The sequence below is a fragment of the Cricetulus griseus genome, chromosome 3 (assembly GCF_003668045.3).
Source record: "Cricetulus griseus strain 17A/GY chromosome 3, alternate assembly CriGri-PICRH-1.0, whole genome shotgun sequence".
In the NCBI taxonomy this organism is placed as follows: domain Eukaryota; kingdom Metazoa; phylum Chordata; class Mammalia; order Rodentia; family Cricetidae; genus Cricetulus; species Cricetulus griseus.
Genome location: NC_048596.1, coordinates 108,678,252 through 108,822,430, shown reverse-complemented (window position 1 = coordinate 108,822,430; position 144,179 = coordinate 108,678,252). Strand labels below are relative to the sequence as shown.

Below are 144,179 nucleotides of genomic sequence, written 5' to 3'. Positions count from 1 at the left end.
CTGGCTGTTCCATAAACACTGAGGGGAATGAGTGGCCTGCAAACACACATTTTTTGCTTCCTTTACCTTCCTTCATTGCTAACAATGTGTGGGCTCTAAACTTGTAAAGTAAAATTGTTTAGGTATCTTTTTAAGAATTAGCATTTTGCATGAGTATGCAAGTTTGGTGTGCATGTGTGTTTGCATGGGTGTAGACGTGTGTGGGAGCTTGTGCATGTGTACATGTGTGGAGGCTGGAGTTTGACAGTGGGTGTCTTGTTCAGTTGCTCTCTGCCTTATATATCAAGGCAGGGTCTCCTACTTGAACCTACAGCTTGCTAATTCAGGTGGCCAGCTAGCCAGTGTATTCTGGGATCTGCCTTTGTCTCCCAGACATGAGGATCACAGACAAGTCACCATGCCTGCCTACCCAACATTTTTCTGGATAGGGTTCTTTTTGCTCACTTAGCAAATATTTTACCCACTGAGTCATATCCCCATCCCAGCAAATGTCTTTGGAGTTCAAATGTTCACTTATGCCAGAAATACTTTTTGACATAAAAATGTTTATTCTGTCTCACCAGAATGCATTGGGAACAGAATTATATGTGTACTCAAGCATTTTTTTAAAACCCTAATTACTTAAATCTTGTTAGAAGTGGTAATACCATCTAAAAGTTGCTTTAAAAAACTTTATACCTCTTTTCATATGGATTATATATACATAGATGAATACTGTGGAAATGCAAAGTTTATCCAGTTTAGAAAAGTACCATTAAAGTCATTTGTTCAGACCCTATAAAATCTCTAGATGAGCGACACTATCAGGTATCTTTTGGTGGTGGATACGGTGTGTAGTCCTCTCTTTCTTACCTTGCAGGCGATCAGATTTAGGGCTTCACCTGCGCTAAGCAATTTCCCAGCTTTCCCCACCCCATACCCCAAGCATGTATTTCTCTTAGTGCTAATATTTAGTCACTGGTACATTTTGGAAGCGCAGTTCCCAAATTTTTCTAGATCCTAAACTTCAGCATGATCTGATTCAGGATTCCTGATAAACTGAGAGAAGCACGTTACCCTGATTTCTCTAGTCAGAGGAACTATGTTTTCCCCAATGCCCCCAGTCCCTTGATTTTAATGTTCCCACAGGAAAAGAATATCAAGTAAGTAATATTTCATAAACAGAAAAACAACCACAATGGAAACACACACACACACTGCTTTTATGGTAGTGAATACAAGGGGCACAAGCTGGGGTTAGGGCTTGGAGTTTCACGGAAGGAAATCTGTGAGCAAGCATCACATACTCTGGTGAATATCCAGACTTAGCAAATTCTTTTTCGCCTTTACAGAAATAAATCTTTCCCTTTCATCCTCTTTCTCTCTCTTCCTCTCCCTCCTCCTCCTTTTCTTTTTCTTTTTCTTTTTTTTTAAGACAGGACATCCTTCCTTATCTCCTAGCCACTTCACCTCAAATCAGAAGGGGATTATGGGGCAAAGAAGAGATGAGAAAGCAAACAAGGTACTTGTTTTAGCTGGAGTTAACTGTGAACTTGATCCAGCCTAGAGTTACCCAAGGGGGAGGCTGGTTGAGAGATTTTACTGGTCGGTCGGTCGTATTGGTCTGTGGAAGATTATCTTGTTAATTGATGTAGGAGGGCCAGCCCACTATGGGTGGTGTCATTCTCTGCGGGTACTTCTGGGCTATACAAAAACAACAACAAACTAGCATAACCCTGTGAGCCAGTAAGCAGCCTTTCTCCATGGTTCCTGCCGTGACTTCCCTCTACCATGTAAGCTGAGATAAATCCTTTGCTCCCCTAATGAAACTGGAACAGCGACATAAAAATCCTGGACATTCATTAAATGAAGTCATGTGTTCTCTTTTGAAGGTTGTTGTAGCCTCAGGGAAAGGAACAAATATCTATGGATTGCCTGGGAGGGTTAATATGCAAGCACACTGAACGCAGGGGAGTAGGGGATGGTCCTGCTGAGCTGGAACACACACTGTCTTTGAGAAAGATCCCAAGGGGGTATATAAGGTCTTACTCAACAGCATTCTCCAGCTTGGAAACACACTAGAAGGAACGTCAAGAGCGATCCCTGTTTCCCCACTAAGTTTTTTAACTTCAGCCCAGTTTCTGGTCCTGTCTGACCCTCAGTGTCTTTCTCCATCGTTTCTATCTGTTTTCAGAATTATTAAGAAGACAATGTTTTGAGGAAATTGTGAACTGATAAACTGCCGCACAAAAGGCAGGCATGGCTGCAGTCCTCTTATTCTGTGAAATCAAGATGCCCTAGACTCAGAATAGTACAAACCTCTACGGATGACGTTTAACCCCGACATACCCTCCTCCTCCTCCCACCCACGCCCCGACCTACACATGCAAAAGAAAACAGTATACATCAGTCAAAGAAGGGATGAACAATAATTCTGGAATAGAACGTGAGCCACATGTGACAAACGTTATTTAAAACATACAAACTACTTATTTCTGGCATTTGCCATTTAATATTTTCCCACCTGCGAGAACCCTCAGGTACTTGAAACTGCTCCTACTCGGATAAAGGGGGATCACTGTATCAGAGGGTTGAGCATCTACGGAGCTATCCGATGCGGAAAGACACCCAGGAGGTTACAAACCTTTAAGTTTAGGAAGGCCCAAACCAGGCTGGTATCCCTGTCTTCAAGGTGGTGAAAGAGGGGTGGACCTAGGAAAACCCCTCTCAACAGTTCCTAACCGCCCAGGAACAACGTCCGGAGGAGAAAACCAGAGGGCGCGACCCCAAGCCCACCTCGTGTCGCCGCAGACCAACAGGAGGGGGCGTCGGGTATAGTGGGGGAGGGTTCCTATGGAGTCGTTGGCGACAGGATGGAAGAAGACAGAGGCCACGCAAAGATGTCAGCTTTCTACCCACATCCTCTCCACCGCTTTCGGGTGCGAATCCCGGGCTTGCGGGTGGTGGCTCTCACTCAAGTTCAAACAGCCCAAAGCACTCTCCAATCCCCATCCCCGCCCCCTACCCACCGCCCGCGGTCTCGCCCACTCTCCCACCGCAGTTTCAGCACCAGAGCGGCGGTTCACGAGCGCCACCTGGCGACCGTATGAGGAAGACCACGGGCGGTGGGCTGCAGAGGAATGATTTCCAAACAACTCCTGGGGTATGGGAAGGGGCAGAGCAGGTGCTGGGGGCTCATCCCTGTGCTTTTCTGCCTGCTTTTGTCAGGTTAGGTTTAACTCCTGGTAGAATGGCGGACACCCGGAACAAGTGCTCACGGGTAACTTGAGGTACTGAAGTCTTTGATTCTGTCTTCCTTTTCAGTTTACTTTTTAGCTTTCATAACATCATAGATCTATCTATAAAGCAATTTTCGAGGTAGTAACCAAACCAAACCAAACCAACGTCCCGCCGCGGTACAGCATTTTAAGTGCCTCTTGAGCAAGTCAGTCTCTCTCATCCTGTAGGCAGTCTCTATAGGGGTGACTTATTTTTTCACATTCCATGCTACTTATTATCTTTTTGGCCTGGGAAGTCAGAAGTCAGGCTCGTTCAGGCTTCCTACTCTCTTCCACGTGATCTAGTTGACTTAAAATATAGATGAAAACATAACTTATAATTTTTAAAAGTTGGTGCTGTGTTATTATATTAGGGTCCTATTGAAGCATGGGAACTGAGGGAGTTGGTAAAACATAGCTATTGGTTAAGTGGGTTTTTCTCATCATATATATATATATATATATATATATATATATATATATATATATTCAAGACAGTTGTGGGAGCACATACCTGTGGTCCCATCCCTCTGAAAGGCTGAGTCAGGAGGATGACGAGTTTAAGGGCAGCCTGGGCTACATAGGAAGATCCTGTTGCAAAACCAAAACCAACCAAAAGAAACCAAAAGTCATCCAAAGATTAAATAGCTTGAAATAATTGAAACTCCCCTTTCCTTCCACCAACGTTACACATGTACTGAGATGTGTATATCTGATAAAGGTATTTTATTTAATTAGTCATTTATTTTCTTGAGATAGGGTCTCTCTATACAGCTCTGCCTGGCCTGGAACTTACTAATGCAGGGCAGGCTGGCCTGCCACTCACAGGGATCTGCCTGCCTCTCTGCCTCTGGAGTGCTGAGGTTAATGGCCTCACCACCATGCAGGATGCTAAGATTTTAGTTAGCCATTCTTCCTTAAGCTGACAACTGAGAGAGTTAGTAAAACATAGCTGTTGGTTAAGTGGGTTTTTCTCAACAGAAAAAGAAAAAATTATTCAAGACAGTTGTAGGAGCACATACCTGTGATCCCATCCCTCTGAAAGGCTGAGTCAGGTACACTTCTGGGGTAATCGTATTAAGTAGAGAACAGATGTAGCCTACAAAGAGCTATTACTTGAAGGGCTTCAAACAAGGAGCCTCTTTTAATTTCTGGAGTCAGTCTGCACTTCTCCAGTGCTTTGACTTCATTCCCTCACTGTTTCCTATAAATCTTATTCCTGCTTCTTGTACGAGGAGAGCCTGGGGCCATGATCAAAAATGTATTTCACCCTGTCATCTATCCTCTGCTCAGTTTTTCTAACAGTGTTTGCCAATTGTGGTCAAATAGAGAAGCCAGATAAAAACCATTTGCCCAGATTCCTCATTTGACCTTGTTTTTTTGCTAGGCTTGCCATGTTGAAAGATGTACAAGTTGAGGTAGGAAACAGATGTGTGGGAGAAAAAGCCAGATATGCTGTTTTTTGGCAAGAACAATTATTAAACATCTTAATACATCTAAAAACAACACACAGTCTTTTGACAACATAAAATTTTAGGAATCATGTGTGTATTCTCTCAGGATTAATTTTTTTTTTTATGTGTATGGCTGTTTTGGCCTGGCTGCATGTTCGAGCACCATGTACACGCCTGGTGCCCACATTGTCCAGAAGAGGGCATTGGATTCCCTGGGACTGGAGTTCCAGACTGTTGTAGGCTTCCACATGGGTATTGGACATTGAATCCGGGTCTTAACCACAAGCTTCCTCTCCAGCCCCTGGCTGTCCCTTTCTGGAACTTTGCCTTCCTCACTTGCTTGCAGCAGGCAGCCATAATGCTGGAGTGGCTTGGAGCAAGGCTTACTTACTTTTGGAATGTTGCCCATCTCTCCCTCTGCACAATCAGGTGTCATGTTACTATCTGTGAATTCTGAAGCTCTTCCTGTTTCTTCATTTGGAATAGAGTCCACTTTTTTTCCTTATCAAGAATCTTTTTGTTTGTTTGCTCTTCGAGATGATTTCTCTGTGTATACCTGGTTGTCCTGGAGCTCATTCTGTAGACCAGGCTGGCCTCGAACTCATAGATATAGACTTGCCTTTGCTTCCCGAGTGCTGGTTTTAAAGGCGTGCACCACCACCTCCCGGCTATCAAGAATCTTTTACTTTACTTCATAATGTGGAGTTAGCTTCTAAACGACCACTTTACCAACAAGTGCCCCACTATGACCATTTTGGAAAGCAATATGATAGTCCTTTATGATGACAAATGTAGTGTATGGAACAGTGATGTCACTTCTACATATTTTCTTAGGGGAAAATAGAAATAAGAATTCTTATCAGTTTCATTTCTAATAACCTAAATCTGGAAACAAGTCAGATATTCATCTGTAGGAAACTATATAAACAAACAGTGCACACCCACATAGTAGAAAACCACACAGCAAAGAAAGCGGAGCAAACTAAACTATCAACACTTGCAATAATAGGAACAACCCTAAACGTTTGTCTAAGTGAAGAATCCAAGTAAGATGCAAAGTATCATATGAAAGTCCAGAAATGCCTGCAAGCCAACCAGTGATTGCCTAGCACTGATGATGGGGAGTATGCTAGTTACCTTTTTGTGGCTGTGATAAAAAACCATGATCAAAGCAGATTGTGGAAGAAGGTTTATTTGAGCTCACAGTTCCAGAGGGTTAGAGTCCATGATGGTGGAATGGAGGCATGGCAGCAGGAGCAGGAAGCTGAGGGCTCACATTTTGAACCACAAGAACAAAGCAGAGAAAGCAAACTTGAAATGGTAAATCTCACCTCCAGTGATACACTTCCTTTTACAAGGCCACACCTCCTAAACCTCCCAAACAGCCTGATTAGTTGAGGACCAATTATTCAAATGCCCAAGATTACAGGGACATTTTTTCTGTGGGTAAGGGGATTGAATATAGCAGGGGGGCAGGTGAGCACTATTATGAATGAAAGGAATTCTCTATAATTTGATCGTATACTTTTGTTAAAGTCAATTTGGTGTGTGTGTGTGTGTGTGTGTGTGTGTGTGTGTGTGTGTGTGTGTATCTTATTGTACTCAAACTATACTTTAGTAAGTTTAATTTTGACAAACTAGCGTCAAATTCTTTGACCAATCCCATCAGGAAATGGGCCTTCTATTCTTCCTCCCTGATTCTGGTTGTTTTACAGTTGCTTTTACCGAAAAGTCCACGGCAGGATGGTTCTTCATCAATTCTGAGACCTGGTCATGGAAGATGATGCCGATTGTTCTGATTCTTTTGGGATACTTGTTCTGGAGAGAGTAAACTTTCACACAATGCTGTCTCTTATGGGATAGCCTTGTCAGAAAGTCCACATACAGGCACTGTGGATAATCATTCCATGGTCTTTCTGTGGGCTAGAAGCCACTTTCCAGCCCACAGAATGCCAGACACATGAGTGAAGTCATACTGGATCCTCCCCTCCAGCCTACTCATCAGCTAGGTGTTGCTGAAGTGATCTCAGCTTGTGCCATAAGAGCTCACCAGTTAGGAACTATTGGATCAAGAAGATGTAATAAGTCATTGTTTTAAACCATTTGGTTTTAATAGTGTATTAGTTACCCATTACTGTAGAAAACCACTCTGAACACAGTGATTCATTTATTACCTCACAGTTTCTGTGAATGAGAGTCTAGGAGCAGTTCAAGCTCATGGGGTCAGATATTGGGCAGTGTCTGCATTTGCCAGGCGGGTGCTTTGGGTCTAGGTGGAAAACACAAGAATAAAGTTTCAGCATGGTTAGAGAACTCTAGAAAACAGAGAGAAGTAAGCAGACTACTTTGGGAAACCTGTCTCAAGGGCTGGGAGTAAGCCTAGAGGAAATGAAATTCAGTTTGGGGTGCTGGTTGGAGGGTATGGGGCAGAGTGTGGCAGATACCCAGAGGCGAGGATGATGGGCCTCTAGTGAAGCTAAAGGTATCTACTATGGTGAGATAATAGGATTCCAGAGATGAGAGGGGAGTGAAGTGGGATGGTGGAGAGGCAAGCAGGAACACATCACACTGGGTCCTGTAAGTCACGCCTAGAGAACTTGTGGTGATGACAGAACACTAGCTGGTGTAGAGAAGGGTGGGAAGGTCAGGGTGAGGCTGGATTCCAGGATGAACCTCACTAACCACAGTTCCAATATTTATTTGCCAAAGGGCCTCTCATTTGGATCCAGTTTCTGATCCAAGGAGTATGTCTCATGCAGGCGCTGCTCCTTGAAGGGTTGCAGTGCCTGGAAAAAACTATGACTTCATCTCTCTGGCCCCACCTGGGAGATTGCCTAATGTCCTAAGGCTTCTGTGTCTCAGGTGAGATGCCCACCCCCACACTGGGAAGTGGTGTGTGAAACTGTGTTCTCATCACAACATCAGCACACATGTTAAAAGAATTAGGATGTATTAATAGCTCTACCTCATATCTGGGGAATGATGCAGAAGCAATTATAACCCTTGTCTTTTAAGAACTGAATGTGTTTGCAGGCAGGAGCACAAAAAGGCATTTTCAGAATGCCTGCCCATATTAGCAAACCCGGTGTAGTGCATTACATTTTGAAATAAGAGAAAAGGGGGGTTGTGGATTGCTCCGTCTACTTCATGTGGGTTTGAGTACATGTTTTACCTTTTACGCAACATTCTAGCTGAGAAGACCACAGCCGAAGAGCCATATTATATGTGTGTGGCTCCATCAAAATGAGATGCCCAGAAATGGCAACTCTATGTAGACTTCAGCTGTTGGACCTCCAGCAGGGTGACTGCATGGAAAGAAGGGAGAGAAGCCACCCAGACAAATCCAAGAGCAACAGGGAAGGTGAAACAAGGCTTTTTGGGTCCTGAGGTTGGAAGGTTCTTCTTTGGCTCAGCTCCTCCATCAGTGGGGGATGGCCTTTATTGTGAAGCAGGCATGTCAAGGGGATACCCCCATATTGGCATGGCCCACAGTGCAAAGACTAGCTCATGCATAGATTGAGTTCACTAAGGAGTTCCTTACAGAGTGGTGGGTGACTATTGGCAGGCTGAATTTCTCCAATGTGGCTGCTCTCCCTGCCCCACTCACCAAGTTCCCATTTTATATAGACGATGTGATGTAAACCCTGAGTCTGGGTCACAACCTAGCATGAAAACAGTAATGGTAGGTAGAGACAGACATGGTATAAGCTTAGACACAACCAGACTCTGGGAAAACTATGCTCACTCCATCCTTGACTGTGCTAGGATTCTGCTGGCCTTGCCAAACCAGAGAGGCATGGGCTATTTTATTGCATGTATTAGAGAACAGCTAAATGGCTTGCTGCACGCTGGAGTTACTCTGGCTAGGATGTGGAGAAAAGGCTTCATCAGCTAGGCTCCATCTTTATTGCCTCCTCTTTAGGACTGGTCCCAGCCTCTGACTTGACTGACTCGGAGATCTGACTTCTTTTCCCACTTAGTTTTCTTGAATCCAGTTGTCTCCACATTGTGCCAGAGACTCCATCCTTTTTTAAGTGGCTTCCTACCAAGCCTGTAGCAAAGGGTTCCTGATTGTGATTGGTCAGCTTTCAGGCATCAAACCCCTTCAGGGCCATGAAAAGTCACCCTGGCCTGGGCTGCTGTTACTGACTGGCTTCTCCTAGAGGTGTATCCTCAAGTTGGGGTTTGTGAGCAAGTAGTTTTTTTGGGAGGTACTCTCAAAAAGTTAGGAGAATGGGGAAATGAGAAAGAGACTTGAGAGTTTGTGGATGAACAAGTTATCTAGAGATGGGATAATGGGGGTTTGGTTTCACTGGGACTCTGGGACACATCTCAGTGGGCTGGGCAGCTAGCTCCCACTGTCATTAGCTGGAGGCTGCTACTCAGGGCTCTTGCAGTGCAACACTTAGAACTTGCAGGGTCAGCTATACCCTTGTATCCTGTGGGCCAGGGAGGTCTGAATTTGGTACTGTCAAAAGTAGTTGCTAGAAGGATCCCTTGGTTTGCATGGTGAATGCAAACAGTTCTCAAAATGTACCTTATCTCCCCTCTGCAGCTTTCCTTGACTAAAAACAAAAAAGAGACATTTATGTGTAAAGTTACTTCATTTTTAGTTAGCATATTACAATAATGGGTTTCTCTGTGACACTTTGTACACACACACACACACACACACACACACTGCACCTTCCTCATATCTGTACCCCCACTGCTCTCCTGGTCCCTCTTCCCAGCTCTCACTGGTTCCCTTTCTCCCTTCATATAAGATTTTTTTTTTTTTTGAAACAAAGTCTTAAGTAACACAGGCTGTCCTCAAACTTATGGATCTGGGGGTAACACTGAACTCTTAATCATTCTGCTTCTACCTCCCAGGTTCTGAGATTATAGGAGAACAAGAACGTGTCACCATGCCCAGCAATGTCTATAGCCCCCACAATGTCGGGTGCCACTATTAACCCAAATCCAGCCGGAAGTCGACTGGCAAAGCCCCCCCCCCCATTCCCGAATGACACCAAATGTACTTAGCGCCCAGTTGCTGAGCAGACCACTGCATCCTGAGTGGCAGTGGGCAACCCGGCTGGCAAAATTACATGCCCAAATGAACCCCGAAGCATCCTAGCAGCAACCACTTGAGGAAGGATCAGAGTGGCCTGTCTGGTGGCTGAAAGAGGCGCTGAACAGTTTGAGAGTGGCCAGGGCAGGAAAGATAGTAAAATGACCTGGACGTCACAATAAAGGAGAACTGATAAAAGGCTATAAGGAGCCAGAAAAAGGAACGTGAAAAATCCCATAGGCGCCATCAAATCTTCCAGGCACAAGATCTTAGACCCTGGGCTACTGCCAAGGGACAAGGATCCTGATAACTGAGCCGGCCCAGAGACTAACATTAGAGGGCGCCACTGCCCGCTGCTGTCCACAGCCTCCTGCTGCCACATCCCCATCCAAGCAAAAGCTTTTGGAGAAAAGCATTTGAAGTCTCTTGTCTGCCCGGTGATTTCTATCAACCGGAACAAAACAAAGCAAAACCCTGCCAGCGAGCCCGTTACCTTGCTCCTGAAAGCAGGCAAGGAAGACCACGCAAGATTAAGTTCTTTGGGTCTAATGGACAGCAACAGAGGAGACAGCTGCCTGAATGAGCCCCAGCAGCGTGCTTAATACTTCTTTTTTCCTAGCCCGAGAACAATCACCATGTTGTGCTTGAGGGAGAGACAATGAAATCTATAACAGCAAGCAGGACATTAGAGGTGGCTTTCAGCTGTCTTCGTGTATAACCATGAACAGGTGGAATGCATGAGGGTGGTGTCATGGGGATGAGACCTTGTTCTGTGAACACCGAGGGTCTCCCAGCATACCCAAAGCAAGAGCAAGGAAGATGATGAATGAAGCAAGAATGGGTTGTGGGATGGGCACTATAGGCTGGAGGCAAGATGTACTGAAAGAGTCCGGAGACAATGTGGCTAACTGTAGCAGTTTTGATATGGAGTCTTTAGACTGGTCAAGGGGTAGGACCCACTTTGGTGAGTGAATTATAAAATAAACAGTTCTTGCTGGGCTTGGTGGTGCATGTCTTTAATCCCAGCACTCAGGAGGCAGAGGCTGGTGGATCTCTGTGAGTTCAAAGCCAGCCTGATCTACAGAGCAAGTTCCAGGACAGACAAAGATACACAGAGAAATCCTGTCTCAAAAAATCAAAATAAAAAAATAAACCTTTTTTTTTTTTTTTGAGATGGGGATATCTATAGCCCTGGTTGTCCTAAACACCCTATATAGATCAGGGTGGCCTCATACTTACAGACATCCAACTGCCTCTGCCTCCCAAGTGCAGTTATTAAAGGTGTGTGCCACCACACCCACAAACATATTATGTTACTAACTGCATGTTAACCAGATGACACATAAATGACCCCTGTGTATATCACATGGCCTTCTCTGAAGTTAACAATTGTGCTTCCTTTAAAACTTTACATTAAAAACACTTTCTTTCAAATATTTTATCTTTTAAAACCACATTTTATGGTGTGTGTGTGTGTGTGTGTGTGTGTGTGTGTGTGTGTGTGTTGGCTGTGCGTGTGGAAGTCAGAGAACAACTTTTTTTTGGTCATTGGTTCTCCTGGAGATCAAATTCAGGCCACTAGGCTTGAAGGTAAGTGCTGTTACCAGGAGTTGATGTTCAGGGCTCCCATTGTTACTGAGGGCCATCAAGAGGCCCAGGGTCTGCTCAGTGTCCAAGAATTGTGCCACTCCCTGACCCATGCTGATATGGGTGGCCACTGCTGCCACCTGGAGCCATGGAGACTTCCTGGCATGGGCTGCTGCTTAGGGCCATGTCTGGGTCTGTGGCCCTGCGGAAGCTGTAGTCTGGGGTGGTGTTCATGGTTCCAGCTGCCATCGAGGGCTCTGTAGATGCCTGGGGTCTGTCCATTCACCTGGGACCATGTTGATGCCTGGGGGGCATGCTGTTGCTGGGGCTGTGCTGATCTGAGGGACCTGCGCTGCCACCAGGACCATGGTGTCATCTGGGCCCAAGCTGCTGCTTAAGGTCATGTCTGTGACTGTGTTCCTGCTACAGCTGGGGTCTGAGGTGATGTCCATGGCTGGTGTTAGCACAGGGATCATTGGAACCATGCTGTGCTGAGCAGTCCCACCCTTCACTGGTCCTAGAATAGTTGGTCCTGCCCCTTGCTGGATATTGCAGCAATCAAGCTGGCCCTATCCCCCAGGGAGAGCTCACCCCTGCACTCGAAGGTGACCCCATCCCTCACCATAGGCATGCACCTGTCCTGGGACATACACTAGAGCTGACCCGTGGTTGGGGACACAGGTGAGCTGTTCCTGAGGGAATGATGGCAGGAGAGTTGAAACCCCCCCCTGCACCTCTCCCATGTTGTGGCATTGGTGAGGGAAAGATGCCCCCCCCATTACCACCTATGGCAGGTGAGAGAACAGGCCTTGGGGGTATAGGAGTAGGAGAGCTAGCCCTGAACCTCACTGGCTGCACTGCACCAGAAAGTGGCGTCTGCTTCCTGTCTGGGCAGCACACTAGAGCTGACTCTGAGGGTGTGAGATATGAGAACAGGAGAGCTGACTCCACTCCTTTCCCCCATCCTCCATACACCCTACAGCAATTGGGAAAGAGGGCCCTGCACCTTGCCTGGGAAAAAACAGTAGAGCTGGCCTTGGTGATATGAGTGAGGAGGACCCAGATCTGAAGGCCTGAGAGCAGAACTATCCTTGCTCCTTGCTGTAGGCTGGATTGGGTGAGTTAGCTGAGGCAGTGTTGGAGAGCTCATCCGGGTAGGGAAAGTTGGTGATCTGACAAACCCAGTTACCACCCAGGCCCAGAACGAGGGCTATAAGTTAGCCCACCCCAACTTCAACTGAATCTATAAACTGTTAGAGCACGTGAAGGAAACAAACCTACCGATTCAAAACAGCAGGATCTCCATGACAAGGGACAACAATAGAATATCTAAGAGGTGCCCCAGTGAGGGCCCATTACTGGTGGTGTAGCCAAAACCAGAGGCCTCCAGCCAGACTGACTGACTCATAGCAATGAACACTTACAAGTAAAGATATATAGACTAAAGGGTAAACTGTGTGATGCACAGGGCCACTCTACGCCTTCCACGAAGTGATTCTTTTTTTGTTTGTTTTATTTGGGTTTTGGTTTTTCTTTTAAGTTTGGTTTTGTTTTGGGGGGAGGTAGCAAGGACAGAGGGTGGATAAGAGGGGCTGGAGAGATAAGTGGGATCAGAATGCATGATGTGAAATCCACTAGTTTCAACTTAATGGGCCAGCTTTGTCCTATTCTCCCCCAAGTTCATCCCAGGCCCTCTATGAGTAAGCTTCTAGGGTGTCTCTCAGAGGAGTTAGAGGGAGGAGGTGGGGAGGGAGGGTAAATATGAATATATTGAATGCATATAGGTTCTCAAAGAATAATACTATTTTTTCTTTTTTCTTTCTTTTTTCTTTTTTATTTTTGTTGATTCTTTGTGGATTTCACATCATGCAGTGGCTGGGTACCAGGTCTATCTCTGTGACATCTACTCCAGAGGGTGTCTCAAACCAGATTTTCACTTCACAGAACACTGTGCAGCTCTGAGTCAAAGTTTAGAGGTATTCTGTGGGCTAGATCTCAGAGTAGCCCAGAGATAGCTGTTCTGGGTTCCCTGAGGAAGCTAGTCAGAAAGGGACCTTTGCTTTCAGAGCTACCTAGTGCTGAATCAGTAGAGCTCTTCTAAAAATGTTTTCTTGCCTCCTCCAAGAAGAGGGACTATCTGCACCCTGCCCTCCCCCCAAGCAGGTTAGCTACCCATGAGATTTTCTCTCTCCCCAACTCTCTCTTCCTTTAAATTATTTGTTGCAGTACAGATTTTCCAAGGCCTGTGTCTTCACCATGGTTCTGCTTCTCCACAGATGTGCTTGCCCCAGGAGGCCAGCATTCCTCAGTGGGGGATGAGTCCTCGGAATGGAGTCTCCACGAAACCTCCTGTTTCGTTGTCCAAAATGTCCTTTCTTTCTGTGTAACTGAAACCTGTGTTTTTCTGCTAATACCCATCTCCGAGGATGGCTGCCGCCCAGCTGTCCTGTTTATTCCCTGGCAATCCTAACAAGTCTGTGCCTGGCTGTCACCTGCCACTGTCTTCCTCCTTGTTTTTTTTTTTTTTTTTTTTTTTTCAATGATGTTCTTGAAAAGATTAAGCCATCAAAACCTGTCTCCTGTGATGCAGGGATTTTCTGTTATATTTTGGATAAGCTTTAACTCCCTAAAAAACAAAAACAAAAACAACTATTTTCCTTAATGGGCTTCATTTTGAGAACTCAGTCCTTTTCCTCCCCCCTTGGAGTTTTGTATAGTAGTGTGACAAATATGTGACAAATGCTGATGCTGTCATTGCTGAAAACTCCACTCCTCAAATCCAAATATTTGCAGAGCTTATCTACATCTCAAAACCGACAGGTGTTTCCTATAGCACTGTCCTGAAACACATACATATATTCTGGAAGGCTTTTTTTTTTTTTTCTGACATCCCACGTAGATCTCATATTGGTGAACTTAGGCCTCTTTCTTGAGTGACTGCTTGAGCACACAGTGGGTGGATGACATGTTCCTGTATGATTCAACAGTCTTCAGCTCTGTTGTTGGGAAGGCACCCACAGTCTGTACTATTCACTGACTTAGGAATGCTCATCACCTGTGAAGGACACCCAGGGACACAGAACTGAAAACTGAGCGAGAGCCGGTGCTTCATCTCTGCGTTTGGGGAAGAGCTCTGCAGCAGACCATCTCAGTCTTATTTCCCCTAAAAGCTGATCCAAGACTTGGTATAAAGGTAGATTGTGAGGGGAGTGATCTCAGGGAAACCCAAATGAGAACATGAACCAGAAAGGGTGTGCTGGTGAGTGGGGACTGCTGAGGAAAACTAGAGTTCCACCTCATTACTGACATTCTGAGGGGTTGTTTGGACAAACTTCAGGATTGCTCCACTGAGGGACAGGGAAGTTGGAGGACCCTCAGATTCCTGTCTTCATAGTTTGCCTCTGAGAAATTTGGCTTCACCTAAAGTTTGTGGCCTGAAGAAAGTCTCTCACAGACACACAAAGATATGTATAGAATGGGAGTGTACATGAAGACTGCTCACTGAAGTCATAGAACAACTCAAAGGTTGGACAAAGTGACGTGTCTAGGACACCAACATCATCCATCAACAGAGAGTGTAGGATCTTTGACATGAAAGGGTGTTCTGACCTGCAGGACATCAACCTGGGGCAAGAGAGTCAGGGATAGGGAATGGGGACAAGAGACACAGAAAGAACGACCACAAGACAGGATTCTGATCAAATGGCAAACTTTACTTTTTTCTCAGGCTAGCTTATATAGTCGGCAGAGCAGGATATGGGGAGGGGTAGAATAGGTTGTTTGTGAGCCAGGTGTTAGTGTAGGCAGGATATTAGGAAGCCACAAAGAGGATGTTTGGCAGGATAAAGAGTTTATGAGTAAGAGGTCCAGGAAGGGTTGCCTAGGTGACTGAGCCTGTGGGTGGAGGACTGGGTCAAGTTGTTTCTTTTCTTGAGCTGAGGTTCTAAGGAGCTGCTATGTAAAGTTTAACTATATGGCCTGCCAAGCATGGCCTAAGATCTCATGCCAAACCCTGAGATTTGGCTCCCAATAAAAGGGTGTCACATCTGGGCATTGATGATGTAGTGGTATGGTAAAGTAACCGGTTACAAATTCCAAAGGGAAGATGTCCCTTTTTTATTAACTCTAACTGAAATAAATCAGAGAAATGCACAACTCTCCAGTCAATTCAGCTTGATTGCTTGATATTCCATAGACAGCTAGTGTAAGTAGTATTTATAGTCTTCAACTCTCATAATCAACATCACCAGAAACTAGTTAGGAAAGCAAATTCTTGGTCTCCCATCAGCCATCACTCTGAGGGGAGGACTTAGAAATCTTTGACAAGCCCTCCTGATAATCCTGATAGGAATTCAAGGTTGAGCACAGGGGATATAAATAAAATTTGTACCCATGACTTTTATGTCAATTTGGGTGCAGAAAAAGAGTGGGTATGGAGAGTATGTTAAATTTTCTGTCCTAGTTAGGTATGAACATTTCAAATTATTTATCTCCAGTTTGTAAAATGAGAAGCTTGAACCAGTCATATAGTGGTGTTTAAAATAAAAGATAAACAAATAAATAAATAAAAGCAATAGAATACTTAAAATACACACACACACACACACAAACACACACACACACACACACACACACACACACCACTCAGTATGTTCAAAGACACACTCAGTGTATTGGTAAATACATGCCGAGCACATGAAAACACAAAGTCCTTAGCTTGGAGAGGGTAGCCAAACACCCTATCCTTTTACTTTGCCCACTGTGGCTTCCCACATACACTGTGGATCATCATAATTTCCATCTGTTTAGCTTGAGAAATACTGTTGCAGAGGACCAGGATCCCTCTGTGATATGTTCTGAGATATCAGACAGACTTAATCATGACTTACTGGTGATAATGACCCCCAAGGCTGACCTGAGGGTCGAAAATTTCATCACATGTCCATGGCCTCTGCATCATCATTCATGAACTAACTCTGATTCTTTACTTTCTTTTTTTTATAAACATTGAGAATTTTTTAAAGAGATTTATTTTTATTTTGTGAGGGTTTGCCTGCATACCATGTGCATGCCTGGTGTTCATGGAGGTCAGACGAGGACACTGGGCATTGGATCCACTAGAACTGGAGTTACGGACAGTTGTGATCTGCCACGTGGGTGATGGGAATCGAACCCAGCTAATCTCTGGAAGAGAAGCTAGTGCTCTTAAACACCGAGCCATCTTTCCAGCCCCAACTCTAATTCTTGTCATGTTTATCTTTAGAGGTTATTGAGAGGACCAAATGGAAGTTCAGATATGAACATACTTTATAAATTGCTATGTCCTATTAACTCAAAGGGTTTATTGTGGGAATTGTCCTTCCAGGTAGAATCTTTTTGCAAGTGGTGCCATAGATAGGTAGAGATGGAAGATGTAGATAGTTAGATGCTTCCTGGTTTCTCCCTTGTCTTAGAAGGACGAGGGTATCAATTTCCTTCTTAATTAAAAGCCTGTTTACCAAGATGAGTCACTTTTAACAAAATGATGCTTGAGCAGAGGCCAGTTAGCTGGTTGAATCATTCTACACAGCTTGTAAAGAAGTGCCAGGTTGTTCTCTGTGCAGAGGTAATTAGTTTCTCTTAACAATTTCTTGCCAACAAAATAATAATGAGAGCCAATTTTGGAATATGTTGACTTAGCGTTTTTAGCCGATTACATATTCAGAAGTTTGTGAGACTGAGGAGCTACCTACTGTGCTAACGAAGCATCTACATTTTCAGAAGTTTGTAGTGTAACATTAACTCACGTTTGTGTGGCTTTTTCCCTTCTTGGATGTGGCTTCTGGGAGAGATTTATCTACCACAAACTTGCCAGAGAAGTACCCAACAGGATGTTTCCTGGCTGCAGTTTCCTATCATGGAAGTGTCGAATAAATCCTTGTGGGATGTTTGAAAGACGATCTACCAGGTCTGTCAAATATGGCTATTGGGGTTAGACAGTAGTCAGAGTTAAGCCCTACTTATTTCCAAAGGCTGGTAAAAGGTCAGATGATGTCTGAAAACTGTCATCCTAAGGATAGACATTTGCAAAGAAGTCTCAATGTCCACACTGAAGGTGGCCAAGATAATGGAAGAATGCTCTCAGGAAATACAAAGTGGGAGAAATGTTGGAGGCTGCAAAGGGCCACCATCAGATTCTTCAAACTGATGTGATGAGGTTCTGTCAGAACTCTCTTAGGAGCCATCAACAGAGACCTAGTGACTTGTATTTGAGAGAAGGAGCATCACCATTTCTGAGCCCCTGTGGTTGGTGAGGTAGCTTTGGAGGAAGTTCTGCAAGTATGATCTTTCACTCCTGTGAAAAAGCTAGATGCCCTCAACTTCACTCCTTACCTGTCACTGTGGAGCACAGTACACAAAACAGGCCTCTGTGAGGCTGCAGAAGAGTCAGTCAGGTGGGAATGGATGTGGAAAGATCAAGAGGCATGCAGGGCAGCAGAGTGTTCCAAGCAGAGAGAACCACATCTACAATGGCCTGTTCTGAAGACTGAAGAAGCCTACACTAGCTGTAGGGTAAGTCACTCTGTGGGGTGAGACAAGCTAGTGCCAGGAATTGGAAGACATTGTCAGCATGGGCTCTTTTCCTCACTCGAATAAAGATAGGACCAATGTAAGCCGTACTTATCAAACAGCTTCATGGAATCCCAGGTGGAGTGGTGGTGGAGGTTTCCTCCAGAGGGCTTTGAGGAGTAGAGGTGGAAGGAAAAACTTCTGGGCTCCAACTTGTACCCTGTTAGGAACAGCTTTGCTTGTATTGAGTTTAAACAGTGAGTGTGTACACAAAATAGTGTTAGAAGATGGGGCTCAATGCTTAGAAAATGGTTGAAAACTACCAAGGATTTGGGTAGGTGTATCCCACCTGTCAACACTGAATGATATTGTCATCTAAACGCTCACACTTCAGAACCACACAAAAGAATTGCAAAAAGTAACCATGTACACGAACACGAACCCCCCCACACGCACCCTCCCTCATTATCCTTGGTTGCATGTGGCTGGCAGGGCTGTGGGTTGGACACCTTCTGGGATAAGTGGGAGCTTGGGGAGACTCATGAGGAATCATGGATGGCAGCTGTGCTGCCCTGACCCCTCTTCCTCAAGACTCCCAGCAGTGTCTGCCTCCGGGTAAGTGAAGAGCTCACTTCCTGTCAAATCATTGGAACAGGAGAAAGGCTGAAACAGACAGTGGTGGTGCACACCTTTGATCCCAGCACTTGGGAGACAGAGGCCAGTAGTCTACAGAGTGAGTTCTAGGACAGCCAGAACTGTTAACACAGAGCAACCCTGTCTTGAAAACAAAAAAACAAGAGAAAGGCTGAATATCTGCTGCTTTATCCTAAGCAGAGAAATTTAGAAAGAGTTAAAATGTACCATTGACAGTTCTCACCAACTACCACATGGTCAGGGTTGTTACTCAGTGTGAACCTTTGCAGCCATGGCTATTATTTGTATGTCAGGAAGGTTCTGTAACTATTCTCCATAGACTTTGCCAGTGTCATCATCTCTCAAAAAGATGACCAGAAACCAGACTTCAGGCAGTCTTTTGTAGACCATGTGTCATTTTCAATGATACCCCCTCCACTCCCTTCCCCTTCCTTCTCCTCCTTTTTCCTTCTCTCCCCTCCCCTCATATGCCCAATCTATAGTGTTATCTGCCCAGCCACACCTGCAGTTTGACATACACACAGAGACTCTACCCAAGTGCCATTCATGCCATGTCCACCAGCATTTGTGAGGTCCCAGAATGTCCTGTTCAAGACCACTATAACAGTGATGCTATTAGTTGTTTTGCTACATTATAAATGGCATGAGTGTCAGCTCTTAGTCATTGAGACTCCGTTTGCAGTCACCCTCACTTAGACAGACTATAAATGTGTTCTTGGTTAGCAGCATGATAGCCTGTGGTTTCCTTTAATTCAAAGTCAGAGGCCCCCTCAGGGTTTCCCATGGTTCCTTGGCAAGTTCCAGAATTGTTTGTTTACTCTGAATGTGGCTGATGGAACTTCAACCTGACTGACCACAGCATCCTGCCTCCAACATGTAGATGGGTTGAGGATTATGTAAAACTTAACAAAGATCTTGAACACTTCCCAGTGTTACTTGAGTCAGTGCCCTAAGACGCAGACAGGAGCAAAACCTCAACGTTTTGCATCAGTATTTTCTTTTTGAGAACCTCACTCAAGTCTAAGTTATACTAAAACTCCATCACTTTAATCTAAGAGACAGTTCCACATTTTTGGCAACTTCCGGACATTTTTTGTTGTTGTTGCAAATTATTTCTACCCCAGTGACAAACATCTAGTGGTACTGATAATATTGCCCACAAGAAAAGTAGGAAAACACAAATCAAGAACAACAATAAAACATAAAGAGCGAAATAGGAGGAGAAAGTAAGTATAATTTGTAGTTCTAAAGACCAAAGTGTAATTCTGTGTTGTCTCCAGTCTACACACTATGTCTTAATTGGGAATTTTGGATGTTATAATGAAGAAGATTGACACCAACATCAGCTACTTGACTTAAATTGTAATTTTATTGTTAAATAACATTGTGTAACATGTTAGAAGACCTCCAGTCCCTCTTGGCCTCAACATACTTCCCATACTTTAAAGTCTGGGAAAACTTTAAACTTACCATATTTCTTATTCATTAATCATTCATCCATTATACTAATTTAATTGCTCATTCATTCAACTAATTACATATATTTAGCACGCAATGTATGATTATGCATAATATATCATTAGTACAATAAGTACATGTCAGAAATTTTTATGGATGGTAAGCCTCCAAATGAAGAAGCAGACAATCCTTTTGCCTCTATGGGGCTTATATTCTAATGTTTGCAAATTGAGTGAGTGAGGATGTCCAGAGAGAGGCAGCTGGGATGGGTCAGATGTCTGTAAGAGCAACTAAAACTTTCTAGTGAAGCCAGAGGAGGTCAGGCCATGTGTCTGAGCCAGTTCTGCAACTTCACCTAGCTTTTCTATACTCTCGGGCCCCATAAGCAGGTACCATCTCCACATCTGGTGCTTGGGAAATCATTGCTGCCTTTACTCCATCTCCCCTTTGCACTCACTTGCTTCTCAATGTGTTCTCCCTCGTGATGATTTCTTCTTTCTACCAGATGGTTTGGGCCACCTTTGGCCATCTTTAGACATGCTCCTTGGGAAACGCCCCTCCCCCCTCAGTTATTGTCTAACTCTGTCTCGGCTGAGCCATCTCTAGTGTCTGGATTTGGTGCTTTAGTGTGGAAATCAAATGTGAGGGAAGCTGCAGCAGTTTTTGGACTTCAGATCCAGAGGCAAAAAGCTGAAGTCTGTCTAGTTTGGAGTAAGACTACAATGAGGAGGAGGATAGAAGGAGGTCAAGGATTCAGGGCTTCAGCATAGGCTCTTTGTGCTATATGGTGAGTGACATAGCTCAACACCAATATACAAGTCCTGGTGCTGAGAGCAGTGTGTAGAGAAGTCATTGTGTACTGTAACCAGTGTTGAGGAGATAGAAATACCTGGTAACATTTATCAACACCTGGCAGGTGATGAAGCAGTTCAGCTACCCCTTTTTTCTTCAGTGGCAACTTACTGTTTTCCCTATTTCAATGGCTCTCAAATTCCAGTGCACCCTGGATTCACCTGGAAGGCTGTAGAGACCCAGACTGCATGGCTTCATGATAGACTTAGGCTTTGGATTGCCTGTGGTAGAGCCTGTAGTCTTCTTTTCTAACTAGTTCCCAATGATGCCCCGTTAGGAAAGGACTTCCCTTTGGTAGTAACAGTCCTTCGGGTCAGGTGTCCACACAAAATCAAGATTTCTTACCATTGCGAAGGACAGACTAGGCAGTTTGGTGAAAGCTCCCTGCCTCATTGGTAGGCCTTACATTTTTTCTAGGTACTTAAGGTTATGTGTGAATAATTAATAACACAAAAGCAGAAGCAAAGCTATCTGTGGGATCAAAGGAGAGTGATGGAAGGAGGGGGAAGTTGGGTAGGAGGGTGTGGGAAGGAATATGCTCAATGTCATGCACACTGCTATGACAGTGCTTTGTGTAACTCTTATAAAGGAAATTATTTACTTGTGGTGGCTCACTTACAGTTCAGAGACAAGGAAAACAGTGCTGGAGAAGAAACTGAGGGTTCTTAAATGATCCCATAGGCAAGAGGAAGTGAGCTGTCTCAATGGGTGTGGCTTGAGCATATACACGAGACCTCAAAGCCTGCCTCCACTGTGACATACTTCCTTCAACAAGACCACACCTACTCTGACAAGGCCACACCTCCCAATAGTGCCACTCCTTTTGGGGAGCATTTTCTTCCAAACCACCACAGTAGCACAACACCATGTCTAATGAATATACACAATTAAAAAAATTAAAGTGAGGGCCAGGTGTTGGTGGCGCACGCCTTTAATCCCAGCACTTGGGAGGCAGAGGCAGGCAGATCTCTGTGAGTTCGAGGCCAGCCTGGTCTCCAGAGCGAGTGCCAGGATAGGCTCCAAAGCTACACAGAGAAACCCTGTCTCGAAAAAAAAAAATTTAAAGTGAAACATTCCTCCAAATTAAAAATTAGTTCTCTTCTTTGACTCAGAGTTTAAAGATGTAAAGGACAAAACAATCAAACACCTGAAGTAGTGATTTTTCTGTAAACAAGGAAGCAAGATTTCCAGGAAGCACTGAGTATTTCACACATGCAAATCCTCTAAAGCCCACGACAAAAGCTTTGTTATGGTATGACTTCAGTGAATACTGATCTTCAGGGAAAGGCCTCCTTAAAACCACAAATTCTTAAATCTTAATTTAAGAGGTCACAAGTATTTGTGATCTTATGTTTTAATTTTGTGGGCAAGCACATGGAGGCCTGAGAGGTTAAACAACTTCTCAACATCACCACCACCCACCACCATTATTAGCAGAGCCAAATATCAGAGATGTCAAATCTCCCAACACTAAGTTAGTCTTTTCTAATAAATAAGAAACGACTCTGTAGATCATCATTTTCATTATCTTATTTTCATAAGAGGTAAACAATATTTTCATCCTTTCCAATTTTATAGATAAGAAATCTGAGATTTGTGTTACTTCACACAAAACCAGGACTAGATCTTTGGCTTTTTAATCCTTAGCCCAGGGCTTTCTCAGGTTTTATGTTGTCCATGATCATTAGTTTAGAAAACAAGGCAACAAACACATACGTTTTTGAAAGAATATCAACAGCAGATACAAACCTTGTTTGTACTTGAAGTCTTCATAGTGGAATAGCATACACATAAGGTCACTCAGTCAGTGTTTGTAATATGAAATGGATGCACTAGAACAGATGAGTAACTGAATGAAACAAAGGGTGGAATGGAATTGTGTCCCATTCTCAGCAGGTGATCCATTCTGGAAGCACATGGTTACTCAAGATTGCTTTGTACTGGGGGTTGAAAAAGTACAAAGAATATCTGGGTAAGAAGGCAGAGGAGGGCTGGAGAGATGGGTCAGAGATTAAGAACACCGACTGCTCTTCCAGAGGTCCTGAGTTCAATTCCCAGCAACCACATGGTGCCTCACAACCATCCGTTATGAGATCTGGTGCCCTCTTCTGGTGTGCTGATATACATGGAAGCAGAATGTTATGTACATAATAAATAAATAAAATCTTAAAAAAAAAAGGCAGAGGAAATATAGCTGGGGGACCTGGTGAAGAAGCATCAGGGTAAGAAAATAGAGACTCTGTCTCTTTTTGGGAGACAGAAAAGAGAAAGAAAAGGAGGGCAGTGAATATTCATGAAGGAGTGACAGGACAGCTGGAAATGGGAAGACAGAGAGGGTGCAGCACTGAGAAGAAGAAAACCCAAGGATGGCAGAGGGTCAGGGAGTAATGTGCTTTTGGCACAAGCATGAGGCCATGAGTTGGGTTCCCAAGAGGTCTGGAGTTTAGTTCCCAGTACCTAAATGGCTTACTGAAAGCTTCAGGCATTATGCTGGCCTGCCTCTGTTACCTGTCAGAATCCACTCAGGCAGTACCTGGGTCAGCCCAGGATTCCATGGGAACTAAGTCTGCACACAGGTGCAAAGGACCCTTTAAAAGACAAACCCCTGCCCATTTATGCTCTCTCTACTCTTCTCTCTGCTTCTGCTCTTCTCTTCTCTCTGTCTCTCTCTCTCTATGTCAACCGGCCATGGCAGTCAGACATTTACCATGTTTCTCTTCTCTCTTAGTCTCCCTACTCTACCCAGCCTATAATAAACTGGTTAATATGTTTCATCTTGCACTCCTCTTCTTCTTTATCTTTAATTTAAACAAAAATCTAACACATACAATGGCTTGTAACTCCAGTTTCAGGGGAATCTATATCTCTGGCCTCTATAGGCACATGCACTCCTGGCCACATATCATACACAGACACACAGACATTAACTAAAGAGCTATGGGGAGAGAAGGAAGAGTTCATCTTTTCTTTTTTCTTATTTTCTTTAAAGTTTATGTGTGTTGATGTTTTGCCTGCATGTATGTCTGTGTGAGGGTGCCTGGTCTTCTGGAACTGGAGTTACAGACAGTTGTGAGCTGCCATGTGAGTGCTGGGAATTGAACCTGGGTCTTGTGGAAGAACAGCCAATGCTCTTAACCCTCATGCCATCTTTCTAGCCCGACGAGACAATCTTCTTAAGGGTTGGCTCCTGGCAGGCTGTAGTGGATGGCTTCACACCCAGAAGTACATTAGTATGTGGATAGCACAAATTGGAATCAATAGGTTATTAACTGAGACAGAGAGAGAAAGAGAGAGAGAGAGAGAACACGAAGTCATGAAGCTGAGGAGAGCAGAGAAGCAGGAATAGATCTGAGAGGGGAGATATTGAGGGTGACTATGATCAAAATACATTGTATGAAATTCTCAAGAAACTAAAAAAAATATTGAAAACAAAATAAAATTCATGCTTAAATAATAAGATAGAAAGGAATTAAGAAAAATACTTACTGTGTTGGCCCTGGGCTTCAACAAGGGCACTCGTGGGCAGTACACCCCTTCACATGTATAAAACACACACACACACACACATACTCACACACCCTCTCTCATATTCACACCAAACTGAATGCAGTTTTGTGGTTCACTGGCAGAGGGAGGAAGAGCAGTCCTACACACAGGACAAATACATACATCTCACAAGTCTCAAGTCCAGTTCTGGTCTTGCTGAGGAAGTCACTCCTGAGGTGGGATGACACAACAGCAAAGAGTTCCTTGTGCTCAGAGAGAGGGCTGTGATCAGGTGCCACCTTGAGAGGGAACACACTATTTAAACTGGAACTACCTGGGAGGCCTGAGAACAGGATAGCCACAGAGAGAGCTGTAGAGAGGTGGATGCTGGATGTCAGCTGCATGGTGACAAGCTGAAAACAGCATATAAGTGGAAGGTTGGTACTTAAAGATAGCCCTGACCCTGGCAGCTGGGAGCAGACTAATAGCCATGTGTCTGAGGTCAGAGGGTTGAGCAACCTTAGAATCTACCTACCTGCCATATAGTTTACTGTTATAAAGCTGGGAAGCTCCTTAGACTATGTTGCATCCTTCCCGCAGAGCGATTAATTCTGTGGATTTTGGAAAAACAAAGACAGCTCTGATTGTACAGATTTCAGTGCTCTAGCTGCTTCTCACTCTCCTGCTACTGGTGGGAGACACCCCCTACATCTAGAACCTTTGTTGCTCCAGGGGTACAATCTGGGGGACTCTCCAGAGGGTGGGAGAACCTGTTCAGAACCTGTTCGGCTCTCAGCCTGCAAAGCTCATGAAGTGAGAGGAGGCAGACAAGAGTTTTAAGTTCACCTGACCCTACCTCATACCTGGCAATCTGTGATTTTCAAGAGTCCACAAAGAAATTCATTTAGCATTTCACTTTTTTTTTTTTTTTTTTGCTCCTTGACTTCCTTATTATACATAAAACATTCGGAAATTTTCACATATATTAATCTAATTTTGTTTATGTTTTTTCATTAGGCATTTATCTTTTGTTTTCCTTTTTCTTTTCTATTTCCTGTGATTTTAGGAGTATTTTGACTTGATCATACTGATCTTTAGAGCTTTTATGTTTTTATTTTTATTTCCTTTATTGTGTTTCTATTTGGTTCTGAAATATCTCACTGGGAAATCTTTTCAACTCCTCTATTTTTTTCTAATCAGTCCTTTTCATTTCCCCTTCATAGTATTCTTATCACTGCCCCCTTCTTTTCTCCTGTATTGATTTAACCTTGCTTCTATCCTGTTTCTCCCTCTCCTCACCTTCTTCCTTTGCCTCATCGATTTACTGTCTCCATTTTTATTAGAAGTAATTTTTTACTTCATAGGGCATTCTACATTGTTTTCCCATCTTCTGTTTTATGATTTTGGGGATACATTAGTGTGCACTAATTGATTTAAATATATTTTTATGTCTTGTATGGTTTGATGGTATTGATGATAATTAAACAGATCCTTAACAGTAATCAACATAGAAAGAATAATAAAGAGTCTCTCCACAGACCAGATAGACTGGTGGTGAATGTAAGCAGAAATGTCAGTGCCATGGCACACAATACCTGACCTCTTACTACACAAAGGTGGCAGGGTACTGGCATTGTATGGAACAGACATGCATGTCAATTGGATAGTGGACTCAGAAATAGACTCACACAAGTACAGTCCCTTAATCTTTGACAAAGGAGTCAAAAACATATATCAGAATAAAAGATTCTTTCATCATCAAATGATGGTGGAGAATATGAATTTTCACAGATATAAGAATAAAACTAAATCCGCCATTTTTATCCTATACCAAAACCAACTCTAAGTGGATCAAGGACCTTAATATAAGACCTAAAACTTTGAAAGTGCTAAAGCAAAGCAGGTGAACCATCTGAAGGCAGAAACAAGGATTTTCCTGAGTAGGGTTTTAACAGTATGGGATATAATACTTAGAACAGAATAAATTTAAGTTTCCATAGAGTGAAGGAAACAGTTAGCTGAGTAAAGAGACAGACCACAGGTCGACCGGTGTTGGTGGCGTACACCTTTAGTCCCAGCACTTGGGAGGCAGAGGCAGGTGGATCTCTGTGAATTCGAGACCAGCCTGGTCTTCAAGAGCTAGTTCCAGGACAGGCTCCAAAGCCACAGAGAAACCCTGTCTGGAAAAACAAAAAACAAAAAACAAAAAACAAAACAAACAAAAAAAAAGAGACAGACCACAGAATGAAAGCTATAATCTAATCTATAAAGAACACTTCAGCACCCCCCCCCCACCATCCAATCCATGAATAAGCTAATTGGCTGCATAGTTTTCAAAGGAATAAAAACAAATGCCCAATAGATATATTTGAAAAAAAAATCTAACATCTTTCTTTAGCCATTGAGGGCCTGTAAACCCAAACTGCTTTGGGAGTCCACATCACCCAGTTAGAGTGGCTATCATTAAGAACAAACATGATATACAAAGGCCCACAGCTCTGGCATATTTACCAGAGGCCAGGCTGCTCCTAGGGACCCCACCACCCACAAAACCCCTTTAAGACCATCCAACAATCCCAGACTGAAACCATTACCCTGGGCTGCATAGCCTAGCCTACAACTTTGGAAGAAGACTTCTGCTTTACTGGAGGACAGGCTGGATCTAGGGCCCTTAGGCTAGACGACCAGAGAAGAAAGAGAAACCAAGGAACAAAACACACATCCAACAAAGACAAATGCAGGAATCAACATCTAGACCTATTATCATCCCAAATCTGGATGCCTAAATGCCAGTGTAAGAACACAATAACAGAAAGGGCCATATAGCACCACCAGAACCCAGCTATCCAGTGACAGCAGAATCTGAACAATCCAATGCAGTTAAAGCACAAGAAAATGACCTTAAAAAGATGATAGACATCTTTAAAGAGGAAATGAAAAAAAAAAACCTTACAGAAATTGAAGAAAAGTAAAAAAAGAAAAAAAATGGAGGAAATCAGTAAATCCCTTAAAGAATGCTAAGAAAACCAAGAAAAAAAAAAAAACAACCAGGTAAAGAAAACAGTTTAAGATCTGAAAATGGAAATAGAAGCAATAAAGAAAACACAAGTGGAGGGAATCCTGGAAATGAAAAATCTGGATAAGCAAACAAACTACTGATGCAAGCATCACCAACAGAATACAAGAGATGGAAGAAAGAATCTTAGGTGTTGAAGACATGATAGTTGAAATAGATTCACCTGATGGGAAGTTCCTTCTGTATGCTGTGAATATATGTTTCTCTTATTTGTTGATGAATAAAGATGTTTTGGCCTATGAATAGGCAGGATGTAGCCAGTCAGAAAGTATAGGCGGGGCTACCAGACTAGGAGAAGGTTGGGAAGAGGAATACAGAGGGTGGCCAGAGAGATGCCATGTAGCTGCTGAAGGAGTAACATGCCAGAACATTACGGGTAAGCCACAGCCTTGAGGCAATACACAGTTTAATAGAAAGGGGTTAATAATTAAGAGAGAGCCAATAAGAAGTCCAAGTCATCTGCCAAACAGTTTATAATAAATATAAACCTCTGTGTGTTTATTTGGGACCAAATGACTGTGGGACCAGGCAAGACAGAAATTTCGCCTTCATTCATTAGTCAAAGAAAATGTTAAATCTAAAAAATTCCTATTACAAAACATCCGGAAATCTGGAACACTATGGAAAAGATCAAACATAATAATAGAAATAGAAGGAGAAGAAACCCAGCTCAAAAACCCAGAGAATATATTAAACAAAATCATAGAAGAAAATGTTTCCAACCTAAAGAAGAACATGCTTCTTCTTTACAAGAAGCTTACAGAACACCGAATAGATTGGCTCAGAAAAGAAAATCTCCACAAGAAAGAATATTGAAAGCAGCAAGGAAAAAAGGCAAAATAATATATAAAGAGAGACCTATTAGAATCACACCTGACTTCTCAATGGAGACCCTAAAATCCAGGAGGGCCTGGACTGATGTCTTGCAAGGAGACCATGGATGCCATTCCAGACCACTATACCCAGTAAAACTGTCAATTACTAGGGATGGGGGAAAACAAAGTATTTCATGACAAAGTCAAATTTAAACAATATCAATCTGCAAATCCAGTCCTACAGAAGGTACTAGAGGGAAAAGTCCAACCCCAGGAAGTTAACTACAGTCATGGAAACACAGGCAATAGATAAACTCATACCAGCAAAACCTAAAGAAGGGACACACACACACACACACACACACACACACACACACACACACACACACACCCATGACCCACACCACCAACAACAAGAAAATGGCAGGAATTAACAATCATTGGTAATTATTATCCCTCAATATTAATGGACTCAAATCACCAATAAAAAGGCACAGGCTAACAGAGTGGGTATGAAAACAGGATCCCTTCTGCTGCATACAAGAAACACATCTCAACATGAAAGATAGATATTACGTCAGAGTAAAGAGTTGGAAAATGATTTTCTGCTCAAACAGACCTAAGAACCAAGCTGGTGTAGCTAGCCTAGTATCTAACAAAATAGACTTCAAATCAAACATTACTAAAGATTAAATCACATATTGAACCCCACACAATAATAGCGAGAGACTTCAACACCCAACTCTTACCAATAGACAGGTAATCCAGACAGAAACTAAAAAGAGAAATAATGGAACTAACAGACATTATGACTCGGAAGGACTTAACAGATGTTTACAGAACATTTCACCCAAACACAAAAGAATATATCTTCTTCTCAGCGGCTCATGGAACTTTCTGAAAAATTGACCACATATTCAGCCACAAAGCAACATATAAACAAAATGAAAGAAAAAACCCAAATGATAATCCCATGCCAGGCCCCCAACCTGTTACTGGGACAAGGACCTGCCTTGTCCAGTGGGAACCTGTCTCAGAAGACCTTCTGTTCAAGGGAATGTCCCCAGGCTGGCAAAAAAAAAATTCAAGATCTTGGAGGATGGAAAATTTAAAAGTTCCCCCCAGGTGGCCACCGTGTCCCATTGTCAAGGGTATATTGAGGCCAGGCCTTAGTGCACAGAGAAATCAGGCCTTCAGGACACATTGTGTCAGATAGCCCCAGTTTAAAAAGATTTTGTAAAAGGCAGCCCAAAGGCCTTAGGGGATCCGGCTTTGAATTGCAGGTGCCCAATTCACAATTCTATGCTGGAACCCAAAGCCTGATGCAATGTGTCCACTGTGGTAGCCCTTGAGTCAAAAAACAGAAGGGGTGTGGGTATTCCCTTGATCAGTCTTCTGAAGAAGGGTTCCCACTGGACAAGGCAGGTTCTTGTTCCAGTAGCAGGTCAGGGGCCTGGCACGGCAGTGTCTTTGGTCAGGCACCCTAAAAATCACAGGAGGCCCTGGGGTTCTAAGGCAATGACTTGTCAAAAGCCGATCTTAGCCTGGCAGAGAACAGGTGTCGGGGAGAAAGGTGTTTTCCCACCACATGGCCCTGGCTGCTGGTGGGGGAAAAACAGCCCCTCTATGGGACCTCCTGATGAGAAGTTCCTACACCCAGATAAGCCTTTCTGCTGATGCAGCAATCCAAATCAGACCAAATCAAACCAAATTAGAAAAGGCCCACATTCAGTGATTATAATGCTCCCAGATGGCTTTTCAGGCTCCCAGAGAGGAGATAGGGTATAGAGACGGAAAAACCATGTCTATTTTCTGAGGGTCAGTTTAAATACCCTGTGGGATTTAACATTTCTGGGGAAGGGGTCATCATTTGGCAGGCTTTCTGAGATGCAGCAGGGTTTGGAGAAAGATAGGGGAGTGGGCGGGGGGCTTGGGTGGAACTTCCACTATAACAAAAACTATTAATGGAATGACGAACAGTAAATCTAGAGACTTAAAAACATAATTAATGCTAGAAGGAAGTTGACATGAACAGATTTAAATCACTGGAGTCATAAATAATGGTTATTGTACATACCTACCTTTGAGGGGTAATAATTATGAAGGTGTGCCAAATATATATGTGAATATAAAATGATACACATCTGCGTATCCTCATTGCTCTCAAAGACGATAAATAATGATGCCACAATCTTCATGGGTATCAGAAGCATCTCCTGGGTTGAAGATCTCTTGAGAGTTAGTGCCTTCTTTGCATTTGGCTGAAGCCAGAAAGGCCTGGTCCTTGCAAGTCCCTTCTATCTTCATCTGATAAATGCAGAGAGCAATATCTGACCTTAGCACTTCTCAGGGTTGCTGTGAAGACCAAAGATCACAGTAAGAGCGAAAGGCCTTTGAAAAACACAAAGGCCTATAGTAATGGGTTCCAGGTATCTTTCGAAGCTGCAGAGAGATTGCTAACACAGTGTGAGTCAAGGACTCACAAGATGAGCAGCATTTACAAATTATTTTAAAAAACCAAATTTTTGCTTTAGTGACCCAGAGCCATGACTAAATTGTTTTCTAACTGCTGTACATTCGATATCCCCTGCTATAAGTAATCATACCACATTCCAGATGTAGCCATGCAGCATGTCAGCAGCATCTAAGTTTTTAATAGGGAAGAAGTTTTAAATCCATATAGCACAAAGGCAAATCACATCTCTTATAAGCAGGCTCTTTTATTTTTCGATAGTGGCAAAAGTGCTGCCCCCTGTAACATATCTTCTATGAGAACACTGTCTGCCAATGCAGATGAATAGGCATTTATTGAATGCTTATGCAACGTAGTTTTGGTATCGATGGAGTAACAGAAAGGATAGTAGTAGTGGGATAGAAAAAAATAAGAGAGACATGGTTCCTAAAGCGGTTGAGCTTAAAAGATATCTTTGTATGTATGTGTACAGTGTGTGTGTGTGTGTGTGTGTGTGTGTGTGTGTGTGTGTGTATTTCTCTGTGTGTTTGCAGGTGTATGTGTGCCACAGCATGTGTGTGACGCCACAGTGAATGTCAGGTCTCAATCCTCATCTTGTACCTTGTTTGAAGCAGGGCCTTTTGTTGTTTTCCTGCTGCATATGGTGGACTGGTTGGCTAAAAGGTTCTGGCGACTGTTTGTGTCTCTGTCTCTCATTTCCTAGGGCACTGGGGTTACAGACAGGAGGTCTACTGTGTCTGCCTTTACAGGGTCCTTGGGATTTGAACCCATGTATTCACACATGTTTAGCAAATGTTTTACCCACTGAGCCAGCTATCTTCCCAGCCCAAAAGCTTTGAAACTGAAGGGAAGTGACAGATCTATGACAGCTAATTATAGAAGCAAAAGGAAACCAGTGTCAAGAAAATGATTGGGGAATATGCCTTGGAGTTGGAGAGGTTGCAAGAACTAAACTCGTGTCACGTAGGGGAGAAAATCTGGTGACTTTTCTCCCAGGCCTTCCGGATTCCTTGTGCTGGGATTAGAAGGAACTAGTCTGAAGGAATGTAGTCTATCCCACCAATAAATGTTCACCTCCTCTAGCTGATAAAACTCAGCCATTTAGCAGTGTGCCCAGGGATCCACAAAGTCACAGCTCAGTGACATTAGGAGTTAAATTCCAGATTCTCACTGCAAGCAGCACCCTTATAGGAAGGCATCTGTGAGTGCCATACAAGAATTCAGTGTTTCATTTCGCTTCAGTTCCATAGAGACACCATATTTTATCCTTGTTCAGTTAACACACTCTCAAATAGAGAAATCCCCCAGACTCTCGTGCTCTGCCTACAGTTTCTAAGTTCACATGTACTATATGCCCCTCTCAGGTTCAGAGAACAACACCAACCTTTGCACTTAGGTGTTTTTTTGGGCACTTCAAGAGCTCCCTCTCAGTCACTACCATTCTATTAACTAGTGTTGACCAAGAGTGCTAAGAGTGGAATAGTATTGTCTCCTTCTCTCAGTACAAGTAATATTATCATTTTCATCTTACTGAAGAGAAGACCTCAACAGAGGTTTAATGACTGGTCCAAAGTCATCCAATTAGTTCCATTGAGAAACCTGGACCAAAGTCTGTACATTTAGTCCTGCTCTGCACTGTCTATCTCTTCCCTTTCTCTTCACAGCTATATTTAATTCTATAGAATTAATTATACTAATTCTATTATTTCATGTGGATGGATTTTTTATTTGCATGATCGTTTGCCTGGTGCCCACAGAGACCAGAAAAGGGCATCCTATCCCCTGGAACTGGAGATACAGATGGTTGTGAATTGCCATATTGGTGTTGGGAATCAAACTTGAGTCATCCATTGGAACAGCAGTGTTCTTAACCACTGAGCCATCTTTCCAGCCCCTCTGTAAACCATTTTGAAGCTAGTGTCCTACAGGTTAGGTAAAACATGCCATTGCTGTATAATTATGATATAAACATGTTAATAAGGCTTATTCTACACTTTTCATATACAAGGCACTAGAACAAGCTCATGTATTTTTTCCATTTTAATCCTTATAGAGAGGATAATCATTTTTTTGTTTGTTTGTTTGTTTGCTTGTCTAGGTGTTAGACATTGAACCTAGGGTACTGTTCATGCTAGGCAAGTAGTTTACTACCAAGCTATAGTCTTAGTCTTATTTCTTTTTTAATGTTGAGACAGAGTCTTACTAAGTTGCTTAGGATGTACCCGAACTCATTCTTTAGACAGCCATTGAATTTGTGATTCTTCTGTCTCAGCCTCCCAAGTAGCTAGGATTGTCATCCTGCACCACCAGGCCTGGTTTATTAACATTTTAATAAATGAACAAACTAAGGCCTGAGTAATCGGTGTAAGGTTTTATTAGAAATTGATGGGATAAGTATTTGCACCTCAGCCATTTGACACCATGTAACACAGTCTTTCTCTGTCCCGACATCCAGCTCCCAAATAATGTCATGGAGACTTCTTATTAATTGTGAAAACTCATCATATAGCTTAGGCTTGTTCCTACCTAGCTCTTATAACTTAAATTAACCCATTTATATTAATATACATTGTATAATGTGGCGCTACCTCTCTTCCATCTTGCACCCCCTGTTTCCTCTCCATGTCTCCTGATGTTCCTCCTCTGCATCTCGATTCTCTCCTCCTAATTCCTTCCCTCCCCAGAAATCCCACATATACCTCCTGCCTAGCTAGTGGTCATTTAGCTTTTTATTACACCAATCACAGGAATATACCTTCACACAGTATACAAATATTTCACAACAACACTGGATCACTGGCTTTAACTTCTGAACTGTACAATATTTGGGATAAGTTGGGAACTGCAAGAAGATGTTACCTCAAAATTTCTTCCCCAACTGCCTGTCCTAGACCCTGAAATGGGGATCCTGATCCCCTTTTAGTAGATAGGCACCCCTGTTTATTTCTAGGATAGATGTGACACTGGGGATAGCAGGGGTTGAGTTTCTTCAGTGCCCTGTGCAAGATGTTGCAAGGTTTCTATAGGTGAGCAGCACCATGTGCCCACCCTCCAGGGCTGGAAATGGGAAGGAAGATGCTAACCAAGGTGGGTGCAATCAACCAGGGAAGTGAGATACTGAAAAAATCCTGCCACATCCTCCACTTAAATTGTTTACAGTAGCTATCACCAACAGGATAAAACCTACTTTCCTCAAGAGGGCAGGCATGGCTACCCTTCCAAACTCCTCAGTTTTGTGTCTGCCATGCTGTCACTGTGGTAATATGACAAGCATCACCATGTTCCCGCCAATGTTTTCCAGCCCTTCTAGCTGACCTAACTGTGGGCTGTCTTTTAAGAACTACCTTGGTCATACGTGTATTTAAGCTTCCATGATGACCAGCCTCCACGTGTGGGTGGTACTTTTTCATACCAGAGTATCACTTACCCAAAAACTGAAATTCTTTGCAAAGCCCCCTCTTTAAATGTGAAGTGAGTAGTTTTAGTCAGTCCTCTTTTGTAACTTAAATGCTCTCTCACAGGACCCATGAAACTTCAATGTTGAGCAAAAACCAGAATACACTCCTTAAAAGCCTATCTGTAGTTTGAGAGCTCCAGGCTTGTTTGTAGCCCACAACAGAACTGAGTCGGACAGAAATACAGGGAAAGCTATGGGGACCTGGAAGGGAGAGGAGACCCCACCCTTGTTCACCCTTGTCTTTCCAGCTGAGAGTCAAGGATTGCTTCAGGCCACCCCCCTTTCCCAACTGAACCTGAAATTTTCTAGGACTCTCTCCAGAAACCCCTTGTGAAACCCTGGTGGCTCCTGGTTTCATCAGATTGCAAGCCCATCCATGGCACTTTCAGAGCCACACTATAATCTCTCGTCTAGAAAGAGAATAGAGATTGAGTCAGGGAGGGTCCCTTGGAGACCCGTTAGGCAGTGAAATTCCAAAGGCTTCCACCATCCCATTATAGTCACCATTAAGACTTAACCAAGGTTCCTCTTTGAGAAGCCCACACCTGTGCTCTCTGCCAGGTGTGCTTTATTCTTGCGTGCATTTGTTTCTATTTTTTAAATAAACAACCGTGCTTCATCCTGGCTTGTCCTGAAATTCTTTCTTGCACAGAAGCCAAGGATCAGGTTTTACCCGAGTCCAGGTCTCTAAAAGTAACGTCTCAGGCTGTGTAGAACTGTGCCTTGCTGACAGAACGAAGCTGTTGGCTGCCAACATTTTTGTAAGTCTAGGAGAAGTAGTTTAGAAGAACCAGAGGTAGACCTGATCCAACCTTTAGCTGGATGGACAACACTAATCCTGCACATGAAGAGGAAGGAGAAGGCCTTAAAGTTCAGGAGTTTGCTTGGGCTGGCCTATTCTCTGGTACTTAACAGCTGAACACAATACACTTCTTTCTGCCTTTGAAGTCTTCAGGAGCACAGACTCAACTATCCTCTTTTTCACTACACATTGCAGTCACTGTTTATCCAGGTACTACACTATTAGATATTAAAAAATACTTTTATTTGTGTGTGTGTGTGAGAGAAAGAGGGAGAAGATGTCAGGGGAGAGAGGGAGAGAGGGAGGGGGGGAGAGGGAGAGGGAGAGGGAGAGGGAGAGGGAGAGGGGAGAGGGAGAGGGAGAGGGAGAGGGAGAGGGAGAGGGAGAGAATCAGAGAATCGATTTTCTCTTTCCATGGTGAAATGAGGAATCGCAGTCAGGTTTTCTGATTGTGTGTAAACTGCTTTTACCAGTGAGCCATCTCACTGGCCTTGTATTAGTAGATATTTTTAATATGGTTTTTTAAAAAATTTCATTCTCAAGTAGAGGCTAGCCTCGAACTTAAGGCAATCCTCCTGCCCCCGGTCTCCCAACTGCTATTTTTAAAGCATCACATTATTTAATCCTAACTAGCCCCATAAACAAACGGATGCTCTATTGTGAGGTACTTCTCCTCGCACGGTGGTGACAGCCCCTACTTTTCAGATGGAGGGTCCCCACGCTCCTTGTGCATTAGAAAAAATTTTTGTAAGTACCGCTTCCTTTATTTGGATAAAAATTCGATTATTTCCCGGACAAGTAGAAAAGAAGGTCTGGAAGGGAGCGCAGGGACTGGTTCTCAGGAGGCGGCGCGGCCGGCAAGGGCGGGCGGGGCGGGCCCTGTGCCCCGGGGAGGGTCCCGCGCTGCCCTCCCACTCGGCCCGCCCAGGGCAGCTGCGGGCGACACCTGGGCGGTGCAACCGGCTGCCATCCCCGGGCGCGGAGAGCAACTCGCAGCGCCGAGGAGGGACCACGGGCAGCCAGCCGGAGTGCAGACTGCAAGCGGAGACGGGGCGCGTTCTCTGGGTCTGACTTTTCTGCCCACTGGCTGTGCCACCTAAACTGCTTTTCTGGGTCCCGCTCTGGGTGTTGGTGCAGCCGGAGGGAATTAGTGTGGAGAGATTTGGGTTGGCCTCGCTTTTCTGACGGCTAAAACGTGAACGGTGTTGGCAACTGACAAGGTTCATTCCTCAGTTTCTCCTTTAGTAAGACTTCTGCTACCCTCGCCCTGTCCGCGAAGCTGGGAATCCCAGGTAGGCGGTTCTATGCTGGGCGGTCGCGATGGGGGGTGAGTTGTTGTTGTTGTGTGTTGTGTGTGGGTGGGGGGGGGGGCACGGGAGGGTTGAAGGACTGATCCCAGACCTGGGGCTGGAGGCCAGCAGGACCTGGCTATAGAGCAAGTGCCCTCAGGGTGCTCAGGTGAGGACTAGCACAGGATAGAGCTTTGCACAGGTGCTGCGAAGGCAAGGGCAGCTAGGGGATCCACGAACTCTAGTTTCAAAATTAGCAGATTTGTTTTGGGACAGTTTCCCCTGCACTCAACCGGACCTCTTCTCTGAGCGAGCTAAGTCACAGGGGTGGGATTTGCCCGCTTCAAACCGCAAAACCGAGCGCTTCAGAGTGTGAAACTCCAGCAGCCGGTAGGAAGTGAGGTAGGAAGTGAGTCTCTGCCCTCATCGTGTCTCCTCCCTTTTCCCTTCCCCCTTTCCTCCCTTTATAAGTCGCCTTTGGCTATGAGGGGCTCCATTTCCTGCATCATTGAAAAGTTCTTATTTTTACCAAGGAGTAGTATGTGACCAGCAGCCTCCAGGATTCCGGGCTGTGGGCTCTCGGTTCAGAGGGAATTCTAGACACACGCTTTGAGTCACAGCTTTCTGAGCCTACAGTGTAGTAGGAGTGTGCAGAGGAAGGCTGGTGGGATTCACAGACGCTGGCAGGTAGGATGGGTCCAAACTGCTGCCCAACCTTCTCCCCTCTCCCCTTTGACAGCCCTTCTGGGCTAGTATGTTGGTCCCTGTTGTCTGCAGGATCGAGCAACCAGTACAAGCAGGCTAGCTGAAAGTAATTGAAAGTTTCTGCAGCTCTCTAGCACCCCCCCCCACCGCCCCAAACAACTCTGCAGTTCTGCCCCTCATCACTCCTGGAGTGGCTTCCATTTGAAAGTAGGCTCTAGGACCCACTAACTGCTTCCTGGAAGGAGAAGAGAAGGTCCGGTGAGGAGGGAGGGGCGATGCTGAGTGCTCTTTACTGGACTTTTACCATGGGCCACACACACTGTTCTCTGTGTAATGTGTTCCTAAATTCCCACAAAGCCCCTCGAGGTTGGTAGACTACACCTCGTTCTACAGTTGGGATGCTGAGGTTCATAAAGATTGTTTCATTGTAACAGAGCTCATCATTGGCATAACTGGGATTCTAATCTAGTTTCTAATTCTAAAACCTTTCTACTCTGTTCTCTTTTGTAAAGATAAGCCGGAGCAGGTAAAAAACCAACCAACCAACCACCCAACCCACCCACCAACCGCATGGCATGTTTGAGCTCTTGCTAAGTGCCAGGCACAGTTAAAGCATCTCAGAGGTCCTATTGGCGGTATCTATGGTCAGGAATGTGCATCGTTCTGGGGGAATCTGACAATGCCTCTTCACAGCAGCCCTGTTCCAGAAGGCGGGTCAGATCCACTCAGCTGCTACTGCTGGGTGGGGCAGGAGTTCTGTTTGCTTTATCCTACAAGTGGTTTGGGGTCTAATGAAAGATTGATTGTCTGAATCTGATCCGTTAGACTTGACCGTTGGCTTGTGAATGATTCCTCTGTACCCTAAGAGGCTCCTTCCAGGCTGTGCTTAATAAATACTTGTGGAATGAATGAATGAATTAGCACCTTGTACAGTGATCTGCTGCCCCCAAGGACAGCAAAGCAGTGTGGGGACAATCTGGGCCTTATCCTCCAAACCCATGATGCCAGCCAGAGGGTACTGATTCTTGGGGAAGGAAGATAGGTTAGCCTGTGCCCTTGTGGACTTCCAAAATTCCTTAGCTAAAAAGTTTATACCTGGCGTTTACAGTTTTGTAGAATTTTAAAAGAAATAGCTCAAAGAGAAAAATTTGACTTAAAAATAAATTACCTGAAAAGTGGTTTGGTATTAATGAGATTGTCATGCTCTCAAGAAGCCAGGGGCACATAAGATGTTTGCTTTAGATGACCTGTTTGCTTTACCATAGATCCCTAATGGTAAAGAAGACCAATTGCTCTTGGTAGATGGACACAGGTCAACTCCAGCAAGCTTGGACATTGCCTTAATGACTTACAATGTTTTCATGATATATGAATCCCAGCTTAACTGTATATTAAATGATTTTCTGGGCCAGTGAGATGACTTAGTATGTAAAGGTGCTTGCCACCGAGTGTGGCTACCTGGGTTGGAGCCCTGGAACCTGCATGGCAGAAGGTAAGAACTGGCTCCTGCAAGTTGTCTTCTGACCTTCACATGCATTCCACAGCACATGTGCTGGAACATACATACACACACACACACACACACACACACACACACACACACACACACACACACCCCTAAATGAATTTTAAAGATTTTCCCCCCAAAGAATATTTGAATAAAATTAATATTCAGGTAGAGTACTGGTTAGGAGAACCCAGAGAATTGGACAGTTTCTGGTCTTTTGGCTTAGAGAACAATTTGTGTTTTCCATTTCTGGTTCATAGTAACTGAACTTATTTAATTCCCTGGAGAGGCAATTCTCTTATCCCATTTTCCAGACTGAAGAAAATGCGCTAAAAATAAAAATGTTTTTTATTACATGCTTTTTAAAATTACCCAAACTATACATATTAATTGCAGAAAAAGATAAACACAGAATACTACTATAAACTATAACAAAAACATATCTATGCTTAGAAATAGCAAATGCAAACTTGGGATATAGTTTTCTAAATATTTTCTCTACATCTATGAATAAGTTAAAACACAACGGATGCACGCACACATGCTTGCACATGCGCACGCACACACACACACATACACACACACACACTCACACTTATACCCATGCACCTACACACAGATAAGCCTTAGTTTTGGTAGAATTCCTGTCAGAGTTAAGAGCCATCTGACTGCTTCTAAAGAAGACAGAGAAGGAACAATGAACACTTAACGAATCATAAAGCATAATCTCAATGTGAGCCCTAGTGTATATCACCCCACCCTATAATTGCCCCTTATCATTCAGTCTCTAGCAGACAGAAGTGTCAGGTGGTAGGATTGCTTGCCAGGTCAAGCTGAGCAACTCCTGGCTGAAAGTCTCAAATGCAACAGGAAAGCGCACTCTTCTCTGTTGATGTGAAAGATTAGAGCAGAAAACTCAAAAGCTCATGTGTAAAGCCAGAAGGAAGTCCCTCCCCCCACCAAAGGTCACTGCTGACCACCACATTTTATTAGCCCTGTGACCTCAGGCAAAGCAGGCAGCTTCTGTGAGGCAGTGTCCCTTTGTGAATGGAGCTAATTATCGTCTGTGAGTTTTCCCTCTGTGAATGGAGATAATGAGCCTCCTTCCATTAGTCAGATTTTCACCACTCTGACAAAACACCTAGGATGATCAGCTGTTAAAGAGGGAAAGGCTTGTTTGGCTGTGGCTTCAGCCTGGGTTCAGTGGGCTGTGTTGCTTCTAGGGCTGTAGTGAGGCAATGCAGGATGGTGGGAGTGTGCGGCAGAAGGGGAGGAACAGGGGGCCTCAGTTTCCTCTGCAAGTGATACCTTCAAGGTCTTACATTCCATATACCATAGCCTATTTCCTTCTTAAAATAGAGGTTTATTTACTTTTATTTTATGTGTGAGGGTTTTGCCTGCATGTATGTATGTGTACCACTCGTGTGCAGTGCTCATGGAAGCCAAAGAGGGGGTGGGACCTTCTGGAAGTGGAGTTACAGAAGGTTGTGGGCCACCATGTAGGTGCTGAGAGCCCAACCGAGTCAGCTGGAAGAGGAGCGTGCTTAGTTAATTTAATGTGTGTGATGCAATATTTTCATGTACCACATGAGTGCCCTTGGAGTTCAGAAGAGGGTGTTGAATCCCCTGGAACTGGAGTTACAGGCGGTTGTGAGCTGTCATATGAATTCTGAGAATCTAACCTGGTCCTGTGGAAGAGCAGCCAGTGCTCTTAACCACTGAGTCATCTCTCCAGCCCCTCATAGTGCTCTTATCCACGAAGGCATCTTTTATAGTCAGTCCCCTTATCCTTCTTTTTAAAAGTTCCAACATGTCTCAGGGGTGTCACCAAACATTCAGTACCTTCAGGGAACATTTAGGAAACAAACTATACCAGACTCTACTTTCCTCTGTCAGTCACCATGAGAACTAAGTGTTATGAGTTAGTTATTTAGTACTTGGTTGTATACAAGTGAGCATGCTATTAACACATTCAAATATAGAAAGCTTAGAAGCTTTGTCAGACTTAATGAGGTGGTGGGATCCACTTTTTGACTCAAGAGGCTCAATTATAAATGTTTTATGGAACTCAAGCCCAAGTTTCATTTTGTTCCTTTTCTTTTCCTTTTTCCTCTCTCTTCCTTTTTGTTTTAAAATTAAGAATCCAGGAGTGTTTGGTGGCTGATAGTTCTCTATCTTAACCACAATCCTAAACTGAGGAGGTGAGTAGATGCTTTTGTTTTTCAGTGTGATGGTGATTTTGACCTTCAAGGGAGCTGTGCATTTGTGCAGGTAATTCTGAGAGCTGTTTCAGCCAGGCAGAGGCATGCTAGGAAGAAACAGTAAGAGCAGCTTGAAAGGCAGGGGCACATTGGTGAGGACCAGGAGCCATGAACCATGAGCCATGACTTCAAGGGGCTTCTCAGGCATGCACCAATCTCTTTGAAGGACTGGGGAGACAGACAATTGGGCTCTGCTGTGGGAAGTAGGTGATTGACTCTCACCTCCGAACCCACAAAAGACAAATTGTACAAACTGGTCTTTCCCCTTCCTTCTTTTTTCTTTTCTTTTCTTTTCTTTTTTTTTTTTCCGTTTTGTTTTTCGAGACAGGGTTTCTCTGTGGCTTTGGAGGCTGTCCTGGAACTAGCTCTTGTAGACCAGGCTGGTCTCGAACTAACAGAGATCCACCTGCCTCTGCCTCCCAAGTGCTGGCATTAAAGGTGTGTGCCACCAACACCCGGCTCTGCTTCCTTCTTAAGCCAGGTTTCTTTACTTACACAGTTAGGGAGCTGGATTGGATGAGATTCCTTACAATCCTAAAAAACTTGATTCTGCCTTATTTTTTACTCATGTCTCAAATGACTCAAGTAGTCAGAAAATGTCCCCAAAACTCTCTGTTGCTTTGAGCTTTTGGTGACTCCTTGTGACAGTCCTCATCTGACTGCCCTTCATACATTGTTTACAGGGCAGTTGCTTGTAGTCATTTAATTGTAAGCTATTAGTCTAGAACCTCCTGCAATGTTGGGAGGAGAAAACAGTTTTGGGGATAATTTTTTGGAATGGTAGGATATAAAAATATAATAAAACCAGGGTTTTTTTTTTCTGGTGATGCAATTTTATAAGACAAAGCAGGCTTCAAACAGTATAGCAGCAAATAGAAAATTCATCATAGCTTATAAAAGGTGTGACTTGGCTACACAGTGGTGGCACATACCTTTAATCACAGCACTCTGGGGCAGAGACAAGCAATCTCTGTGAGTGACTGAATGATAAAACCAGGGTTTTAAAAATCAAAATAAAATCATGTGGTTCATTAAATTACTAAGTATGGTGTTTTTCTGTAGTGCCCCCTTGGGCACTTGACCATGTGCTAGAACTTTTGCAGAATACGGAAGTGGCACATGACCCCACTTGATTAGTGCAGCACTGGAGGGAGTGAAAAGAGGATACAGAAGACAGGAGAGAGGACACAGCTGTGGTCAGAATAGGAATGCAATGAAAAGACCAATGTAGGGAAAGATTGAGGCCCTGAGGCCTCAGATTGTGCTGGTTAATTCTGCACCCTGACTGAGGCTGGCATGCTGCAGAGATTTAGTGAAGTGTTTCAGATTAAACTGTAAGTGAACAAATGAAAGAAGGAATGAATCACTCTGTTGAAATGAAGTCTGCTGAAACAGGGTGCTGTGCCCCTCTGACAGTTACAATGACTTCCTTATGAATGGAAACCTCCAAAAACACATTCGTAGGTATTATGGGATTGGGTCTTGGAGGGGAAGTGCTTGCTTAGCCCTAGGGTAGGTCCCCAGCATGAGAGTGTGGGCCCACGTGCATACACAGAAAGACCTTGTAAGTAATTCCATAGACATCTGAACTAGAGGAGAAAGAAAGTCATCAAGTGGCCTCTGGGTGAGCAGGCTCTTCTTTTTCGCCCATGGAAGCATTGTTTTACTGTGAGGTTTCCACAATACTGAACTCACCCCATCAGCTTCTGATCAGACAGATGTGTTTTATGCTGCCATTACTCATGGCCACAGGCGCCTGGGCTTTCCTGTCACTGGCTGACTCACTTGGTTAAAACACAGGGCTGTGAGGCTGAGGGCATGAGCTGGAGCCCAGACGAGAAGGAGCTGTTCAGTCAGATCTGTGCTCTGGGTTTCTCTGCCAGGGATCTGCATGGGGAAGAAGGTAGATGTGGCCAGCTGGATTCCTTAAGACAGATTCATTACCACTGTTGGTTTTAGGCTAGTCATTTAAATTTTGGAAATAAAAGGTTCAGCTTTTCAGTTTGATGTTTTACAAATGGAGGTTAAGGTTGGTTCAGTTTTGTCATTGTGGGAATTTTCAGGAATGCATCTTGAGAATTCTGTTGTCCCCAAATCCTAACTTGTTTCCATATCCTATAGTCTTTATGCATCCCTAAGATGGCTATGGTCCTATCTGCCTCACCATGTGGTAGAGAGACTTGGACAAGCTTGTGTGTTTAATGAAATTCAGTCAAAACAGACACCATTGCTGAGTGGTTAGCCAAAAGTCATCATTAAAATACTTGCTGCTTCATTCCTATCCCAGGCCATTCTGATTTAACTAGTTTCCATGTGATGTGTCAAGGCAACTCATGAGCAGTTAAAAACCACAGACATTCAATCAGTGAATGCAATGAGTCTTTTGCATCAATGTTTTCAAAGCACCATCATTGGTTATATAGGATTCATCTTCCTCAGTTCCTTTAAAAGCATTTCACTTGAGCTGGGTGTGTTTGGTTGCTAATACAACATAGTACATTATCTGTGATCACTTCAGAATGCCTTTTTCAACCCCATGATGCAAGCAAATGACAATAGTGGTATCTGACATTTATTTAGCCCTTAATATGTATTAGTTATTAATCTCAATACTATACCTACATAAGTTTATTAATTATTGAAGCAGGTTATTACTCATACTAGTTTTGGTTCTACTCATGGAAATTGAGGCACAAATAAGTTGTACAATGCTACATAGCTAACAAGAGAGCACACAGAGATTTGAACTCTGGCATCCTGACCTCAGAGCCCATGGTTCAGACCATCAGAAGACAATTCAAAGTACCTGGTCCCTGCCTGTATCCCACTGGCATCCTGTCCTCTTGCTCGTGAGTGCAGTATACAAACTAACTCAGGTTGCAAACTGAGTTCTAGGTGCAGAAGAAAGACTTATAGTTTGTTCAGTGTTGAGACTACACAAAAGAATATTTGAAAATAGGTGTGTTGCAAAAATTTGGGCAATTTTTCCGGTAGAGAGATAATAATAATGGAAATTAAATAGTTCAGAGTTACAATAAATTACAAAGTGATGGATCAGTGGTTTGTCAATACTGGCCCCACTGAGATGGCTCAGCAGATATAGTTTTCTGCCAAGCCAGATAGCCTGAGTTCAATTCTAGGGCCCCCACATGGTGGGAGGAGGGAACTGACTCCTGATAATTGTCCCCTGGCCTCCATATGTGTGCTGTGACACATGCCTCATCTCAAATCAAATAGATAAACTTTAAAAATGGATCAATACTGCTCTAGAATAAGGTAATTAATGTGTTACACTCAGAGCATTAAGAACTAGTGCTGCTTACATTAAGTAAATCGTATCATTTATGGTATCTAGAAAAGAAAACATTGTTTCTCCCCCCCCCATTCATTTTGGTGATGTTACAAATAATAACCAGAACCTGGTGATAAGCAGAATATTTATTTAAGATTTATTTATTTTTATTTATGTGTATGAGTGTTTTGTCTGTCTGTATGTATGTCTGTATCACATGTGTGCATGGTGCCTGTGGTGGTTAGAAGATGGCCTCAGATCTCCTGGAACTGGAGTTACAGACAGTTGTAAGCCACCATGTAGGTGCTGGGAATAAAACTTGGGTTCTCTGTAAGAGCACAAGTACTCCTAACTGCTTAGTCATATTCTAGTCCATAAAGAGCTATTATTTACTGAGTGCAGTATTTACTCCTTACCAATCTCTTGCTTATCTAGTTGGAAGGGAGCTCTCAGAAATAATACACACTGCCTTCATGAAAATGTAATCATTGTGGTCTTACTAGAATCTTGAGACACTTTGGCAACTGATGGTTAATAACAGACATTTTTTGAGGCATACCCATAGATAGTCAAAAGCTGGGGTTCTCATGTGTGATATATAGCAACACGATAGGAGAAGGGCTATACTAAAGAGGTATTTCTGGTTAGTGTTCATAGTCAAATATGGGTCTGGAAGTCCATGCTTCCCACAAAATCAACTGGCAGAAGGATAAACTTGGCTTTGGAGTCAGGTAACCGTTTGGATCCACCCACTAGTTGCTCAGTTGAGCAGTAATTTAGTATCTCCAAGTCTGTTTCCTTTTCTGAATAACTGCTTCATAACCTCTTAGTGTAAGATAAGATACATAAAAGTAGTGCTGTATCTTACATGTATAGAGTACCCGGGGTGTTACTTTCCTGTCATTACCTTCCAAAGGCCAAAAGAAGCCAAGGGAAAGGGAAGAAGACAGGACAGAGAAGAGGAAAAAGAATCAGGAGAAGGGTGAAAAGGTAGCAGTGTCAACAAAGTGTCAGTTCCCTTCTGTTTTCTCATGTGTGTGTATGTTCATATGTGTACACACATGAATACGCATGCAGTTGTGAAGCCAGAAGCCAACGTTAGGTATTCTCCTGTATACTTCCCCCTTTATTCTTTGAGAGAGGCTTTTTCACTGACCCTGGAGCTCATGGACTAATGAGACTGGCTGACCAGCGAGCATCCGCATCCTCTTGCCTCCACATCCTCAGCACTGGGATTATAGGTGTGTGTTGCTACACCAGCTTTTCTGTGTGGGTGCCCGGAATCTGAACTCAGTTCTCCATGTCCAGGTGACACTCTACTGATTGCCGTCTCCTTGTCCTTATTCCATTCCTTTCATCTCTGTCCTCTTTCATTTCTTTGACTTCTTTTTTTGGTTCTTTTGGATGACAAAAGTAAAGGATTAGTTATGGTACAAGGTGGTGAGCGTTTTGGTAAAAATAAATACAGCCTACTGTGAGATGGCCAAGAAAGCAAATCCCTAGAAAAACTGGAATGTGACAGATGAAATAGATCTGGCTGAGTGGCATTTTGCTAGGTTGGGAAGGGGACAAAGTAGAGAAGACAGATACAAAGACATGCAATGTCCAAAAGCACAGAGACAGGAGAGACCTGAGATGGGAATATGGAGAGATCACTGAGTTGTCTCATGAGGCAGTTAAGTTATGGCTGAAGGTGCTGCCAGTGTGGTAAAATGACAGCCGAAAGTAAAACCTGCCTTAAAAACTTACTCTTTATCTTCAAGGATACAGTGCATTAATTAGTTAATCAATTAATTAATTTCTCAATATTGTGAAAGAAATTACTAAATGGCTCTTTAAGGCAGTTCACACCCTGAAGGATGGAAAATGCACTTGAGGTTGATTGGTATACTTGTTTGGACTTGTGGGTACAGATGAGGCACCATGCTTTAAAGGTTTTTTTGTTAATGTTGTGTGTAGACATGGCACTTCGATTTAATCCACGATGGCTTCAAGAAGGTACATGGTCTATTGAAAAATGATGATTCCCTATATTTCAGTTTATGTGAATCACATTGGAGCCATTTTATTTTGGGGGGAAAAAAGGCAAATATGTTCTGCTTTGGGGTTAAGCTTATTTTCTATTTTATTTCATTCATCACTTGATTGATTGAATGTGTATATGCATGTGTGTGAAAATCATTTATTTACTTATTTATTTGGAATGGACACTGAACTCAGGGCCGCTCACATGCCAGATTAGCAATCTACCATGGAACCACAGCTCCAACCATTATTTGCTATTTCAAATAAAGAGCAAGGTGTCTGTAAGGATTCAGGCATTACGCTGTCCTGCCCCTGTCAACTGGAAGAATGCACTCAGGCAGTACCCTGGTCAGCATGCGGGTACAAAGGACCCCTTTGAAAGAAAGACTCCCACCCACTTACGCTCTCTTTTTTTTCTGGGGCAGACAGGACTTTTCCTGTCTCCCTCCCCCTGTGTCCTCTCTCTGTCTCTGTATCTTTATGTCTCTTTACCTCTTTTCTCTTTCCTCCTGCCCCCTTCCCTTTCTAATAAAACTTAAGTTCTGTCTTCCTGGCATGTTTGTCTCCTTCTGCCATCTCCCTCGCCTGCAACGGAATCTGCCAAGGTTCCCTACCTGCTTTATCATAACAGTGTCCTTTAGGCAAAATGATTGAGGCGTAGACCCAGAAAGAGTATCTAGGGATCCTTTTCATATCTCCAGAATCAAGTTTAAGATTCTAGGATTAGACACCCACTGCAGACTGAATTTGATCAATGCACTGTACGGTTTCTTGTGCTTAGTAGGCACTGCTGTGGCTAGCAGCTTCTGACTTTCCTGGCAGGAGAAACGAGAGACTTGGTCTATCAAAGTCTCACTAATGGGAAGCTACAAGAACATTATGGCTCTTCTCCACAAGCAGTTTGGACCAGACAGAAGGACATACACAAGTGTATGTTTGTGTGTTTCTAGGACTGTGTTTATGTTTTCCAGAGTGTTGTCTGCCTTATTCAGACCACAGGGAAAACCTGACCTAAACCTGGAGTTCCTTAGGGAAAGCTACTGGGGCGTTAGCCTTGGATACATGAGCCTCCCTACAGGAACCAAAGTATGGCCAGGAGCCAGGGGTGTGGAGGAAGTGTAACTCCACCTGTCTGTCAGATCCTGCCAGAGACAGATGCCCTGCCATGGAACTGAGCACAGCTGTTTGCTTGGAGTGTGTGGAATCAAGGAGTGGGCAGATCGGTTTGCTTTTACCTTTCTCTTTCAGACTTTCCCCACCATTCTCTGAGCAGCCAGAAACTGAAAGCAAGCTTTGGGCTGATATTTAGTGTGCAGGGTACAAGGCATACACTTTAAGCTTCTAGAGGCATCCCACACTGAAGTATTGGACTACTCAGCTTTGAACCTGACCTCTTTCTTGGGTTAAGGCCCATATTCTAATTGTGTTAATCAAGCATAGGCTTGGTTCTGTAATGGAGTCTGCATTGGTCTCTTTCCTTTGAGGACAAGGCATCATGATTGATGACATTCCAGTAGGAATGCTCAGGTCCTTGAGGATGTGTGACAACCATGCACACAATTCTAGTTTTACATGCATTGGTAGGATTGGTTGTTCTTCAGTGAAAAAAAAGTGACAGTTCATCGAAACTGTTATTAAACTATACATTTTCATTGGTAAAAGGGACAATATGCCCTAGCCTAGGGGGATAAATATCAGATTAAGGGTTGTATTAACTCATTCAACAAATACTGTTTTCTATATACCAGAAATTGTTTGAGGCTCAGAGTCCAGTGGGGAAGACAGATGTCTATCGTTATTGTACAGTACAATGTTAATAGTCAGAAGGGAGCAGAGGTCAGGTGGCGAGATGGAGGAGAGAACCAGTGGGATGGAAAGGCTTCCTGGAAGAGAAGACACTTGAGGAAGAGACTTGGATGAATAGTACACAGAGACTTCAAAGTAGTAGAGAAATAATATGGTGGGTGATGGAGTATAGTCAAAGCAAGGCTGGCAGGAGCCGGGGCTAGGGAGATTGGAGTGGAACGATTGACCATGGAGAGCTTCACACAATCGGGACTAAATATTTGTTTCCGTGGAGTTTTGCCTTGCTTTGTCAAGCTCTTCCTGACCCCATCACTCTCCCATTCTGCTGTCTTTAGCCCCTAGGGCTAAGGGGTTCTTCCCCAGGTCTTCCTGGCCAACTGCTGTAGGTGGTCTTGTCCTTCTCTAACTGGCTCAGTGTTTACCACATACCTCCTTTCTGGTGTCATCACCCACCACTGTTTCAACCATCTCTATCTTCCTTTTTGGTTTGGTTGTTTTTAGAGGCAGGACTCAGGGAGCTTATTATTTCCTCAGTTCCCAGCACTGAAAGACCAACAGTGGGGAAGTGCACAGAATAAGTATATTTTGAGGCACCAAGTTATGCTTCTTATAAGAATTTAGAGGTTAATAAACAATTCTTTTAAAAAATTTATTTTGTTTTACAATGTGTATGTGTATGTGGAGCATTGTGCCTGCAGAAGATAGAGGTGTCAGGTCTCTGAGGCTAACATTACAGGCAGTTCTGAGACATATGATATGGATACTGAGAACAGGACTTGTGTCCATCACCCTGTCTTCTGTAGAGCAGTATGCACTCTTGACTGCTGAGCCATCCCTCCATCCCGCCAACAAACTATTCTTAACTACAAATTTGAGTTTTTGTTTCCATGGAAGCTGAAAAGAATTAATTTCGAAGGCCTAAAATTGCTTATTGTGTTAGAGATCTGCTGGCAATGTTGGCCCTGGGCTGCCATCTGGGTTTCATGAGGGTTCCCACTACTCTAAATGATAAGAGCAGCCCATAAAATAGTTTATGCTGGGTACCTACTTTCCTTCAGGGAATTCTGAAAGTGGGTACATGACTATGTGACCATCTCCCCAGATAATCCTGCACCAAATGTCTAAGGAACTCTTAGTTGGAGACACTTCACTTATGTTGTCACCATTTGCTTTGTGCCCTATGTGACTCGCTGGTGAGGACCTTGGAAGCTCAGAACCCATTTGTTTCCCCGAACTTTGCTGACTGTGCTTTGTCTTCTGTTGACTTAGCTTTGTGTCCATTTACTTGATAAATTCATAGCAGTGAGCATGACTTAATGTTGAAACCTGAGACTGCACTTGGTCTTTCCTTCAAAATAACATGAATTGCTACAAAGTGCAGAGCCAAGCTATTTGTTTTTTTTTTTCAATTCTATTATTTATTATTTATTTTTCAGTCGGGGCTTTGTGGATAAAAAGTCTCAGAGAGGTTACTGGTCCCTCTATGGAGATGAGCCCATTTCTTAACTGGTATTTATAAGGGAACCAGAAGAAGTACTGTCAAAGCTTTCATGGGGTCTTGGCATGTCATAAGCCAAATCAGATTTCATCCTTTGAAAATCAATGTCAGGCTTTGAATACCAAATTTTGAGAATGTTGGGGTCTCTGAAAATTTCTTTTTTGTTTGTAAGCAGAGGGAAAACGGGAGGGTTCACAACACAACACCCACCACCAAACCTGAATGGAGTCAGGGTGTATAGATTATGGTGTACTGTGGGGTACCAGGCTAGAACAAGTAGAAAGTAGCAACATGGGGGAGATTTGTGCATCAGCATAAAAGCCATAACTTTTGGGGAACCAACAAGACTATTAATCTAACAGAATAATTGTATGGAGATACACAGTTTCTAAAATGCTTTCACAAATTCTATCACTTGATGCCAAAATATCTCTATTGGGTGGGTAACATTGTCAGTTCAAAGATGAGGAGACTGATACAGGTGCACTTACCCATGTGAAAAGCCGGAAGTCAATGGGGGCTGTCTCTATTTTTTGAAACAGGGTCTCTGACTGACTTGGATCTCACTGTTTTGGCTAGATGGACTGGTGAGCCTTGGGGAATCCTTATGTCTCTGCCCTCCCTCCCTCAATATTGTGGTCACACATGGATGCCACCATGTCTGGCTTTTTGTGGGTGCTGGGGACCCAAGTTCAGGTCCTCATACTTCTGCAAAACACTTTACCCATTTAGGCATCTTCCCAGCTCCTAGTCTCAATGGGAATTGTAGGCAGGCACCACTGCATCCAGCTCTCCAAGTGGTTGATTCTTACATGGGCCTCAATAAGTAGTAAGGTTGTTCTAGTGAGAATGCTATACCTAACTGTGACTTACAGAGGAGATATTCTTTATTTTAAATTTAAATTAGAAATGATTTTATTTTACATAACAATCCCAGTTCCCTCTCCCTCCCATGCCTCCCATCGACCCCCATCCCATCCCTTTTCTCCTCCCCAGAAAGTGTGAGACCTTCCATGGGGATCATGAAAGTCTGTCACATCATTTGGTGAAGGGCCTAGGTCCTCCCCGAGTCCCCCCCCCCAACCCCGCGCCCCTGTGTCTAGGCTGAGAGACTATTCCTCTATGGGGAATGGACTCCCAAAGTCCATTCTTCGTATACTATGGATAAATACTGTTCTACTACCAGAGGCCCCATAGACTGCCCAGGCCGCCTAACTGACATCCACGTTCAGGGGGCCTGGTTCCGTCAGAGGAAATATTCTTAATGAAAACAGCACATGCTTTGTGTGTGTATGTGTTTCCATTCCTGGGTCCCCCGGGTCTCAGCAGTAAAAGGGGCAGTAGTAATCTCTTCAGTTTGTTCACTTCAGAGCCAGCTTATCTGAAGTCATCCCTTCCTGGTAAAATGTCATCACCTGGGAAAATCTGCCTTATTAGATAAAGATTCTTATATTATAGAACTATAAGAAAGAGGAAAGCAGATCATCCGAAGCATCATTTCTTTTAAACAATCAGCATGTTGTACTTAAGAGTCACTGCACCTTAGGGTACCATGGAAGAGCTGACCATGGGAAAATAATTCTAGGATGACATACTGCTGCACACAAAGTAGGGATGGAGTCTTAGCATGAGCATCTATTCCAAGAGCAGGGAAGCTCAGGGCCTGCTAGTGTGCTCTGGGTGCAGGAGGCAAGCTTTAGCTTTTCTAGATTAGATGGTGAACCAGGGGCCAGGTCACCACCCTTTCAGGGAATAGAAATGCAAACATTCTTTTAGAGGGTGGGGCATGATTTTATTTGGGATACTGAGAACATAGCCCTGTGAGGAGTCATATTGGCTAATAATTACATTGTGAGCCTGCATTTGACTAAGTTCTTTATAGATAGAATCCCATCTAATTTTCACATCATAATTTTAGGTAGACATTTTACCCATGAAAGTGCTGTCTTAAAGTTTCTGTTGCTGTCATAAAATGCCATGACCAAACCAGCTTGAGGAGGAAAGGGTTTATTTCAGCTTACAGTTCCACATTACAATCCATCACTGAGGGAAGTCAGGGCAGGAACCTGGAGGCAGAAGCTGATGCAGACGGAGGTCATGGAGAGTGCAGTTTAGTGGGCTTGCTCATTCTGATTTCTTACAGAATCCAGGACCAAAAGCCCCGGTGGTGCTGTTATTTTCTCTTGTTCCACCAGGTCCCGCCGCCCTTCTTGGCCCCAAATAAACACACAAAGACATATATTAATTATAAACTGTTGGCCAATGGCTAGGACTTCTCATTGGCTAGCTCTGTCTTAATTATTAGTTCACTTCTATAAATCTAAGTATTTCCATGTGATCGTGGCTTACCAGAGAATGCCTGGACCTGTTTCTCCTTTGGCCACTACATGTCGTTGTTTTTAATGGGCTCCCTCTGCCTACCTTTCCCAGAATTCTCACCCCGCCTATCTTCCTGCCTCTATTCACCAGTGTTTTATTCATCAACTAATAAGAGAAACATATACAGAAGGACATCCCCCATCACCCAGGGCTGTTCCCCCCATACACACAATGGCCTGGTCCTTCCCACATCAATCATCAATCAAGAAAAGGTACCACAGGCTTGCCCACAGGCCAGTCTGGGGTGGGGCATTTCCTCAAGTGAGGTTCCTTTTTCCAAAATGACTCCAGCTAGTGTCAAGCTGAATGAACACTAGTCATCACAGATGTTAAGTAATTTACCTAGAATCACTAAACAGTGGTAGCTCTGAGACATACTTGTCAAGCCCACAGGGCAGCTAGTTATCGTTTTTGATGATACTACTAAGGAATTAGGACCTAGACATTTAAAAAGCACAGCCATTTCTTGTGTTATTATTAGAAGAAGCAGTGCGAAATGGCTCCAATTTCCATAAATTCACGGAACAATTCTTGGAAAGCCAGCTTTTGTTTCATCTCCATGCAAACAAATGAGAATCAATGTTTGAGTTGATTAATTAATGATAGATGGTCTAATATGTCATCCTCAAGCTACTGATACATTTCTAACCCTTATGACACCAAGAAAATAGTAGAAACCAGCTAGAGAGACATGATACTTATCTGGAAATTTGTGTACTTTTCAGTTTTGTATTATAGAGGTATACTCTATGGTCCCAAAGAAACAGGTTTTGTTACTACTTTTGTCCTTTATTTTGTGTGTATATGGTGTGTGTGTGTGTGTGTGTGTGTGTGTGTGTGTGTGTCTGTTCGTGCACACATGCTGGCATACATACAGATGTGGTAAATGTGGCATGCCTGTAGAGGCCAGAGGACAGCATCAAGTTTTGGTCTTTGCCTTCTACTTTGTTTGAGACAGGGTCTTTCTGTTTAATGGCCTCATACACTGGGTAAGCTGGCACCTGAACTTCTGGGATTCTCTTGGCTCCAATTCCCTTCTTCCCTCTGAAGCACTGACATTACAGGTACTCGTACTGTGTCTGGCTTTTATACAGGTTCTGGGGATTCGATCTCACAACCTCACGCTTTCACAGCAAGCACTTTTACCTACTGAGATATCTCCATAGTCCTCTTTGGTCCATTTGCTCTTTTGAGTCTTTGGGAGATGGGGATGGGAGAACGGAAAATTTCTCCTCCTGTGATTAATTGCAAAATTAATTAATGATATAAAGCATTAGCTTCTCATTTTGACATATTTGCAGTCACACTGGATTCTTTTTCAAACCACATAGTTATTTCTAATGAAATGGTTTGCGGGGATTGTATGTGCATTGAAGGACGATTCTGAGACTAACAGTGCAGACACACACGCTCGCCAGAATCCTGTCAAAGATCCTCTATCCTTTATTGGGTAATACAGGTTTCCACTTGTGCGGAACTAAGTTGTGTGACAGCTGGGGGACCTTCATCGTGGAAATGCCAATTTCTTTGCCTGTTGAAGCAATTACCATGACAGGAAGTGTTGGGACTGTGGCCTTGATTTCTAAGGACAGATGTATAAAAAATTGGTATGAGATCTAGCAGCTTAAATTTCATGGATGTGATGAAAGTTTGAGATGGCTGCAATTTTTCTTTGTGCCTGTCTCTGAGGAATTTTGTGACTCAAAGTCCCCAGGGAAGAAAAAGAAAACTGTTTGACTCTCTAACACAAAAATTGGCAGTAAGACTGTGCAATTCTTTGTCCTGTGGGTATTTGTGTGTTGTAATGAAGGAGGCATAACAAAAATACAAAACTAAGATTTGGGGGCAGGGAAATCATTAGCAAGTAATTTGCTTCTGTGATTTCTCTTATGAAATTATTTTCAGCTTTCAGTTTATTGTTTCTAGAACATTGCTTGTTTGAAGAAGACAAAAAGATCTTCTAGGAGACTTCAAGGCCCTTAACGTGACACATTCCACAGGAGCCCCTTTAGAGATATTTTTGCATTAAACAGGCTAAATAGGTTACAGGTTGAGAGACAAATGATTGGTCCTGACATGAAGGGAAGGAAGCATAGGAAGATCAGTGAGATTGGACTCCACTTGCCTCTGCCACTTTGTCAGGTGGTCTATTCTGAACTGCTCCTGGCAGACAGGTTTGAGGAAGCTGGTTTGTTTGAGCCCAGACTTACCCCTGACTTGAAGATCCAGTGCTCCCTCTGAGAGGCTCCACTAGTGTCATGGCTTCCCTGGTGAGTTATGTTATATGCAATAATTCAGAGTCTAACCTTGTAGAGAGCAGCGGGTGTTCTCTGGGCCAGACTATATTCCCCATCTAACCTCTCTGCTTGATTTCCTGTGAGTTATACTGGGTACACGCTGTAAATTTAACACACAACAATAACCTGTCCTGCAGAATTCACCAGTTACACACTGTGTTTAGTTTTAAGTTATTCACTGTACTGTCAATATATCTAGGTTATTAATTCCTCTGCCGTGCAGCTTTTGTATCCTCAGAGCAGCTGATAGAATTTCCAAAGTGGGGCTGAGAGTCATGTGGGATTTCAGTTACAAGAAGTTGAGGGGCTTGGGGGGAGTTTAATGGCAAACCACTTCTCTCTTGTAGCCCCTGTGTTGGACTCCATTGAGGACTTGAATTTAGGCTAGAGCAGAGAGAGTGAGGTGGACATGTGGAAGGATCTCCCAGTGTGTATCTGAAGAACTATTGTTGGAATGTTGGAAAGCAGCTGTTAACTGTGTTCACAATGGACAATGTAGCAGGGAACCATAGGAGACAAATTGAACAGTAAAAATGTAGAAATCTGGGTCTTTTCTTTTGATCAGGAAAGGTACTTAGAGGTCACCTTTCCCAATAGGGTAAGTCCAGGTTCGTAAGGCAAGCATTTGCATGTCTGCATGTCGATCTGGTGTCTTGGACCTTGCACATTGGTGTTTTCTTGTATTCCTTGGCCCCAAGTCCTTAATCATCAGCCCCCAGTAAAAGGTAAAGTGCCCCAGCAATGAAAATTTGAGGACTCTTCCTTTCCAGAATATGTTTTTCAAGTCTAGATGATTTTCCTACTGGAGAAGTCTCAGTTAAGAAGATTATTCTGGAACTCATCACAAGAATGATAGTCACATATCTTTTTGGAAGACACACATTTGTTCTCTGCTGGATGCTGTTTTTTCATGCTAAAGTGATTTCTAGGTACCTTGGTCCTTTTCAGTTGTGGGATTATGATCTGGTAGGAGCTGCCAGAATCCTAGGGTGCATCTCAAATTCCTTAAATGGGGGTGGGGTCTTTAAACTTGCTCTCTATCCACAGCATATGAGAGTGCAGAGATCACAGGAAGCTCCTGGGAGCAGATGGAAATAAATGCAGATGAGCTTAGCACAGCAGAGAAGGCCCAGGCTTTGGCAGGGCATAGTTACTTAACAAAGGGGTAAAGACATGAACCATGGTTCCCATGTTGTTATAGAGTTGGAAGAGAGCCTAAAGACAAATTCATTTGATGGAGTGAAGTAAGCAAGACAGAAATGCTAAGTGACCTACTGAGATGATACAGTTATTCATAAATGGTGCTGGGTGTAGGGTCATTCTTGTTTGTTCTGTGGCACATAAGATTGAGGCAAGGAAAATGGCCAATTTGGTGGATAAAAACCGTTTACATTGATAACTTCTATAATGGTTCAGCCTAATTCAATACAGAATGTTTTAAAGACCTATACTATGTATATTTGAATTCTAGGAATGGCGATGATAGATTGTCTTTCTTCCATAAGCAAGTAAGAAGATAGTAACATAGGACTGATTTTGGAACACTAATTCTGAATCAGTAGCTCCTAGGTTTATATCCTTGGTTTTTCTAAGCTGTATTGAGTATAAATATAATTACTAATATATGTATCACTCTTAATTTTTCAATTTTATTACTGTGTATTTATGTATGTCTTTATGATGTGTTTGTACATGTGTGCTGAGTATGCAAACGCCACAGTTCACATGTGAATGTCAGAGGACAAGCTTGTGGAGGTCAGATCTCTCCCTCTACTACATGAGGGTTCCCGGTATTGAACTTTGGTTGTCAAACTTGCACTACAAGTGCCTTTTCCTGCTTGTTGGTCCTATAAATGACTTTGAGTTGTTTTTTTTTTAATTAAATGATATGATTCTTTGAAGGGCTTAGTATATGTAGGGCTTGACACATAGTATTATAAGATTATTCGGTTCCTAATTTTACTAATGAGGAAGAGCGCAAACTCATCAGGTACTACACATTTATGAGGCTTCTCCAAAGCTCATTCACCTTTTCTTGGTATCTGAAGCATAAGCACACCTACACGGATAGCATGGACACATCCTTACATTACTTCCTATGCTACATCTACACAGAGATAATGCGCCTGGAATGGGATTCTGAATTTTGAGTGTGTTGCTTTTTTTGCACATCTGTGTGCCAGGCAAAATCATGAAGCAGAAGCAATGCAAACAAATGGAAATGTGCAGAAGAAAGCCACAAAGCTCCTCAAGGGAGGGGCCTGTGTGTGTCAGTCACGCATGGGTCATTTTCCAGTATGAGCAAAGGCCAGGTGCATAATTGCAGCCCGGATGTTGTTGCTTGGCCACATGACTTAATATATTCCTTAAAAACTGGATCCAGGACTTTGCTCCATGTTTGTATATTCCTGCCTCATCGATCAGCTAATATCTCTACTGCTTTGGCTCAGAGATACCCATGTGTGAAGTGTTTGTCAGAGAATTCCTCATGACCCATGACACATCGGGAGCAAATATACTGTCAGGCAGCTCTACACTTGGGGAAAGAGTTACCACCCTGGAGTAAGAATAGGTTAAGGCACTCCCAGTCCTTCAAACAAACAACTTGCCTAGCAGGGAAGATAAGAGGTTCCCTCTCCTCCCTTTCAGGAACTCCCGTCCACCATCCTTTCAACTTGATAGGTGTTTTTGATTTTTTCATTCGTTGCTGCAGATGGCCACTGCATGAATCCGTGGAGCAAGGTTTCTTGTGACATGGCTTGTGGTGAGAGGGATTTTCACAGTATCATCCTAAGTGCCCTTAGTATCTTCGTGTTGAACCAGCCCCTCCCATTTATTTCATCTTTCTTGACATTTGGTTGTGAGCCTAGACTTTAATGACAACCACCTCTCTAGCACTTCATCATCCTTATACCTTTAATTTATCCACATGGCTTTTGCTATTATGGATGGAAGCAAATTTTAATCTTTAGGAGAGAGTACTAGCCCACATTTCTAACTATGATGTGGACATTAGTGCCTAGGGCATCTGTGGGAGGATAAAAACGTTTCCTGAGAATTAGATGATGTTGGCTTCACTCACAGCTTTTTTTGAACCCCATACTTCCTTCACATAGCAACTTCACAATGTATTGTCCTCCATTTAAATGGAAGCTCAGAGATTCAAAGGTATTAGTCAGCACAAGATCACACAGCAAATGACTCGAGCAGCTCTCTGGTATTTAGTAAAGTAATATACACTGTGAGAAAAGTGGGCACAACGATGGCTGGCCTTGGAAGTACAGAAAAGTAGCACACAGCATCATGACTTTATAGTTTATCAAGTTTGTGACTGGGGAGTTCATTTATCCATCCATTTGAAACACTTTCTCCAAATTTTTGCTCGAGGCTCATCTGCAGTATCCTGAGAATTGGGACTTCTTATATATTTTCTACCCATTGCCTATTTTTGCCAGCAAATTTTTGAAACCCTGCATATACAGACTACATAAAGTAGGCATAAAATCAAACACTCACTGATAATAAATTATAAGGAAATTTATGAAGCAATTCTTTGGAATACACAAAATCTTACCATTTATTAAAGATGAACACAAACTTACATACACATGAGATGGATATACTTGCTTATTTTTTTAAATAGAAGATTAAATCTTGGCTGAATATTGGATACTAAAGGATATAAAGCATCTTCAATACTATTCAGGTTGATTGGCATTTTAATTTTGTAAGAATTGATGCTGACAATGGCTCTTTGCATACATACATGCTACAAAATGGCAGAAGTCTGTTTAGGACCATCTTAGAAACAGTTGGATTTCTTTTTCTCTTTTTCTTCTTCTTCTTCTTCTTCTTCTTCTTCTTCTTCTTCTTCTTCTTCTTCTTCTTCTTCTTCTTCTTCTTCTTCTTCTTCTTCTTCTTCTTCTTTTGTTTTTTGAGATGGGGTTTTGCTGTATTGCTTTGGAGGTTGTCCTGGAACTTACTCTGTAGACCAGGCTGGCCTGGAGCTCACAGAGATCCGTCTGCCTCTGCCTCCCAAGTGCTGAGATTAAAGGCATACAACACCAATGCCCATCGAAACAGTTGGAAATTCTGTTGTAATCCAAAACCAAAGTTCACCGAATGGTATTTTAAAATGAAACTTAAGTCGGCAACTGAAACATCAAATATTCTAACACAATACAATCACAAGACATACTAATGAATACTTACATGAGGAGAAGTGATGGTATGAAAACACTGACAATCTTGTGTTCTGTAAAGTATGACATTGACATCTGTGCCTGGAAGTAAACCATTATGTTTCTATAAGAGCGAGAAGTCAAATTATAGCAAAAACACTGTGTTTGGTAACCTATAGACTTGAGTCTGAGTGCAAGTGTTTAAGACTACATTTGTTGGCCTTTGGTGGCATGACAGAATGAGCAATGCAAACTGTGCATATTATACATCCAGCTGGAGTGACATCATCTGGTGCTATTTAAGTAAGCGCTACCAGAAACAGATGGGTTCTGTACATGGTTCTTTTGAATTTCTGCTTGTTGTGTATTTAAAGATCTTTATAGTTGCTGAATTTTTTGCAATCCCCACATCCATCCAGTTACATCACCCTATAGGGCCACAATGCACAGTCTAGGAAACTATGAATATGGACAGGCGAGTCCCATGGTATTTGTTTTTTTCTTTGTGTAAGAGCAGGAGAGAGATTATATGATACTTTAGACATGGGAGAGACTTGTGGAGACAGGAGAGGTTTTGTGTGTGCTAAACACTGCTTCCTCCCCACTCCATGAGACAATGGCACCATGACATGGAATTGCTTTAGAAGGTTTTAAAGTAGTCTTTCCATTTTGGGTTAACTATAGAACACGTGTTCTTTACCAGTTCTGTGGATCTGTGGAATTATGGAAAATAAATTTCAAGGTGATAATATAAATGCTACTGCTTCTCTTCCTCCTTCTCCTTGCTTTCTCTTATCCTTCCTTCACTTTTCTGTCTCTCTAATGGCTTCCTGAGCAACTTAGCAATAATCTAACCTAGTCTATATCTCTACCATTTTTCTGTTAATTTTTAAAGTTACATGCAAAGTGATAAGATTCATTATGGTGTTTATATACACATGTGTCATTCATTACACTGTGTTCTAATTCATCCCCTCTCTTTCACTGTCCTCCCCTACTCCCCACCATTGCTGGTCTTTCCACCCCTCCCAGACTTTTCTACTTCTGGCTTTCTGTCACATATATTCTATTATCTTCTCTCTTCCCCTTCCCCCTCTCCTATAAGATATCTTCCTTCCCCTCTTGGATCACTTTCTTTTTTTAATTTTTGTTTTAAATTTTATTTGCTTATATTTTATGTATGAGTGCTCTGCATATATACCTGTATGCCAGAGAGAGTGCCAGATCCTGTTATAGATGGTTGTGAGCCACCGTATGGTCCCTGGGAATCTAACTCAGGACCTCTAGAAGAGCAGTCAGTACTCTTGGCCCTTGAGCTATCTCTCCAGCCCTCCTGGACTACTTTCTATGTTAGGATAGTACACACACACACACACACACACACACACACACACACACACACACACACACACGAGGGTACTACAGGGTCAAATGGAGCTCTTTTTTCAGTTTATCAATAAATCTCCATACTGATTTCTGCAGTGGCTGTACCAGTTTACAGTCCTGCCAGCAGCAGATAAGGATTGATGATAGCTATTCTGACTGGGGTGAGATGAAATCTCAAAACAGTTTTAATATGCATGTCCCATATAGCTAAAAATATTGAACACTTTAACATATTTATTGGCCATCTGAGAACATGTTTAGCCCATGTGTTTATTGATTGATGTAGGGTTTTGATGTGTGTGTGTGTGTGTGTGTGTGTGTGTGTGTGTGTGTGTGTGTGTGTGTGTTAAATATTTGGGCTCTATTCTGTTTCCTAGGCATTGATCCCCTGTCTGATGGGAACATTTTCTCCTGTCCTGCAGCTTGTCTCTTTACCGATTTCATTCTCCATGCTGACAGTTTTTAACTCATACACTCCCAGTTACCAGTATTTGAGGTTATTTCTATCAGAGATCTTTTCAGAAAGACTCTATTTCAATATCTTGGAATATTTCCCTTTTTTTTTTCTCTTGCAGTCCAAATACATAGAGGTATTTGGTTTAGTTTTAGTTCATTTTTGTACAGGATGAGGGATACGGCTTTAGTTTCATTCTTCTACCTGGGAAAATCCAGTTTTGCCTGCAACATTTGTTGAAGAAGCTGCCTTCTTTTCCAAATGTATATTTTTGAAAACTTCGTTGAAAATTAGATGGCTGTACCTGTAGGGTTTATTTCTGGGTCTTGGTCTACATGCCTGTTTGTGTGCTATACCATGTCTTCTTTGTCACTGTCTTGGTTAGGATTACTAATGCTGCAGTGAAATACCATGACGAAAGCAACTTGGGGAGGAAAAGGTTTTTATATCACAGTTCACTGTCAAAGGAGGTCAGGACAGAAACTCAAGCAGTGCAAGAACCTGGAGGCAGGAGCTGATCAGAGGCCATGGAGAGGTGCAGCTTACTGACTTGCTCATCATGGCTTGCTCAGCCTGCTTTCTTATAAAACTCAGGGGTAACCAGCCCAGGGATGGCCCCACCCACAGTGGGCTGGGCCCTCCCCCATCAGTCATCAATTAAGAAAATGTCTTACAGCTGGATCTTATGGAGGCATTTTCTCAGTGGAGGTTTCCTCCTTTCGGATACCTCTAGCTTGTGTCAAGTTGATATAAAACTAGCCAGGACAGTCACTATAGATCAGGAAAATAATTGAGACCAGACATTGTGACTCCCTAGCCTAGCTCTTTCTGTTTAGTGTTGATTCGGCTAGTTGTCATTTTTGTGTGTGTTTTTGACAATGAAACTTAGATTTTTTTTCTGGTTCTGTAAAGAATATTATTGGAATTTAGATGGGGATTGCATTGAATTAGAAGACTGCTTTTATAATACACCATTTTTACAGTATTAATCTGGCAATCCACGAGCGTTGTGTCAAATGCCACATAATTCAGCACATAAATATGTTTATTGAGTTATGTAATTCTATGCTTCTAATAAATAAACATGCAATAAAACCTATCCTATGATGATATATTTCCCTTCCCTTTAGTGGCATTTGACAGCCAATATTTAGAGATGACTATGACTGTGGTCCCTAAATTTGAGATGAAAAAGCATTATAGTCTCAATAGTTATTCTTGATTTCTCTTGGTCATCTACTTTTTTCCCTTAAATATAAGACAAAAAAAAAATCAGTGGAGCATAGAATTCACTTCTTCAGACAAGATTTCTCTTCAAATCTCTCTCAATTTACTTGTTCATTTGTGCAAGATGGTCCTGGGCTTTCTTTGCTCCTGGTGGCTTTGGCTCCCTAACAGGAGAATTGGGATGGAGGAATCCAAGACATTCCGTGGTTCAGCAGCCCTGAACACTCAAGCTCTATTTTCATACCATTGTATTGCACCATCTCCACTATTAAACTTTTGCAAACTGCTGTCTCTATTTATGAGCCCATCACAGACTTTTACTGGGGAAATGCCTCCCCTCCAGAGTTGGCCTCTGGACAAAGGTGACAATTCTTCTTGGGTTTATAAAGGGAATTTCCAAATTGGAGTAGTGCTGCACCCCTATAATCCCAGCACTGTGAGTTAGAGGCAGGGGAATTTTGGCTACATATTGACATCCTGTCTCTCAATAAAGTGCAGTTACCTTGTGAAGTTATCTGCAATTAGCACATCAATCTTGTGGCTAAGCAGTATCCATCTTATAGTTGGGGGAAGGCTCCTAGGGACTCCATTTCTTGGGAGTTTTGAGAATCTCATCAAATTTAGGACAAGACGCTGAGCTAGACATTAGAAAACAAATTAAGGTATGGAGTCCATAAAGGTCATTGGTAAGAGGTGAAGAGCCAAGGACTAACAAAGGGACAACCCATCCTGTCTGCACCTTGTGATACTTCCACCAAAGAACGGAGGGTGGTTTGGAGGTCAAGAGTGTGCATACTGAAGCTGGACTGCCTGTTCTTCTTAAAATGCTTACTGTATCACATTGTGAGAATGGACGTGAAACACTTGAAACCATGTCTGGTGTATTTTATGTGTTATGCAAGCCTTTGATAGCCTTATTGTTATTAATTAATATTAATGATTTATTTATCATCAAGAGCAAGTTGAGAGCATATGGGGAAAAAGCAATGTATTTTTGCTAGTCTCTTCTCACCATAATACAAAATAGTTTTGTGATCCCAAATTATGTGTCTGGTACATAGAAGCCAAGCAATCAATTCTCTGAGATATCATTTGGGTATCCTCAAGTTCCCGGAGGATACATGGAGACAGCATCAGATCCCACAGCTTGAGGGGCTAAGTTCCACAAGACTACCTTTACTTCAGATGAGAATTGAAAATAATAGACTGTCACTTCTGATTGACTATGAAATGGGGTTCTTACTGCTTCCTACTTGGTCTTGACTGAAGTGTTAAAGGACCTCACAGAACTCTAACAGGCCCCTATGTTAAGGAAACAGCAATCACACAGGACCATTTAATTTAGTGAAAAATAGTTCCACTTTTTGGAAGACTAAACACTATCAAAAGAATGTAGGAATTAAATTCCTACAAACTTTGGGGTGACTTCCTCTGGCGTTTCAAATGAAATGAGTGTTAAGCTTGTAAGTTGCTGTACTTTTGTTGTAGCCTAATTCTTTTGGTTTTTTCGAGACAGAGTTTCTCTGTGTAGCTTTTGAGCCTATCCTGGCACTCACTTTGGAGACCAGGCTGGCCTTGAACTCACAGAGATCCGCCTGCCTCTGCCTCCTGAGTGCTGGGATCAAAGGCATGTACCACCAACACCAGGCCTGTTGTAGCCTAATTCTGATGTAGATTAAATTGTGTTCTTTCCTCATTCCAAGTCAGAGTACCTTTGCTGGAGGGTTGCTATGAGAGAGATCATCTGTTTCAATGGCTTCATTTATGAGTGAGAAAATAGATGCTTCAGAAGGTTAAAATTGACTTTGGTTCTGTATTACGCTCCAGTCTTCTATGATCATAACCCTCTCTGCAGGGAAATGTACCCAGAGTGTGTCCTTAGGATAGACTCATCCATTGTTGACTGTTGACTTTTGAAAACTAAAAAAATGAATGCTTGTTTACCTGCTCTGAAATAAAAGTTTTAGGTAACATTGTTTTAGTGAAATCTTTTTAATTTGCTGTTATTGCTTGGGCTTTCATTTAAGATTTGCCTACACTGGGGTAAAAACAGAGGTTTTGTAAGTATTCACTCATACATTTGGAATTTTTCAAATGAAAACTTCAAATTGCATCATGGAACTTTGTGGATAGTATGTATACAGACACACATGTACATATATATATATATATATATATATATATATATATATATATATATATTTCTTTTTTTCACACACATACTGGAAAGGCCACAAGCAGGGGTTATCCTCTTCAATAAAATGAGCATAGCAATAACAGTCTCCTTATGGTGCTGACCATAGCCTAGATAAACAATCTATGTAAGTATGGTAGATCTTCATCAAAATAATAATGACCACACATATAATCTTGTTACCATCCTCCCAATATTCATCTACATCTTAACCCAAATAATGTTAGAATATTCTTTTGTAGGGGAGAGGGTGCTTGATTTTTACTCCTTGGGTACCAGTTTGATGGGTTTATAGTCATTTAGCAAGCACTCTGGCAGCTTTCTCTGTATTACTGGATGATTTTTTTAAAAATTGTATGCAAATGACTGAGAACTAAGTAGGGGGAGGGGAAGGGAGAGAAGAATAGGAGGAGGAAGAGGCATAGGAAAAAGAGGAGAGAATTATCTCACTCTTCAGAAAAGCCTAGAGAAAGATTGGTTGAAAATTATCACACTCTTTAGAGAAACCTATGCACTTTTGAAAGAACACACGCGCGCGCGCACACACACACACACACACACACACACACACACACACACCACATACACACTGTATGTGCATTACTGTATTACTACACACACAACACACACATACTACACACACACTACACACATTATGTGCCCACTATACACACTACACACATCATATAACACATTACATACACATTACATGCACACTATACACACATCACACCCACAATACACACATATACACACATTGTACAAACACTGCACTCACACACCACACACCACACACACACACACACACACACACACACACACACCACATACACATTGTATGTGCATTACTGTATTACTACACACACAACACACACATACTACACACACACTACACACATTATGTGCCCACTATACACACTACACACATCATATAACACATTACATACACATTACATGCACACTATACACACATCACACCCACAATACACACATATACACACATTGTACAAACACTGCACTCACACACCACACACCACACACACACATACACACACACACACACACACACGCACACTACACACACCACAAACACAATATATATACACTATACACATACACACAAAAGATCATGGTTAATATAGAATAATACCATGTGTACATCTTGCTTCTTCTTACTAAGTAACATTATTAGGTTTTTACCAAGACAACTCTTCATGACTCCATTGACGTCTGTCTACACAAAGCTTGATGCTGTCAGATGAGTTCAAGATGCCAAAAACCCTGAGAACTGTGCTAGGAGTGGCTTTGTTCTCTAATTTAGGGAGGAGGAGAAATTTCCTTTGTTAGAGTTGCTTTCCAAGATTAGTTTTTGAGTAATACAATCATATAGCACCTGTTCCCACACTAGCCAAACTGCTTGCTAGTTGTTTAGAGATGGAAATGAAGTTTTTTTTTTTAATTTTGTTGTGCCCTATATTGTATGAATTATATCTGTGAATTTCACCTAATGACTCTTGATGAAATAGATATTATTTTTTAGGGTTTTCATATGAAATAAAATTATCAGAATTCTGTAGGGTTGACTCAACTGTAATTAGTTACAGTGTTAGACCTGTAATTCTGCAAAGAGTAAATACTAGGATTGTTATCTATGTTCTCTTACAAACACAGGTCTGCAGTTAATGTAGGTCTTGCTCTCCTTTGTGTATGAGACCTTTTCCTTAAGCATCCCCAGCTATTTATTGTACAGCCACCCCATTGGCAGCTTGGCTAATATGCAGGACAGCTAATATGAGCTGTTTTATGGAGCCAGGCTTGCTTGATTGAGCCTCTCTGTGATTTTGAGGCTCTATCATCACCTTGAAATCTTTTCAACCATTGGTTTCCTCTCCCTTCCAGCATCAGGAACAGGTCCAGGTTGCTCATTAATTACATTCTTGAGACTTGGTAGCAGCAAATGTGGTCTAGGAAGGCAGACTTGCTGTGCAGGCATGTGACTGGTCACATCCACAGATGGGAGCACCTTGACGGGCAGGGCCAACTACCTCAGATAGTTACACAACAGTCAGCAATGCCAAGGTCAGATGAGTCATCCTCACTCAGTGGTGTAGCTCTCATTCCTTTAGCCCCATTTGAGTCCTCTCACAATACCCACTGTGAGTGCCAAGGGAAAAAATCAAGGCTAAAGGATGTCCATTTCTACTCCTGTGAAAGATACACAAGCTGATTACTTATGGTGGCAAAGGAAGGCCCACTTCTTAAGTGGAAGACAATGTGCTTTTCTGTATGTAGAGACACAGACACCTCTTTCTATGTACTCCACCCTCTCCAAAGTAGTTCCAGGGTCTTGTCTTCTGCATTGAATTTTATGAGTTGACTCACGGTTTGTCTCAAGCCTATCTCTGCTCAAATCTCAACCCTCACCTCTTTCTACTTTTTGTCCTCATCCCTCTTCCTCCTGTAACTGCACAACTGACACTTAAATATACCCTGATGTTTTTAGTTATTTATTCCCCTTCTTCCTGAATGCATTGTCTTCTCAATTCTGTCACCTAAGACATGTATAGCCTTGGATGAGCCATTTGACTTCCAATAGCCTCAGACTTCACATTGTGACACCTATTCTCCCTCCATCACACCTGTTCTCAGTGCAAACTCAACACTGTGCTAATTCGAGAGTCAATCTTCTTGATGACTGAAACCGAGTCTTCCTATTTAGTACTTATATCAGTTGATCTTTGTCTAATCACAAAGAGAGGGCATTCTCAGTAAGAAAGGGAGGAGGGAAGGGAGCATAGAGAAAACAAAAGGGGTCTGGGGCTATAGTTTAGTGGGAAAAAAGTTTGTGTAGGATGCTTGAGGTCCTGGTTTCAAACTCTAGCAACACCCCCCCAACACACACACACATTTTCTCTCTCTCTCTCTCTCTCTCTCTCTCTCTCTCTCTATCTCTCTCTCTCTCTCCCTCCCTCTCTCACACACACACACAAACATTCTTTTTCTCTCACACACATTTTCTTACACACAACTACCCCCTCTTTCATACACACACACACACATACAAACTAATGTGATACACTCACACATACCTACACAGCTCAAATATCCACATATCCAAATACACTGAAATTTTTTGTGTCTCATTTTCCTGAATATTCTTGTCTCCTTCACTATCACTATATTTTATATATTTTATGAAAGATGCTTAGACTTTTGCATGATATAGCAGGATGATCTTTCTTGAGTAGTTTAAGTAGTCTGCCTCTGTATTTCTTTCTCTCTCATCTAGCTTGGTAGGGATGTTGACATTTACTTTGTCATTTGGTTTTATGCATGTGAGAAAAAATGATATTGGTAGGTTCACCTAATTTCACAGTAGGGGTCAGCCAGCCAAGTGTGTAAAAGCAGGGTCACTAGTACTTGTGCAAGGATGAGAACCCAGATTGTTGTTACTCTAGGCAGGGAATAGCTGACCCTGTAGACACAGTGTCAATGGTCACTTACTCCTTCCTTCTCTAAGGTTTGACTAATGTCATCAAGTTCTTTCCTAGATCAGTGCAAAGGGATTTTTGTTTTTATGAAGATTTAGGACAAGTGCCGATGTGCCAACATTATAACTTCTACCTGGACCCCAGACTTGAAGTTTCCTTACAGACATTGCTAAATTGGAATCATATACAGAATGAAGCTGTTTGCATCACATGGCAAGTTTAACAAGTGAGTGTTTTAGGCATTCAAAGGGGCTTGGTCTGAAAATCCAGCCCTATTTGCCTCCTGCAGGGTTCTATGGGAATTCCCATGCACAGCACCACACACCTGACCCTTTCTCTATCTTGATTTCTCCTCTCCCTGATGTGTCATATAGAATTTTGGAGCCCCAGCAATCTGGGTGCATTCCTGACTCCGTTGCTTAGAAGTGTGTGGATGCAAGTTAAGTCCCTTAATCTCTATACACTTCAGTGACTTTCCTGGAATGTGAATGATGGTGACTTATAGTATATAGATCATGTGTGCATAATCTATATACTGTTAGATTGAATTGGGAGGAGGGATTGGAAAAAGATAAAATGTCCGTTTCTTTTCAAACTCTTCCACCAAAAGCGCATCCAACTAATAGACTGCATTAATTAAGAGTTTCTTTTCTCTTCTACAGCACATACATACTTTAGTGTTATTAGTGGTTAATGAGGCACTTTGATTCTTCTGAGAAGACTGCATTCTTCCTTGCTATTTGTCATTTAAGTTTCCAACATTTGGTTGAAAAATCTTTAGAAAAGGAAGTATATAATTATTTCTTTTGACTCAGCAAAAGAAAAAGAAACCCACTACGCTGGCCATCAATTTTAGCTTCATGTTGCCTTTTTAAGAACTGTGGTTCAGTTGGTTTCAAACCAATGGAAGTTTCTTGGGGATAAATGTAATGTATATTTTCAACCTTGGCAAAGATTATGTCATAGTTCTGAACAGCTATATATGTTTTTTCCTAATATGGCAAAAGCTTGGAGAAAGTTACTTTCTCACTTTTTGAGTAGAGAAAACATTTCTTGCAAGAAAAAAAAGAGAGAAAGTTCTGATCTTTTGAAATAACATGAAATGTATGTGGTACTTTGGTGGAATTTGGTACAAGGTCACAAAACATGGAGTGGCAGACACAGGTCTGGCACTGGGGAATTCTGGGGAGTCAGACATGATATCTCTGCTTCCAGGGGAGCTTGGGTGAGTGGAGACAGTAAGTAAACAGACAGCTATCTATAACTCAAGGCCCCAGAGACCATCGTTGGAGAGGTGCTAATGTGACTTGTGAGATGGGCTAGCCTCATCATTCCAAAGAAAGCAGGAATTTGGAAAAATGGGTAGGAGTTTGAGGAGGTCTGGATGGGCCTTGCAATGGAGGGAGCTGACTAACTCAAAGGAACAGCAAAGGTGTGAGAGGTAGGATAAGGCACTTCAAGGGATTGCATAAGGCAGATGGGGGAGGGGTCAGTGTACCCCTGGAGGCTTGGCTGCTGTTATGAGGCATCCATCAAGGAATCATTAAATGTACCTCCTAGGAGGGAGTCTTACACTGAGAGAGCACCTTAGGTCGAAGCCCACTACTTTATTAGATAAATGTGGAAATTCTGCCAATGGAAGAGAGGTTTCTCAGGGCCACACAGGTCCTGAGGGGTTGATGGTATCCACATATCTTTATATAGTGGAGTGTCAGGCTGGGTGGGGGAGGGTGGCCATCACAATGAGAGGCAGCATTGACCTTTTGAAGGCAGATTCTCATAGGAACGTTTGGCCAAAGATTTATCACAGGGACTGTAATGTTTGGGCTAATGACCCCAGCATGCCTTTTTGCATATTATTGCCTTTAAAGGAAAGGCCATCACTCTGTAGAAATGCTCTTTGGTTATTTTTAAACTGTGTGGTAGGGGGAATTGGTGGAATTCCTAAGGTCATCTCCAGCTGTTTTTCTCCAAAAGACCAGCTGAATATTTCATGAGATTTGTCACTAGGACTTTTATCCATCTGCGAAGCACTGTACTGGATCTGAGTCAGGGGAGTCAGGGAAATAAGTGAAGGGAAGGAGTTTGAGGGAAACTGCCGAGTTAGCTGTTGCTGCTGTTAGCTGCTTTTGACATTTACTATTAACCTTGAATGCAGGTCTGTGTAAAGGACTCATTTCCCCTACCCTCTCATCTGCAGGGGGTCTCTCTGGCAAATGACCACTCCCTTGAAGGATGGCTGGAATTTGAAGGGTCAGAGACCAGTTCAGCATCATGTCTGAAAAGAAGTCCTGACCAAATTACCTGATAGTTAACATCATCTAACAGTTACCATAGCGCAAGAGTGTTACTCAAGCCAGATATTCCTTAGGACTTAAAGGAGGTTTTCAAGTGGTACTTGATATCTATAGCTATGACATGACTCCTTTTGTGTCTTAGGGACTAATTGAAGGCAGATGAAGAAGGCATTCCTCATTTCCTCTACTATGAACCCTTCTGTTAGCCAAACTCAAGGGTATCTACTTGAAGCTCATGCTGTGTTAGAAAATGAATAGGTATATATAATTGTGCAGCATTCTGTTTACAAAATGTCTTCGGATCTTTGGTCCTCCTGGCTCTGTGCAGTGTTTCAGCAAAGGAGGTTGGCAATGGTTCATCTTAACTGTAGAGTGGAACAAGTGGAGCCTTAATCCAGTGCTCTATTCCTTGTCGGCAAGTTAGTAGGCAGGTGACCACATTTCAAACAATGTACCGTGGATTTAAATCACATGATTTTCCTTAGTGACACTGCCAAATAGACTGAAGAAAGAGGATCACTTTTCTCTCTCACCATAGAAGTGGCTTAAGGGGTACCTTTAAAGGAAGGAAATTCTGCTGTACATATGCCTGAGCACTGAAGGAGAATCCATATCATGGCTTTTTAAACAGGACAAGTCAAAACATCTTTGTCTTACCAGCTCTGGAACAATGGTTGTTGTTTGAGGCCATGTTCAATGATGTCACAATAACAATGTGTAACAATGCTGATGAAAACAATACTCACTTATTACTTGGCTGGGATAAATCATGGGTTAGTAGCATTAACCACAGATGGATTCTGCAGTTTCCATCTTAAAATTTCTATTGGGGATATGGAGTTGGCTCAGTGTTTACTGTCCAAGCATTAGGATCTGAGTTTGAATCCTCAGCACCACATTAAAAAAGAAAAGAGAAAGAGCCAGGTACAGTGGTCACACCTGTAATTCCAGTGTTGAGAGGGAGAGACCCTTCGCATTGATGTCTGGCTTTTATACACACCACTACAATGTGCACATGCTCATATATGCATGTCTGTGCACAGCTACATGTGGGCCAAAGAATTCTAACACTGATGCTGGAAAAGGATCCGGTGTCCTTCTCCTCTGCTCTAAAACATCTGGAGGTGAGGTCATCCCCTTCCAGGGGGGCAGGAAACTTAGAAGAACCCTTTAGTACCTTGTTTAGTACTTAAAAGACTTTTTTTTTTTTCACTACCATGGGCAAGAAGCGAAGTGGCTTAAAAATGAAGTGGAGAGAAACCTTCCCTTAAAGAGTGTTAAGTCGGAGTTGCACTTAGAAGTTCCACTAATGCTGATGTATTTCATTAGTGAATAACTAGCCTTTTTTGACACTGTCTATTTGCTTTACTCTTCTCAGCAACTGAGTAAGATTGTTATGATGTTCATTTTATTGGCATCTGAAGCTCAGGGAATCCAGGAATCTTGTGCTGTGGGAGCGCACACAGTTTGTGTCAGTCTATCTGACTCCAAAGACTGTTCTTTCTTCCTAGGAGAGATGTAGAGGCATTCCAAGGGCTCAGTGAAAGAGTTAGTATTACAGTAGGGGTACTTGTGAAAGGAAGTGGGTTGTAGGAGCAGTTTCATGTGGGAGGTGTCATTTCATTCAGGCTGGGACTTGAGAAATAGAAAAGGTTTGACCATATAAAGGTACAAGGGTGTTCTAGATGGAGGAAGCAGCATAAACAACCACCAGGTGATGACGGGGAGGGAATGAATGAGGAGTGGCTTGGCTGGAATTTAAGGGATAGGAAGAGGCTTATGGGAAAGAAAGTTGACTACCAGCTTTAGAATAAGAATGACATTAATACTAGGATAAAGAATCTGGCTTTTACATCAGGAAGCTCTGGAGGAAGTGTTTAAGTGGTGGTATAGCATTGTCAGAGTGAGGGCTTTTGGGTCTGAATCTATTGTATTACTTAATAACTCAAGACTGATGGAGAAGGAGGCTGGGAGTAGAACTGGAAGGAGACTGCAGAGGTTCATTCAGCTCCACCAGGAACAATTAGACAAGGAGAGAAAATGTATCCAGGTTGCCCTCCACAGTTACTTTGGAGGCTGTACTTAGTCATCTGGGGTGCTGGAGAGGTGACTTAATGGTAGAGTGCTTGCCTAGAATGTGTAAGGCTCTGGGTTTTATCCCCACTCCTGCAAAACAAAACACAACAACAACAAAACACACAAAAAAAGCACAGGTCCCTAGCCAGCAGACTGGGGATTCAGAAATGCACACCACCAGATTGTGAATGAAATGAGTCGTGGGTGCTAAAATCAAGGGTTAACAATTTACTTCTTTGTGAGGAGTTTGTGGAGAATGTTTCCTAGTTTTTCCAGCTTCTAGAAAGTGGAGTCTTTCTCCTATGGTTGTCTTCCACTCTTCACGTAAAGACCCCATGGTTATGTTGGTTCTACCTAGATAATATAGCATAGATGATCGCCCTATGGCAAGAGCCTCTATCAATCCCATTTGTTCTTTTTACCATATAAGGCAACATGTTTACAGTTTCTATGAGAGAGCATATGTAGATATTTGAAAGATCCTCATTTTGTCTACTGCAGAGTTAACAGATGCAGATATGGACAGGAACTGTTGTGTGGGCGCGCGCGCGCGCGCGTGTGTGTATGTGTGTGTGTGTGTGTGTGTGTTTGAATTGACTTGATTTTCCTCTCTACCCGCTTTCCCTTTGTCCTTCAATTATGCAATAAATGAGGCACCAGCTATGTGTCAAGCACCTAGCTAGCCTCTGGGAACACAGTAATGCCAAGGGCTCTACACACTACAAAACAAAACAAAACAAAACAAACAAAACAAAAAACAGAATGGTAGAATCAGAGTGGAGAAGTTAATATAGAACCAGAGACCAAGAAATGACACTTTTGACTTATGGAATGCTAGAATGGGTATCAAAGCCTAAATTGGGAGGATTGAGAAACTTTGACGTTTTAAGAATAGAATCCTCTCACCAACTTCTCTCTTACCCACACCTTAAATTTAGAAGTCTTTAAAAAAGTCTCTTCAAAGACCTCAGTGGTGGGGTCTGACTGAGTATACCCATAGAAACCAGTAATTTTTACTGGAGTAGGAGGATAGGGGAGGCAAGAGAGTCTCCAGAGGTAAGAGGAAAAGCAGTGGCAGTTATGTTCCGGCCTCAAGGCAACAGGCTAGAAAAATGCTAGTGCCTTCTTGTGAAGGGCTGTTTACGGGGCACTCACTGTGCCCTTTCTGTTTTACTTACAGCCAAATGTCAGCATCATGATAACCCCACCCAATGTGTTTTCTACCCTTGAAATACAGACCAGGAAACTAAACCAGAGTCCTTAAGGGTGTCTTGAAAGATTCATTAGAAATCAATCGTCTTCCAAGAAGACTCAAAAGCCAGAATATTCAACTACATACCAGCAGCCCTTTATGTCAGGGGCATAGAGAATGCTCATGGCTGGCATACACATTCTAGCACTTGCTGTATCTTTGATGGCCAGGTCATGGAATGAGCAGAGATAGGAGTGGGTATGGGACGAGGGTGAGGAGCCTGAGGTGCCCTCGGGCACCGTAGCTTTTGAGACAAGGATGGTAAGTGTTGCTGCTGTACTGGCAACAGCTTTAGTATCTCCTTAAAAGTTGTGTCCTGGCTGCATCACTCTTTATGAAGACATTCATTCTCAGGGTACTGGTGCATGATGCTGGACTCAGTGGCATCGCTTCATGGTTTGTGCCCTGGGTACCTTGCTTGCTTCATTCCTACATACTAGATTGAGCAGGGTTTAGATAAGGGAGAAGACCAATTAGTTCAGTGGCCCAATCTCACACTCTACATTATAGTTACCTGCAACCTGTAACAAAAGTCTCCCAGATAGGGATCTTACCTTTGACCTGTTACATGAGAATCACTTGGGGCTGTGTAGGAGCAGGGAAAGAGAATAAAAAGAAACTGAACAGATTTCTTTCTTAAAACAAAATGACTATACAGAGTGAGGGTTCACAGTTGCAACTTTGTATGTATGTCTTATTATACCTTGTTCTGATTTATTCATCTCTCCATTGCCCACTTCCATTTCTCCTTAACTTTCTTGGTAGTTCCTTGCCTTCCCCTAAATAGGAGACATAGGATTTTTTTTTAAAAGCTTTCCAGGTGATGCAGTGGCAAGCTTTGGGAACCCCAAGTTAATACATATGGAGAGAGGACCTCACCCCCAGTCTGGCTGGGAATGTGCATAACTCTACCCAAATGAGGCATTTAAAGTCTAAGCTAATGACAGCTCCAGTTGAGTTAACTGGGTTAGTTCCAGTCTAGTTAATGAATCAGCTGGCTCCTCCATTCCCTTCCCTTAGCTATGAAACCTTGAAAATAGTTAAATCTAGAATTTGTAATTCCTGCTTGCTATCAGTGTGCGGGTTTCAGGAATGCTGGCCAGCTCATCCACTAATCTGCATTTCCACTGAAATGGGATATGCCCTGGAGGAGAAAAGTTTTCTTTGAGGGTCCTGGCTCTAATGCTAGGCAGCTGTGCGACCTGAAACACGTGTCTAACTCCTCCTCTTTGTCTCAGTTTTCTTGTGTGCACAAAGAACTAGCGAAGATTCTACAATGCAGCTGTGACTGTGGGAGTAGATGTGGGAGTTCACTCTTGCCACAGCTCAAAAAACAATTGACATGTAAAGCGACCTGTTCAACTTTCAGTAAAATATGAACTTTTTAGCCAGTCATCAGCTACTTCTGACCTACTGGGGATCTTTTCTAGTGATCCCAGACCTGGTCAGACAGACACATCATATGTGGACATCTTAGAAAATGCACATTTCTGGACATGAGTACCTGCTGTCAAGTCTGATGATCTATCTGAGCTTGGTCCCCAGGACCCACCTGGTGGCAGTGAGAGAACTGACTCCCCGAGGTTGTCTTCTGACCTCTACATGTGTGCCTTGGCATGCTCATATCCATCTACACACACACACACACACACACACACACACACACACACACACACACACACACACACGGGGAAAGGAGCTAGAAAGGGAGAGAGGGAGAGTTTAAATACAAACTCTTGTCAACTGTGCACTGTGCGACTGAAATGGAAATGTTGGGAGGGGCAGCAGAAGCCAAACCCAAAAGTGATGCTGAGGATTGAGCTCTAAAGTATAAACTACTCATTGGAAAGATCTCTAGGTCAATCCCAAACAGCTACCCAAACCAATGGATGCGAAAATCTCACCCTAAAAACAGAAGAAGCATGAAAAGACAAAGATCATCACTCCTTCATAACAGAATTTAAAGATACAAAGGTGGGCAAAATGCCAGATGCAGAATCTAGAAGTTCACATATGAAAATGGCCTAGAGGTTACAAATAAGCAGATGAAAAAGTTAAGGAAATCACTCCAGGTCCCACAGAAGAAAGCCAGAGAGAGATGAGATAGGCAGCATTATGGGTGCAAAAGGGACAATGAGATAAATGTGGTTCCAGAGGGCAAGGTGAAGTGGAGCCAACATGTAGAACTGATGAGCTAGCTCCGCCTTGGTGCAGGTGTTAGCTTTCATGCCTGGTTACACATGCTTGTGGTGTCGGGTATGCAGGGGAGGCCAACTTGCTGGGAGGGAGACAGGCAAGGACTCTGCTTACTCTATTCCCAGCTTCTCCTGCAGCCCCTGTGGGTTGGTTATTCCTTCAAGGCCACTGTGATCTAGAACAGTTATGAGGTATTCAGCTCTATGCACAATGGGGCTTGTATGTACTACCACCAGGAATGAGAGGTCACCAGTCAGAGCTTTTCTTATTTTTATTTGTATAATATTTTTGGTGAAGCACCATTCTCTCCAACTCAGACATGTTTGCTTTTGTTCTTTTTCTGTTTTTCAGTGGGTTTTCCCCTTCTTTTTAGCTTTGATCCTCAATGTCATGGGACTGTCAGAACAGTTTGCTTTTCTTCTGAATAACTCGTCATGTGAGAGTCACTGCTGACATGGGTTTTCATCCTCTTTATTAGGGCTTGAGGTCTTGTTTGATATTCTGATGACTTTGCAGGAAAACAAAGGATGAGTTCTGGCTCCCTTCTTGTGGCAGAGCATGCTGGGAAAGAGATTCTTTAATTACCCAGGTTTTAACCCCAGTTTAGTCAGCAAGATGACTGAGGTTGAGACTGCAAACCCCGATTTCCTCTTTGCTATCAGCAAAAGCAAGTGCTGCTATGGTCTTGGTTTCTTTCTCCCGTTTAGTTTTTGGACAACTGATAGGAGGAGCACTCCCTTTTAGAGATGAGCCATGGCAGGGATGACACACGGAAAATGGTCATTAAACAGTCCACATGCAAAGCTCTCTAGTTTCCCTTCTGTACTACTGTTCCCAGGACTTTGAATGTGGCCTAGTTTCGTTCTGATGCTGTGAACAAAAGCAACTTGAGGAAGAAAAGATTTATTTGATTTGCCCATCCTGATTACAATTCATCATTGAGGGAAGTCAGAGCATGAATGGAAGCAGGGCAGGAACCTGGAGATAGGAGCTGATGCAGAGATCATGGAGGAGAGCTGCTCATTGGTTTGCTTCAGATGGGGTTGCTCACCCTGCTTTCTTACAGAGCCTGGTGGTGGTGGTGGTGGTGGTGGTGGTGGTGGTGGTGGTGGTGGTGGTGTGTGTGTGTGTGTGTGTGTGTGTGTGTGTGTGTGTGTGTGTGTGTGTGTTATGTGACATGGTTCATAATGGCCTGGGCTTCTCATATAAATAATTAGGGAAATAGCCCTGTAGACATGCCACAGGTCAATCTAATGGAGGCAAGTTCTCAGTTGAGGTTTCTGCCTCCGAGGGGACTCTAGTTTGTATCAATTTGACAAACTGACCATCACACTCTGTGTTATCTGTGGTCTCTTACATTGTCACCAGAACTTTGTAATAATCTCTCTAAAGAATACAATGTACACATGTACTCATCCTACATAAGGTTCTGAGATTCTTTGCTAAGACAAGAGTTGTAGAGAAGCCAGGTAATATTCAAACCCAGTTCAAGATCTGGAGCTAAAACCAGTGGGTAATATGGATTTGAGTTCTTACTCCTGGGTCCTAAGTAGAAGCTCTATCTCCTCCACCTGTGTTTCTTTAATTTCTACTAATATTTCCATTCCCATTTGAGTGGCAGTTGCTGAAGACACAAAACTGAGTTTGAGATGGGCTGATGTCTATTATGATGGTCTGAGTCAGGTGCTAATAGAACACACCAAGGGACTCCAGCCTGGCCTAGAGCAGTTAGAGAAGGTGCCTGGTACAGTAAGTAGCTTGTAAATTAGGACCTAGAAGGAAAGACTAGCCTTTGCAAAGATCCAGTGTCCAAAGAAACTGTAAGTGTTCAGCATACCTGTTTCTAAAGGCAAAGAGCTTGAGGAAGAAAGAGGTAGGAGTTCCCAGGCCATGTTAATGACTTTTAGCTTCAGTTATTGGACCATGAAAAGATAGCAAAGGGTTTCAGCTTAACATGTTTTCATTGGATCTGAGTCATAGAATGATTGCTTGGCAGCATGCCAAAGATGGGTGGGAGGCTGAACACATGGAGAGATTTCCGCTCATCACTGGGATACAACTGTGAATCATGTGAATCAGTGATCTCCATGAATACAGGATGGCATCCTCTCCTTAGAGATAACATTATCCCTCACCTCACAGGGAGGGTGTGGTAAGAGTACCAGGCACTTCAGAAGATATAGCACCTTCTTACTGCTATGAGCCAGAGATTCATTCATGCTTAAGAGGAGAACGATGACCCACAGACAGAAGAACTTTATTTTGCCACCTCACTTAAAGGAGTCTGTGTGGAAATGAACACTAAATAAGGTGCCAATGACAGGGTGGTCTATCATGTCAAAACAACTGGCAAATGCCATAATCAAAGAAGTTATGTATTTACTTCAGGAAACAGAAGGATCGCATAGCATTAAGAAGCTATTGATGGAGCATGAAGACATTCACCATATGCATTACTATGGCCTGGAAAGATGAACAATTGAATGAAATCTACTAAAAATACATCAAAAGGCTCGTTCTCCATTCACAGCATTTGTGTAGACAGCAGGAGTGGACGCCAAGGTGGGAGATCAGGAAGACATCTCCACAGGGACTCATGAGAATGAGTATCCTAAAGATGATAAAGCTGTGGGCTTCCTCTGGTAGTATGCCAGGCCAGTTGCTCCATTACATAGAACACGTGTGTATGAAATTACTGCAAGTGTACATGGGTGTGTTTGGAGAATCTAAATTCTTCAGTATTGTGTGTACATTCCTGTTTCTAGTACTATAGCTTTGTGCTTTAATATACTGTAATGAAACACACTCTCAACAAGTCAAAAAAAATTGGCAAATGCCAGTCTCACTTGATGGCAAAAGACTTCTTTGGGCTCAGTCTCGTTATAAAAACACAGGACATACTTCAGCATCATTCTTTGGAGAAGCAGAACTAGGACCAGGCATGTGGGAGGCACCTGGGAAACATCCATTCCTTCTCCCTGTATGTGCCTCTCCTTAGCACCGCTCCATCTCAGACTGAGAGCCAGAACCTGCAGTCCGTACAATACCCAGTGCAGTCTGGACCACTTCCTTTCTGAACTACTCTTCCTGTTATCCTGTCTCACTTTGTGGTTCCCAGCCCTAGACAATTTGTGGTTTTCACTCCCACCTCAGGGTGCTCTGATATCAGCATGGCATATCTTGTCATCTTTCTCAAGTTTTTGTTCAAATGTCATGTCAGTGAGGCCTACCCTAACCAAATCCCCTTTCTCTCACACGATGACCCAACTTCCTTTTCAGCTTTTTCTTCAGTATTGCTTCTCACCTTCCTACATGATACATAGTTGGCTGTAAAATTTAAAAGGAATTAGTTGTATTATTTAACTCCATCAGTCTCTTGGCAGTCACATGTAAGGTTTACACAGCAGGAAGCACTTCCTCCCTTGTTCTTTGCTGTCTCTCTAGGATGCAGAAGTATACAGAGCTGAGTGAAGGAATGAATGAAACACTCAGTCAGTTCCTACCTAAACACCATCTGAAACAGTGGCTTTTATTTTCATTTTTGTTTTAAGCCTTAGACATCAGTACACACAAGTACTGGTTAGCTTGCATTTTTTTCCCTTGGAGGTGTGGAAACCAACATTTCTGCCTTCAGCAACCCTTCCCATTACTACTGTAAGACCACTGAAATTGTTTTTCTCAGCCTGTCCCAACTTCTTGACCGTAGAAGCAATCTCTTACTGAACCAAATGGCAGTGAAGGGAAAGCCTCACTGTGGATTCAGGTCTAAGGCCGTGGTCTAAATCCATTTCCTTGCCAACCTTGGGGATCGGAGGAAGTTGCTGCGTGTAAAAGAAGAGAAGAACTGAGGTGACTGTGGTAATGGTGTGTGTTGAAACTGACTGACTGATTTGTTCATTATATTTATTCACATTCAGAGACTCAGTAAAATAGGCGTGTCTGAGAGCAATTATACTAGTGGATCTCTCTCTAAATAACATGAAACACTCACTATTGTAATTATATGTAGATAAAAATAACTATCCACATGTATTGATGAAATATATTCATATATGTATATATACACACATATTCGTGTATGCATATATATGTATATGTATATATGGCAAAAAAGAGGCTTCTGTATCAGCTAGGTTTCTGCTTGCTGCAAATGTGAAATTTCAGTGTCTTCTAAAAATAAGCATTTCTTTCTTTCTTTTTTTTTTTTTTTTTTTTTTTTTTTGGTAGCTGTGGGTCAGCCAGAATGGTACTGAATCAGATAGGTCAGGTTCAAGTCTGTTACAGGGAGGGCATGAAAAGTTAGGAACAATAATTAAAGTATTATATATAGGTTTTTACTCCTGGCTATGGAAGTCAGTAAAGGCTTCATGGAGGTGGTAACTTGGATCTGCCTTGAAGGAAGAGCAGATTCCAAGGCAGACAGGCAAGGTATAGTCTACATAAGTATATGAAGATTAAAAAAAAGACTTTTGAAATAATGTACTCATATATATATATATATATATATATATATATATATATATCTACTGTGGCAAGATAAAAGAGCCAAAGGAAAATGAAACAAAGTCATCAGTTTCTGTTTACAAAACTCAAATTTCATATCACAAAGACAAATAGAAAACAGATAACCAAGCACAATCTTTGTGTGAACATTTATTTTCTCTTTTAAAAATTTTTGTTAAAATTATTTTCATATATTATATTTTTTATGATTTTCTTTCCACTCTCCCTATGCCTCACAGATTCTCCTAACCTCCCTTACCACCAACTTCATTTTCTCTCTCTCTTTATCAAAAAAGAAACAAAGAAAAAAAATAAAAAGGAAAATCCATTAAAAAATACAAAAACAAAGAAAAAGTGCACAAAAATGTTGAAACCAGTTTTGAGAAGAACAATCTTATTTAGCAACAAAAGTATGGACGCAAAGGGGAGGCAAGGATGTGTTTTTAGTGGCTAAATGTGGCACAGGGTGCAAGGTATATTCTCTTTAAAGTCACTGCTTTACTTAATCCTTACAGTCTGTAAAGGGCATCCTAACCTTGAGTATAAAGGAGCAAATAGATCCTTGGATAGAGCAACTTGATTAATGGCTTATAGCTAGCAAGCCAATGGCTCCTGGTAGCTGCCCAGTAGCTCTGTTTTGCAAAGTACCTATGAATAAACCTCACATACTCGTGTGTATATTTTCTTTTCTTCTTCAATGGGGCTGCTCTAAGAATTACTGAGGCACGTGGCTTTGAGCATCTGTTCCACATATGCAGCTCTAGACTTGTTAAAAGGACCTGAGTATGCCATCTCTACAATCTTGCCTCATGGCATTCTTCAAATTTCACCCTCTTATTTCTCCCATTTTTAGGATACCTCTAACAAAAGAGGATTCTTTCCTATCTTGTGACTCAAAAGTGATGGTGGGGTGTTTTGGAACTCTATCTCTTTCTTCCTTTCCCCCAGTTTATATGTGCATATCATTAAGGGTTCAGAAATGAAGAAAGACAAGCTTGGCAGGTCCCTCCAGGCCCGGTGAAGGTCAGAGGTGCAACTGAATCTACAGTAACTATGGCATGTTCTAGATCTGCCCAGGGTGAGTTGTTCTGCATTTTAGAATACGCCAGTGAAATGCTCCTGCCTGCAAAGTGGCAAGCTCTTAGACTCTCTATTTTCCCTTTCTTTCCCATAATTCCTTGACACCTCCCTGATCCTGCTGAACTCCAGCATCACTTTTCCTTCCTTCCTTCCTTCCTTCTTTCCTTCCTTCCTTCCTTCCTTCCTTCCTTCCTTCCTTCCTTCCTTCCTTCTCTTTCTTTCTTTCTCTGTCTCTCTGTCTCTCTGTCTCTCTGTCTCTCTGTCTCTCTGTCTCTCTCTCTCTCTCTCTCTCTCTCTCTCTCTCTTTTCGAGACAGGGTTTCTCTGTGTAGCTTTGGAGCCTATCCTTCCACTCGCTCTGGAGACCAGGCTGGCCTGGAACTCACAGAGATCTACCTGCCTCTGCCTCCCGAGTGCTGGGATTAAAGGCGTGAGCTACCAACGCCTGGCCAGCATCACTTTTAAGGCAGGAATTTCTAGAGAGAGTGGGTTGTTAAACCCACTGCTCAGGTGGGTTGTTAAACATTGACAGACATCTTTGTGTGTTCCATCTCTGTGGTTTAGAATTGAGTAGAAGCATGTTTCTGCCACATTGACCTTGAGCTCAGGAAGCTGGCAGAACTGGTTTCCCCTGCTCCAAAGCTATCACCTCTAGCCATTTTAAAATGTATACCACTCAGCTGTGCTTACAGACTGGCATTTCTTCTCATTGATTGGTGTTTGCTGTCTTGTGATCTTCCAGGTCAGGATGCACCAAGGTGGCTGTCTCTCAAGATGGTAATGATCGTGGAGAGTCTGTGTCTAAGACTGGTCCACAGAGGATGCAGTAAAGGAATGTAGCTGAAGGCACAAGCAAGGAACACAGCATTTTCCTGAGACCTGCCCATCATCCCACAGACTGCTACTACTTCGAGGGACCTTACTTTTAGGATTTTGATGTCATCTGCCTAAAACTTTTGTGGAGCCCAGACAAGACTTCTAACATGAAATAAGATATTTCATTTTTGTATCCTGTAGTCATCCTGGTTATAGTATTAGCTGTTTCCCCTGAGAATCCCAAACCACATTTGTTACTATTGTTCTTTTTGTGTACACTTCAAAATGATCGACTTAAGCTTCCTGACAGAGGAGGAACAAGATGCCATTTTAAAGGTTCTGCAACGGGATGCAGCCCTCAAGAGGGCGGAAGAGGAGAGAGTCAGGTAAGAGGCCGGAAGAGTGCTTGGGCATGAGGGAAAGAAGGGGCGGTCCACAGAAAATAGAGCTGTTTTCTTTTCAGTCATAACTGGTAGTTTGTCTTGCAGCCTGAACTTACGCATTCCAATTTTGGGTTAACTTCCTGGACAGTACTTTTTCCTCCTGATCTTTCTTTCTTTCTTTCTTTCTTTCTTTCTTTCTTTCTTTCTTTCTTCCTTCCTTCCTTCCTTCCTTCCATCTTTTTTGATTTTGTTTTTCTTTGTTTTGGTTTTGGTTTTGGTTTTTTGAGACAGGGTTTCTCTCTGTAACCCTGGCTGTCCTGGAACTCACTCTGTAGACCAGGGTGGCCTCAAATGCATAGAGATCTGCCTGCCTCTGTCTCCTGATTACTAGAATTAAAGGCATGCACTACCACCACCCAGCTCCTGATATGTCTTAATTTACATACTGTATTCCTGCCAGAAATAGGGTCTCATTTAAAAACTTTAGCCAGGCATGTGGTATACACCTGGAGTTCAAGCTACTCAGGAGGGTGAGATGGAACCACATGAGATCACAGTTTGAGATCAGTGTGGGCAATACCATGAGATCCTACCTCTCCAGACAGAAATACACCCATCTATGCCTTTGACCCAGCTTAAAATGAGACATAGAACCAGGCATGATAGTTTATGTCTGTTATGTAGTCCCAGAATTTGGGAGGCTGAGTCAGGAGGATTGCCTGGAGTCTAATGCTAGCCTTGATTATTATATCAAACCCTATCTCTTAAAAAACAAAACAAAAAGCAAAAACCAAACAAACCAACAGAAAGAGGTGCTAGAGGGATAGTTCAGTCATTCAAGTGTTTGCCACGTAAGCATAATGACCTGCCAGTCATGGCCACATGTGTAATCCCATTGCTGGGAGGCAGAAATTGAGGATCTCTGAGGCTTACTGGCTAGCTGGAGTAGATGAATGAGTGGGTTCCAGGTTCAGTGAGAGACTGTGTGAAAAATCATTAGATGGAGAGCAATTGAGGTTGGATACTTATTGTCAATAATATCTGGTTTCCACATGTTCCTGCATGGGCATGCTTGTGTGTGTGTGTGTGTGTGCACATCTAGTACTGCACATGAAAAATAAGTTTGAAAGAGAGAAGAGAAGAAGAAATGTAGCTGGTAGCTGTGTGTTTTTGGTGTGTGTGAGAGAGAGAGAGGGGAGAGGAGAGGAGAGAGAGAAAGAGAGAGAAAGAGAGAGAGAGAGAGAGAGAGAGAGAGAGAGAGAGAGAGAGAGAGAGATGTTTGAGACAGTGTAGCTTTGTAATTCAGTCTGGCCTCAAACTCAGGACCTCCTGTCTCAGACTCATGAATAGGGCATTTATGAGCATGTGTTACTATGCCCAGCTAAGTACTGTGTATTTCTATATCCATTGACTCTTTTTGGAAAGAATTGTGACTTAAGTTAAATTTTAATTTTTAAAGTATTTTTAATTTAAAATTTTTTATTTATTTTACATACCAACCACAGTTTCCCCTCTTTCCCTCCCCTCCATAAGAGAAGTAGTTCTAATTCCGAAATACTTTATGAATTGCTATAATTGGTTTTTAAGAGCAAAATTAAAAGTGTTCCCCAAACAGGTCAAGTTTCCATTTGACTTGGGTCTTTCATAGAAAAGAGCCATCTTGACCTACTATCCCTTTTGAATATAACCCACAAGTTCCTGGTCAACATTCCCACCACTGTTACTCTTATCCACAGTAGAAAGAACACTAGAGATGCTGCTAGATGACCTGACTTAATTATTCACTGTCGCAGGCGATGGTGGTGCACGCCTTTAATCCCAGCACTCAGGAGGCAGAGGCAGGTGGATCTCTGTGAGTTTGAGACCAGCCTGGTCTACAAGAGTTAGTTCCAGGACAGCCTCCAAAGCCACAGAGAAACCCTGTCTCGAAAAACCAAAAAAAAAAAAAAATTATTCACTGTCCCTCCTCCCTTCTGGGTCCTGCCACTCACCATCTCTGTTAACATGGGTTTTGAGAGAGATTCTGAATGTAAGTTAGCAGTATTAGCTTAATGGTTCCAATCCCAGTTTTCTGAATGGAAAAATAAGCCATGCTCTTATTTCCTGAAATACAAAGGCTACAAATGATGGATTTATTTGTGTTGACTCTGACTGAACATGAATGTTTTACAAAATAACTCAATCCAAGCACTACAGCATGTCTGATGCTTGCTACCGAGGGCAGCAAATGAGCCATGCTTGGCGGGTTACAGAGGGCTTAATGTGCTTATTAAGTCTGTGCTCATTATTTCTCTTGATCTTGTGCTTTTGTGCAATTGAGCAATGGAGTGCAATATGACGACCCCAGCTGATTGCATGTGGAAAATTACTGTGTGACAGGTGGGTGACTTGCCCAACTAATAGGTGTCGCAAGTGAGAGTCAAATCCTGATCTCTTCTGGCTTTTTCAGTAATGATACTAGGCTGACACTGAGCCATATTCGTGAGAATGGGATCATGTTTTCTCCCATGTCACTCAACACTTTGTGGAGTCTCCCTGGAAATGTAGATGACTGATAACAAATCAGGTGTCAGAACTGTTCAGTAGTATAGATGCTCCACCCATTCACAGTCTACAAACCTTTTGCTAAACTTTATCCTCTGTGGTTCTTCTAACAGCACTGAGCTTGGGCAAGACAGGGACTGTACCATCCACTTAGGGTGAAGTACAGTGAGGCCACAGTCTCTGTGGTAGTACCATGTATCCTTTGGCAGACTCTCTTTGGGTCTGCTGTTCTGAAGGGGCCTGGCAGGTAGGTTTCTGAGGGTTCCTAGCACTGTTTATTGCTGTTGTAAATACATGATAGGAAGAAGCCTAGAGGTAGCAAAAAAAAAAAAAAAAAAAAAAAAAAAAAAAAAAAAAAAATCTTGTGTCAGTCCTCGTTACTCACACTTCTTAGACATCTTCCTAACTAAGCACCAAGAATTTCTTGTGGACTTGACTACAGGTGGAGCTGGGACCTAAGGACTAGTGACAATGTATATCGAAAGGGTAGACAGTCACAGGACTGGATCCTACCGAAAAAGCCGCATTTTATGTGTTCCACACAAGAAGGTTCTTGTTCTGCAACCAAAGGGATTTGTAGGGGTAGCTCTCAGTCTCTGTGTCTAGGCCAGGACAGGGTCTCTGACTTCTGAAAACCATCCTCCGAGGGCTTTGGCTCAGCAGCTCCTTTGTAGTCCTTCACGATTTATTATAGTAGGAAATTACCAATACAGAGTCAGGTAGAAATATAAGGGTATTTAATAGGGAAAAGCCTTACTTACAGAGCGAACCAGCCAGCCGGTGGTAGTCTGTACAGCAAGAAGCAAAGAGAAACCGAAACCGAAAACGCAGTCCCCCTACTCACTCTGACCACGCCCTCACAAGCCTGCTCAGGTACCCCTGTAGCCAGCCCCTAAGAAGGCGTGGCTACAGTTTCCCCTACAATTTATCGTCCCTCTTTGGTCAATTATGGCTTGATAGCTCTGGCAAGACATGTTGTTAATCTGCCTCAGTCATTTTACAGTCAGGCAGGATGGCAAAGCAGGGAGAGGGAAAGTGTGTTACCCAGAATCACACAGCTGGTCAGTGACAAAGCCGTATCTTGGTCCCACACGTTATGCCTCTCTTATGCTGGAAATTTTCTTTCAAAACCGAACAGTGAGAGTTCAGTCACAACACAGGGACCATGGTGTCAAGTACCAACATCAGTAGCTAATCAGCTGTTGCTCATTAGAGTGATCACTTAACCTCTTTTCTTAGCTTCAACTCAGACACCAGGAATGACCAAGTCCTGTCCAAGTCAGATTGTGGAAATGTTTCTTAATCTTCCTGGCATGCTAAAGGTGATGAGTACATCTGAATCTTCCTATCCGTCATTCAGCTTGTGCCTCTCAAAAGGTCCAGAGAATGCTGTCTAAGAGTTTGGTCCCTTATCAGGGAATTACTTCCCAAAGTCTCAACTATTTTTAATATGGCAACATCTAGTTGCATATATCATAAATGAAGAAACTGCCCCGGAGGGTGATGTGAATGGTATTTGAAGATGATTGAAGCCCTTAAGGAATTTGCTGTCCCATGGCCTTTACCCATTTAAAGGTTATCAATTGGAAATTTCAAAATCTAAATTTTGTTCTCCTAACATGATTTTACAGCTTTCATTGTCCTTATCTAAGCCAAACTAGGGATGCATTAATTACAGTTAGCACCATTAGAAGTATAGATTTGCCTCTAATATCTCGTGTGTGTGTGTGTGAATGTGTAAATGCAGCCATGTATGTCATATATTTATGTCATGGTGTCCATAAATAGGTCAGAGAAAAACCTTGGGTATCAGCCCTCCACTTGCATAGTTTTTGAGACAGGGTCTCTTTTGTTGTCCACCACTACAGACATCAGTCTATGTGGCCTCTGAGTGACTCTGCTGTTTGCCTCCCATCTCACTGTAGGAGTACAGGGCTTGTAGATGTCTGATGCTGTACCCAGCTTTATGTCAGCTCTGAGGTTTGAACTCAGGTTCTCACGCTTGTGTAGAAAGTTCTTTCTCACTGAGCCTTCTCTCTAGCCCCTCCCCTGTCTGCATTGTGTAGCCCAGGCTAACTTCAAATTGTGGTGTTCCTTCTGCCTCAGCTTCTCATGCCATGTGCCAGGATCTCAGTTGTGAATGGCTTCCATATGCCAATTCTTTTTGGCATTGGGAATCCAGACATCCCATAGCCATGAGGATGTGGGTAAGGACTCTTGCACTGTTTTCTACAAATTCAGAGTCCCTGTTGGTGGGCTGTAGATAAGATCGTATTCTCAGTGAAGCTGGTTTGCTGCTTTTCATACATCTAAGGCTTTCAGTGGATCATGTTCAAATTCATGAAAGCACTTTGGGGATGACGGCGGTTGTATGTTGCCTTGCACCCTGATTTCATAGGTGATAAAAATGAACATCATGCAGGAGACATGCCCACTTCCTAAACCACCTAAGCTATCAGTGGTAGCATGTGGATTTAGACCCAGAGGAATATGCTCACAAGGTCTCTAGGGTGCACATGGGAAGGTGACAGCCCCAGGTTACCCTGATGCTATGTGTGTCTTCTGTGCATCAGGCTCAAGTTACCATCTTGTGTCTCTAACTCCTGAGTAGAGATATTTGATAGGACAAGAGAGAAGCAGGCATCAAGATAGATGTTTTCCTCTCTTCTATCCTGGCCCTCTGTCTGACTCTTCTACCCTTGAGAGGAACATTACTACACACACATGTGTAATTTTAGACTTTTATGGTTTGAAAATGACACACTGCCGAGGTGGCGTTTCCTGTGCTTTGCGTCACCCTGCCAGCAGGAAACTGATGCACATATCAGTTTGTACACCACACCAGCACCATGTCCCGACCCCCATATGCATAAAACCACATCCCAACCCCCATATGCATAAAACCACATCTACAGTGATGGGCGTTTTTTTGCAGTAGATACCATCTCAACCACCACCACATCTTATGATTCTCAGCTGCCTCTTTAGGACATTGCTTCTTTTTAAATGAAGGCAGTTCTTGCTGAAGATCTGGCTTCCAGAACCTCTGGTGGTGTCTTCCATGAAAGGAAAGCAGAAAAAAAAAAAAAAACCCAGTGTTTATCCCGGGGCTGCAGCATTCAGGGAGTTTCCCATGCATTTCCCTTTTGTTCCTAGAACAGTGTGGCTCAACACCCCCCCACCACCACCACCACCATGGGAAAATAGAGTGGAAGAGGGTAAGCAGCCTGCATGACGAGAGTCTTGCTGATCCACTCCAAATCCTGGTGCTTTCCCACTCTGTGCTCAACCTCAGCAGACTGTGGGGATCTGTGATGTGCCGGCATCTCAGAAATGCACTTCTTCTCATTTTAAGGGACATTTCAGTTCATTATCTTTCTAGATTTGTTGGTTTCCAGATTCTTCATCAATGCCTGAGAGAAAGAATGACAGAAAGAATGAAGTGTGATAGCTACCATAGAAACCGAAATCTTGTTAGGCTTTTCTAAGCAGGGCAGGATTGCTAAGAGTCAAGCTAACTTGTGGGTTACCCTCTTACGTTCTCTGGGCCCCAATCACTTCATTTAGACACTGAGGCTATTTTTAGTCATACAATTTTATCTTTCCCAGAATATATTGGGGAGTTGTGGGGGGATGTGACTGACTCTGGAGAATGAATAGAAGCGTCTCTTTGACCAGTCTACTGAGTTTCCTACCCTCATCTGAGCAGGTAGTATTGATCGGGTCTTATCTATGATGACAGGCCTTTGTTGATCATGTCAAAGAGCTGGAAGTTGGAGTGTGTGTGCATACAGTGAGAAGGAGGTGGGCTGGGGACAACTTTGAATCCAGTCTGAAAAAAATGCCATTGTTCTTGTTTTCCTCTAAGTCTGCACTCTCCCTATACACTGAAAAGGATGGCCACTGGCTATCAGGGCTGTAGACTGAGTTTTATACTCAATTCCCAGAATATGCCTGGTATATGTTAGGAAATTAATGGATGTCCAAGTGAGCAAATGATCAGAAAAGGTTTCAATATTGGCATTTAGCATACAGAGCAGCATAGTGGCCATCTTTTGCTGTTGACTAAATGATCTGTAGTGAACTCAGAAGGATAAAATGCCATGCAGAGGTTAAGTGTGTGCTCACTCAAGCAGAAGTTGTGCAGATGTTAATGGACAGAATGGGGAACTGTACAGACACACCCAGGGATGCTTGGTGTGGAAGGCTAACAGGACAGTGACATTTTTGGACTGAGATGCCCTGCTACCCTCCAGTGTTTACCAAAATCGTCTTTGTGCTTCAGCTAGATGGTACAATTAGAAGATCCAGTGCTAATATGGCTCATTCAATTTTAAGTCAGAAGAAAGGAAAGATAACAGAGCTATTGGAAGAGAAGATTTTAGCACCACCACAGTGGCATTATTCAAATGATTTGGTCTTTGATATCACACATATGGAGCCATCTGCAGAATATTACAGGTGACCAAGATAGAAAAATCAGAGGTTATTAAACCCAGAAGAAATAATTGTATTAGGAAATACCAAAATGGCCCTCACCAATTTGGAAACAATTCTCATCCTCTTGCCACTTTCAAACAAAAGAGCCAGAAACCCTGTCCGTACCACAATGCTTACCAACCTCTTCTGGGGCCCTGTGTCTCCTTGGGCATGACTCACATAGCCTGTGCTATTTGTGCACTCACCAGGGCCTTGCAGGCAGTTATTAAGATGAGAGAGACCAAGAGTTACAAAGACCTCCAAAGAATCTATTGCAAAGTAGCTAGCAAAAACAATTTCCTGACTAGAACCCAGGAGTTGCTCTGCTGTAAGGGTTTGTGGCATGTTGACAGCTAACCATAGTTCATGATCTCCTTTTTCCTGTTCTGATGAGAGATGATCAGTCCTACCTCATCAGAAAGCAGCTATGGTGGGGTCTGGTCCCCTGAAAGTTGGTAGAGGTGGGGCCTTCATTATCTCCTTTCTTACTCAGACTGGTGTGGCTGTTGAGCATGTAACTGCTCAATGACTTAATCACTCAACAAACAGTTCTTGGGTATCAACCCTGTTACAGTCTCTGTGCTTCCAGGTGAGACTGTAAATGGTGATAAGGATGTGATCCTTGTATTCAAGGAGTTTGCAGAGTCCACAGTTGACTGGGTGAAACAGACTCTTGGGATACTGTGTGAATGCCGAAGGGAGGTATTGTAGGAATGAGGAAAAGGGAAGCATGTTTTGTGATGCTCAGGTTAGGCCTGTAGCAGCAGCAGGAGGAATATGCTGGAAAGAGAAGCCAGGGGAATACATCCAGAGACCATTGACCTCTTTATAAAAGCTGGGCAATGCTAAGTACTTCCAGGCAAAACACTTCAATGAATTATTTCAGAAATCTTCAAGGGAAGGTCTTATTTCTTCCATCTTTATAAGAAGTTTAGTGTGCTGGCAAGTGGGGTTTAGGAGTGTCTGCTGGGAAACGAACCCAAAAAGTCAGCCGGGTGGTCAGTGCCTCATATAGCATTCCTTCACACTTAAAGCTCATTGCTTTCAACGGCTCTAAGCAAATATATATGAAATGAAGAACATTCTTTTAGGAGCCCCATCTGACCAAGGAGAGGTGTTTTTTTGTTTTGTTTTAAACCCTTTTGCAATTGGGCAGAAAATTTTCTCCTGTTGGAAGAAGAAAAAAAAAAAAAAAAAAAAAAACTACAGCCAGTTGCCCAGCCAGGACTGTCTGCTTGGTCAAAAGCCTTAGGCAATGAGCACTGATTAGAAGCATTTAGTAAGAACCATAGTCCTTTGGTGGCTCAGGGATGTGAACTAATGATGCTGTCCCTGCCAGGATTTGAACATAGGCTGTATGACTAAGGACTGTGATGAGCACAATCACTTCTTCCCGGGTGATTGGGAGAGTATATGTGACAGACAAAGAACTGTCTCCCCAAACATACTTAGGGAAGGGAAGCCTGTTGTCGCTAGGCCTGGGTGACTGCCCCTCCAGCTCCTTCTCCATTTCCAGATGTGTGCAGTCCTCATCCCCTTGCTGGCCACTGCACTGGCCCACTCACATTCTCTGGCTAATACAGACTCGCCAGATAGACAAGGAGCATCTAAGCTTGAGTAAAAATTGTAAACCACTTAGATTTGTGCAACACATTATTTTTCAAGAGTTCAAAGTTTCACAAAGGCTTTTATTGGATTTTACTCTGCATGCATCTTTATGAGTAAGAAGAGATAGATTTGGGATTCTCATTTTATTGACTAGAAGGATGTGGAGGTTAAAAGATTCATTGATTAGGACACCATTTTCCCCAACCAGTATAAATTAGGGATGTTTTAGGTGGGCATCAGTTGGTTCGCTCTTTAGGTTTTAGTTATTCAGTATGCATGAATGATTATGGAACCCTTAAAAGCAATCTTGGCACTGACGGATCTGGCCTGCACCTCCTCATTTTAGCCTGCCTCAGCACACAGAGCATCATGCCCACTTCCTTCACAGGCTTCCAGGAAGGTCTCTGATAAACTTGTTTCACTAAAGAGGGAAGAACAGAGGAACGACTTATCACACAATAGTTGTCCAAAAAAAAAAATGTTTAATAGGCCCTTCGCAGGTACAGAGGGGTGGCTTAAGAGTTATTTAATTCTCAGAGAAATCCTGTAAGATGGGGTATTTAACCCCATTTTACAGATGAGGAAATGGCCAGAGAAGCTTTCTCCATCATTCCTCCCTGGTAGGGCTATTTGAATGGTAGACATATAAGATTACAGCTAAGAAGTGAAGCTGCTCTTGAGGAGGTTCAGACAGAGTGGGTAAGAACATTTGCTGTTCTTGTAGAGGACCTGAGTTCAAATCCCAGCACTCAAAATTCACAACTGTCTGTACCTCCAGTTCTAGGGGGATCTGACACCTCTTCTGGCTTCTAAGGGTAATATGTGCTCATTATATACTCACTTAAATGCAAAACACTCATACACAGAAAATAAGAATAAATAAGACCCCTTTTAAGTCATGCTTGGCATTACTGATTAGTTTTTTAGTCAAATCAGAATATTTGTTAGCCACCTGGGAGGTTTGTGGCACATAAATTAAGAGCCTCGTATTTGCAAATTTCTTCACAGAGTGTCAAAGTGAACTTGTCTATTTTTTGTGGGTTCTCAGCAAAGTAAAGTTCTTTTCCTTTTGTAGACATTTGCCTGAAAAAATTAAGGATGATCAACAACTAAAGAATATGAGTGGCCAATGGTTTTATGAAGCTAAGGCAAAAAGGCACCGGGACAAAATCCATGGTGCTGATATCATCAGAGCATCCATGAGAAAGAAGAGGCTCCCAGTGGCAGGTGAGGTCACAGCTAACATTTGTTTAGGAAGGAGGGTGGGGAAGGGCATGAGACTGAAATTTGCTGAAGGAAACCATATGGGAGTATGCTTTGTCTAGTATATGTCCTTCTCACTCATAATCCTCTTGCCTTGGATTTGGGTGGATGAGGACAGCCCTAAGTGACTGGCTATAGATGAAGACAACTCTTAGGCACCATGTTTAAATGCAGTAGTGTTAGTGCTTGGGGATTTTGAGGAACGTGCATATCTTTCTTTGGCTTTTTTTGGTGTGTATGTATATATGCACATGCGTATGTATAGATACACATGCTAGTATATGCATGTGTGTGGAGGCCAGAAGTCATCCTCAGGCAGCTCTTTTAGCTGCTGGCTATCAAACTCAGGCCTGATGTTTGCATGGCAAACACTTTATCAACTGAATCAACTCCCCAGCTCTTTGTTTGGCTTTTAACTCTGGAAATTCAAAGTCTTCTAAATAGCACAAAAGATTTAGACAGAAATCAGGTTTCATGTTCAATTATCTTGACATGTGGTGTTTCTTTAATCAGCCTAGCACATTATTTAATGGACTATAAGAGTTTATTTAGAATTCTTTTTATTTCACCACTTCATTTTACCTGCATGCTTAAAAATTTCTATCTAACTCATTTCTGTTTAACTCAAGATTAGTCATTGTAAACCTCTAGGTCTAGCTTATGGACAAAGAAAAAATGCTATCTTGAAAGCATTTAGTATATAGCAGATTTTAATCATCTATTTTTAACCATAGCAGCAATTTTACAAGGTGAGTATACTCTGCCTACGAATTTTACTGGGCAACTTGAGTTACCTTGTCCAAGGCCATAGTATTGCTAAATGGCAAAGCTAGGATTTCAAATTTTTTGACTCTGTCACACTTATTACAGATAAAGATAGACTTCTAAGCACATACAGTGCCTGAAGCTCTCGGTTTTCAAGCATACTCAGGCCTTAAGACATCTTGGGTGGTACTGGTAGACACTGGTGACTCCATTTTCAGTTGAAGATGCTAGACTGATATGTGCCAAGACCAGTAGGGAATAGATTCCACCTGGGAATGTATTTAGAAATTGGAAGCCCAACATTGCTCCATTTTAATACTGATGAAAGTATTCTTAGCACTTATAATGTGACCTTAGGCAATTATCTTGAGCTTTTTTATTTTTAATTTCCAAGTTTATAAACCCAGAAAATACCTCTCACCACATAGGATAGTGTCCACAGAGAACTCAGCATAGCTCTTGCTCATTAGTTACCACTCAGTTGATGTTAATTGTTACTAAGATTCCGGTAAGGAAAATTCGGAGTATTGAGAGGCAAAAGAGATTCCTGAAGACAGCACAGAGATTTTATGAGGGCAATGACATCTGAGCAGTGTGTTGTAGTGAATTTAGAATTTGGATTTGTAAAGAGAGATCCACAGGATAGGAGAGGCACTGGAGGGGGACATCCTAAGTTAGCATTGTTCCTTTTCCTTTGTACCCCAGAGTCAAGCATTTGTTTGGTCCATTGTAGGCATTTAGTAAATGCTTGATAAGGATCTCCGACTCTGAGCATCTCTTGGTTAAATATATCCAGTCCTGACTCCAAGCCAGGTCAGATTAACCTAGAGGCAGTTAGAACTTGGCTTCTGTGCTCTCCAGGATTACCTGTATCTTTAAAGGCACACCCATCCTTTCAGGGGGCTGTTTGGGAGTCTGGAACCTGAAGTTATGTGAATCTACTGACTTCTCTCACAGCTATCATGACCAGTGGTCATCTTTGTGCTTATAAGGCCCAAGGTTCAGATCTGAGCCCTTACTAATAGGAACCAATGAGAAGGGTACAGGTTGTAGAAATGAGCTATAATCTTCCTGTCTTTATCATTTCCTGTTTCAGCTGAGCAGAGTAAGGACACAGCAATGAGGGCAAAAGAAAGCTGGGTGAATAATGTCAACAAAGATGCTTTCCTTCCCCCAGAGCTAGCTGTTGTGGAACAACCAGAAGATGACACAGCTCCAGCAGGCCCAAGGTAAGACAGAACTTGTGAACTTTGTGGCTTGCTGTGCTATGTAGGCAAATGTGGGCCTGGGGTACAAATGCAGGACTGGAGTCATAGGTGTGGGGATGGATAATGTTTGGGGGAATTCTGGGCGCCAATTGCAATGAAGCCTGGACAAGACTCTTCCGTAGCTTTCAGAATTTCCAACAGATCTCAACCACAGAGTCAACATGCTGAGTCATTGTTTGTTCCAGTGTCAGGAGTGTTGTTTTTCATTTTATTTAGGATTTTCTTAGAGTAGGCTAAAGAGGTCTGTGAGTGCTACAACTCATTTTAGGGGACAGATAAAAGATAATCACACTGTCATGTCTAGTGTGATGAAAAAAGCTCAAGGACAGGAGCCAGGCAGGACCAACAGGATTGATAATGACTGGTTCTAATGTATGCAGGATAGTGGGCACATAGTAGGTAGCAAATACCTCATTAAAATGCAGAGTATCTTCTGTACTCTAGGTTTTGGCTTTTTGATGCTTTTATCTGACATTTGTGCATCCTTTCCAAGAAGTAACCAACTGTGGGGCTATGTTGTTCCAAAACTTTTGAGGCTTAATCTGTTGTTTTACGTACTTACAGATATTATTAACACCTTTCTTTTGAGGGCACCATTACTGCATTTTGGAGGGAAGAGCCTCCGTGGAGACGGCTCATTTCGGCACTTCATACTGGCATGAAATCAATGTCTTTGACAGTGGGACACACTGAGTCTAGGTCCAAGACCAAGGCACTGTGCCAACAGATATTTCCAACAGTTTACAGGCAAGGAAGGGTGTGTGTATATAATACAACTACCAATAGGCATTTCAAAGTCAATTATGAGTAAAGTTATGCCACACGGGTAATGGAATACTGACTCTAATAAGGTGTCTGCTAATTGCCTATTTCCCATGAGTGGTGGGTGTCACTTTTCTTCCAAGACCATTTGTAATGTTCTGTTTCATCCATGTTGGTCTGCCATGTTGGCTAAAGGTTGAGGCACCATGTTAATAGTTGCTGGTTGATATTGTGTCCTTAGAGTCACCCACTTAATTTCTTCAGCCCTTACTTTCACAGCTATATAATGAGGTGAATAATCTGCTAAAAGAGTTAACAGGAAGCCAAATAGCTAGTAAATGTAGAATTTTTAGCATAGCTCATAGCATGTACTAGGCACTAGTAAGTGAAGATTTGGGCTCTTGAATGTCTTGAATGTAGCATTTCAAGAAACTCAAGGCACTCTACTCATTCCTCTTGGTGTCCCACCCCCACCCCCATTGCCTGCTCTACCCTGATGGATAAAGTCCTTACTTCCATAGAAAAGAAAAAAAAAAAAGAAGAAGATGAGTCCTAAACTATTAGAAACCCTGGTAGAAAAGTCATAGCCATCTAGAGACATGACCAAGAAGCTGGGAGCAGATCTTAGAACCTGGGCGTGATAGGGGATGAGGAGCATGGAGCATTAGTCAACAGAGGGAACAAACACCATTATAGAAGAGGCAAGAAAACAACTTGGCGCCTCTGAGGCAAAGAGCCCATTGCACAGTTTGATCAAGCCCAGACTTCCTATCCTCCAGGCTCTCATTCCATCTCAAAGGACTTGAGAGGCAAGGGTACCCAACTCAATTTCCTCATGCCCGCCCCCCAAGCTGGAACATTCCTCAGTCTTCCTTACTTCCAGGCTAATATAATGCCTGTGATTTGAATATTCATTGTCTTCTGTGTGGCCCCAGATAGGTCTTTGGATCTTATCTATAAACTGAAACAGGGTTGCCTTACTAGGATGTTGTGAATTAACTGAAATTAAGTATGGGAACTGATTAGCATTTCTCAGGAAGAACAGAAATTGGCAACTTCCGGGTGGCATTACAATTCCACTATTATATTACATGGATTAAGGGTGGTTGAGAAGGCAAGCACACAGCTGCTAGGCGTGCCAAGCACACTTTGCTCAGTAAAGGCCAATTCTGGGAGACGTGGCATGGGTGGTGATCAGTCAGCTGTACAAGGAGCTACTTTTGGCTTCCTCCTTTCCGTGTCAGAGGCCACCATTTTTCTTGGTATCAATCTCCTGCATTGCTTCTCACGTTTTGCTTTCTTAACCTTTGTGAACTGGGTGTGTTAAGTGTGTTTTGGGGCCTGTACTTCTAGACTAAGTGATTCTCAATAGAATGACTCAACGCCTGTCAATATTTTCTTAGCCAGGAGTGAAAAGTTGGGGGATGTGAGGCTCGATAGTGCAGTGTCTTAAGTTCACATAGTGGCAAGATCTTTGACTGTGTTGTAGCCATGAGACTGGGACAGTATGGGGGTGGCCATCACCTATAAGTTAAAATGCTATGGGTGACCAGCAAGCAGTCAGACATGGGCAGCCATTCTTTATGAATTCACCCTTGTTTGCAGCTGTAGCACTGGGAAGCTCTAAAAGGTTTGTAAACAAAGGACACTGCTCCCTGAGGGCAGCAGATGGAAATCAGGTCACCAGCAGCTGTAGTCCTGGCTACTGACTTACCTGGGTGGTGTTTGCTGAACTTTGTAGACTATGGTGGAGGACCTGATTCATTTTGTTTTTAAACTTTGATTTCTAAATGTCTTGAGCTGATGCTTTCTGTAAAACATGGAGATGAAATACAGAAGGGGAAAACAGCACCTAGATCACTTGCTGTAAATGGTCCTTCACACATACTCTCAATCCCTGTACATACATCACCAGGAATCAGTGATGAACCGTTTATGGATTGCCATTGGCCCATGAACCCCACATTGATAGCATATTGTATCCCCTCCTAATATCATCATTGAGTGTGTACATAAAAGCCCCAAGAAATGGTCTAGTAAAAGTGGGCATACAGAATGAAGACCAGGGAAGCTCTTCCCTCTATGTCAGAGTGCTACCCACAAATGAAGTGGAATACATGCTATCTGGCAAGGGCAACCATTATTGGTTATCTGTGTTCCATGAAACAAATATGGGGCCCTGGGTACCATCGAGAGTCTAATAGGCATCTACTGACCAGGCCTTTGATGTCTCTGCTATGGCACTTCTTTGGATTGAATAAACTTATAAAGGAATGGACTTTTTAATCTGTCTCTGTGTGTCTGTTACTTTGACACCACTGTTGGAGACTTACCCTCTGATAGTGCATATTGTTTTATCTCTAGAGTTGCAGAGAGGCTAGCAGAGACATCTAAAATATCAATACTCACTCAGGTGCATTGTAAACTTCCAGTTCTTTTCCATTTTGTCCCTTGTCCTCTTCCCTATCCCACACCCCTCAGATGCCTGGCAGTGTCATCTTTTCTCTTGGAAGGATGTAACACAAATTAGATAATAAAGAATAATTAACTCTTCCCTCAGTACTAAGCCTATATACTTGGAAGTTTCAATCTCCCTTCCCTTTCTTAACAGTCACCTTCATGAAATGTGGACCCTAATGTATTTGTGCCATCTTAGCAGGTAGGCCAGGTGGTCCTCTGCTGCTATGTAGTTCGAGGAAGGTCTAGCCAGGCAGGGATCAGATATCTGAAGGGTCCCTGCCCTTGTACTGTGAAAGTTTGATTAGGAAATCTACCAGGACTGATGGCTTCTTAAAGTTATATGTTATTTTGTTATAAGCCTCCTTGTAAAGCTTAGCGTCTTCAACCAAACAAGTAAAATTCATAAGAGGGCCACTGGGGCTACTGGTGACCTCAGTGCCTTGATACCGTGTAAGAAAGGGGCCTAAATATTAAATGTTATCAATAGAAGTCCATAACTACCTTCATTATAGCCAGGGAAGCGCTTTGACAAACCTGAGCATGTATAGTTAGGATGTATAAAGGTGGGAAAGTGAGTGAATGAGTTAATTAAAAAAAAAACAGTTGATAAGATCATGAATTATTAAATAAAGAATAAATGGTGAGGGAAGAGACAGATAAAAACAAATCATTAAATGTTCATTAGTTTGGACTCTGGGGAGTAAGTTACAAAGAGGGAAGGAAAGAAAGGAAGACAGACAAAGCATTTTTTATAAGTAATTTTAAAACATTTTTGAGATTATAATATAGTTACATTTACTACTCCCTTTCCTCCTTCCCTTTGCTTTCTTTCAAATTCATGACCTCTTTTTCAATTGTTGTTACATATGTGTTCCTAAATACATAAATACAACATGTTCAGACTATTTAATGTTACTTGTACGTATATGCTTCCAAGGCTGACCATTCAGTATTGGATAACTAATTGGTGTACTTTTCCATAATCTTCCCTGAAGAAGACTCTCTCTCTCGATCTCAGCATTCCTTAATTGACTATAGTTCTTTGTGTAGGGTGGGCTTTGTATGGATGGGCTTTTCCTTGATCATGTTGTCATATCTATTGGTATGTGCTCATCTTGTTCAGCTCATGTTTAGGCAGCAATGTTGGTGGGATTTCTTGGGTATATCTGACATTTCTAGGAGACAGAATCTCATAGCAAACTCCCTCTCTCTTACAGTCTTTGTGTCCCCTCTTCTACAATGATTCCTAAGTCTTAGGTGTGGGAATTGTGTTGTAGATATAGCAGTTGGGACTGGGATCCACACCTTTGCATTTTCACCTGTTATGGTTTCCTGTCTGTTGCAAAGAACTTTGCTTGATGATGGATGAAGAATGCACTTATATCTGGGTATAAGGACAAATATTTAGAACGTAGTTAGGGATTACACTAGTTTAATATAGTGGCAGTTGTAGGTTCTCCTCCAAGATCCATGACTTCATTAGCACCGGGTAGTAAGCTACATTTCCCCTACTGGCCTCTTAAAATGGCACTGGAGAGAAATTGCTTCCCAGATCTGAGCTGTTGGCCTTTCATGTATGAACAAGTTCTATTGGTGGCCATGCTTCTTTTTGATACTTTGCTGTTACACAACTTAATTTTACTTTGTGTTCATCTAGTGCAGGAACATATTTCCTGTAAGGTCCCTTTCCATCTAAATTGTGGTTCCATTATAAGTTCTTTTTGTGCTTTCCATTTCATAACCTTCCCTTCCACTTTCTGCCTTTGGGTGATCATGCTATAAATGACACCTCTTCTGCTACACTTTACTTTTGGATCAATAAGGACAGTTACGGAAGGAAGAATGGCTTTCTTAAGAGCTTAATGGTTTCTGGGGACTAACTGAAAAAATTAGCAGTTCAAGTACAGAAATAAGAATAGGAAACCATGAAATATCTACCCCTGGGGTTTAGTGGCAATAACCTTGGGCAAGGTTCTATGGCCCCAGGATGATTGTTTCCTTGCCTGGGCTTTCAGTTCCTCTGCCATGTGGGAAGAAGCCATTGCCTTCAGAGGATTTTTTCCAAGCTCTAAACTCTGATGTCACTAAGAGCTGTGGAGATTAACAGGGAACGGTGGTTCAGCCAATAGTGACTTCATCTTTTATGTCTAAGGCAAGGCTACTGGAGCAAGCCTTCTCGGCAAGTTGATTTTCTTCCTCTCCTGGGATTCTCTGACCTACTTTTTTTCTTAGTCATAGTCAAAGGAATGACCTTCTCAACTCACCATTCTCTATGAATCCCTGCTCTACTTTCACTCTGGGGCTGCCCTGCCTCTGGATAGTACAGTATGGTTTAGAGAACCCTCTGCCCCTTTTTAAACTAGCTGCATTCATCTACCCATCCACCACCTTCTCAGTGCCCTTGTGGCACTTGTCTATTAATGTGTTGGATTGGTGGAAGGTCATGGGGAATTGCCCCGGCACATCAGCCTTTGTGTACTGCTATCTGACTTGGTCATGCTATCTCTTTGCTAGATCACTTACTTTACTAAGCCTTTGCTTCTGTTAAGTCCCATATGTATTAGGGGAAACTCTGCCATGAAATCCAGGTTTTGTGACTTTACTTCATCCATAAAATCCATTGCTCACTTCCTCATTTGTATCTGATCTTAGATTTAAGTTTGAAATGGATTCATTTCTTCAAGTTTAAGTTGTGAACCTCGTGTGTGCCTGTACTCTAGATGTCTTCAAGGGTCCTAATAGATGCCTTTGTCCTTTCTTATGCTGCCCTTACATTCCTTGCTCCACTATTACTTTTGTTTTTGTGCCTTAGCATGGCTGGACCCTTCCTGGCAGTTTGATCTTATAAACTTCCTTCCCTGCCTGCCTTAAAAAGCTCTTGACTGTGGAGCCATGATTTATGCTTCCTACAGGGTGAGGTTTTAATTCTCTGAATGATTGTTTCTTTTGTAGTTCCAATGTGGTGGATCCAGCTTCCAGTATGATTGATATGTCCCCCGAAAATACAAGGAATCCAGCTGTGTCTCTGCCCAAGGTAGATCAAGCCCAGGCATTTAAAATGTTGTTATTGGCAGGAATGCCATTTTCCTCATCCTATCAAAGCAAAACAAATACAGAGAATCTTGTGATTCATTTTATGTACTATATAATAATTTGGTTATTTAGTTTAAGAAGTCACGCCTGTGGTAGATAAAGTTGATAATTTTGTTTGTGTTGCTCAAGACCCAGATTTCTTTCTGTCCTTGAGAGTTAAAATGTCTAGGGACTGGAGAGATGACCTCAGTGATTGAAAGAGTTTACTGCTCTTGCAGAGGACATGAGTTTCTTAACTGGTAACTCCAGCTCTACAGAGATCCAATGCCTCTGGCTTCTGTGGCCATCAGGATGCTCATATATGCCCAAGTACATGTATATAATTAAACTTTAAAATTGTTTTTAAAAGACCCAGGTGGTGGCCCATCATTTAATCCCAGATGGCTTTGGGATGTGGAAGGGCAAAGAAAGTAGGATCTCTGTGATTTCTAGGCCAGCTTAGTCTAGAGAGCTAGTTCTAGGCCAGCCAGGGCTAGGTAGTGAGACCCTGTCCCAGAAAGTCAAAAGTAAAAAGCCTATATGGTGCTGCCATTCTTAGGCTATTGAAAATGGCTTGTTAGTTCCACCATAGCTCTTATTATTAGGCATAGCTTCTTACATCTCTATTAGAGTTCTATTTCCAGGAAGGAATTACCAATTTATGAAACTACAAACAATAATCATTTGTAGTCAGTCTTGTATTAATACAAAATCAGAGGCAGGGAATATTGTGAACCCTAAGTCACTCTACAGACTGTAGAGGAAGCCCTCATTTCAAAACAACAACAAAACCCAGTCTGCATGTACTTATACCTTTGCTGTCATTGTAACTGGCCATAACAACACCTGCAAAGTACTTCAAGGTGACTGTGGTTATTCCCAACAGCTGTAATCTAGTATAGCAACTAGTATGGTAGGAAAAGCCCTGATGGGAATCTGACCTGATTAAAAAAACCTAGGACTGAAGCCGGGTGGTGGTGGTGCATGCCTTTAATCCCAGCACTTGGGGGGCAGAGGCAGGTGGATCTCTGTGAGTTTGAGACCAGCCTAGTCTATAAGAGCTAGTTCTAGGACAGCCTCCAAAGCCACAGAGAAACCCTGTCTCAAAGAAACAAAACAAAAACAAAAACACAAACAAACAAACAAACAAAAACCTAGGATTGCCTTGCCCTTGGCCATGTTTTTGCTATCATTCGGGGTCATTCTTACCAATAAAAGGTGCTTCTGATCTAATTTCAAAGAACTTTGGCAATGTGTGTACAATATATAATTGTCAAAGTTCTTTGAAATTATACAATATATAGTTGTACCTATGTTTTCCTATGATGTATAGTAATATTATGCTAACCAAATTAAACATGTCAGATAATAGACTAGACTGTTTAAAGCTATCAAACATGTAAGCATAAGCATTTGCTAATGCTGGATTGCTGTTATGACATTTAAAGCAAGTTTAATAAACATTATTTTTCCCCAGCAAAGGAAGAATCCATTTAACAACTCAAAGCTGCCAGAAGATCACTCACCACAACAAACCAAAAATGAGCAGTCAAAAACTGGAAAATCTGGTTTATTTCAGATTTCAAAAGAGGGTAAATATTATTTTTCTGGACTAGCTATTTTTATCCTTGTTATCCGTGCACTGGGGGAAATGCTCAGAGTTCCTTTCACTAAAATAACTCCCCAGAGAAAGTGAGAAGTCTTGATGGCTTTCTTCTGCTGCTGTGTCCATGGACTAGTTATTAGGAACTGTATGTCTGTGCATTCCAGACCTGGGACTGCCAATTGTTAGGTGACCTTCATGCTTCGAGTTCCTTCATCAGTTACATGGGAAACTTTTGGACCAAAGGCCTGTAGTCTTTCACATAACAGTATTTCTTGCAAGCCTACCATGTGCTGACACAGTTGTCTGTTTAAAATTAAGAGGTTGGAAAGAATTTAAAGTTACTCCAGGAAGAAATGATAAGGCTTGCTGCTCAGAAGTATTTGAACAAGTGTGTGTTTTGATTTATTTAAGTTTGTCACTTGTGAAACTTTTCATGGCAAGAAGAGGAAGTGCTGGATAATTCTATTCCTTCAAATGCAACTGTAAGAAGATATCTTTCACTGAAAGTCAGCCTAGGATGATAAATAGTTGGACAGTGATCCAGGGCCTTCAATTAGCCTGTCTTAATAAGTTTCTCCTTGGGTACACTTTATAATACACAAATAACATGTAGCCTCTGACATGATTAACATCTGCCCCCAGACTGGTATGTTTTTTTTTTTTTTTTGTAACTATAAAGTATGATTACTTTTCTATTGCTGTGAAGAGACACAATGACCAAGGCAACTAATAAAAGAAACTTTTTAATTTGGGAGCTTGCTTACAGTTTCAGAGGGTGAGTCCATGATCACCATGCTGGGAATATGACAGCAGGCAGCCATGGTACTGGAACAGTAGCAGAGAGATTATATCTTATTGGAAAATAGAGAGCAGGGAGAGAGAAAGCTAACTGGGAGTGGTGGTCTTTTGAAACCTCAAAGTTTACTCCCAGTGACATACCTCCTCCAACAAGGCTACACCTCCTAATCCTTCCCAAACTGTTCCATTGAGTGGGAGCCATACATTCAAACTACCACACACATGACTACTTTGGTACATCTTTGTCATCCACAGTCAATTTGAGTTTACATCAAGGTTTCACTCTTGGTGTTCTACATTCCATGGCTTTGGCCAAATGTTTAATGACATGTGTTCAGCACTGTAGTGTCATAGAATAGTGTTATTACTGTAGAAATTGTCTGTGTACCAATGCATGAGCCTGTATGTTCTTTCCCCATTAGGTCTGCATTTATGCAGCTTCTCTTTTTATCTTTAATGTTTCCATAGTGCTCACTGAATACAGACTAAAGCTTTAAAGTGTAGAGTTTCTCTCCACTTAATATATCACTTAATATGTTTTAATTTTCAGGTGAATCATCAGAATCAAAAGAAAAGACATATATTCCAGATATTTCAAGTCAGAAGTTTGAGAAACCAAAGCAACCTGAGTCTCTGGCACCTGAAAATGGGTCTCAAATCAAAGCTCCAATCCCCAAGGCCAGGAAATTGATCTACAAATCAAATGACTTAAAGGCAGACAATAACCAGTCTTTTCCTATCCAAAGGAGGGACTCCCTGAATGCCAGAGGTGCGCCAAGAGGGATCCTGAAGCGCAACTCCAGTTCCAGCAGCACGGATTCAGAAACTCTCCGTTTAAATTACAACTTTGATCCAAAAAACAAAACTGTATCACCTGGCCTAACCATCCACGAGAGAATTTCTGAGAAGGAACATTCTTTAGAAGACGACTCGCCCACAAACTCGCCGGAGCCATTAAAACATGTGAGATTCTCTGCTGTGAAGGACAAACTTCCTCAGAGTCCTTGGCCTGGTCTTAGCCAGGAAGTAGGAGAATTTACTGTTTTAGAATCTGACAGGTTGCAAAATGGAACAGAAGATGCAGGGGGCATAGACAAGTTTCAGGATCACCAAACGCTCTCCCACAAAAAACCTTTGTCTCTTTACCAGTCAGTGTCAAGCTCGAGTGTTTCCAAAATGGAAACGCACCAGCCAATGTCTTCTGGGACTGTTCCAGGTGATGGGCTCCCTTGTCACTCAGACAGTCTACCCACAAGACCACAGCCTGTTGAGAATCCACTCATCATCAATGAATACCAAGATAAATCCCCATATGTAACAAGAGGAGAATCAGAATCGTCCAAAAGCCCTGCAGGTAAGAATTGTCATCGCAGTTTACAAAAGCTGGCCCACCCCATAGCTTGAGATGGCCAGGCCAGCTATCACTGTAGAAGACTAGGTTTCCTTTAAGCATTCCAGCTACAATTCAAATAGCTGTTACTGAGCATGGATTTGGTGACTAAATCATCACTGTTGCCAAAAGAACCAGACTAGTTCAGTGTCTAGCTTACATTTGAGTTCCCTTACATTTGATCTTAAGGAATATTAATGATGATGATCATGATGATGATTATGAAATCAGCCAGGTGTGGTGGCTCAGGCCTTTAGTCCTATTACTCAGGAGACTGAGGCAGGAGGATCTCTGTGAGTCTGGGGCCAGCCTGGGTCACATAAAGAGTTCCAGGACATCTAGAGCTATATAATAGAGACACTCTGTCTCAAAAAGAACAAAACAAACAAATCACTTGTATAAATGACAATGTTTTGAGTTAAATAAAAGTGTGAATAGAGGGTAGGAACTAATTCTGATGTATTTGTACAGAGTAAACATACCATTCACCTAATGTAAGGCTGAGAAACCAGACTTATGAGGCGGGTGTCCCTCAAACTACCTTTTCATGTCCCTTCTAGGTGATTATATCATTCCTGGACCTTGAAAAACATAAATTGGAAATATAATTGTGTATTTTCTCCCATCTTAAATAAGTCTTCATCCCATCCTAAGATAATTTTTTAAAGTCATAAGATTTTAAAACAGCAATAATCAAGTTTCTAATTCTTTTACTTCTCTCTTTGTATTAGGTTAATTCTGAAGTACGTTAGCTTAGCCCTATAGTTCAGTACTCTTTTAGGGAACAAGGTTCCTTTCTCTTTGCATGTCTAGATTATTTGAATATAATGGAAGTTCTTTTAAAAATAGCAAGTGCTTCTTTAAGCAATGAGAGAATTCATGTGAAAAGAAATTACTAATGGTAGACCACACTTTAGCAAATAATCATGAGGCATTTAAACCTGTGGTTCTCAATCTCCCTAAGGCTTCAACCCTTTAATACAATTCCTCATGGTGTGGTGACCCCCAATCATAAAGTTATTTCATTGCTACTTCATAACTATAATTTTGATGCTGATATGAATTGTAATATAAATATCTGATATGGAGGACATTTGTTATGCATCTCCCATGGGGGCTGTAACCAATAGGCTGAGAATCACTGACTTAAATGTTTGTCTTTAGGATAAAAAAATTGGGGGATAATATTTCTCTTTGTTATAATGTATAATGAGAAAATAATAAGGCTTTCTTTGTTTTCAAAATACATCTGCTTCCTCACAGACTATCTTTGTAATTTTGTATTTAGGTATTTGCCCTGGCGGATTTTAAAATCATGATTGATTGATTACATTTTTGGAAGAAAATACTGTCATCAAAGCTCTTTTTGATTGGCTAATGGTCCTCCTAATCTTAGAGAGTACTTATATATAAGGGTTATACCCGTTCACTAAGAGCTCTTTTTACTGTTTGATTACTGAAATACCATATACAAGAAGGAACATTCAAAGAGCCCCTGTAAACATGTGACTCCTAAGGGCTTGGTTTTAGTTGTGAGCTTCAATGAAACCAGTACTCAACTTATTTTTCCAATGAAAACAACACAAAGAATTCTTCTGAGAGTAGAAAATACAACTTGCTATTTTAAAAGAACTACTCCTAATTCCTAATTCTTTTCTTTTTTTGTTTTGTTTTTTTGTTTTTTTTTATTTTGTTTTTTGTTTTTGTTTTTCAAGACAGGGTTTCTCTGTGTAGCTTTGGAGCCTATCCTGGCACTCGCTCTGGAGACCAGGCTGGCCTCGAACTCACAGAGATCTGCCTGCCTCTGCCTCCTGAGTGCTGGGATTAAAGGTATGCGCCACCAACACCCGGCCTCCTAATTCTTATGTAACAATTTTATATGTAAAATACTTAAGAATCACACACAGAATTTTTTTGTTAATTTTTTATTTGAATTAGAAACAAGATTGTTTTACATGACAATCCCAGTTCCCTTGTCCCTCCCATCCTCCCCTACAACCCCTTCACCACCCACCCTCTCCCCCTTCCCGACCCCCCCCACAACTAAAACCCTACCTATCACATATCCTTTCTGCTTCCCCTGGATGGTGAGGCCTTCCATAGGGTGTCATCAGAGTCTATCGTATCCTTTGGGCCTAGGCCCATCCCCGACACACAAAATTTTTTAAATGCTCATCTGTGATATTGCTGCTCAATGTTAACTTCTGCTAACTTGTAGCTTTACAGACTTCTATTTTTAAGATTTGCTTTTTTTTTTTTTTTTTTTTTTTTTTTCCCGAGATAGGGTTTCTCTGTGTAGTTTTGGAGCCTACCCTGGCACTCACTTTGGAGACCAGGCTGGCCTTGAACTCACAGAGATCTGCCTGCCTCTGCTTCCCGAGTGCTGGGATTAAAGGTGTGCGCCACCAACGCCTGGCTAAGATTTGCTTTCATTTTTTAATGTATATGAGTGTTTTGCCTGTTTCTATGCTTGTATACCAGACTGTGCAGGCCATAAGAAGGTGGTAAATCCTTGAACTGGAGTTACAGATGACTTTGAGCCACTATGTAGGTGCTGTAAATTGAATCTAGGTTTTCTGGAAGAACAGCCAGTGCTCTTAACCACCGAGCCATCTCTAACCCCTATACCCAAGACATTTTTGTTTGTTTGTTTTTAGCAAGAGTTTATCACCAACATTTCTCCCATTGTTAAATAGTCTGTTAACAGACACATAAATTTTAAGACTGTCACAATTTTTGACAAATATTTAATGACACAATGTGTGGAAGCTGATACCTACTTTGTATCAGTATTATGCAAATCTCTTACGTTTTCACATTTAGTCAGAGTTGATTAAAATGAAGAGAATTTTATAAACTGATATGGTTTTATTGGGTCTGAAAATGTGGCTGACTTCATGAAAAATTCAGCATTTCTTGTGTTAGGAACTCCCCTCTCTATGTACTGTGTAGCTTAGCATTTTAAAACAAGTATCAGAGCATCTGAGTCTTCACTACTGAAGTAAATGCTAATGACTTCTTATAAAATGCCTGTGTTCCTTTAGATGGACATACTGTGTACCATGTGACTCAGGGTCATAGAGCATGCAAACACCCTTCTTTAGACCCCTAGCAGTTGGTTAGCTAACAAAAGGAACCAGTTCAATTGACTTGGCTTACAGAAGTAACTTCTGACTTACAAATGGCAGAAAGAAAATGGGAAATAATGGAAGAGGCTGTTCTGATTAGAGTTCTGAAACTCCAGCAGGCAGGCCAATCACGAGGACAGCAAAAGTTTGCCCCAATTCTTGGGCCCTGGTTTCTGAGATTCTGATTTAATACACCAGGAGTCAGGCTCAGGAATGTGATTCTTCTTGTCTTACCAAGTGTTCTGGAAAGAATTTGTTGTTTAGTCTTACTTGAAATTTGTTTTTCTAACTCCTGAAATGAGTTTGAGCTCCTCAAAGCTGCCTCTGTAGTTAATGACAATCTCCTATGGGATGAATAAAGCCATAAAGCCAATATGGTGTACCTTTTTGGATTTTCAGTTCTATATAAATACTTGGAAGTTGGAGATTAATCCTTACAATATATTGTGGAGTGGAATGTAAAACTCACATGATTTGAAAAACATAATCCATGGATCCCGAAGACATTTCCCAAGAACTTCACACTACTTTGAAGGGTCTACATCTGCCTTCCTTTCCCATTTCATGCCTCATTCAATAGAATAATCAATTAAACTATTTTATACCAAACTCCCTGAAAGACAGTGGTATGAGTAGCTGATATTGTAGGAAATGCCCATTTTCGATGAGAGTATAAATGATTGAATAATGGTCTTGTAAGCATTATCTTATTTAGAAAAGCATTTCTATGTTACAGATGAACTGACCCCTTGTGTCAAACCCGAGTCATCTCAGATATCAGATCACAGTTTTAGAGATCATCAGCAAGGTAAGCCTCTTCTCATGGCTCTCAATGCTCAGACATCCTGGCACTCAGGTCCATGTGCTACTGAGATAAGGAAGACAACTGATGATTCCATATCTAAAGTTCTAGACTGGTTTAACCGAAGTTCTCATACAGAGGACAGTATGTCATCCCTCCAACATCTCCAGGGGCTAGATCTCAGACAGCAAACACTCTCAGAACCACAGACTGCTACTGCCTTGATGATAGACAACAACTGTCTAAAAGAAGATGTCTCAAAGGTCCTACCATCCTCTAAAATTAAATTGAAGCCTGTGAGGTCTGATTTGACATTCCAAGAAGAGGGAGATGTGCGGCTTTCTGAAACTTGCCCAGACAGTGATGTCCTTCTCAGATATAACTCTGCAAATTTGGCCCAACAACGCACCCTGAAGGAGGATCCAGAAACACTGCAACCATCTGAAAGCTACAGAATCCCCAGTCAAATGCGTGGCAGTATGGATTGTAGCCGAGGTTCAGAGAGTACAGGAGAAGGATGTGGGACGGTTACTCCAAATGGTAGTTACCTCCTCAGTTCTCTGAAAAGATCTGAAGCAGAACCCCAAGTTCCATGGAACTCTAAGCATACTGACAGCTTAGGTAAAGAAGAACCCAAGTTTCATGTGCCCCAGAAAAGTAAAGGGAGCACACACATGAATGTTGACGCTTCAGTAATTGTTCTAGAACATAATTCAAAAGGTGATGTGGAGGGAAAGATAAAAACCAGAAATACTTCCATCCTAAAACCATCTCTAAGGCCAGAGTATAGTGAGTTGCCACTGGGTACTGCTAACAGTGGATCTTCTTGTAAGAAGCCTGAGGGCCAAGAAGAAGCTGGTGAGGGCCCCAAAAACCAAGTGGTGAGAGAGAAATACAAGAGAGTAAGTGACAGAATATCCTTTTGGGAAGGAGAAAAGACTGGTGCTAACATAAAGGCAAAGGAACTCAAATCTTCTTGCAGCCAGGAGCCATCTTCTGCTAAAGCTTACAATCCTGTGAAGTCACAGGTCATGCTCATGGGAAGTTTATCTCCAGGCCAGAGTGACTATGGTCAAGTCACTGCTAAACGAGTGATCCTTGATGAGAACAACCAAACATCCCATCTCTTCAGTTTTTATTCCTCAAATGAACCTAAAACAACCAGACCCCCAATATCAGGTCCATTCAAAAACCATTCTTCAGCTGACCAATCAGATAAAGTATCTCCGCTTCAAACTACTGGCCACGAAATACACCCTTCTTTGGAGAAAGACAGATTTGCAATTGATAAATCAAATGCCAACTTTAAAGTTCTGTCCCTAAGAGAGAGAATGGATGAACCCAGTACAGAACAAGTCTATAATCATTCTCAATTTGAGAATTTGAGAAAGTTTTGGGGCCTGGGAGCTAATCTGAACAATAAAGATAAAGGTGAGAATAATACTGCAACAAACAAACAGAAGTCTGTGCCATTTAATAGCCAGAAATCCAAGGAGTTTGACAGCATAGAATCAAGAGAAAATACCCATGAAGTAGAGGAAAGGAGGCATTTAAGACAGGGAAATATTACGGCAGCCAAAGAGACGGAGAAATTAAATTCAAAGTGCACACTCCAAGCACCACCAGATGAGACCATATTTCCACAAAAACCATCCAGAAAGTCCACTGATCATTTGGTAGAAAATGAACCATCAAAGGAAAACGTGGAAAAAAATATGGGATGTTTTGTTGCTCCAGTGATTAAAGAGAAAAATGATCATTCAGATAAAGAAATTCAAGAATCAATAGTGAAAACAGGCATTTTGCCTAAAGTCTCTAAAGACACGTTCAATGATGGGTTACAGAAGTTGCTGGCAGAAGACACGTTGCCAGCAATCCAGACTTCTGGCAAAAAAGTTCATGAACAGCAAGTGCTCCAAGTAGGTGTTTCTGAAAATAGAACATGGTCTCCAAAGAAAAGTGTTACTGAGGATGAGGAAGATGTCACAGAACCCAAGAATATCCCCAATGAGCATCTAGATGAAGTAGCAGCACTTCCAAAGTTTCAACAGAACACTAGTGTAGATGAACTCCTGAAGGAAGCAACTAGAACTTCATCTACTCCCTTCCAGTCTCCATTGGAATCTGTAACTGCTAGACCCAACTACCCATCTAAAGATGGCAGATTGTTTGAAAAGTGGATCAAACAGAAGCACAGTCCTTCAGGAGATCAGAGAGAGATAACAGCTCCCTTTCCACAGGGTGCTGAAACTACAGAAGATACAGCTCTTGCCCAGAAGGCTGAATGTTTTAACACAGAAGGTATGCCTCAGGCAGTTGCAGAAAGGTCTCCTCCATTGGCTCAGCCTTCCCATTCTTTTGTGGGAGTTTCTAATTCTCCAGAAGATATGACTTTATCTCAGGAAACTCATCTCGGATCACAGGATGGCACATTGCCTTCTCAGAGGGAGATTTCAGAGGCTATAGAGAAAGTTGTCCTTCCCTCCAAACCAGCAATGACTGACATAAATGCTGTTTTATGGAGGCTACTTAGAGAAGCTGAAGAAATGAAAGCCAAACTTCCTGAGACAGTGCAAACAGGTCCTCAGAGAGTGAGCCCTCCTACAGATGCTGTTGTTTCAAATAACAAGGACTTCCATTCCTTTTACACAGTACCCGATACAGCTCGTGAAGGTCAATCTTACGTATCTGCTGGAATGTCACCATCAGAAAATCTCATTAGGTCACCTGTTTCAACTATAACTCAGAGTGGCCAAGAGCTACTTCAGGACGTGGCAGAGACAGTGAGGGAAACGGTTATTCCACCCAAGTTAGAGTGCCTAGAATTTAGGGCTGGCTTGGAAAAACTGCGGGAGGAGACACTAGAAACTTCCCTGTCAAAGGATGAGGATACAGAAACTATTTGTCCATCAGCTGTAACAGGTGGTTGTGAGGTGTCCCAGCAACTTGCTTCTGAACTCCATCCTAAAGAAATACAAGAAACTGTAGAGAAGACTGAGGCTACCTCAGTAACTGAGAGTACCTTTGATGCTGGTTTTGAGAAACTTCTTAAAGAGATGTCTGAAGGGCCTTGCCAGCTCCAGCCATCAGCTAAAGAAGACACTAGGAAGCAACAGACTCCACAGGCAGAGCAAGACAGGGTCTTAGGGGAAATACCCCATCTTTATCTGGATGCCTCAGGAACCTCTAAAATGAAGGTTAAGTGTAATGTTTTGGAATCTCAAGTCAATCAGTGTGATAAACTAGTAGGAGGAGATGAAGCTGTGACTGGTCCATCAATAAATGTTCATGGTTGCACAAGTGGGCTTGGGACCTCTGAAAGTTCACAACTTTATGAACACTATGGAACAGGGATCATTGAAACTGTACAATCTGTAGAGGACAGAGGCAGAGAAACAGCTGTTGCAGGAGGAACATGGGTTCCCCAGGAACCTGGCTTTGAAGAAGCTCCTAAAGAAGTTAGTGTGTCCAGAAATAAACAATCCACTGCTTTCCTGGAAACAACAGGAAAACCTACAAAAATGAGTGGGGTTGAATCAGAACTAGCAACAGCAAGTAAGAGACAAGAAAAAGAGCAAAGACTAGAAGCAAGCTCTGAATCTGAGTTTTCAGATGGGAACAGCAGTTCCAATGGGGAGAGCTGGAGAAATACCTCCAGTGAGTGTTTTGGAATTTTTACTCCATAATGAGTCTGCTTTATGGGACATGTGTGTAAAGGATGACTTTTTTAAAGATTGGGGTCAATTGGTATTCCCCCATAAGGATATTCTTTTTTGTTTGATTTTTTTTTCTTTTTTTTTCTTTTTTTTTAGTTCTCTTAAACCTCTCTTAATTAGAAAAAGCCATTTCATCTAGAGTCTTTATTTGGATAATTTGTATAAAAACAGCTTTCTTCCAAGGCTGTGTTTCAGAATCTAGAAAACTTTTAGATTCCAACAGTATTTTTAAATAACTTCTTAGGGGATTAACACCAGTTGTTTTCTTGGAAATAACTAGAATTTCTTAGCTGACACTCCTCACCAAAATCTCTAGTAAGAGTCACATTGGGAAAGCACCACAGATGGATACAAACTCACCATTTAGGACCAGTGCTTTAGCATGTGTGCATCTAACATTGAGGACCAAAATACAAGGCAGCAACTTCCCTATCCTTGGATAACTTTGTGCTGTGGGTCCCCCACCCCATATTTCTTCCCTCTCTCTTTCCATTTATCTGCAGAATCATCTTCCCCCTCTCAAATATGTTTTCTGTCCCATGAGCTCACCTGATCCCACCTAAGGGCATTGGCTAGCCCTGCTGCCTTGGCTGACTTGTGAAGGCTCTTACTCAATGGCTACATTCATCCCAGCACACCAAGGGTTCTGCTTTTAGTCAGGCCATAAAACACCAAGCTTGTCTCGGTTTGATCAACTCTTGGACATTTTGGCAGAAAAACTCCAGAGCAAACCTGAAATTTGAAGTTACCTGATTAGAGTAAGGAGGCTGTGGAGGATGCTCCCTGGCTGGAACATTTTAACCAAAGCTGCTTAACCGCAGTTGATCATCATCTTTCTGGTTTGACAGTGTCAGTGGAAGTAGATGAGCTTTACTAAGTGGTTGGCTGGTGAGGTATGAGTTCTTTGGCAAGTAGTGATGGCATCTTTTCTTGACTACTGACCTAAGTATGGGATTCCAATCAATCAAGCTTAAGTTCTTTTAACAAATGTTGCTAATCAAAAAAGTAAACAAGAAAAGTGAAATATTTTCTAAAACAAAACATACACAAGGATAAAACCATTTCACTAACTCTGTTGAGGTATTCTCTTACTAAACTGCCTTTTGAGTTTAGAGGGTAAACTGGCCTTTGGGGGATTTGTGAATTTGTACTTAGTATAGAAACTTTAATGTATGTAACCATTCTTGCAGTACACTAGCATCTTACTGACTCAACAACAATCAGATATCTGAGTAAGAAACAGTATTGATCACAGGCAGAATCTAAGAGGATATATTTAAAATTATGAGTCACTCATGGTTTTTATAGCCTTTAAAACTGACAGGCAGGAAATAATGGAATGCATTGGGAAGAAAGTTACTTAAGGGTTAGATGTGATGACTGGACTTGTGACTAAGATCTTCACCAACTACTATTTTAATGTGTTCCTGGGGGGTGAAAGGGACACTGTTCCATGCTCTAATACTTTTGGAATACTGGGTAATTGTGTATTATAAACAAAAAGCATCCTAAATTTAATTTGTCTTAGAACCCATTTGCTGAAGGATGAATATTAGGTACATTGGGCAGATCTGGAACACATTTCAGAAAATTAGTTTCTAGAGAAGTGGCTCATTGATTGATTGATTGATTGATTCAGCTCATATTTTTGAAGTCTGTATGATTGTGATTTTTCTAGTCATGAAAATACTCAGAACTTATCCATGATGGAGTCTTCAGTGTTCAAGTGAAAATATTCAGGATGTTTAGAATATTTGTAAACTTAGATGTATTTAAGGATTGTTCTTATTACATGATGCCCTCTTTGTTTTTTCCCTTAGGTATAAATGTATATATAATAATATATAAATATAATACATAATGTGTTACATATACTAATTATAAAGGGTCTATATATAAATGAAAAGATTTTTTTTTTTTTTTTGGTTTTTCGAGACAGGGTTTCTCTGTGTAGCTTTGGAGCCTATCCTGGCAGTTGCTCTGGAGACCAGGCTGGCCTCGAACTCACAGAGATCCACCTGCCTCTGCCTCCTGAGTGCTGGGATTAAAGGCGTGCGCCACCAATGCCCGGCGAAAAGATAATGTTTATAGATCCAAAGACATTAGTAAAATGATGAAATCTTTCCTACCCCTTAAAATCTTTAGTTAATTAAAAAGTTCATTATGCTTCATTTTTACCATTTTGTTGGTAATTTCCTGAATCTTGAAATCTAGAAAGCCTACTCCTATTGGTCTAGAGAACTCACCTATCTGAGTGCTCAACCATACACAGATGTTAAACATCTGACTCCTGCCTTCTGTGGTTTTCTGCTAACATTTTTTAATGGCCCCAAATCATTTCATACCTGTCTTCAAAAACTAGGATGTTTAATGTGAAGATTCAAACTGTGACTCAATACATTATGTGCCTAAAGTAGAGGTGTGAATAACTCAGCACTTTTGTATTAATGTGGTAACCTCAGTTCTGTTGGTTTATGCTCTCAAATAATATTTTTGAGGAGCACATTGGTAGTAGAGATATTTTAATTTCTTTTGTGAAGTAGGGGAGCCTCAATGTATAATTTATTTTCTCAACCTACGGTTTCAATGTCCTCTGGTGACAGAGGAGCTTTTGCTTTTGTAGTGTGCAGCATTCATCGGTTTTGTCTTGTAACAGGTTCAGAAGAAGAACACAGCCCTGTTTTGAAAACTTTGGAAAGGAGTGCTGCTAGGAAAATGCCTTCCAAAAGTCTAGAAGACATTTCATCAGATTCATCAAGTGAGAATAAAGTTTGCCCCACTGTCCATGTCTCACCTAAGCCTAAACATGCTTGTGCGCTCTTCTGTGGCCTCACTGCATGCTGGCATGCACCGAAGCCCCCAGTACAGGTGTCACTACCCAGTACAGGTGTCACCAGATTTGACTAGACTATGCTTTCCCAAGTGTGCTCAAGCGGCTTGCCCTGAAGTGTCTGAAACTTTGCTTTTAAAAAATAACTCATGATATTTAATTATGGGAAAAGTAGATTATTTTGGATTGTTACATCTCAGTTTGAGTGTTTAAAAATACACAGGGCTGGGGAGATGGCTTAGTCAATAAAGTACTTGGGACACAAGCATGAGTGTTATAGTTCATATTTCCAGGACCTACATAAAAGCAGGATGGGAATGGCAACATGGCTGTAATCCCAGCAATGGATAGGGAGAGGCAAAGAATCCCCAGCTCACTAGCTAATTTAGCCAAATCAGCAAGCTCAGGGTTCCGTGAAAGACCGTGCCTCAGTACATAAAGTAGAAACTGATCGAGGAAGACACCAGTCTCAACCTCTGGCCTCCACAAGCATATGCACCCTTGCACCCTTTAGGTACAAACCTATACACATATCATATGTGAATATGCATACATACAGTTTTCAATAAAAATATAAGTCAGTTTTAAAGAATTGAGGCAGCTAATAATTTTAGTAAATTTGTACTAGTAGTTAGCAAGTTGTGTAAGAATTTCTCACAAGCACCTGCCCATGAGAGGTGAATTATTATCTCCATATTATAACTGGGGAAAATGGAGTTTAGGAGGTTGAATACCTTGCTTAGTATTACATAGTAGACCTCAGGCTCAAAATAGACTACTGTCCACAGTATTTACAAAGTGACCATGTTACATATGACAGTGCTTTGTGCCTATTAAATTTTCCCATGGTATGGATTTGAATTATTTCTTGACTTCAAGAACTTTTCTTTCTCTTTTTATCACTTCTTTTCAACCTACCTACTTCTTTTAGCATTAGCCAAAAGACTAACAAGAAGTGATATATCAGGTACTATTTCACAAAGGCTGATGGTGAAGAGGGCAGGTCTTCAGATGTGGCAGAATGTACATTGGGACTCACGTGCCAGACCAGTGGATTTAGAAGCCATGGCCTCTGGAGTTTTGTTCTAATATTTTGAAGCTATGACCCTGTCCTGGGGTTGCAGATGGTCATGAGAAAATTTATTAAATAGAAGTTAACCACTATCAAGCTCAAATGATTGCTGACATTGTTGAGCTTAGGATATGGTTTAGGTATTCACAATTTAAGATTTTAAACAAAAACCAGAGTTTAAACAGAGTTTAAACAGAAAGAAAGAGCTCCTTCCCTGAAACAATTCCTAAAATTCTAAGATTCCCAGGGCCTGGCAGACATATTTCCAATTCAGATTGCAGCTAGAACCCTCCCAAGGGTCTTGGAATTTCAGGGTTGGAAGGGACCCTGAAAGGTCACTCATTTCAAACTCTCTCAGTAGCAGAGTTCCCTCTAAAGCCTCCTCAACAGGTGGCCTATCCCATATCTGCCTGAATGCTTCCAGAAAAGGCAAATCTAGTCCTTTGTTAGACAGCTCTGATTGTCCTTCCTTATGCTGGTGATGGGCACCCAGAGAAAAAGAAGAAAAAGCAGCAATTGTCCTGTTCAATAAAAAGCAAAACAAAACAAAAACCCTCTTGTCTGAGAAGTATGGGGTTATTTCCATGGTATAGCTTTAAAGTCCTCAGGAATGTGTAGGGTTAAAAGAAAAAAAGCCAGCTGACGGTATTCCTCTTGCAAATACCGATACCCACTCTCACTCTAGCTTGCCAAGATTCCACTTAGCAGCTGGTCCCCAGTTCCATCTCTTCAGTTGGCTTCCCAAACAAGCCTCCCAGAGGCATATGCAAACGATGATGCACATACACAAATATTTGTTAATGACCATAGGTTTGGTAAGGTGTTAGTCATGGCCAAAGTCTTGCCCTCTGCAGAAGGATAGAGAGGCTGCTTCAGCCCTGTGCTTTTCCCTACTGTCAGCGGATTGCTTGCTCTGAGCTAACCCTTTAACCCATGGGAGTCAGTGCATAGCCGTTTGCTGATGTGAGCCGCATCGAGCTGAAATGGAATCGCCTGCTAAGACACTGACTCAAGTAGCTAATCTAAAGAGAAAGTATTTGGGGGAAGACATCTTGGTTGCACCCCTCACCGCATCTTGACTAATTGCCTCCAACTCCCAACTCCGGGGAGCTTCCAGGGACAATCTCTTTGTTCTCCTCTTGACAAGGGTCAGCCACATTAACCATTTGTTAATTTTTCCTGAACAGATCAAGCAAAAGTAGATAATCTGCCGGAAGAATTAGTACGTAGTGCCGAAGATGGTAAATATCTTTATGTATTTGCATGTCTGTTTGCTTATTGAGTTCTGGGGTGATTTGGGCATTCACCGGGATGCAGCTGTTGGATAAATAGAAGAACGTCATTTGCCAGTGTGTATCGGATAGTGCCTAAGTTGTAAAAGCATTCTGACTTGGTATGTTTAATAGTCTATATTCTTAAGGCTTCTGATGGTGATAACATGAGGATCTCATCAGAGACAGCAGGGAAGCACGAGTTTCTATAAATAGGAAATTATGTTTCTGTGGGTACGAGCTAATTGGTGTTTCTCTGACTTGGAGGAGGAGAGCGGGATCCTGGGTTAAATTGTTCCTGTATTTGATTCTCACATCTCAGCAGTTAGATCTTTTTGGGCTCAACTGATAGTCTTAATTTCAAAGGAAAGGGCTCCAGGACTAGGGTAGGAAAACCTGCCTGTGATTATATAAATGAATATGGAATGAGGGTGAGATGAATTGATTTCAAATATTAAGGAGCCAGAAGCATGCCGATAGGCCATTATTACTTTTGTTATAAAATTAACTGTGTAATAGAGCCATGGTGGGGGAAGGGGAGAGACAAGTCTGATGCTCGCAGTTCAGCACTTGAGCAAATGAATGATTTCTATTTGCTGGCAGTCCTTAATTTTTGTAAACTGCTTTTGCTATAATCATAAAAATGAGTACTTAAACTATGCAAAATGTACCACAAGAGCTTCTTGCAGATAATTTATTTTTTTACTTTTCTGTATAGTTTCCTTGTTTTACATTTACAACCACCTTGTTGAAACAAATGAGAAAACTATTTTAGTCTTTATTTTGAAGATTTAAGAAAAAAAGCTCAGAGAAAAAAGGTGACCTTTCTACAGTCATGTAGTGTGTCAGTCAGTGAGACAGCAGGGTGCGTCAACTCAGATGCTCCTGGCTCTGTTGTCCCTTCCATGGTCATGCTGTGGCTGAGTGACTTACAGAAAGGAGAACTGGGGTCCCCACACTGCATCTTAGAGTTTTAATTGAACAGGAGACCTTAAAGAAGCTAAGGAAGGATCCGACTGAAAACCTGTCAGATGAATCTTGCAGTTTCACTTGTGAAACTAGCATTTGAGTTTTACTTTCATGCCTGTTTAATCCTTAATAGAAATGGTATTTATTCTCAATGTTACTCTTCTGGCTAGATCAAAAAGCAGACCAGGAGCCAGATACAAATGAATGTGTACCAAGAAGTGAGTAGCAGGACGTTTCTCATAAATGACTAAGTGTTTCATTCTACATAGCCTTAAATGCACTAATGAACTAATCCATTAATACCACAGCACTTAATATGACTGTATTTCTGAAGCTTGCCAAAACAAGACAACAGCAACAACAAAAAACTATTTCATTCTGATAAGGGCTTATTACGAACAGTTCACTACTGCCTATCCCAAAGGAATGTGTTTTCATTAAGGGAGAATTGTATAACGTGTCTGTATACATTGTTATTGATAAGCTGCTGACTTGTCTTCCTCTCTTCTTTGAATCTTTGCTCAAAATCAAATAGGCACATTTTTATTGCAGTTCCTTTTTGTGCTGCATTATGGTTGTGCATATCAGATCTCTAACTTTTACACAACAATAGTCATAAAGCAATGTATTACTTACTAGGATCCCCAAAAGAACTGTGCTTTGAGAGTTTGTAAGTAGCATGGTTGAATATATTTCCCTACATGTCTCTAAAAGTAAAATTTCTTGTGTTCAGCATTTAAATTATGAGATTCAAAACTGCTTTGAACGGTAAATATTCTATCTAAAAATGATGAACATTTGAATCTAAACAAAATAAATGTATACTTTTGCTACTAATGCCCATCAACTAAACATAATGTTTGTTCCCAGCTTTCAGTGTCAAGTTTATCCACATGCATACGACCACTGTCTTAAGGGCAAATTATATATTTAAAGTGGTTCTCTGAGGCCTGATAAAGCATGATTTGTTAGCTCCCCTCTTTCATAAATGTAGACACTGGAGGCATGAAGTGAATGCTACCCAGGACTGTTTTCCTGGTCCATAGTGTTTAGTATAATAACCCCCCAACAGCCTTTTTATAAGCTAATGGACCTCCTGAGGAGAGCAGCGGATGTGAAGGAGCCAGTAGATGGAGAAACAATGTGCTGATTCTGGGAGTCACTAACATCTAGCTTGAAACCTGAGACTGCTCATGAGGTCTTCCTGCCAGGGATGAAGGCCCTGAGCTTTGGCAAATGACTTGACAAATTCTTAAGAGCTGCCTAGGAAAGAAGGCAGTTCAGGCTTGGCTCTGTGAGTATGCTGCTCTGTCTGACTGCTGCAGACAAAACAAGCGGTTGCTGCCCCAGAGATGGTTATGAATAAAGAGACTTTTCCTGTTGCCTTTGAACTGGGATGTGCTGAAGTTTGGGCATCTGATTTTATGTTGCTATGTTTGTTTAACATTTTGTTTGAGGCATAAAAACAAAACAGACAGACATATACATCTATATCTCTGATTTCATTCATAGCCTAATAGACCAATTATGTGCTGTTACTGTGGGTAAATTAATTTCTTTAGCAATTTTTAAAAAATGGGTTCTTATTGTCTTTTCATTAGTAAATAACATATTTTTGCCATAAGATAAAATTAAATGTATTATTAAATAAATAACTGAAGCCCATAAATATGGAACTGATTACATTTGAGTAATGGGTATAATTGACTTTGACCTATTTACATCGTCCAACAATATACTTTGTTGCAGTGATGGCTTTTATAATCTTATTAAACCATACATAGGACATGACCTAATCTTGAGTTGTTTCCACTGTAACTCACCCAAAAGTACATACACACACACACACACACACACATACACATATGCAGATGCAGACACACAAGCACACACATGTGCACATTCACATATATACTTCTTGAATTCCATGGGAAATGATAATGTGGGTATTCTTATGAGACACCAAATGCATATTGTGAGTCTGTTTTCCTTTGTGAGCCTCAGACTAGGTGAGAACTGATATAGAATTAGCATAAATTTAATATATGTAGCTAAATTGTGTTTTTCCTTCATTAGATTTGTTTCAAATATAGATGAGATTAGCTAATTTGTTTAAGGCTAGATGTGTGCCTTTTGAGTTATGGAGAGAAATGCAATTTGATTTATTTCCTAATGGCAATTTTAAGAATGAAGCCAAATTAATATATTTGTATTGTGTTCGAGTCATAATTTGAAGATGATGTATGAGAAATATTAGTGTTTTGAAAAAATACTTACACTGCTCCTAGTATATACCAGGCAGTGTAAAATTCCTTGAAATATAAACTCTCTCATTGGAAGAGCTATTCACTCACAATAGTAAAATGTACAAAAATGTACAAAAGAAGAAAATAGTTTTCTAACTAGAGATATGCAAATTAGTATTCAGCCTTCTTTGCATATATTTATTGTATCAGAAAGAAGTCTTGTGCTATCTTTCTCAGCCATTTAGAGTATATTAACTTGAATTGTTTAAAGGAGGCCTTGCTATATTGAAAATTCTTTGAGCCAAATGGTATCCAAATACATTTTTAAATGATTTCTTTCTTTCTTTTTTTTTTTTTTTTGATACAGCTTTTCTCTTTATGTAGCCCTGGCTGGCCTGGGACTTTTCATGTAGATCAGGCTGGCCTTGAATTCACAGAAATCCATCTGCCTCTGAATCCAGAGAACTGGGATTAAAGGCATGTGACACAATACTTGGCTAAAACTATTTATTTATTTATTTTTGTTTTTTTGAGGCAGAGTTTCTCTGTGTAGCTTTGGAGCCTATCCTGGCACTTGCTCTGGAGACCAGGCTGGCCTTGAACTCACAGAGATCTGCCTGCCTCTGCCTCCTGAGTGCTAGGATTAAAAGTGTGCGCCACCAATGCCCGGCCAAAAACAATTTATTTTAAAATTATAGTTTCTCATAATTCTGAGTGAGGACCACCATTAGATGCATGATATCACATATGTATCACACACACACACACACACACACACACACACACACACACACACACACACCAGATCAGGAATTTTCATAGTCACTAACTAAACAAACCTGGTCTTAGACATTTTATAGCCAGGGATCCTTACTGTTGCATTGTGAGCAAAAATCCTTACTGTCCAAATGAAATAGTTTTTCAGCCTGCAGCATGTTATGAATGTAATGGATCTGGTTGTTGGGGGAGGGGAGATGAACCAAAATCAAAGCTCTGATGTAGGAAAAAAATAAGCAAAACCAATTCATATTGACAAGCAGGGATCTTTTTTGAGACCATGGTCTTTCTCATTTTATATCTCAGACTGGTCTGGAACTCTCTGTGTAGCCAAAGATGGCATTAAACTTCCAGCAGTTCTCTTGCCTTAGCCTCTCCTGTGCCTGAGCCACCATGCCTGGTATATAACATAATTCAAGACCAGTAAGAGTTGAATAAGAGCTAGTGGGTTTTTTTTTTTTTTTCAATTAGTTTTCATCTGGTATTTGGTTCAACTCCCTTTTAGTTCTCTCTGTATTTGGCTTACACAAACTGCATGTCACTAACCTCATGATGCTATGCATGCTAACTATCAGACCCTGAACCTTTCTACAAAACAGTGCTCACAAATGAAAGCAAAGTGTGTTTTCAACTTGTGCCTAATGTCCAGTAGTTGTGAATAATTTTGAAATCAAAATGATGCTCTTTAGTTTCCACAGCGCCTTCACTGCCTGATAATCAGTTTTCCCACCCTGACAAACTCAAAAGGATGAGCAAGTCCGTTCCAGCATTTCTTCAAGATGAGGCAAGTTCATGTTTTGAACCTTTGGGAAAATGGAGCCCAATAGGTGGTTTCTGCTCTGCTGTTGGGTTGTCTGTACTCAACTGTGGCCTACAACAAGGAAGTCAGTGGGGCGGACCCTTGCCTTCCAAGTCAATGGAAGCAGTGTTGTTGATCCAGGAATTGGGCAAGACATGTCTCATCTCACTCAAACAGTAGTTATTTTGGCCAGGGGAGTCAGATTGCATAGATTTGGAAATGTGAAACTTCCGTTTCAAAGGAGGTACAAAATAAGAAATCTGGGGAGAAATATGTTACATAAGTTAATTATGCATCTGTAGCTAAAAGTTGGTTGGTAAAAGCTTGGCCTAGGATGTATGACTACTTCCAAAGCACTTGTTAAAATAATAAGGTAATAATGATACAAACTTTCAAGAGGCTCTACCAGGTTCCATGGACTTTACATTTATTATTTCATCTAATTCTCCAATGACCATAGGAGGCAGGTATCACCATTATCCCCAAATATTACAGGTGAAAAAATAAAGCCTGTGGAGTTAAAGTATTATATCACACAGCCAGATTGTGGACTGGAATCCAGATCTGACTCCCATACAGATAACCACTCTGCCACCCATGCAGGAGTGTGGCTATGATCTACAGTTCAAGTTCAGAGTATGTACCAGGCACTTAATGTTCCAGTTCTTTTCCCAACACCCAGTTCCTACTACAAAGTAGATCTAACACTTTGCCTGAGGTCTTTTGACTTAATAAGATCCCAGTTTCTTGCTCTCACAAGATTAGGAGCCTGTGGTCTGTGGTAAGATATTTCCAGTTCTGGCTATGAAGCTAAATGTTGTATTATTACCAGGAACAAATAAATTCTTTGGTTTCAGTGGGTCTGGTTTTTGAGTATCTACTCTATGAGGCTTTAACAGACTGAGTGAGCGAATGGAGAGAAAATGTATAACATGGTGCCTGGAACACAGTGAAAATGTGGTAAAGGTTAGCATCTGTGATTCTAAGTTTGGCTCTGGTTTCTGAAAGGGAAACGAAAGGTTTTATATTCAAGCCAATTCTCGTAGAAGTCAAGATATGAGCAAAATTTTGAGTGAGATGTAAATAACACCCTACTTCCATCCCATATATCCTTCTGTCCATTAGGAACTTTGGGCAAACTACACCTGCAAATATTTGGTCCTTGTAGCTGCTGAAGAGCCCCACACTACAGTTTGGGAAAAACTAACTCATTTTGGGTTGGGGACATAATCATTACCTGGAAGCCAGCCAGCCTTAACTCCACATGATTTCTGTGGTTTTAGACCTTTGGAAATCTTCTCTGGTCTTGAGTGGTCATAGGAATGGAACATATAATTTGAGAGGGGAATTATACCAGTTTTTTTTTTAACCTGCTGTCTCAGTCTTTAACAGGACAGTTGGTTTTGCATATCAGCGATGCTGGAATTAAACTGTATCACTTTACCTTTCAAAGCACGTAGGGTTGAACTGGATATTAAAGGATTCAGAGATGAAATCAGCCCTTGCTCCTTTGTCAGCTGTCCCTTTGAAACTTAGTCGCATTTGTTGAGTGCTAGCTATGTGAAAAATGCTGTTTCAGGTCAACATCTTCCAGCCCATCCTCCTAATAATTTAGTAATGATCTGATATGCTAGGTAGAATATATAATGTGTTGTAAGAGAGGGGAATGGATTGTTTAGTGTGGGAGAAGGGAATGTAACATCAGAAATATTTAAAAGGTATGGATTTTTTTAAATCCTGAGATAAGATTGTTTTCTTTTTCATGTAAGTCATTAATTTTTCTTTAACTCCTTCATTAATCTGCATTATAATTGGTATCCGTGATATTGACGTATAATTGTAATTGCATGGTCCTGGAATATGCTGGCATGAACTAACTACTCTTCCATAACCCGGGATCCACTGTACTACTCCGTATGTCCTGTAATTCCCAAGTAAAAGTCTTATGAATAATAAACTCTATAGGAAAACATCCAAGAAACACTAAGTATAAATACAAATGAATTTAACATTGTTATCTTTCTTCCTTGTCCCAGGTAGATAGACATTCCTTGGAACATATTTAAAATAAGTATCCTATTGCTTTTTTAACTTTTAAAGAAATATGTTGAAATCTAGTGACTGGACATTTAGCATGCTTTTCTAAAACAATAAAATGTTAAGTACAATAACACTATAGGGTCACATAAGGGGTATCTTACATTAAAAAATATAAACTTCAGTTGAAATGGGTCAGACTAGTTTTTATTGTTCCTAGTTTAAGAGTATCTTAAGTAAAAAAAAAATATTTTTAATAAAGCTAAAGCTAAAATAGTAACAATGGAAAGAATTAAACATGATACATTGTGCTTTGATAAGATTTCACAGATTTTATATATATATATATATATATATATATATATATATATATATATATATTCCCTAGGAGATGTGGGTATATTAAGAGAAAGCTCATGGTAGTACTGTCTTCCATAGCTCCTAAAGGTCACTGTGTCAGAAAAGATCACTACATCATTCTCTTAGCTAAACACTGTCCCACTTAGGTGAGGGCCACAATAGACCACCACTCCATCCTGAATCCCCAGCAATTAGCCCTAGCATCCATTGCCTTTGGGAAATGTCCTCTATTGGTGTGTAACAAGATATCATCCTTGCTTGAACATAAATTCTAACATTGACTCCTTCCAAACTTTAAATATGCTGACCTTGACTTGTTCCAAATTTAAACCCTGTTTATGTGATGTGATGTTTTGTAGAGTGATGACAGAGAAACAGATACAGCATCAGAGAGCAGTTACCAGCTCAGGAGATACAAGAAGAGCCCGAGCTCATTAACCAATCTTAGCAGTTCCTCTGGCATGACGTCCTTGTCCTCTGTATGTAAATGAAGGCTCTATGTTCCTCTCTTTGCTGCTCTAAACCTTGCTCTTGTGCCCCTGCTCACTGTAAAGTCGCCTCCTGCCTTAGCTCTAAAACTTAAAGCTGTTTTCTATAATTTGTAATTGGCTTCTGGCTAGCTATATCTTCCTTTTCTCATAGAATACAAGGCTTCATGTACATTATAAATTTAGAAGAAAGCTTTTTTATATGCCTGAAGATTCTAAATTGGCAACAAGATAAACCTTTCAATTTTTCTGTGCAACAAATGGGGTAACTTTAAAGATTCTGCTTGTCTCAGACTTGGCTTTATACACCACTTACAGGCAGAGTTGTGCCTGTCCTTTAGATAATCCTATTGAAACTTAGATCGAGTCACGTGAGGATTGGGGTGGTCATTCTTTGCCTTCTGGCAGGATCTAGAACACGGTTTTAAATGGAAATCTACTGAAACACAGTTGCTCATATTTGATGAAAGTGAATGTGATTTTATGGAACTTTCCCCATAACTTGAGATAGCTCTGTGTGTAGGTAGCATATGCATGGGAATATACATCTGAAATGGCATTACCATATATTTATTTAATTTTTTCTACTATCCATACACATTCATATAGCTTAGCAGGTATACTAGACTGTGCTGAAATTCTTACTAGCCTTGTATTTATGAAGTCCTTCAAAATCTATTTAAGTTGATTCTCCCCCCTCACCCCCCGATAATCAATGTATGCCTTTGGGAAGGCTTTAAATATCCTTCATCAATCATCCATAGTCTACCCTTCCTGAAGTCCAAAAGTTCATGGCTCAGCAAGCAGTTTCCTAGATTCAGAGGATGAGAAACATTGTAAAATTCCTTTTTAGTGCCATGGAATTTTAAAGGGTGTGTCACTGTGAGCTGTGTGCCTGGAGTCTCTCACATTCTTTTCCATTAGCACTTTAAACACTATGCATGGCTAACAATGAATGCCACCTGGCATAAAACCACCCTGTTTTGAAATGAACTAGCATCTAAATAACTTTACATTGCACTATTGTCTGCCACTTAGGAATAAGTTAAAGTAAGTCTTAGTCATATATACCATGTCAAATTGCCTGTGTTGGTGTTACCTCATGCCATATTAAATTAACTGCTTTCATGTGCAAGCTAGAAAAGTAAGGCCAAGTCGGGACTATATCTAAGATTCTTGCACTGGGCTATCAAGAGCACAGACAAACACTTCCTGTTTCTGATGCATCCAGGTGAGTGGGAGTGTGATGAGCGTTTACAGCGGTGACTTTGGCAACCTAGAAGTGAAAGGAAGTGTTCAGTTTGCAATTGACTACATGGAGTCCCTGAAAGAGCTGCATGTTTTTGTGGCCCAGTGTAAAGACTTAGCAGCAGCAGATGTTAAAAAACAGCGCTCAGACCCGTAAGTATAGACCTGGGAGGGCTCACCCATTTTCTCTTAATTCTCCGTTAATCTGGTGGGAATCGTGAAGTCAACTCAATCAAAGGGCAGCCTGTGTGGGATTGTTTAAAGCGGCATTTGGAAAGTTGGGTTGGGAGGATGGTACTGCGCTGACTTTATAAGTCCATATGACAAACATTAAAATATAAAAAATACAGAGAAGCATCAAGTGTTTGGGTTTGGATGTCTTGGGGGGCATCTTGTCCTGTTTATTCATTTTCCAGATGAAGAGACAAGGATTAGAGACAAGTAGTCCATAAACATGGATTCAGACAGCAGCAAAATCCAGATTAAAACCAGTACCTGCTCCTTCTAACAGATTTTCCAAACTTTTCTAAAATTAGAGGCAAAAGGAACAGACTTCATAGAGTTCATTGTTGTGAAAATACTCAAGACTTACTATTAAGGGAGCTTCCATATTTAAATTATGTCCTACAAAGCCAGGTATGACCATCTGGAATCCCAGCACTCAGAAGGCTGAGGCTGGAGGATGGTGAATTGGAAGCAAGCTTCTGCTATATAGGGAAATCCCTGTCTCAAAGCAAATGAACAATAAATGAAGTTAAATCTTACATAAGAGCGTTATGAAGAATTTCTAATTCACCTTTTAAACCATGTGTATGGTTGCACTCTAGTTTATTTGAGTGGTAGCTATTACATGTTCCACTTAGCCTTTGAAGAAGTCTAATTTGTGACCATTTTTCTGGGTCAATCTGAGTTCTTTTTCACTTAATTTTTACTTCATTTTTTTTAAAGAGCTATTTACCATTTTATTAAAAAAAAATAGAGTGGATAATCTCAATCATTCCAGATACAACTCACTGAAGGTTAGAATATGTTTTATACACATCAACTTGTGAAGCTTTCCTTTTTCCATTTTTTGAAGTTTATTTTATTTTATCTTTTTGGTTTTTCAAGACAGAGTTTCTCTTTGGAGCCTGTCCTGGCACTGGCTCTGGAGACCAGGCTGGCCTCGAACTCACAGAGATCCGCCTGCCTCTGCCTCCTGAGTGCTGGGATTAAAGGTGTGCGCCACCAACGCCTGGCTTAAAATTTATTTTTACTTTCACTTTGTTTCTGAGCACTTTGCTTGCATGTATATATATGAACCAAATGAGTGCCTAGTGCCTTCAGAGGCCAGAAGAGGACATCTAACCCACTAAATCTAAAGTTAAAAATGGTTGTGAACTACTGCGATCTGGGAACTGGGAACCAACCCAGCTCTGTGAGAATGAGCGCATGTGCTCTTAACCACTATTTCTTCAGACTTACTTTTTAAAAGTAATTTTTATTTATTCTTTGACAATTTCATATAGTATGTTTTTATTTTATTCTGCCCTCTCCATCTCCTTCTCTTGTTTTGTTTTTTGTTTGTTTTTTTTTTTTTTTCACTCACCCTGGAAAGGTTCCCAACAAGTCCCTTCTACTTTCATGTATTTCTAAAAGCAAAAACAAACAAAACCCACAAGTTTAATTAGGGTTACTCAAATGTTTATGTGAATGTGGGGTTATTTACTGGATCATGGATAATTTATCAGTGGCTATACTCCTAAGGAAAATAACTTCTCCCCCATCAGTCATCAATTGCCAGTAGCTCCTAGCTAGGGGTAGGACCCCTTTCCCATACATTCTGCAATGGTCATGGTCTCCATCTTGTGCAGGTACCCACGGATTCTGTGAGTTCACAAGTGTAATCCCATATCATACCCAGAAAAGTATTTCACAGCACTCTTCTTCGTCCTCCAGCTCATATTCTTTCTACCCCTTTTCCCCACAATGTTCCCTGAGCTCAGGGGTAAAGATATTGATATAGATGACCCATTTAGGACTGAGCACTCAAAAGTCACTTGTTCTCAGCATTTTGACCAGTTACAAGTTTCTGCACCAAGCAAAAAGAAGCTTCTCTGACCAAGCCTGAGGGCAGCACTAGTCTATCGTTATAACCATGAACATTTAGAAGGCAATTTAATAACATGTTCATTTAGCAAAATAACAATAGCAGCTTCCTCAGTGACTGCCCTCAAGGGCTTTTGACCAAGTTTACAGTACCCAGGCATGAATTATGTCCTGTGGGAGCAGATCTCAATTCCTATCAGAAAGTAGTTGGTTGTCCCTATAACATCTTTGTCACTATTGCATCAGTGGGCATATGTTACCTGGTAGATCAGTATTGTAGCATGCAGGGCACACTACTGGTAAGACAGATGATTATTTTTCTTCCCTGGTGGCTATGTAGCACTTTCCAACACTGTGAAAGCTAGCCAGCAAAGTAAATTTCCAGGTTAGTTTCAGCTTGATTATTCTATGCCCTGCCACCAAAAAAGTGTGTGGTGTATTTAGGCAGTTAGTTCATAGCATATGGTTCTAGTGACCAATCAAAAACAATGGCAGTAGCCTGTAATTTTCAGAGGGGCAGCTCTGGGACCTCTATGACCAACAACTGATACAATTCATGTCTGGCAGTAGAATTTTCACTTAATAACTTGTGGCTTCTGGTGGGAGTTATTCTTAACCCACGAAGGGTACCTTCATTCAAACTTCCTTTAAAGGTTTTTTTTTCCTACAAATACAAATTATAATCATTATTTGGTAGAATCTTTGTACGTCATATTATATGTACAAATAAAACATTTGTATGAAAAAAGTTCTTTTTTCTTCTTAATAATTTTACAAAGTAGCAGATATCCATAAGGTTTTCCATATCCATAAGACTTTCTATAAATCTCTAGTTTTGGTTAACCCTCTCCCCACCCTGTCCTCTCATTTTTTCATTCTTTTTTTCACATGCCTGTGTGTGTGTGTGTGTGTGTGTGTGTGTGTGTGCGCGCGCTCGTGTTGTAGATGTATGTGTGGATGCGGATGTGGGCACACTAATTCCATGGGCATATATGTGGTGGTCAGAAGGTAAACATAATTAATTTCAGGAACCAGTTCTCTCCTTGAACTTGGTCTTGAGGCAGGGTTTCTCTTGTTGTTTTTGCTGCTTTACCGTATATTCCAGGGATAGTGGTCCTTGAGCTCCAAAGGGGATTCTCCTGTCTCTCCCTTCTAAATCATTGTAGATTACAGATGCACACTACCCTATCCAGCTTTTATGGGAGCCAAATTCAGGTCATCAGATTTATGTAGCAGGTCCTCTCCCAGCATCCCCACCCTGGCCAACTGAACAATTTCCCTGGAACTTCTTTTTTTCCCACTTACTGAAACAAACAAACAAAAAGCCCAGCACAGCTTCATTGGCATCCTTCATTGATTTTATATCAAATATGGACTAAGCAGATGTGTTTTAAAAGTAATTTGTTCATAAGACAATAACAAAACTGTTAAAAAAAACAAACAAAGCAAATAGCATATAAATCCCATAAGCACCAAAGCCTTTTCTCAATAGGAAAGAAAGCAAAAGAATTAAGCACTATAATGGAAGTCTGTTGCTGCCTTCCCCTCATATACCACATAAACATAAGGAAAGCTGATGGAAAATAATAAGTTAAAGACCAGGTGTGGTGGTTCACACCTATAATCCAAGCACTTAAGAGGTGGATACAAGAGAACCATGAGTTTGAGTCCTGCTTGAGTTACATTAAGATGTCCTGACTTAAAAAAAAATAAGGCAATTTCCTTTTCAAAATCCTAAAGCAATATTAAATGATCTATCTATTCTTCTAAAACCTCTTAACCCATCCAAACTTTTAAAAATATAAAGGTGTGGACAACAACATGTCTTTCTTACTGCTTTTATCAGCATCAGGAGATAATTTGTGCTGCCAGTTTTCCATATGCTTTAAAAGGGAGGTGTGGAAATACCATGTTTATCTTCTTTGACTTTCATGTCTATCCACTTTTCTTTTTTAGATATGTAAAGACCTATCTGTTGCCAGACAAAGGCAAAATGGGCAAAAAGAAAACATTCGTGGTGAAGAAGACCTTGAATCCTGTGTACAACGAGATATTGCGGGTATTTCTACATCACAGATAAAGCTTAGGTGGTGCCCTGGGTAGTGAACTAGTCATGTCTGCTTGGACGGTATCTGTACTGAAAAATATCAGCACTCCAGCTTCAACTTTCATAAATCTTTGTTCCAGTCATAGTGTGTTCCTTTCTGTAATTCAGAGGAAGTTCATCTTCCCATACTCCCATATTTTCTGTTCCTTCAGGCTGGAATAGGCTTCCTCCCAGTCCTTCCTTAGCTGTATTTTAAGCTAGTATTAAATATTCTTCCTTAGCAACTGAAATTCCTCTGATGCCCACTGACTCCATAGCCTTGATTATGATAGGCTATGCCAATACTCAGTACCATGATACTCAATATTAAGTTCCAGGAAGGCAAGGGCTAGCCCTGTGATGTGTCTAGACTGTGTATCTTTGGGCAAATACACCACTGCACCTCGGATCTGAGATATGAAGCAGATGGTGATTTTGTATTTGTAAAAGGGAAATAATGATACTCATCTACCCTCCTTGGGAATCACAGGCTAGACATTAAATGAGTTAATGCCCCACATTAGACATTTAACACATACTGATTTGCAGCACAGGCTTTGGGATAGGGAACACCACAAAAATGCTTATTGGAAAGATGGATGGATGAACTGATGAGTTTAAATTTGCCTAGCTCACATACCTCCATTCTTTCTCTTCCTACATGCGATGTCATGTGTTATCTTTCATATCTATCATATCTGCCAAATCATTTAAAGTTGAAAATAAGAGATGAGTTCATTCTCTGTTTTTTTGAAAACTATGATATTTGGTAATCTTCCAGGAAGAGAAGAAGAAGCAGTTAAGTGACACTGCCAGTCATCCATGCTGAATTAGCCACCTCTGGATTCAGGCAACAAGTTTGTAATTATATTTGACTGTGACATGTCCCAGGACCCCTAGCTATTTCTGGGTCAGCTGCTTCAACCCTATACTCAGAAAAAAGCCAGCTAACTTAAATAGTAAATTCAGGGAATGGTAGGTCTGATATAACCAGAATGGACCTTCAAGTAATACGTCACAAAGCCAAGTGGAGATTATTTTTAGATTGGAAGTACTATTATTCTTTCCATGATTATATATAATCAGGGGTTGACTTAATTTGAGATGAAAAACTGCTAGGTTACTTAAATCCTTTCTACTTACCCATGTTGGAAGAACCAAATTAACTTTTTTAAGAATTTTTTTTTTGTCTGATAATGGGGGACATGTGTTTGTAGGGTAGATGGTATAATGGTGCTGTACTTTGTACTTAATATTTCTGTGAACCTGAAACTGTTTTAAATAATGAAGTCTAGCGGGGCATGGTGCTGCACTCCTATAATCTAAGTACTTGGAGAGGAGGAAAAGGAATGCAAAGTTATGCTCAGCTACATAGGAAGCTCTGGCCAACCTTGGCTAAATGGGACTATCTCAAAATAACAAAAGGAAAAACATTGAGTTCTTGTCCTTGGGTAGAAAAACAGAAGTAGATTTGATTTGAGTTGTATTTTTAGAATGAATCTGACTGATGATGTATCTAGTGTAAAAGCATCCAACAAAGGTTGAATAATTAACTTTTGTTTTTAGAAAGCTATTTCCAGCTCTGATATTTGAGTCACAGTTTGCCTTTTCCAGCAGAGGGGAAAGCATTTGCTTTTGTGAAAGATGGAGATTTAGCTCTTTGAAATCAGACACGTAGAGTAAGATGCCTTTGCAAGCTTTTGAGACCTGAAACCAAACAGATGAGAAATTTGGATCCTCACAGATGGCTTTTCATCTCTGGGTCATAACTTTGGCATTAGGTAATGCTAGTCATCATTTTAATTTTCTTTTCTCCACTGCAGTATAAAATTGAAAGGCAATTTTTAAAGACACAGAAGTTGAATCTGTCTGTTTGGCATCGGGATACATTTAAGCGCAACAGCTTCCTGGGGGAGGTGGAACTTGACTTGGAAACATGGGATTGGGACAGCAAACAGAGCAAACAGCTGAAGTGGTACCCTCTGAAGAGGAAGGTGGGTTCACATTTCCTCCTTTGTGGGGTGGGTTGGGGTGGGATCTGGTCTACAGGGAAGAGCCTGGCCCCATTTACCTCACAGTGCTTGGACCATTTGAATCCAGGATTGAATTTTCTTTGTACATTTGGTAAAGAAAGAGTTTGTTTGTTTGTTTGTTTGTTTGTTTGTTTTTTAATTATATGGAGAACTTAAATCATTCAATGCAAATACTTGACTTCAGTCTTCAAGGTCATTTAAATGTTCCAGTCCTTTGAAATCTGAGATAGACTTTTAACCTAGCATATGATTAGATTGTCCCTTGAGAAGAAGGTGTCTTTTTTGTTTAGAGACAGGGTCTTATTATATAGCTCATGCTTGCCTGGAACTTGCTCTTGAGCCTAAGGTAACCTCAAACTCATTATCCTCCCAGCTTAGACTCCAGTTGCCACCATTATGGGCATGCTCCACAATACTCAACTTCCAATATTCCTTCTAACTGAATTATTTATTTGTACTTAATATAATTATGATATTTGTGTTATTTTATTTCTATAATTGCTTCTATGAGGATTAATCAATTATCACATAATTCCTTTCCCTCCATTAATACAGAAGCCATAGTTTCTTTTTTCATTAACAATATTTATCATTGAATTAAAAAATGCCTACTCTAGGGTCAGAGATACAGCTCAGTGGTACAGTACTATTATACACAAGGCCCTGGGTTTGATCCCCCAGCACAGGAAGGGATTATATATATATTAGTATATATATATATATATATTAGCGCTTAATATAGATTAGGACTTCTGCCATACCTAAAGCAATAAGAAAAATCAGAAGTACTTTACTGCATTTACTCATGCCACCATCTTTTCTGATATCTTTAGTCACATTTTAATGGTCTCTGTATTTAAATTTCCACATGATAACTCTTTAGTACAGACACATTCATTTAGGTTTGACCATGTTTACTTCCTGTTTCTCCTTACCCTTTGTCTTTCACCTAAGTCCTCACAAGGCCCAACTCTAATTAGCTTCTGAAATCAGATGACATTAGACATGTTCAGAATGGGATAGCCATAGACCCCTTCCTGTATCTTTCTGTAGTCCCTTGTGCCAGGGACTTCCCTTTACTTTTACTTTCCTCAATAACCTTTCTGACTTTCTTTGCTTCATGGCATCCTCTTCACATTTCTCTTTGAAGGATACTTTTGTTCAGTTGTGAGGTTGAAAATGGTCCCTGCGAGCACTTTTAAAATGTCATTTCATTTTATTCTGACATCTGTAATTTATATTGCAAAATTTGCTATTAATCTTTTTTTCTTTTAGCTCTTTAGAAGGTTATGTCTTTGCTTTTTCTTTCAGATTTTAGGCCTTTTTTTGTCTTTTGACTTTTGGCAATTTTATTATAAAGACCTTTAGTGCAGTGTTCTCTCATCTTACTGGGGTTCACTTGAACTTCTGGTAGGAGCTTGAACAGAACAGGAATTTGAGGCCGAAACCATGAAGGAATGCTGCTTACTTACTAGCTTGCTCCTCCAGGATCATAATTAGCAAACCTAGGCCATCTACCTACAGATGGTACCATCATTGATGGATGGTTGGGCGCTCCTATATCAATCCAATCATCAATCAAGAAACCGCCTCAATAGACATGGGCATAGGACAATCCATTCAAGGTTACTCTTTGGTTTTTAGAGACAGTGTTTCTCTCTGTAGCTTTGGAACCTGTCCCAGAACTCAATGTAAAGACCAGGCTAGCCACAAACTCATAGAGATCCACTTGCTTCTGCCTCCCAAATGCTGGAATTAAAGATGTGCACCACCACAAGTTGAAGGTCCCTTCTTCCTGGGTTACTCTAGTCTGTGTCCAGTTGATAATAAAGGCTAAGCAGCAAACATCCATGGTTTCTATTTCAAGTTCCCACTTTGTGGAAGTTTCTGCCCTGCTACAGTTCCTCACTTGACTTCCCTCAGTGATGGACTGTAACCTATAAAATGAAATAACCTTCCTCCTCCCCAAGCTGCTTTTGGCCAGAATGTTTTATGAGCAAAAGAAAGCACACTAGGGCAGAGTCCATGAAATGTTTTCTGAGTATGATGCAAGGTCTTCAAAGACAGCTAACAATTTTTCTTAGTTATAAAAATAATTGTGTAGAGGATCCGGAGGAAAAAATGAATTCAGAACAAACAAGTGATCCACATTCCCAGGATGGGGCAGATACGGTCCTGTACCAGAGTGTTCACTAACAGGATAGAAAAAAAAAAAAAAACCTGTTTCTTACACCTGCTAACATTCTTTTATTTTTCAGACAGCACCAGTTGCCCTTGAGACAGAAAACAGAGGTGAAATGAAACTAGCTCTCCAGTATGTTCCAGAGCCAAGCCCAGGTATGAAATGACTTTATCTTCAGACACAAGCTCTCTACTTATCCCTTTGCACTTGAGAGATTACTTGGGTTCTGTTACATTCTCAAAGATGAATTCCTGAGCAAACATATTAAGTTAATAACTGTATAGAACAAAGGAGTCAACCATAGTTTCAAATTAGAAAAATCTCATTATTTCTCTTATACTAATATATATATATATATATATATATATATATATATATATATATATAATTCTTGCTGTCTTAACCATTTAAGTCTACAACTCAGTAATACGAACTATATACAGCAGAGTCCCAGAACTTTTCATCTTTAAATAATACTGTACCCTTCAAATAGCAGCATCCCTTCCCCCCCCACTCCAGAGCTTAGGAAATGTCAATTTACTTTCCATTTCTATGAGGAAATTGTTTCTTCTTTTTCCAGCTCTTCATATAATCCTTGTTTTGACTTCCCTTGTTCTCTGGAAAACATTTGCGTTTATACCACATGAAGGGACTTTGCTGTAGTGAGAATTTGGGCCTATTGACAGTGTCATGATAAGGAAGAAGCTCTAGTGTTCCTTTCCCAGGTGGGAACTAAAAGGATTCATAGAAAGTCCCTGAGAAATCAGAGCTCCTTGATCTTCCCTTCTTAGTTTCATTAGGAGATAAAGCTTTCTGTCTTGATTACTGACTGCAGCCTGGGCACTGGAGCCTTAGGTCTCCAGCCAGCTCAACAAGTCAGAAAAGATGGCAGGAAATGAATGTTTGACCCCACCAACAACTCATTTCCCAGGCAGATTGTCCTCAAGAAGCTGTATTAATATTGTCCTTGAAGTTGGGAGCTGCAGTCAAGCTGAGGAGAGGAATAACGGCTGGTGCAGGCACAGGTTGAACAAGAAAAAGACAATCTATATTTTTTTAAAAAAATGAAGGGCAGGAAAAGTATATCTTTAGGCCAAATTGCTGTGCAACCATTATTCTATTACTTCTGAAACTTTCTAAAAGACACAGCATTTTGCATATAACTTTGTATCCTGTCACTTGAGGTCAACATGCATGGAAATGCCATTTCTAATTTTCCTCACTGTGACTTGGTGGTGAAGGTTGAAGGAATTATGTGTTGCAATGTGCTTTCTCTTGTCTGAGTTTTTACTCCTATAGGAGCTTTTCTCAACATTTCCTTTCCCTTCTTCAATCTAAGTCTTAGATGGAGTCTCAGCTCCACAAAGCTTTTCCTGACCAAGTTAGTGCACATTAAACCCGTTGTTTTCTAGATCATTTCTTGACATTTTATACTATGTTTCGTTTTATTTAAATTCATTTCTATTGGGGTTTTTTTCATTTATTGAAATGATAAATACTAAGGAATAAACCTGAAAAATCTACAGAGTGACTGAAACACAATCTTCCCTCTTTACTTCCTCTATCTAAAATAGTGTGCAACCCCTTGGCCCCGCCTTTTCCTTCCCTTTCTTTTTTTTGATTTTTTTATATTAGAAATAGTCTTACTTTATATATCATCCCCCCATTGCCTTGCCCTCCCATCCTCCCATATCCCCCACTGACCCCCCCAACCCAACTCTCTCCCATTCCCCAAGGATAGTGAGGCCTCCCATAGGGGATCATCAAAGACTGTCACGTCATTTGGAGGAGGGTCTAGGCCCTCTTTCGTGTATCTAGGCTGCAATAGTATCCCTCCATAGAGAATTAGCTCCCAAAGTCCATTTGTGTACTAGGGATAAACACGGGCTCCACTGTTAGAGGTCCCATAGACTGCCCAGGTGCCCTAGCTGGCACCCACATTCTGAGGGCTTGGTTCGGTCCAATGCTGGTTCCCCAGCTTTACGACTAAGGGTGTCTGTGCTCTCACTAGGTCAGGTCAACTGTTTCTGTGAGTTTCTCCAGCGTGCTTATCTCCTTTGCTCATCCCTCCTCCTCCTCTACAACTGCCTGTGTGCCTTTCTTTCTCCTCTTAGTCCACCAGAAAACTCAGTGGTCCATTCTGTCAGCTGAATGTGGACTTCACTCTCCAAACTGAGGTCGGCTCCTTTAGTGGTCTTGGAGCAATCAACATGAGCAAATCTCGCCCACCCAACACATTTCTCATATATATATATATATATATATATATATATATATATATTTCCAAGTGGCATAAATTATTTATTGTACTCCTTGTATGTTTCTACACACACACACTCACTCCTATTTAAGCATGAGTACTTTATGAATGTGGTTATAGATCAATGAGTGTAGTTTAGTTGACTGAACTAAGCCACCAGAAAAATCCAATAGTGTTCCCCTGTTTATGTGCAAGCATTCTAGCAGCAACTTTGGACCAAGCCAACTTCTTAGTAGCTGTCTATGGTACTGTCAACTGTGCATGTATATTCAATAGCCCCATTACATTTGTAAGGACTTTTAATAGGAGGGGGGAAAGGTTATACTTTAGTCAGTATCTAGTGTGGTCACTTTCCACTCAAATCTGCGCTGGCAATGGTATTTGAAGGCTATGTCTTGAGATGTTTTGAGTATAACTGTGAACAGACAACACCCCCCACCCCCGCCAGGACTGATGTGTTGAAACAACTGAAACCCTAAAAGAAGGACAAATGTTCTGTACTTGGAATCAACATGAATGTTTTCACTCTCCAGAATTGTCTTTCTCATTTTTATTAGTTCTCAGAGAATTTTACACAGTGTATTTGGATCACATTCACCTCTCTTCCAACTCCTCCAAGATCTGCCTTCCCTGTCCACACACTCTGCTTGACTGTTGGCCTTTTAACCTCTAGAGTGTGGTCAACCAACTAGAGCCACATCCTTAAACAAGAGTGACTCTCCCTCTTTGAGCACCTATCTGTTGCCAGTAGCTCCTGTTTTGATGGAGCTATCTGATCTCAGGACAGTCAGGCTAAGAAGTATACAGTTGAACGTCTATAAGCTTAACCAACTTAATACCTCCAAGCATTAGCTTGCTTCTTTTGCTATCCCATATGCAAGGTGACATCTTTTCCAAAAAGAAATGGCAGCACATTTTGTTCTCTTTGTCCAATCACAGGCAAAAAGCTTCCTACAACTGGAGAAGTCCACATCTGGGTGAAGGAATGCTTTGATTTGCCACTGCTGAGGGGGAGCCACCTAAATTCTTTTGTTAAATGGTAAGACCGTTCATGATTCAACTTTCTTTAGTTCTCTGGTAGTCTTGTCTTGGGCTCAGTGATGCTAGCACTCATCAGCCATAGATTATTAGAGACATAAAACACTAAGAGTCTATGGCATCAACTCCCAAGGCTTTATTCAATTTTAAAATCAAACCTAAGAGATCATGTCTGCAAATGAAGCTAGATATTTCAAACTCATATTGTGCAATGTCTTTTGGGGTACATCTGTTGCTGGGGGACGGGGATTCTTAGTACAAAATAGCTTACCAAAATTTTAATGCTGGTTGTCACACTGCCTGGCTCATAAGTGAACAACAGGATTTCTTTTGCTTCCTATGTTTTTTATCTGTGTGCCAAGAGTTTGTTTTGGTTTTCTTTTTTTATATATGTATTCCTTTTTCTTCCTTCTTCTTCCTTCTTCCTCCCCCTCCTTCTTCCTCCTCCTCCTCCTCCTTCTCCTCCTCCTTCTCCTCCTCTTCACCTTCCACATTTGCATCAGATTGCAAATATTTTGAGAGTGATTTGCCAAACAAGTCCCAACCAGGAATTAGCACATAAAACACTTGGAGTTTTTAGGCAGCTAACTTCTCGGTTGTACACATAAAATGACTGACGTCTAGTAAACAACAGCTAAACAGATACTAGTGTGGCCTGCTAGCTCTAGTTTTTTTCCATGGAGATGCTACTAAAAGATAAGTTGTTCCTACTTAGGTATATGTGACATAGATTTAAGAGTATATGATATAGAATTGCTTGTTAAACACATACATACTCTGCCTAGGTGTTAGCTGATAAAATGCTTCAGCTCAGGTCAGTCTGTTATTCCAAGGCCACTCTCAGACATCTTATCTTTATAAGAGGTATGCTAAGTTAGTATTCATTTAGTTCTTATCATAAATGAGATGTATGTAATTACAAACTGTCGAATTATTTATCCTCAAAGGCAAGTCTAGCAAATTGAAGAGATTTCTCTTTTTCAATATTGTATGACATTAATTCCTTGGGTTGACAATCAGAAATTCATGGAAGTTCTAAATTTTTTAAACTAATTCTCAATTTTAAATATTTAAATTATTGGTTTCAGGGAATAACCAGTAGGGCCCAAATTACAATAAAATTTCTAACATATAATAATTATCTCTTTTGGGTATATGAAGTTTACCATTGTGATCATGTGGTATATTTTCTATATTTATTCCATTTGTTTTCTCATCTATTTTTATTTTTTAGCCTACACAAATTATTTTTTATATTTATAAAGTATACTATGATTATTTTTTACTTTTTTTGTTTTTTGTTTTGTTTTTCGAGACAGGGTTTCTCTGTATTGCTTTGGAGGCTGTCCTGGTACTCGCTCTGTAGACCAGGCTGGTCTCGAACTCACAGAGATCCACCTGCCTCTGCCTGCCGAGTGCTGGGATTAAAGGTGTGAGCCACCACCACCTGGCTTATTTTTTACATCTTAATAAGTGCTCTAATATAAGATCAAAAGGACAATGAGATAGGAAGAGGCTCATATCTATTACAAACTTATGAAAAGGCTTTGTGAGCTTTGGAGTGTTTTTATTTTTTTAATCAGTCAATTTATTAATAATTTTAGTTATTCCCCATTGACATATATTCATTGTACACAGTGTTAGATTATATAAGATCATTTTCATACAAGTATACAATGTACATTGAGTATTTCTGCCCTTCTCTCCCTCCTTCTGATTATTCCTTTTGTTACCTAGACAATTTTGCTTTTACTTTCATGTCACACACACACACACATGCATGCACACACACACACACACACACACACACACACTTATGAGAGCTCGTAACTTTATGTCTTTCTGAGTCTGAAGGTTCACTTGACATATCTCCAGTTTATCTGTGCTAGATTCTAAGAGAATTCTCTAGCAATTCCTACCATGTTAAGTACTCATTATTAACTGAGCCATGTGTATTGCATGTTAGTTAAGTCTAATGTCAATCTTACAAAGCCAACATCACCATTCCCACTTTGTAGTGAGGCAGTGAGTGTCTGAGAAGTTGAGTGGCTTTCCTGGAATTCATAGCCAGTAAGTCTCAGAGTCAGGATTCAAACTCAGCTTGGCTGTTTCTAACATGATGCATCTTCTCCTGACTTTTACTAAACTACCAGCACAGTCTGTCCACATGCTCTGAGTGTGAGCGTGTGTGTGTGTGTGTGTGTGTGTGTGTGTGTGTGTGTGTGTGTGTGTGTGTGTGTGTGCATGTGAAAGCCAGAAGAGAACTTGGGTTTCATTCTCAGGAATGCAGTCCAGGGTTTCTCATCGGCCTAGCACTCACCAATCAGGCTATTCTGTGTGGATACAGGGACTCAAGAGATTCTTCTGTTTCTATTTAATTCCTAATACTGGGATTAAATGTGCATCCCACTCTGCTCAGCTTTTTGTTGTGGGTTCTAGTGTGAGAACTCAGGTCATCATGCTTGCCAGGCAAGCACCTCACTGACCTTGGCTATCTCCCCTTTTTTAAAGACTCAGTGCAGTCTTCCTCCTTCAGCCTGATGGGTGCTGGGGTTATAATGTGAGCCAACACAGCTGGCTTCCATGCTTTTTTCCCCCATAGCCCATCCGACAGCTGTGCTGAGATGTATTGCCAGCATAGATGTTAACTTTCTGAACTAAAATGCCCTCACATTACTTTCTCTTTTTACAGTACCATCCTTCCAGATACCAGTAGGAAAAGTCGCCAGAAGACAAGAGCTGTAGGAAAAACAACCAACCCCATCTTCAACCATACCATGGTGTATGATGGGTTCAGGCCTGAAGATCTGATGGAAGCCTGTGTAGAACTCACAGTCTGGGACCATTATAAACTAACCAACCAGTTTCTGGGAGGTCTCAGGATCGGCTTTGGAACAGGTAACACTTATTACAAATTTAATTCTCTTGAGCCAAACTCTCTAGGAGATGAAAAGACCAAAGTGTAGTGAAACCAGTGAGTGAAAGACCATTGGTGTTCTAAGGGTTCTGGGTTAAGTGGACCAGCACTGTCCAGGGCCTATCCTTATGGAAAATTAGTTACTGCTAGCAAGTTCTGAAATCTGAGCTTGTACAAGAGCTAGTACCAGGATAGCTTCCAAAGCCACAGAGAAAACCTGTCTCGAAAAACCAAAAGAAAACAAAACAAAAAAAAAAAAGAAAAAGAAAAGAAAGTTCTGACTTCATGAACTAAATATCCTCACCTGGTGCCACTAATGAGTAATATGCAGCATGTCCAAGTCAATTTGCATGCATTTCTTTGATTGCATGGCTCAAGAGAGCTAAACAATGACAAGGGGTATGCCCAACAAGATGTGTGATGCAACATTCAAGAAGATAGTTGAGCAAGCTAGGAAAATTTGTGTCTTCGCACAAATAACATGGCTAAAGGTCTGCTTTTAACAATTACGGTGACTACCATTGCATCGCTCTATTCAATAATTTATTTACATTTTTGTACTTACTTCTTATAACAGTTCCATGAGGCAGTTAGTAATAGTTCCCAAAGAAACGATATTCCCAAATAATAACAGCAACAGCAATAATAATAACAAACAAATAAATAACTGCTAATGACAGAGGCAAGCAAAAAACTTTAGCCAGTATTCCCAGATAATCATCTAGCACAGTGGTTCTCAACCCCTCTGGGGGTTGAAGGACCGTTTCACAGGGGTCACATATATATCCTGCGTATCAGATATTTACATTATGATCCGTAACCATAGCAAAATTACACTTATGAAGTAACAATGAAATAATTTTATGGTTGGGGGGTCACCATACCATGAGGAATTATATTAAAGGGTCCCAGCCTTTGGAAGGTTGAGCACCACTGATCTAGTGTCTTCTCTAATCCAATACATAAACCCCCCAACTCCTCTATAACCCTGAAAAAGCATATGAAGAGCAACCAGCTGGGGACCATGAGGAAATGAAATAATGAAACCACTTGGGTAGTAACGCAGTTCTTCCTTCTACAGCAGATGTGGTCTCCAGGTGTGTGCGAACTCTTCCTTGTCTTCTTCTGTGGCAGTTATAATTAAGGAATGACTCACTCCTTTCTCCCCTACACACAGTGGGAAACATAATTGCAAATATAAAACTTTCTTTCAGGAAAAAGCTATGGAACTGAAGTGGATTGGATGGATTCCACTTCTGAGGAAGTTGCTCTCTGGGAGAAGATGGTAAATTCTCCTAACACTTGGATTGAAGCAACACTGCCCCTCAGGATGCTTCTGATTGCCAAGATTTCCAAATGACCCTACTCAGCTGATTCCACCATCAAACACCACTTTCCAGCTGGATCTGAGCTTTAAGAATTCTGACTTTGTGGACAAACATCCTCACCCCTTGTCACTGTGATTACTATGCAAGCATCCCCCAAGTCATTTTGCATGCATTTCTTTGACTGCACAGCTCAAGAGAGCTAAAAATGACAAGCGGTATGCCCCACGAGATGTGTGATGCCAACATTCAAGAGGATAGTTGAACAAGTTAGGAAAATTGAACTGTTGCTTCCACACCAAAGAAAAAGCCACCCATACAGGTTTCACACTACAATCTTGCATGGCAATTCAGGCCTTCAGTTTGGTTATTAAAATGCTTGCTGGGCATACAAATAGGAAGATTACGGGCAAAGTGACAAAAAATACTCCTGGGATAGGGTAAAGACAGGAAGAACAACAGTGATGACAGACAACTTCATAATAAGACAACTATTTACTTGGCAGCCTCTAATAAGACATTGAATTCCATCTTCGGACAGTAAGACTGACTTTACAGGCAATAAATCTGCCTTGAGAGACCCCGCCTCCCCACCCCTCCTTCTCAATCTCAAATGGACTTTGGTGCCACCTACTGGTTGCATATGGAATTCAGCTCTGGGCTTATTTTGGCTTAATTTGTTTTGAAAGTCTGTATTTTATAACAGTAAGCTAAAATATTGCATATAATTGTTTTTATTTTACTATATGGAAAGAGCATAAAAGTAGTTACAGATATGCTTTGCTACAAAGTTTTAATTAGAATAAAAATTGTCAATTTTATTGTACTTCCTATGTATAATTTTCATAAGGTATTTTGTAAAGACCCTTAGAATAAATTATCGTGATTTAAATTGCATTGGTAGTTTAGCCTGACTTCTTATATTAAAAATACTTTGTAGGCCGGGAAGTGGTGGTGCACACCTTTAATTCCAGCACTTGGGAGGCAGAGGCAGGCGGATCTCTGTGAGTTCGAGGCCAGCCTAGTCTACAAGAGCTAGCTCCAGGACAGTCTCCAAAGCTACAGAAAAACTCTGTCTCGAAAAGCCAAAATAAATAAATAAATAAAAATAAAAATACTTTGTAGTAAGAATCTTAAAATATAAATTCTCTAATATGGCTAACTTCTCTAGAGTCTTCAATGCAACTCTAGGCATTGTTTCATCTAAATGAGCAGCTCTGGTTATTATAAAAAGCAGAATTTTTATTTAAAAATACTTGTTAAAAGCTTGAAAATAAGTCAACATTTATGATTGAAGATAACTTAATGTTTCTTGCTAATTTCCCCGCAGTGATTTCTTTGGGCTGTTTTGACGCATGAAATATCATTCCACATTAAGACCCCAACTAGTTTTCATTTCTCAAAACAAGTCTTGATTTAACATTGATTTAAGATCTGGTTAATGAGTGAGCATGGCATCTTATAAAGATGCGTCAAAGGCCAGAACCACCCACTTGAACATTTTTTTTGCTTTCATCTTTATAATGGAAAAGGGGGCTTGTCAGACGTGTGGCCTCATGCTACATGAATCTTTATGTTGTATTATTTTGTTTTGTAAAATGTATAATTTTTAAATATATGAGTTTTTAAAAAAGAAAAAAGTACAAAAAAATCTTGTTAAGGCCTTAAGAAGGGATATGTGCATCTTTCAGGGGTCACTCTGCCGTGGGGATAAAATAACTGTTTTACAAACAGTTTTATTTAAAAAAACAAAAATCAAAAGAAAAAAAAACAACAAAAACATAATAAACTTCATTTTAACCTTGAAAAAAAAAGATGCCTCAAAGGTATCATCAAAACCACTAAAGAAAGCATGTGGCTCATGCCTATAGTTGCCCATTTAGTAGACCGAGTCAGGGGAATTGCTTTAAGTTTGAGGCCAGCCTGGGCTACAGGGTAAGACTGGTTAAAACAAACAGACAAACAGACCAAAACTAAACAACATCTCTCTCTCACACACAAATAAAAGCCTATTAGATTTATTTGCCTCTCTCCCCATATAAATACTGACTGTAACTTGAATCCTCTAGTGAGCAACTAATGTAATTAATTCCTCCCCTTATCTCCCCAGGTCTGTCATGGGAGTGATTAGCAGTACTCTCTGATGTTGAGGAAGGGAATGATGAGTTAATAGAGTCCCCCCTATTGCTCTATATTGAGGTTGTGCTGGAATGCATTGCCATTGCAAGCTCTGCTCTGGCTGGTGCCACAGTGACAATGCAGTTGCCTCCAGCATCCACTCATCTCTGAAGAACTAAAAAATCGGTTGTATTCCTCCAACCCCAGCCAGGACTACCTGCCTCTGCCCATTCTCACATCCCTTACCTGTAAGAACTATAGAACCTCCCACCCTCCACAAGGAAACCCAGGATGATGGGCTTTGTTTATGCCTGGGTTACTTTTAGGCAAAGATTTTCCTGAAGCTTCCATGTGTATTTTCTTAGAGATGTGTTTCAAATGCTTGCTGAATATATCAACGAATTTATTTGCAGTTTTCTTGAGAGTTGCACTAGGATTTAAATATGTGTCTCCACTACTTATTTAGTCATGTGTCCAGTTAGTTCATTTGACATTCTGCTTACAAAGCCTATATTATTGTGTAGTGAGTAGGAATGATAAGGTAGACCATTGGTGTTTCCTATTGAATCAAAGTCGAGGTATGTGGGAAAGGCCTCATGTGTGAGTGGTAAAAGTGTCATAAGGACTCTATTTCTTCATCTACTTTTCTTTTATGTTGGATTCATTCTTTTTAAAGCATATTTTATTTTTGATGTCATAACTGTATGCAATGTATTTTGGTCAAATTCACCCCCACCCTTTCATCTCCTTCCAGACACCCCCAACCCACCACATTTCCACTTCCACTTCTTGTACTCTTTATTTAAT

General features: G+C 41.4%; 1 protein-coding gene across 4 annotated transcripts; it reads left to right on the top strand.

Moving 5' to 3' along the window:
* Positions 1 to 81,138: 81,138 nt before the first annotated feature.
* Sytl2 (synaptotagmin like 2) lies at positions 81,139 to 142,194 on the top strand. 4 transcript variants are annotated; one of them, XM_035442400.1, is made up of 19 exons: positions 81,139 to 81,570; positions 91,274 to 91,425; positions 93,323 to 93,455; positions 99,669 to 99,750; positions 101,266 to 101,380; positions 102,743 to 103,546; positions 107,447 to 111,169; positions 113,885 to 113,986; positions 116,318 to 116,371; positions 117,541 to 117,588; positions 121,083 to 121,177; positions 123,949 to 124,068; positions 125,309 to 125,478; positions 129,370 to 129,472; positions 131,323 to 131,493; positions 133,791 to 133,869; positions 136,914 to 137,013; positions 139,705 to 139,910; positions 141,144 to 142,193. In XM_035442400.1, the coding sequence occupies exons 1-19, from the start codon at positions 81,470 to 81,472 to the stop codon at positions 141,287 to 141,289; spliced, it is 6,504 nt and encodes a 2,167-aa protein (XP_035298291.1). In that variant the 5' UTR covers positions 81,139 to 81,469; the 3' UTR covers positions 141,290 to 142,193. The 4 variants fall into 4 exon arrangements, with proteins under 4 accessions (XP_035298291.1, XP_035298292.1, XP_035298293.1 ...); XM_035442401.1 differs by lacking the exon at positions 117,541 to 117,588 and having other exon boundaries at positions 141,144 to 142,194; XM_035442402.1 differs by lacking the exon at positions 123,949 to 124,068 and having other exon boundaries at positions 81,144 to 81,570; positions 107,447 to 107,518; positions 141,144 to 142,129.
* The last annotated feature ends 1,985 nt before the right edge of the window (positions 142,195 to 144,179 follow it).

Coding starts and splice junctions, on each gene's coding strand:
- Sytl2 (XM_035442400.1), top strand. CDS start 81,470: ATGATCGACTTAAGCTTCCTGACAGAGGAGGAACAAGATGCCATTTTA. Junction 81,571..91,273: donor GCGGAAGAGGAGAGAGTCAG/GTAAGAGGCCGG, acceptor TTCCTTTTGTAG/ACATTTGCCTGAAAAAATTA. Junction 121,178..123,948: donor CAGCATTTCTTCAAGATGAG/GCAAGTTCATGT, acceptor GATGTTTTGTAG/AGTGATGACAGAGAAACAGA.